A 134,560-nucleotide genomic window follows, 5' to 3' on the forward strand; every position below is an offset into this window, starting at 1 on the left:
CCAAGATAATGAAATTCTGTGGGATTTCAGCCATTCCATCAGAGGAATTCCTTTACTGAGTTGTCAACCCCCACGCGACTGGTACAAAGGTCACACAGTATACTCGCAAGTATAACGCGTCCAGCAAGTAAGACACATGCGCTGACTCGCTCAAATCCTTTTCCGCCCTCAGGAATGTCCGGTATGCTAGAAAATCCATACACGTATAAACAAGCCCGAGTAGCTTGCCCGGAAGCGTTTTTTTTAAAGACGGCACAGATTGGGGCATGGCGCGTGTTAAACCTATGGGAAAAACGTTGGGTTAGGGTTTTTGGTTATGGTTAGGGTTAGGGTTGGGGTTAGGGTTAGGGTTAGGGTTAGGGTTTGATGGTTAGGGTTAGGATTAGGATTAGGGTTAGGTTTAGGGATAGGGTCCCCGATAGATTTTTAGTTTCCCCAATCTGTGCCGTCTAAAAAAAACACGCTGCCCGGAAAAGGTGTGACAGGGCCTAAACGCGGTTGCGGGTAAAAAAATATGCGTGCGCACCTCCGGGCGACTACTTTTGAGATACATGCTAGGTACTGTCATGTGCGGATCATCTACGGGGACCTCGGGGTAGTCAAAATTGTTCTTTGCAAGTCGCACGCTAGGCTGGTGTGACACGGCCTTAAAGGGGAAGGCTAGTAACTGATCAGTGGGAATCAGTGGAAATGCTGCGAGATGATTGTTCCAATCCTTATGGGATTCATTCAAGAGTTCATTGTATGTCTATTGTCGTGTGAAAATGATTTGCTTCAGAATGGTCTCATATTCAAGTAATGTGCAGTTTAATGCTTCCAAGTTAGCGTCCCTGGTCAGTGACGGAGCATTAATCTGCACATTACTTGAATATGAGACCGTTCTGAAGCAAATCATTTTCACACAACAATAGATATACAATGAACTCTTGAATGAATCCCATAAGGATTGGAACAATCATCTCCCAGCATTTCCACTGATTCCCACTGATCAGTTACTAGCCTTCCCCTTTAATGCACAGCAGAAGTAGTCATGATAGGGAAGATGCATGCAAAATGTAGTCAAACATGGGAACAGTGAAAAAAAAAAAGAAATACGGGGGAAGCATTGTATTATTTTATTGGTTTTCAAAAGTTGGTAAAGATGGATTGACCCTGTTCCTGCTTGATTGTTATAGTTCATAGATCTCCATTTCGGTCAATCAAATGGAGAAAAGTACTTTTTGAGTCTTCTGGGAAATTTGCAAGGAGAATAATTGACACAGTATATATGATGACATGCAGAGTCAAATCTTGTATCTTTTTGTTTCTTTCCAGGTAAATAACAGCCATATTTAATATGTGGATGTCAGAGGCATATTCTCAAGGGTGAAACACTGACAAGGTAGGAAAATACAGTGGATACTTTGAAGATCAGAGGACGAGTGAATAGTGACAACTGATCAAGCAATGGCTGCAAACTGTAAACTCAGGTCAGTTGACCTGTTGGTTATTTTTGTGATTATATGTTTCTTGGCAACGACGCAAAAGGCACTTGGCCTACACCTGGGCTTGCCTCAGTTCACTGTGCCTTCCAATGCCTTGCCAGGACACAAAGTGACTGATGTAATCAGAAAGGGACAAGTGTCAGAGATAATCTCTGAGCCACACTTGAAAGACCTATTTCAGTTAGCTGAAGATGGTGCCCTGAAGATCAGGGACTCTCTGGAGCACCTTGCAAACACTGACATTGCTCTCAAGTTGAGACACACGCTGGGGAATCACACGTGGGATGATGTCCTACGTGTCCGCGTCAGTGGAGAGTCAGACAAGCTTCCTCACAGATCATATTGGGGGAATATTGTAGAGGGTATTGAAAACCAAATTGTGGAAGGCCTTGAGGGTCTCGCCCTACCCTCAGCAGAGCACATATCATACCAGCTGGCTGGAGAGGGCAGCGACTCTTTCCGATTGAAGGCGCTACCCAACGGTACAGTGGAGATTTACTGCGCCGTGCCCCTGAGCATTACGGCCACTCCGCAAATCAACCTGCAGGTTGTAGCGTCTACCCCGACCGCTGTGGTAGCCAGAGCAAATGTGACCATCGCAGTGGTGGGAAGAAACAGCCATGCACCCGCTTTCGTAATGGACACCTTTGCGTCCAGTACCTACACAGGAGCACCGAGTGGAACGAGAGTGGTAACAGTTTATGCCACGGACGCGGATGAAGGAGAGAGTGGTAGAGTGTCCTATTCCATGGAGCCTTCAAGTGATGTCTTCAGTTTAGATGAAAGCACTGGAGTTGTCTCTGTGAAATCTCCTGTGACTACCGGGGACTATTCATTCACTGTGCATGCTCGCGATCATGGAAATCCCCCATTGCCATCCCTGCCGTCAAAGGTTACGATCATTGTGCGTCCCCTGTCTGCAGAGTTTCATCCATACGGGGATGACATCATGTACGCCCCCGACCAAGGGAAGGTATTAAATCGTGTCGAGCGTGACGTTTTGCCGGAAGAAACCCACACAATCTCAGAAGCTGAGGATGTTGGTGATGTGGTATACAACATAGTAGCTGGTGGTATGGATGTTCGCTACGCCATGGGAACGCCTGCGAATGCAAAGTTCTCCATCGATCCAATTTCGGGGGATGTCACTCTGGAGCAAGCACTTGATTTTGAAACCAGTAACGAGGAGATCCTTAATGTGGTGCTGACCAATGCATCAGATCCAGGTAAGTGGAAAATTTTGATGAAGTTTTAGCACAAGTGACTGATAAGTGTTTTTAATGTTAGTGTTTTTCTTCACGTATTAAATAATAGATTACCCTTGTTCATTGTTTATGCTGTGTTCAAGAATACCAATACTCACATAATTGCAAGTATAATTGAATCCACATCGATCCTTGTCAATCCCTATCTCCAAGTCACATAGATTCAACTTCAACATCACATTGTATACACCCTGTAATGCATACATTCTTGGTTCTTGTTTTACTATTCTTTGATGATTCCAGTGGAATGCTTTTATTTTCCAGTCAGTACCATTTGATTACAGCCCTTATATCAAAGTAACAAGGGGAAGCCTGCTTTGATTTGGCAAGGCAACAAACTGAAGAGAGAATCACTTATGAATGTGAGATAGAACAACTAATCTAAATATGATTTTTGTGATCAGTTAAAGAGAAAATAATAGAAAAACAAACATACACTGCCAGATCATGTGAGAGATTTTCACTTTGTATCAGCGGTTCCGATCTTACATATTTGTTTTTGTACAGAGGTAGACAATTGAAGAAAACTCATACCCCAGATTTATACACTGTATGTACAGTACATGTATGCATGCTGTATTGCAAACCAAATGTACAAATACAGTACGCGCAATAGAAAACGCCCGACGAAAGTGCGTCCAAATTTCGTCCCAACGCTTTTTTCGTTGTTGATTTCGTCGGGGACGTTTTCAACGCTTTTTGCGTCCAGACTTCATGGACGGATTTTGGACGAATTCAACGAATTCAACGAAATCCCCGAACGCTTTTCCGAAGCTGTGGACGCATTCAACGCTTTCAGCGCTTTCAACGCTTTCAACCCTTTACACGCGATCACACACACACACTGTACAGGAAAGTTAGCTCTAATCGCGAATTGCTAGCTCTTCTTTCGTCGAAGTTCTCTAGGTTTCCCGTCCATTTCTCTCATTTTCTCTCTTTTGCTTTCGTATCATTGTATCCCTTTCTTTTCAGAGTACAATCATACTTTAGAGAGTATTTTTTCTCATTTTTATTAAGTGATTACCGTGTTTGCCACAATTTGGGGTGAGTTTTTGTTCGAGTGTTTGTTGAGTTTTTCGATTGAACGATGTGTCGATTATCTTCGTGTGTGCGAGAATATCGTACCCACTCGTTTGTTTCCGTGTAAGTATTTTTACCGTAAAGTGTCTTCATCGTTCGTCTTCACGCATCGGGTTTTCACCCTAGTTTTCCTCATCGTAGTTTTCCACATCCATTTTTTTTTTCCGGTGCAAGATACTCTGTGTATTTTCTGCTACGGTAAAATGCCATCGTCGATATTTTTTGTGTATTCATCGTAGTTTTCCACCTCCATTTCATTTTTGTGTGCAAGATGTGTAGCTAGGTCTGCGATGTCTGAATCGTTTACAGATGTGTTTTGTGAGAGTATTAACCACGATGATTTTGAGGATTTTGAGGGTTTCGCGGTGGATGAGATCGACTGGAATGATAGTGATAATGATAATGAATCTACACTATCTAGTGGTGTTGATATAAGAGCTCTTATGATGATGCAATTTATTTCGTGTGACCGACCATCATGACGTTGGCGATGACGAGTACGAAACGAGTAGCCTATACATGTACAATGTAGGCCTGTAATGATCTAAGACGAGAGTGACACTGACGACATGGCCTGGCCCTGGGGGCTGTTTTAGTGTTGCCTGCTGAGTAGGTGTTCCATTCTATCCTTTCAGTTATCTTTCTATCACTTTCTTCTTTTGACCCTGGATGGAAAAAAAAACCCTATCTTGCCATGTAAAGACAGAACACATACCATCATGAAATATCATGACATTACTAAAGTAATAAAAGAAATAAGTAAGCGATGAAAATTCTTGTTTGTAAAATCATAAATCAAAGGTGATTTCATATGAACCAGCTCTTTGAAACGTATTTAATTTGCCTATTGATACTTGCTTTGCAAGTATACATTTTCTCTCCCATGGACTTTGTGTCCCCCCCCCCTTTTTTTATGTGCTTTAATGATTATTCTAATTTGTTTTGTCAATATCATCATTATTGCTGTATTAATATTACCATACTTTGATATGGTTAATTGCATTTGTTGATTGACTCTAACTTTCATTTTGTTGCCTCCTCTTGGTACTTGTACAGATCCTTTCTAGGGCTTGCTGTTTGCTCACCCCCCCCCCCCTTTGCTGTTGCTATTTCACTCTTTACCTTTCTTTGTCTCTCTGTTGTTCCTTATCTTGTTTGATGTTGCCTCCATATTCATCCTTTTCCTTCAATGGTTGCCCCCTGGCCCTCACGACCATTACTAACCTTCCCCTGCCTTTTGTCTGTCCATCCTCCTGCTCTAATCCCCCTCCCTTTACCTGTTGGGCTCCTTGCCCATGACATCCTACCCTCTCCTTTTGTTTTCTTTGTTCCTTGTCCCTTGCCTGTTCCTGACTGTTCTTGTTGTGTGAAGTCGCTTTACATGTGTGTGGTTGCTTTTTCTGCCTATTTGCCATTTTGCTTCTGACGAAGATTCTGCTATGATCGAAAACTTAGGTCCCTTTTGACTCTATCCTAAAAACATTCATGTACACTCCCAAAACTTGCTGGGCTAGTAATGAAAACTTCCATTATCTAGCAGGGGAGAGGGAATGCTTTCATTTTCTCAAGAGAGCTTTTGTGTGAGAGAATGCAAAACTTGATTGAGTGTTGCCAAGTTGTTTTCAAACTTCTTCATTTTATTTGATGTTAAGCATAATCACTTTTGTAAGTACATGTACAGTATTACGATTTCTTCTCCCCTGACTGTAATCGGAAAGTTTGCCATAAGGACGATCGCTTATGTCTGAATGTGTTTGGATGTGCCGATATGCGAAACACGTGGTTAAAAGAATGCACCATGTGCTACTTACAGTTGTACTGCCTTAAAGGTTACTGCAAGTTGAATGGATCGAATGCGCCATACGCTTAGTTACGGTAAACAGTTTACGTTCGATGCGAATAATTATTACGTCTTTCAGGATCGAGGAATAATACACACAAAACATGCAAACAAACAAATCCACGAACGAGTGTTGATAACCAAAATTCATATGAAAAGTAATAGGCAGTTTTGATGAGCGTGAAATTTTATTGTCATGATTTTGCCGTTTAATCGGGTGGTGGCTGCATCACATAGGACATCTCAGTGAATTTGTCTAGGCATATGAGACTTTTCATATAAATCTGTGATTGCATTTTTGAGTGATTAATCAATTCCTTTTTACAGTTCGGGAACCAGAACATCAGAACATCTTTGCAATGATTCCTTTAACTCAACTCACCCGCGAGTTCTTCGATCGATATACTACACCAAATGCGCGCATTCTTTCGTCTGGCACCTGGGGTCTGGCACGCACCTGGTTTTGTGGAAATTTCCACAAAGGGAGAGGGTGGGGTTTTTCCAATCCCAAGAGACCGCATTACACAAGAAGACAATCTCGTCGCTTCTATCATTTTCCGTCACTCGTGTTTTCCCCTTATTCTTTGCTAATAATGAACATTTCGATTGAACTTAACGATGGTTGTTCACACGTGGTTCCTTTTGTTGTGAGGTGTAGGTATTTTCTTTTTTTATCATTCTTGGGAGGGGAAAGAAGAGTAAAAGAGGGAAAACTTATTTAAATAAACGAAGGGCACGTACGCTCAGCATCCACAGCAAGCCGTCTTTTACATCAGCATCGTTGATTATCATCACTTGCACTATCATCAGGCATCACTCGGATAATTTTGTCCCTTTTTTTATAAACATTTAGAAACACGATCACCATCACTCGAGATAAACACGTAGCAGTGGCAGATCCAGAGGGGGCGCATGAGGCGCACGCCCCCTTTATTTATCGTGGGAAAAAAAAATAGAAGTGAAACCCGGAAGTGGCACCAGAAATATTAGTTGCGCCCCTCCCCCCTCCTGTACAGAATTCCTGGATCCGCCCATGCCTGTACGAAAATAAATGTCAACAGACAAAGTATCAACAACCTCCCTGACAACCACATAAACATTACCACAGAGCACACCGAAGCGGCTGGCATCAAACACCCTTCGAAATACTGCAGCAAAGCGCGAAATCGCCGTTACGAAAATGCATGTATATATACACAGTGCGAGGCAATTGAAAGATTACCTTTAAATATTTCAGAATATGAAAGGAACAAATAAAGTGATATGAAACGAAAGAAATCGTACACCAAACGAAAGGTATAACGACCTCCAATAGGCCCTTAGCCGCAGCATATCAATAAACATGACGTATAAGCACACGGAATATGCGTGTTTCGGATTCCTCCCTTCTATATTTCTTTCCTGAACTTTTCCCAATGCCCGAATAAAATAATGACCAGTTTGTTACACTGATTTCTTCTTCTGAGGTAAGGAAGTTCGTTCGTCCGAAAACAAAAGGATTGACACTCCGAAGGTTTGCTAATCGGGCAATGCCCCCCCCCCCCCCCCAAAAAAAAAAAAAAAAAACAAAAAAAAAACAAAACAAAAAAAAAAAAACAGCCCACAAAATGCTCGTTAATCAAAACATTGGTTAATAATGTTAAAGACGATAATAATAATAAGAAAAATGATAATAATAATAATAATAATAATAATGATAATAATAATAATAATAATATAACAATAGACAGAAATAAAACAATATATGGCCCCCTATAGCAATTACCCGCAGCATGATTACATTTTCGAATCAACAAACATGGATAGGCACAAGGAATATGCGTGTTTCGGATTCGAAATAACGCCGTAACCATCGGAATAGCGCACCCGTTTTCTTTTTTTCGGAATAATGAACACCACGGAAATGAATAAATGATTTCAAACTAAGAATCCATCGTAATTCTTGCCTTAAAGATTTTCCTCCCTTCTATATTTTATTCCTGAACTATTCCCAATGCCCGAATAAAATAATGACTAGTTTGTTACTCTGAAACATGGTGTTGTGAGTTAAGGAAGTTCGTTTATCCGAAAACGAAAGGATTGACACTCCGAAGGTTTGCTATACCCATCGAACAATGGGGGAAACAAAATAATAGTAATACATTTTATTTTCACACTAGGTACGAACATCTACAAGGTGTAGGGAATTTGCGTGTTACGGAACATTTTATCACTTTCGCATCAGCGAACTTTACGTGCATTGGGTACTACAAAAATGCCTCCCCCCAAAAAAAAAAAAAATGTATATATAATTACACCAACGCTTGAGCATAACAACAAACAAGCAATCAAACAAACAAATAAACAACTTAAGATTTAATCTCATAGCTGCTTTGAATATTTCACGTTCCGTCTGCATGACTGTATATATACTTCTTTTCAGAATTATCTCTCGCTTCCCGCTTCACAACTAGGAAATAAACGATGTCAAACTACAGGTATTGTATATAAGAATTAAACTTATTGTCTTACTCTGAATATAAAATTCATTATTTCAAAAGTTCGTTTATCCTTGAATACAACAGGCTCGATACTACAGTACTCCGAAGGTTTGCTAATCCGACAATAACGCACCTATCCAATCACAAACATTCGTGCATTTTCGAATTATGAATCATAATTTGACTATCACATTTACGAACATCTATTTTTCGTGTAGGGAAGTCGCGTGTATCTGAATGTTTCATTTTCGTCCTAATGAACCTTATGGGTGCATGGGTACAACGAACATGAACCTCAAACCCCCCCCCAAAAAAAAAAATAAAATAAAAAAAGAAAGAAAGAAAGAGCCAAGTCAAACTAAGAATCAGTCTGAATTAGTCGCTTTGAAAATTCCACGTACCGTCTGAATTATCTCTCTGTCCAATAAAGAAATAAACGATATCAAACTAAGAATTAAACTTATTGTCTTGTTTTGAATATTATTTTTTTTTTTGCTTTTCTGGGGCCCGTTGCATAAAACTTACCATTGAATTTCAATAGTAACTACCGTCAGCATCAATGATTATAAAATTTACCGCTGATTTAAGACTTACCGCATAGAAAGGAGCGGTAAGTCCAGCGGTAAGGGTTTTATGCAACAGGGCCCTGATTCAATAAAAAAACGGGCAATGTAACGCGCAATTGCTGAAGAAAGAAAATATATTTAATGACCAAATAACGGCGAACAAATCCTTCTAATATCTTTTTTCCTCTTTTTGGGGGTTAATTTTCTTTCTATACTCAAATGGATTTTACGTACACGCAATTTTAGTGAAACCATTTTCTTTTTGGTCAGCATTCTACGATAAGGTTCCTGTGGGTTCCTGTGGGTTCACCCTCGCCAAAATTGCGTGATTTCTCTTAAATACTATGAACCCGAATGATCTCTGATTGGTAATTTAGTCTATTTCATGATCAACAGTTGTTTATTTTCTGCTTGTAAAAAAAAAAAAAACAACAACACGTGAACAATTAGTAGGCCTTATACTGGGTCTTGTCATGTATCGTACATCTCTGTTTCGTTCAGCCGAGCGAGCCATGCCATGGCAATTGCGACGCACATACGGCGCACTCGCCTTTCCCACACGTGCACATTCCCTGGTTACATGCAGCCCGCATACCAACATGTGATGTATCAGGTGACTTACAAATGCAGTGAATAATCTGCTAACGGTGCCGTACTTACAGCTAGGGTAAGGGAAACTAAAACTTTTACAAATTGCTTCAATGAAAACGGCATCGATGTATGTATACATGTTACCATTCTTAATAGTATTATGTGAATCAGGTGAATTCCACGCCTGTCTACTGTTCTCATTCCCGACCGCTGTGCTACTACTAGTACTTGTTGAGTCTAATCTTGCAGTGATTCTTGCCGGCTAGCGGCTGTGGATGTGGCCACTACACACACACGTGTGTACTGTATTCCATGTGCGCCTTGGATCACGGACGCTTTTAACGAAATTTGGACGAAACTGCCGAGCTCCGCACACGCATTTTCCGAACGAGCAACGCATTTGCCGAACGAAATTGAGCGGGCGGTCGTGCGTGAAATGCGTCCACAAAGCGTCAGAATCGTTGCTACTGGATCGATAACGAAATTTCGTCCAAATTTCGTCCAAATTTCGTTGCTACTCGATCGATAACGAACTTTCGTTGGAAAACGAAATTGACGGAGGCGTTTCTTATTGCGCGTACTGTATGTACAAGTACATTCTACTGTACATGTAGGCCTACATGTAAGTGAAAATAAAAAGTGGGTAGTGTTGTGCCTGTGATGAGCAATAGACAGACAAAGGAGACCATAGAATCATTTATTATTCACGCCCGGATGTACACCGTAAGTGATATGGTGCTGTGCTTGCTGTGATTGAAGGACCTCGTATAAGATTAAGAATAAAGAACTTATGAGGGTACACTGTACATGTATTTGTCTCAGCTTTGTGTGAGATACACCATGTGGTGTTTAGTTGCCCAAATACATGGTATGAATGTTTTTTTTTTTTTTTCTTCTTCTTAGTGTCATGCCTCCACCAATCAAGTGGATGGGACACCACTGACTTTAGGTCTGAGACAGGCCTGTTATAATGAAATATTAAAGCTCAAACAGCCACGTGGTAGAAACATTGCACACTATAAATGGATTTGAAGGGAAAGGAGTGGCTTTACAAAAATGTATAAGAACTGTACAGTTTCAGGTTTTTAAACTAGATTTTTTTTTTCATAGATCTTTACAACTGATGAAATGAGAGTAAAGTGGCTGCTTCTTTCTCCTTATTTTGCTGAATGACATCATCTACTATTAAAAGTAATTCATTTTCTTTCAATAGATAACTATTTCCAAATACAGTACTAAGTGTACATGTGTGCTGTACCAGTATTGCTTCAATTCTGCATGTGCTGTGAAAGTGTAGGCCTACGTGTTGTACAGTAGAAAACAAAATGTCACCAGTAATTACATTTTAAGGTGTACAGAAGAGAAAACTTTTGAAAGCATGCATGTACCGGTATTTAACACACAGATATTTTACACAAATGTATGATAACATACCTTTAGACTTTTTTTTTAATGAAAAAAAAAAAATCCTTACGTTGAGAATGTTTGCCATCTTACTTACAGTTACACAGTAAACTTCAGCAAACAAAAGACAACTTGTGTAATAGTGTACACTGCGCTACAAAAATGTAGTTTGCATTCAAGATTTGCAAGTATTTTCTTGTACAACGTGTACATGTATGGACACACATGTACATGTAGGTACTGCATTGATATGCAGTATTAAAAATGGCATACCCAGTATAACTATTACTACCAATACATACAGTACATGTATCGGCTGACATTAATGCCCAGCTACGTTTGAAAGACATTTGGCAGTTTGTCAATTTTTTCTTTGTTGGTACAGTACCTGACACAAACTCGTATCAGTGTCAGAAAGCAGCATAGATATGGGATAAGGAATATGTATTTGACTGTAAAGTATGCTAATGAAGAAAGCTTTTCATACAAACACACAATGTACATGTATGCTACTCAAGGAGACAAATTCCTGCATGTCCCATCTATCATCTCTCAAGAGGAAAAATTCATCTGTAACCCCCGCCCCCTTTCTGTGGTTGCCAACAATCTCAATCACTCTTACATTGCTCAGACTGTAGAAATACCAATATTTACTCTGCCAGTGCCAGTGATAGGCACATTGTATGATAATGCTAAACAAATGCCATCAAAGTGTACACAGTAAAGACTGCACAGAGACGTACATTGGCTTGTACTGAATAACAATATTGATAATGCAAATGACCTGATGTCATGACTAATTTTGTCACTCAGCAACATTTCCACATTATGCTACATATTATTAATATGTATAATTTCTAATGCATACAATGTACTTACAGTTCTTAACATGCATGTACACTAATAGTACTGTAGTACACACTGTACCGGTATTTCAATATTTTGAGAGTTATGGTTTCTACAAGTCATTTCTTGAGTCAATTAAAAAAAAAAAAAGAGTTTCCTAGCAATGCCACCACACATGTGACTCACTGACAAATACGACTATGTAGGCCTACATGATAACCATGTACAATGTGCAGTACAAAAATGATGTCTGTGTACGTACAATTGTATTTGTATGTGATGGTACCAGGGAGGTAAACTTCCACCTCCCTGATGGTACACAGGCGCACAAAACAATACAATGGAAGTCCTAAAACAGTTGTACAATGGTTGTAGGCCTGTAATGCTCAACAAGTGCACTGGTGCACCTTGTTTGTAATACTGCACATGTTTCTTACATACAATGTTATGATAGTCCTTGAAATGAATTGTTCATAAACAGTGACATTTTAGAAACTGTAGAATTATACAGACAGTGTGATACAATGTACTGGTACAGTATGTAACTTGTAATAGAGTATGAACACTGTGACTATCCTTAACTCCTTGATTGCAGACTTTTGAAATTAACTGTGAAGATAAAATGCCTGCAATATCATATCCATGTACAATGTGCTGGCAGGCCTACATTGTAGATAGTTTATGCAACCAGGGTACCGTTTCATCAAAGTTGTCAGCACTGACAAGTTGTCAGTCTCTGACAATCACCATAGTAACAGTCAGTGACCAGAGCATCCCAGCCAATCAAAACCAAGGATTTTGTGGAAATTGTCAGCGCTGACTAAATTGATAAAACACCCCCCAGAAGTGTCGTTATAAAATCCTTTCAAAACCTTAGTCCTGTTTCATAAAACTAATTATTAGTAACAACTGCTTCACTTCTAGATGACAAATTTGCTCTCAGCCAATCAGATGCAAGGATTTCAGTAGCTTATAACAGCTATCGTAACCTGTTAAATTGATAACTAGAAAAGCACTCTGAGAGCGCAGACCTCCGCCAAGCATGCAAATCATTTTCATTACAGATCTTGTTCTTCCATAGAGATATTTCCACCTATGCTGTGCTGAAAGTCGCCGATTTCCCAATATAGAAGCCTTTGTTTCGTCATAAACCCTCAGCTGCACACTGCGTGCCTCACCCTAGCAGAAACTAGAGTACGCACTTTAGTGCGCGCATGCAAACCTCAAATACGCGCAGCCTGAACTCCCAAGTTCACTGACTCTCCCTGCCAAAATATCAAAAATCCTTCATGAATTCCCCCAAAATTCTCGGATCACTACCAAAAGTTAATCGTTTGTTACTTGTGTCATTCTCAACCTTTCCTGCAAGTTTCATCCTAATCCATTGTCTACTTTTTGAGTTATTTTGCGCACAGACAAACGAATGAACGAACAAACAAACGAACGAACGAATGAACAAACCAACGGTAACGAAAACATACAGTGTAACCTCCTCCCTTGGCGGAGGTAACAAGTTTTATGACATGGGTCTGTGGTAGGCTTCTGCAGTTTATCTGGATCACTTGCATGAACTCAAATTGAAATTTGAATATATTCTGGTTTATGTACTTAAATCATCAACAGCAACTGAACAAATAAAAAAGAATTTGGGGGGGGGGGGGGCGGAAACCTGCATCTTGCAGTACGAGAAGGAAATAGCATTAGCTGTACGAGTTTCAAGTCGCTGTTGTGACAGCACTGAACTTGGAAGACTGCCATTCACACCTGTGCTGGGAAGTCACTCTGCGCCAATTAATCCCATTTAGGTGGCTGGCCCGGGCATCAAAAATAGCAGTCAATTAAGAGTCTAGCGCGGGTGGTGCAATGAAGCTGTCAGCGAGCCAGTGATTGATATCGCATCTGCCCTGCAGCGCAGGTATAGGAAAATATCACCCCCCAGTCATGTGTGTATATATTGCCCAGTCAAGACTGTCCAGCGATGGATAGACGGGTTTCAGGAAGTTGTAATATGTACAGTGTATCCCAATATAGTGTCTATAGATGCACTTGTAGCCAAGGTGCGTATTATACATGTACATGTTGCAGCCTTTGTGGGGCGGGATCATGCAACGGCTCAGACAGCATGCATCTCATGTTTTCAAATGGTCATGTGATATGAATGAAGTCATGTCACTATAATGTTTTATATGGGACAGTCTGTTAGGCAATCATGCTTGTAAACTGAATCACTTTTGACTATTGACTGACTGGGTGCAGCACAAATAATACTAATTACAAAACTTCAGTACAGACCCACTTTATATTACAGAGAAGGAAAGATTGATCACAGTCAAGATTGTAGAGATGCCTATTTATGGCTCGCTCACAATTTGTAGATCATGGCATGTCGGTATTGCGCCATGGTTTTGTGTCACACTTTACTTCCTTGAAAGCTGAAAACCTGTTTCTATCATGGCTATATTTGAAGAGTTTGTTCACAAAATCTGATAAGTCCATATTTGCCAAATGGAGATACATTGTATTTGCGATTAAAGGTCAAGAAATATAAAGAGAATAATAAGAAAATTTTTGCTTCTTTTGACCATATCTTCAAAAATGTACCGGTACCTTTATACAGTATGTAGTGACCAATATATAATTTAAAAGGTATTATTTTGTACTTTATGACAGAGACTGTACTTCAAAATCTTTAAAAATGGACTTATCCGTGTTTGCGAACAAACTCTGCATTTGCTTCTTGAATGTGATAGGCATGGCTTTATGTAAAATGAATCATTAGGGGGTGGGGGGGGGGGGGGGAGAGGGAGGAGAGGTAGGGTGGAAAGTCTTGAAAAGTGTCAAGCCATTTAAACTGGAATTGACAGCTCACATGATGAAAACCCCTCTGTTTTCAGTTCGAAGTTCATATCATAATTTGACATTGTTATCCCAAAACAACTGACAGATGCCTACAATTGTACAGATACAGTGTATCAAAAGCATTTTAGACCAAATTTATATTTCTGGGCCACATTTCATAAAACCTGTTATTATGATGGTTGTTATGAGCTACTAAAATCCTTGCATCTGAATTTGTCATGGAAATGTGGCAGTTGTTGCCGATAACAAGTTTCATGAAACGGTATTCTGGTCTTGTACCACAAACGTTTAAAGAACTGATGGAAGAAGTATTTACGATATGAACTGCTACTATTCCCAGATGTACAAAATTGTATTCTCTGGGGTGGCCTTCGGGAGAACCTGCTGTAGAGGGCCACAACCACTCTGTGATCAAGATGATATTGCATTGTAGGATATTAATTCCTAAATTGACGGAACAGAAGCCGTTTCATTATCAGTCAGAGGTTGAGAACATGTAGGGTTGTTATGTTATTGCATGAAACAGTGATATTGATGAGGTGATAAGCACATGTGAAATGCAACATGTACAGTGTATAGTGTACAATGTACAATTTGTAATTTGTATAGGCTGTTCTTCGCTGATTTGGGACTTGAAGTTCCAGAAATTGGATGACACATGTGCAATGTGTACATGAAACGCACTGATCGTGATTTACAGTATGAATGTGAATTTAATGGATTCTTGGCATCAACAAATTGTGGAAGTACTACACCACATTTGTACATTGTACCACCACTCCATCCGCTTTCCAAATTGCCTGAACAACACACACCAAGGGGGATGCACGATTTAAAATTCATGAAAGGGAATAAACAGGAACTGAATTGGTACAGGTAGGCAGGAACCAAATTGGCAGGTTTGACAGTGAATACAAGGTACCTTTGACTTGTGAAACTTTATGCAAAACAATGCAGCGGGGAGAGATCTAATTTTACGGGAATGAGATTGACCCAGAGGGGGCCTCCTTGCTCTTTCATTACACCAGACATGAGCCTTTGGCTGTGTTAACAGTATTCAAGAATGCGATCAGTTGGGGGGGGGGGGGGGGGGGGGGGGAGGTCGCCCATATCTACAACATGTCTGCTATCTCTGCGACTAGCACAGAGCTCATGAGAAAGGTCTCATACACATGACGGTCTCCGTGTCCGTGGTGCCTCTCCCTGGGATCGGCGGCTTGGCAGCTGAACTTCAAAGCATTCCTTTCTTGTCAACTCATTCATCGTGGTAATAGGGATTTGAAGTTTGATTTGTCTCGTCAGTTATTAACAACTTGGCAAATAAAAATACATATGATATCACCATAGTATTATTACTTTAGTTTTTAGACAAATATGCATCAATGCATACAATGTGATTCTTTTTTCTACTTCATGGTAAGATACATGTATCTGTCGTGCTGAACTAGTACAAATACCTCTTAGAAAAAAAAAAGTGTTTATTCTTGTGCTAATATGTATTGGTTAAGTACATGTAGTATTTTGTCCATGTACTCAATTGAAACATGGCATGAAAGCCTTCACAAAAAGAGTATTTTTCTGTAATCAGATATTTTTTTTCTTCATTTTTTTCTGTCATTAGAAAGTTGTTCGGATTTATACATTGTACTACATGTATTACAGTGTTGTTGTACAATGTACGTTGTTCCAGTTTTTCAACATTTTTCTTTAACTCTAGGAATAATGTTGGAGTAAAGTGGTATTTAGTAACCCAGGTGATGACTGTTACATTTTGACTGGTTTAAAGAAAATACAAAGAAGAAGTGATTTTGGAATTATTTGTACAGTGTATTTTATTGTTATAATGCAAGAAATATCTTGTCTTTTGATTGGATTATCCCTGTACACATTGTAGAGTCATTGCAAGGTCTTACACTGTACAATTACACAATTCTCTTACCGGTTGTATACCAATAAAATGTGCTTCTCTCTTTCATTGGGGGATGGGATACTTACAAGTACCGGGTATTAGAGACGAGTGATAGATTGTAGCAGATCGGTTTTGCCTAAACAGACTTGTCATTTCTTGTTGAGTGGGATGCAGATCTACAAATGGCCGGCTGGGAGAGGTGACAGGAAAATAAGCAAACCTGTCTTCAGAGCTATTACGGTGCGATCGATAAGACCCTTTATCCCCGGCTGATATTTACACTGCCTCCTGGCACTCAAAATGTACCAGAAGGATCTGCTGCTTTGCTATTCTCCGTGTGCAGCACTCGAACACAGCATCCTGCCTCGGGTTGGAGGCGTATAGTACATCAGCTGCATGCAGCCATGTCTTCAATGTACCATTTGATGTAATGGCTTGTCTGCGGAGATAATAAAACTGTTACTACACTATGTACGCTGTATTGTGTACTGTAGTTTCATACACACATCATGCAGGGATGCCAATTTCAAAAAATTTTTATGAGTGAGATTTTCATGACTCGGCATCTCGGCGCGCGAATGTGCACGCGAGCGAGGGTGTGGGAGGGGGTTTTCCCCCTCCCACGGCCCATTAGGGAGCTTTTTCAATTTTTAGCTCTTAATGGTGCGATCAGGTGCATACTTAAGTGACTATATTTTTCACTTATTTTGAAAGACAAAAGGGAAATATATACCTTCAATTGCAACTATCACTTTAATCCTTTGAGCTATGCTCTATGTACTTGTAGGCCGAAGTTGCAGACATCGCCTGATGGGTGAGAATAATGGGCGCCATGCGTGCGATCGTGAGACGGACCCCAAATGCTTGAGTCTCACACAGAATGCGTGAGACTTGGTAGCTCTGCATCATGCTCACTGAAGAACGTTGTCACAGAGCACCTCTTTGAGGTAACATATTAAGTGCACATACATGTAAATGACATACAGTACTGTATATACATAGTACAATACAAAATATACATGTACACCATTGTGTATATGTCCAACCTATTACTTTTGATGACTATCAAATAGTGTTGACATGTTTGGAATGGAGATAACATGGACATTGTATGATGACTTCCACGTAAGAAATGACCAAATACATTTATCATCATCTGCAAGTATAATTTAGAGGAATTTACCTTAAAAGAAAGGCCTATAATATTACTACTGAATAATAAAAATAATTGAGCTACTGGTACATTGTAATGTATGTGTTAAAAGACTAAATAAACAGTATTCGTGCTACAGAACTTTGGATCATTTAAAACGTCATCTACAAGTAAGCGTGGCAGCAAAATGGAAATGTGCTGAAACCGAATCATTTCGTACTGCAGCTTGGCTGATGCACAATGTGAATGCATGGCATGGTCCTCTTGAGTCGTAACACATCTCCCTCGGAGTCTAGTGCATGTGACCTCATGCAGCAGGCAGGCAAACATGCATAATGCAAGGCAGATTTAAGTCAAGAGCTGAGTGTGAAAAGTTCAGAATGGGTGGACCCGAACCTGCAGTAGTATGCGTATTGCATTGGAGTAAACCTACGCCTTTTGTTTTTTTCCTCCCCTCGCACTCACAAACGTTGTGGGGGCCAGTGATTTGGTAACATGATGCCCTCCCGCTCAGACCTCCGCATCTTGATGGTGCGATGAAACAAAGGCGATGTGAAATCTTACAGGGTGGAAGAGGCCATCATCCTAAATACCAAGCCTGCCTGAACTTGGTTGCCTGAGCAATTGAGATAGTTTGGAATTGAGTCTCTACAGTAGGCTATTTACCGTACACTACATCTACACATGCCTGGGAGATAGACCCTCTTTCTTGCATATCGTATCCTACTTGAAAGACATCAAATCATGGACATTGTAACAGTGTTTTATCGTACAAACTTGTACAATGTGTACAGGGGCATGGGCTACAGGTGTACACTGTCACTGTATACTATTGATGTCCAATAGTTACTATCATTGCATTCTGACTTTGGGTCAATTCCATTGTGACTTATGGGACAAAGTGACAATTTTCGGCAATGTCAAACAAGTATTTTGAGAAAATAGTTGCATCAAATGCATTTTTCTCAGTTCATGGTTAGATCCATCATATCACCGTTTATGAAAACACCATACTTAGTTTGAAAAGTATCATTGCAATACGTACAGCAACAAAAAATTGCTGTCGTGACTTATGGGACATTAGAGGACCACCGTTTTTCACATGGGAAAGTAAGTTCTGAAATATTCTTACACACAGAGTCTCTGGAAAGATATTTTCTTTCCTGAATGTAGCAAAGGGTTGGAGCTTACCCTGAGCCAAGTGGTATGAATATCTACTCATTGGTACAGTAGCAGGATAGGGAAAACCAGTGTGACTGATGGGACACAAAAACGTGACTTATGGGACGCTATCAACTACCACATTTTGAGATTGAGAGAATAATATTTATTGATCCCGAAACAAGTTCTAGAACATCATAAAACCAATCTATGACCAAAGAACATTCAGAAAATAAGCCATCTGAGAATTACACAAGCTGTATTATGGTCATAATAGTGTATCAGAAATGATACATAAATTCTGCAAAAATTGGCAATTTTCATGAAAAATGAAGGTTTTTCGGACATAACTCCACTCCACATTCACCGATGTTCACAAATGAGGTACCAAAATATCCGTTGTGAAAGGCTGCTTTGAGTAAACAATACCAGATCATCTGATTAAGCTTCATTAATCATTTATACTCAATAGTTTGATTTTCATAAAATGCAACCTTTGCGTGGAATTGACCTTTGACATCAACTTCTACCACAAAGATATTCTGTGGTACAAGTCTCATCATAATACATTTGTATGTTCCCTTTCCTTTCTAAAGTAACAATTCTGTATGCTATGGGGGGGGGGGGGGGGGGGATGGTGATAAAATGAGCATTCCGGCCTTACAAATCTTTAGTCTTGTTTGCATGTTCTTTTTCTTTAATATGGTCTGCAGTAGCTTTTTACAGTTTTGCTGTTTAATTTGTTGTTCGCAACAGTCAAGAGTACTGATTCTTCATTAATAGTACATGGACATTTGTGCAACTTTTTGGATATACTGTATACAGCAACATGTACACTGCAGCGTCCCTGCGTTGCTGTTTAACTGGCAGGGTTTGAATTGTCACGGGGTATGTACTTTGTTGCGACAGTTACACCAACTGTATATCCATGGATGTTATTATAATGGTATACAACACTCATTTACACTGGCAACCAGTCATTTGCATTGTGGGCAGTGTGTATGAGCCTTGCAGTTTGTCAATAAAATCAATGGCTGTGACCCATGAAATCAATGGAGTGCTCAGCAGGACCCCACCATACTGAGCTTATTTTGCATGGCTATGATTTGATCCTGTTTTGGAGGTATGCTGTGCAATAATCATGCGCACACATCCATTCAGGAAATGACTTGTCGGTGCCAATTGTAGGCAGATCCCATCAAATGTGTTCAAATGAAACCTTCATTAGTGTGTGAAGGCCTGCATGCAGAGAACACATATCATACACATTTACATGCAGTTTTACGCAATCTTCTCACTGAAGACCAGCAATTTTGTCACAATCAAATCCATGTTTATCGTACTTTTTTTTTCTCATTACAACAAAAAGGGGCATGCAAATGTTTATTTCTGTTATTGTTTTTAAACTGTTTTCTATGCCAGTAATGTAGCTAGAATATCTGTGACATTTGCTCCTGCGACAATTGCGCCCGTGAAATATCTACACATTGAGCAAATTTTACAACACATGAAAACATTGCAAATGGACAGGCATTTACACATGTACAGCATATAGGGCACTTTTAATGGCCTCTGTGTCAAAACACGAAAACAGCATCTCACAAAAATGTCTGTGACCTCCTCACTAGTAAAATACATTATCTTTATGTGAAAAAACAAACAGCCTTTTCAGTACTAGAAAATAAGGAAATTTTGAGTGTATGTGTGTGTGTGTGTGTGTGTGTGTGTGAGTGAGTGTAAAGTGTGTGGAAGAGGTTGGCACCTGCACTCGGTGCGGTGCATTAATTTATTACTTCCTGAATGAGGAAGTTGTTGAACTACAACCTGTAATTCTCCTGTCATCAGTAAATCATGAGGAGATAAAGTGTAGGCTTGCTGAAAGGGGCATATCCCATTGAACTATTCTCGCAATGTGGCATGTTGCAGGAAACTTTTATTCCAAGTAGTACATACATTGTAATCATAGGCAGCTGTCGTTTGGATAAATTGCATCATATTAAAATGATGTATACATACAACCGTGTAGGCCTAACTCCTGAGTGAACAACTCAACATCTCAGTAACTACCACAGATAATAATATACTTCATGAGGTTACTAACACTCACCAAAATTCGAGTTATCACACAGTAAATATTTTTGCTCATCACATTTCATATCATCAGTGAACATACTGTTGTACTTTGTGCTGGATGTAAAGAATTAGTTTTCCTGAGCTGGAGGAAGTAAGTTAGCTTGGTCTTGGCATGGAGCTATAGTGAGTCTCATGAAATTATAATAGGCCTACTGTATATATAGATTAGTAGGCTGATATACAGTTGAGCTCACATAACCTCTCCTCTGTCTTATTCTCTTCCATGTCTTGATTTTAGTGATATTGAAAATATGCATTTTCACGCACCTAGATCTACAATATGTAAGTTGCTGTATAGTATACGAATTGTACGTGTAGGCCTATGCCTTACTTACCTTACATTAATTTGCCAAAATAGTGGTAGAACATCAAACTTTCTAACTTGTACACTTCATTTCAGTCCAGGGGAGTTGTCTTTCCTCTTCAGTTCTTAATAAAATTCCACAATATTTTTCCCATTTGTAGTACTGTACCACTACATGTTTGATACCTATTTCACTGTGTCTTTTGGTGTCTTCAATACACTTCCATGAATATTTCATTTGCTGCCTTCTTGATATGATTAAGAAAGAAAGAATCACCCACTTCTCATTCCGGTTGATTTTCCTCAAATTACACATGTATACAACTTACACCTCAGCCGCAAAGTCTTTGTTCGATCCATGCAGTTGTGAGTCCGTGTTATTTGAAATGCTCCCCTACTCCCATGCACACACCACACATTCCAACTGACTTACACATGGCCTTGTTTTTCATAAAGGAGTCATTGTATGACCTCTTGTGGTTTCAGCCACACACTGACACCACTAGACTGAGAAGTGGTATTTTTGGAGTCATGTTGGGGAAAAACTATGTACATTTGTATCAGGTGTGTGTGTGTGTGTGTGTGTGTGTGTGTGTGCTGGTCACAGTCCATTCACTGCACATAGAATAGAAAAAAAAAACAACAACAACAGTGTATTATGAAATTCTGTTTGTTGTACAAGTGAATTTGTTTTTTTTTTGCAGACATTTGATACACTTCAGTACTGTATATTAGTGTAATGTGACTTTGCAGTTTCAGCAGGAACTTAAATAGCGAAACTTACGATTGTGTATTCAACTTGGGTGTGATGTCAGCTCATGATTACTGCCTGGGTACCATGAACTTTATTTTCATTCCCATTTCTTCAACCTCAGTGAAGTAAAAATGGTGTTTGTTTTGTTTTGTTTTGTTTTGTTTTGTTTTTTGCTGTGTCATAAGTCAGAGACAAAGTAGAAATAAAAAGTGTGACAATAGCATCAAAGGGATGGTACAATTGAACAATTTCAATTGAGATGGGGCTTCAGGTTTCCATCGTTTTTTATGATGATTTTTTTTTTTTGAGATAGTGAGAAACTCCTTATAAAATATGAAAAACCATAAAATTCTATGAGGAAGTCAAAAGTTTATTTGGTAAAAATTGGTCTTGAAGTGGCTGAGATATCTAAAACAAAGCAATCTTAGTAAAAGGTGGGACCCATCTTTAATAGGATCGCTTTGTTTTACTTTGTTTTTGGATATATCTCAGCCGTTTCAAAACTGATTTTCATCAAATGAACTTGAATTCCTCTTATAATTGTATACTCTTTAAAGGAGAAGTCCGGACGATTTTGAGTAAATTTCACCAAAATCTACATAAATCAAGGACCACAATGACTAAGTTTCATGGAAAAATACCCTCCCAACTCGCCACAATCGATTTTTTAGCATCACTAATTTTGAATCGTAGCTGTTCGATTTCTGTACGCCAGCGAGAAAGATCACGTGACGGCGTGACGTATCAGCCCCACTTTGCTTTTTGTTTGGAGCGTCAGCTGGCTCGGGGAGCCCTGCTTGAGCAACAGCGATACGGGTCGAGCAAGCGGTAGCGTATCGCGTGGTTCCGGCCAAGCAACGGATGCACGCGGCATGATCTATTGCCTCACTTAAAAAATGCTGATTATTGTGTCAAGTGTTTGGGTGTTGTCAATACTTCATCCTTACTAGTAAGTCTTCAAACTGAAGAAATATTTCGATTTTAAGTTGATATTTATCCACGATACTACCTTATCATGATCCTGAATGCTGCAGCACGCAGTCCCATTACGCTGTGTGTATTCTCGCTATCGCCAATGACGTAAAAAGTACCCGGATGTGGCTTTCTCGTCAAGATTTAGTTCACTTGGTAGCAAGGGCACTTCCGGCGCGGGGCATAATTTGCACAACGCTAGCGTGCGCGTACGTGTACCTTACCTATAGCGCAGCGCCGACCACGGATACTAATACAGTAGGCCGCTGTATACCGCCCGAGCCAGCGAGTGGCCAGGCCTGTCGATACCGTACTCGTACACTGTAGTCCCCACCGCCGGCGGCCGGCCTTGCATTAATAGCATGCACCACACTGCACGCAACGCATAAGCTAACACATACCGGTACGGCGTACATCACAAATCAGTCATCTCTGCATACGTGTACGCTGAAAATATGCTGGAAAATATTAACCCGCCTGGATATACAGTATATCGTCATGGAATGCCCATCTTTTTTTTTTAGGTGATCCGAGTATCCTCTCGGATCACCTTCTGTATCTGTACGGATTCTTTCTTCTTTTTTTTCTTTATTTCTCCCCAAAAGTTGTGCAGAGGTTAGCTCAGAAAGTGCATTGCCTATCAATGTCAAACTTATACCATATATGTATGGTGACCCAAAGACGACAAATCTTTTAAAATCATTGTGATCAGTCGACCGTGACGTCACTATGACGTCATTATATGAAAACACATTTTCATTCATATCTCATTAATGGAATGGAATTTTTCAATCAAATTTACGTCACATATAGTTCAAGTCAAGCGCATTCTACACACATTCTCAAAATTCATCTATATCTTAAAACGTGCGCGTACGCGCGCGTTGAAATATTTGTATGCTCAAATCGAGCTCAAATTTTTTTTGCACACGTTTCAGACCATTTGGAGCATTTTTTGAAAAATTGAAAAAATTGGACGGACGCGTACGCGCGCGCTCATATACGCACGCACAGCTCATATGCAATAGAAATTTCCCGTTTTTTTACTCTTATCGGCTGCCTGAAATGTCAAGGAATATTTCTACCAAGTTTCAAGTCAATCCGACTCAATATGAGGTCATACGGGCCCGTCAAAGTTGAAATTCCGCGCGCGCGTCAATGGCGATATACAGTACAACTATGCCAAAAAACTGCCAATTTTAAATCCGATTTTACTCGTCAGGATGGACGGTGACCCTCCATTTTCTGTACATATTTTGAAAGCTGATGAGTTTTACATGTCATTTCATGGGGTGGCCATGCTGACAAAATGATTAAAAGATATCAAATTTCTTAATAAAGTAAAAAAAGTAAATTTTCAAAATGACGTCATCAAATTTCAAGTTCATTCGAGCGTATCTCACTAGTCCTTTGTCAATTTTCACCCAGATTTCAGTATGATGTAGCTTATTTAATGTTCTTTCAAACATAAAATTACAATATTTTGATTGGATAACGGTATCACCTCGTAAAAATGGATTAAAAGTAATCTTGTCAAATTTGACCAGTTTACGTGTTATCTCTACGGGAGTGCAGTTTTTCTGGAAATGAAAATTGACATGACTATCTTTATCGAGCACTAGCTCACTTAAACTTCGGTAAATTTCTCCCAGATTTTAATATGTTGTAGCTGAGACTTTACCCTACCGTAAGTGTGCCCTTTGTTTTTTCATACGATGTCGGAATCACGTCAAAAAATTGGGTTGAAATTCAGGCTTATCTTCGATGTATTGAGATATTTCTTTCTTTCTGCAACTTTCTTTGCAATAACTCAAGAAAAACGGCCTCTATCACCTCTATATTTTGCACATGTTTAGTTCATGTCACGTACATTATTTCATAAAATAACAACTACTTGATCGGACACCATCTTGGGTATGTAAAGTAGGGTCAAAGGTCATAAGTGTTTCACCCTGTATCTTAGTGAATACATGTCCTATCTTTCCCATATTTTGCACACGCAAAGACCATGTTACAAGGATCATTTCACGAAATAACCACTTTTTACTCAGATGCCATCTTGTCGTTGCAAATTGAGGTCAAAGGTCATATGTACTTCTTTTTGTATCTTCGTTATGACGTGTTATCTCTATGGGAGGGAATTTTCTTTAATGTGAAAATTGACATGATTGTCTTTATCGAGCACTAGCTCACTTACCCTTCGGTGAATTTCTCCCAGATTTTAATATGTTGTAGCTGAGACTTTGCGCTATCGTTTCATTTCCTTTGTTTTTTCATACGATGTCGGGATTACGATAAAAAATTGGTTGAAATTAAAGCTTATCTTCTATGTATTGAGATATTTCTTTCTTTCTGCAACTCTCTTTGCAATAACTCAAGAAAAACACGCCCTATCACCCCCATATTTTGCACATGTTTAGTTCATGTCTCGTACATTATTTCATAAAATAACAACTACTAGATCAGACAACATCTTGGGTATGTAAATTAGGGTCAAAGGTCATAAATGTTTCATCTTGTATCTTAGTGAATACCTGTCCTATCTTTCCCATATTTTCCACACGTATAGACGATGTCGCGAGAATCATTTCACAAAATAACCACTATTTCATCAGATGCAATCTTGGGAGTGCAAAGGTGGGTCAAAGGTCATATGTATTCATTGCTGTATCTTCGTTATTCAGTGTATACAGAATTTGGTACCAAAGATGGCAGATATGACTCCCTTTTCTAAATGAGAATGCAAACATCACACGGCCAATGTCTCTAAACACAGATGAAACTTGTATGGTCATGCCTATTGCGATCAGGACTCGAATCATTGATAAAAAAAAAAAAAAATCGGATCACCTTAATTTGTCAGTGATGACAAATTACAATCTCTAGTTCTTTTATTGTTCTCTGTCGAAATGTCGCGAACACAATCGGGAACGAACAGTGATCTCGAACTTATCCTGTCTCCGAAGCAATTTCTTCCAAGTAAGTACGTACAATGTATGTAAGCACTGGGCCTACTACCTAGTGCTACCACTACTAGTAGGTCGCGCGTGCACGTACTGCGCTGTGGAGTCACCCGCAAACTTCACCCACGCGGCCACGTCACGTCTCGCATGCCAGTAAGGGTCCTATTTCTGCAGATTTTTTTCATTTATTGTCGTGCGAACAACACATGGCAGCTTCGCAGCAACAACCAATAGTTGTAGTAACAGCAATTTCTTAAGAATGGAGAAATTTCAAATCATATTAAAGCTGTAATTCAAGTCGAGAAAACCGAAAGTACACGTAGAATACAGTCGGTTGTGTGTGTAAATCGCATTAGTCACGTATCACGCGCGTACGAACGGAAGTGATTTTGCTACTGGACTATCCCATAATGCACCGTAAATGACGCTTAAATCAACATCCGGGTACTTTTTACGTCATTGGCGATAGCGAGAATTGGGCGGCTGGCGGTACTATACTACGATGTAGTATGATGAAGCTGGCGGTGGCGTTTCTTCCGCGGTTCAAGTTACATGTATACTGTCGTAATTTACCACCGTCAGACACACTCAACAGTCTCGGACAACAGGAGAGGCAATAATTCTGAAATTGACAGACTGATTTCAGATTGTTCAAACTCAGAAGTCGAAAAAACGATTGCGGATTGTGATAGCATTTGGCAGCAGCAGACGTAAATGTATGCCTGATCAGCCTGTGTATGATCACTCTGATGGCAACAATAGCCAATGCATTGTAAGTGATGGGGTGGACACTAATACGTACGGCAGTATTACAATACATAAATATTTCAATTAAAGATAAATGTTAGAGCATTGCGACTATTTCACATTAATCTTTGACGGATTTTATATAGATATACCAAGGATTATTTGAAGAAAGGAATACAGCATTTGGCAACAGCACTCCTAAATCGGTGTACGGTCTCCTGCAGTAGCGCCAACAAGGCACACCTAGGCAGGCATGCAGACACCGCTCCGCAGTCAGCAGTGCAATGGCAGATCGATGCGTAGCTGGGCTTCGCTCGCGGTGCTCTCAGCTGAGGAAACTGAGCCTGATACGTCACGCGCAATGCATCCTGGGACAGATAGTACGAAGGGCTGCTTGTGACGGATTCGAACATGAAGAATTACCTTATTTTTTTTTAAATCATAGTAAATGTATCTGATGGTCTTTTCTCATCGGGAAAAGGGTAATAGGTTCATGAAATATTGTTCTTTACACAAGAAACGGCTGATAAACGTCCGGACTTCCCCTTTAACATTTCATAAAGTGATTTCTAAGTATCTCAGAAAGAGTTAAAAGCTGAATACTCACCTCAACCAATACTATGACATCCCTTTAATTTCTTTTACACAACCTTTACCAATGTAAGAAAAAGTTTCATTTCCAGATAATGTAGGAATTGAAATATGTACAGATATACAGAATACTGTTATCTCAATTTTGTATGATCACACCTTTACCACTTCAGGATTCTATCCTCCACATTAGTTCAATTCACTTCTTTCTATTTAAAACAAAAGACTGTATATTCACCTTTTTTCAATTACAAAAATAACTGAACAAAATTTGGGAATTTGATTATAGTCATGCATTTTTGTACAAGTCCTTGTTCTATTTGGTTCTGTGTTACTTGAGGGCCTTAAGTGTTAGTTCAGTTTGGTTTTTCATACAGGAAAGAAAGTATGAAAATGTATTATGGAAGAAACTGGCAGAGTTTATTTGGAGGCATTGGTTGTATACTGTTCACACATGACTTCATCACAAACATAATAAGAAATATGAGAAAATAACAAAGAGAAACAAACTGATAAGGTACAATGCTTAAAATACTGGCAAAAATTAAAAGATGGAGGAATTAGCATTTTTATTACTTTTCAAACAAATCATTCAACATACATGTACAAAGTAGATTGTGCCCATATGAATGATTTACACTTCCCTATTCCATAATATATACTGCCTTTATCCAGTGTTCGTAGAGAAGAGAATGTAATTTTCAAAGATGTAAAAATATTCCATCTGTAGGGTAGACCTACCATGACTATGTGTGCATGCACATTGCTAAGCCTCTCTTTTCACTTTTATAAAGAGTTCTGAAAATATATACTTTTGAAATATCTTTTTTTTCCTTTTTCGTTTTTACTGTCTGCAAATGTAACCTTCTTCAGTCCTACTTCATACCCAAATGCAAAGATTTTAAATTTCTCTTTTTTTCTTGAGTAAAATACACACATGTATGTATCTACACAATGTAGTGAATTTAAACAACCAGCTTTATATTGCGATCATGCCTGCAGTGACTTTAAATGACATCACTGATATTTCTGTAGATCAGGATCAATTTTGCTCCAAATTTTAAACTAAAAATATCACAACTGAGCATAGTACAAGTACTTTATGTACACATGTACATGTAAATCTCTAGGTAGTGACACATTTAATTTGTGTCCAATGAAATGAATCTAGACATTATTCTTTCAAGAGTATTTTCATAAGATTCTGTATCTTTTAATCTTACAGAGTGCGGCTATTCAAAGATATGTCGCGGTACCATATACCTAAAGGCTAATTCTATAAATATGCAATATTGTAGGGCCTATAGTAATATAGGAGTAATATGATTTTACACAGGTCCATTTACATCCATCTTTGAAAGTTCTCTCTGTAGTCACTTGTGAAATTTCTAGGTCAAGGCCATCTTCACCGTACAAGAATGTCTTTCAATGTGCATATTTCAAAGATATGAAGTGATATCGCAAAACTGATATCACAATATATCCATTTTCATCAACTTGAGATAAATTTAAGATTGAAGCCGCTGCAAATGATTAAGATGTGTGTGATAATTTCAGTAATATCTTCAAAAATATATCTTGTTTATAACGTAATGAGTACAGTATCATCAAAAATATTAAATTCTTTTCTAATTGATGATGAACCTTCTTAAATAGAATAGAAAATAAAAACCTTTGAAAATGGAATTTAGGCCCTATCTGATTTTACATTCAAACTCTTGAATTATAAGAAATGTATTCCAGATGATTTGAAAAAATAGAAGGTAGAGCTTTATGTGTTCTTTGACATCTTTTCCAGCATTAAGCAGGGATATTGAAAGACAAGTCCCCAGCCCTATCTCATGGAACATGAAGGAATTTGGGTGTATCTTTCTCTTTTCCTTTGTGTCCTATCTCTTGTCTATTCATTTCTCTGATGATCCTGACTTCATGCTCATTCTCTGTGCCAACATGACAAAGTCCAAACCAACAACCCCCTTTGTTTGTCAGGCTGTTTGAATTGTTATTCCATTCGTTGATCACATAATGTGAACATTCTCTTATTGGAAGGCAAAGAGAGACAAACCCCCCCCCCCCCCCCTCCTCCTTAACAGACAGACAAAAAGATGTGGAGGAAGAAAAGTCAACAGCATTACCAGTAGGTGGGGTTCTGTGAAAACGCATTTCATGCACAGTGAGAAGGCCAGGATTTGGCTTGGTCTGCATTCTCTGTGTATGACTCATAGTACTCCACTGTTGTGTACATTGGCATTGATTTATACATGTTGCTGTAGACTGATCAAATGGGGGGGGGGGGGGGGGTGTGGGGGTGGGAGAGCAATTATTCTATGGTGTTGTGTGTCAGTGTATTTGTGTAAGTGCGTATGTAAGTAAGATAGGTAGATACAAAGAGAAATTAAGACAAGGCATGTCATTATGGTGGATGTGTAAAACAGGTCCTTCGCTTCTGCGGTATACCGAGGTTCACTTGTACGGGTACCCTTTGTACCCCATATACAGTACATTGTATACCACACCTGGCAATTGTGTGTACAGTGCTAACAGTGCATGAATGGTACAGGGAAGAAGTTGACTGGTAGGGTACATGTGGATGTGCTGTTAATTTTGCAAGCACTTGAGTCTTGAGAAAAAGGTGGGGAATAAAAGGCCAAGGGGGTTGGGGAGTAGAAGCCTATCTTTTCTAAAACATGCCACCCAAGATTGCAACAAATAGTGACCTTTTGAGGAGCAAAGAGGCCCTATCAATATCAAGTGTCTTCTGTGATATAATGAGACTAAACGTAGATGCTCAGTCTCCGTGGGGTATTGGTCGGATCAAGTGGATACCTTACTGCGCTGTCTGTCTTCTGTAGCTCAATGGGGACATTCATGCTTGAGTGATTACCGTCCCTTTAGCAGACAAGCCAGCTTCTTTGTTCTGTGAAGAAAGAAGGGCAAGATGTTCACAATGAGTTAGCTTCATCCTCTCTCAATGACACTACAGGTGTGACAAAGGAGGGGGGGGGGTCATTGTGTATAATATCCAATTCGCAAAGCCAGTGGAATGTGTGTGTGTGTGTGTGGGGGGGGGGTGGTCTGCCTCTTGAATTACACATGACATACGCTGTATAGTGGGATTCTTTGGAAGATTGTTGGGATGGGGACAGGACAGGTTGGAAAAGTAACTGGGCTCCTTGTTATTCATTCATCCCTAGCCCAGGAAAGAGCGACTGGGTCCTGTCAGCATGTAGAATTTCCTCTTTGCTTTTCACGTCAAGGTTTAACGTAGATGCTAAAGGAAGTCAGTGGAATGATTGATGGAACTATATGACGGGTAATAGCCATCTTTCACTCTGTTTTCCATATCCTGCTACATGATGATCCTATTCGTTAGCAAACCAAACGCAGGAACGGCATGCAGTAAATCTGCAAGTGACAACGCACTAAGAATTGGAAATGACAAAAAAAAGTATTTTTCGTTTGCGTTCACGATTGTGATTTTCATGACTATTAGGCCTACCTGTATTGTGCCGGCCCTAATTCATATTAAAGAAAATGAAACAATCGTGACATCTATATGCTGCACTGCAGTTAAAAAATATATATACACTGTATATACCTGTGGTAGTAGTCCACAATGGTTGTGTTTGTTTGTGTGTGTGTATTTTATGTACTTACAAGCACAACAAATAGAAATTGAAAGATGAAAAAAAAAAGTGAAATAAAATAAATGACTGCCTATCATGCTCGTGTCTTGAAAAGTTTGAAGGAAAATAATAACTGTGTAGGACATAACCAGGGGGGACAGTTTAGGTTGAAATAGTTGTTTGTGCACACGCCTTAATCTGTTGCAATAGAATACCATTGTACCAAGTTGAAGAATCACACCATCTGAAAAATGATGTCAAGGAAAGTATTGTGCCTGTCACATCAGCAGCAACGTTCAATACTTTCGTCCAAATGAAATCTCAGGAAGATACCCGTTCAGCCTCCAATAGGACACCTGTTTAACCTTACATTTTCCCCCTATACTCTGGCTACGTCTAAGCCAGTAATCACTTCTGTCAAGGAGCTCCTCACTTTTATCCAGCAACAAACAAGTTGCTATTCATTTATTTGTGCATCGGATGCATGACAACCATTGAATGGACTTCAGTGTGGCACACAGCAAGTTCAAAGGGGAATATGAGGTCAGCACTGCATACTTCGGTGCAGACTCCACACCCACTTTACAGACTGTCTACTTACATGTGTACACACGCTCATGTAGACAAACACACACACACACACACATACTTTTTTTTTTGTTTTTCAACGATGTTTATTCTGTTCCTTTCAAAGTAATAGAAAAAAATAACAATTTTCATTTGCTACAATTGAAATGACGAAAATATACATTTGTGATCATAATAGCAAATTTGCTATTGCTGTACATAATGACATAACAAAAATTACATTTTCATGAACAATTATCAATTTACATACAGTCACTTCCCCTATGCTCTCAAAAAAATTGCTTAAATTTAACAGTGATAATTCAATTCTTCTAGCATTAATCTTAATAATCATCCAAATGAATTATGCAGCAAAATTATACAGTAATAAATAATGGAACCATATTATTTATCAACCAATACCCGCCCACCTACTAACTCATATCCCTTACTGAGTCCCTATGACCACCCCCACCAGTTCCCTCCCTTCCTGTTTCCTCCCCCACCCCTATCTGTACACATGCAACACACAAACACACACAAACACACCCATACACACACACATACACATGCACCTAATTTGGTTAACTGCTCTTGCCTACACATCACAATATAGTAAATATAGTTATATAATCAGCCCGCCAACAGGCTGACAGGAACGCATGGGAAAGGAGGGGGAGAAAATACAAAACAACACAAGAGAAAAAAAAAGAAGAAGAAGAAGAAGAGGAGGAGGAATGAAGGAAAGGGAAAAAAATGAAGAAAAGAAAGAGTGGAATACTATGGAAACATTACTATTTTCTTAAAAGTCACAGACGTTGCACGTAGCTTCAGACTGGTTTATTCAACGAAGTCTCAAAATATTCCCATTTTTGTAAATGTACATGTAGCTTCCCAGCCTTGGTCGCAAGGATTTTTTCCTCATTTATTAATTCAACAATAATCTTTTGCATCTTTTCTCCAGTGGGTAACTTATTTCCCGTTCTAGATTTAAAAATGATGTATTTTGTTAAGATAATCAAAGTATTTACACATTTTGATCTATTTGAATAACCAGAAATTCCCCCAAATATATCTCTCCAATTCATATTCCTTAACTCATTTATATCAAAATAATTAATTATGAATTCCCATAACGGTTTCACTTTAACACAGTGTAAAAATAAATGCAGATAAGTTTCAGGCTCATGTTGGCAGAAGGAACAAAGGCTGTCTGTTACAAAACCAAACTTCATTAAACGCTCCTAGTGTAAACTACGCCATGTAACATCATAAATTGAAATTCTCTATATTTTCTTATCAATGTACACTTACTCGGTTTAATAAAAAGATCTTTTATTTCTTTGTTTGTATAATCATAGCTACTGTGGTCATCTTTGATTTGTAAAACATAAGATGACTGTAAATCTTCCACCATAGCCTCATATATTTTTCTCGATTTTAAAACTTGCAAATTTACTCTCTGACCAGAAAAAATCAATTTTAAGTCAAAGTTTGTGGAATCAACTTGCTGAAGTGTACCTGCTCTTATAGAATCCTTCCATTTCTGGGGTATAGCATTAACACACACACACACACATACACACACACACACACACACACACACACACACACACACACACATACACACACACACACACATACACACACACACACACACACACACACACACACACACACACACATCTCAGCATACACTATGCCACAGTTGAATAACTGGAAAAAAAAAGAGGATGTGTTTTTCAGGTTGATGATAAACAAAGCATTGACAAATACGTAAAATGTGAAGAGAGGGGTATATTGTGTTGTTGTGCTATTCCTATGTATGTGAACTCTTAATGACCCAAGATTTTTTTTTTTTTTTTTGTATTTTGTATTTATTTATTTATTTATTTATTTATTTTTTTTTTGGTGGGAATGGGGGGGGGGGGGGGTACACTTTTTGTGGGGATGGGGGTGGGATTGACCCTGGGTAGGGATATACAAACGTAAATGTATGGAATCTGTGCCTAAATGATAGATGATATACATGTACCCTCAGTGTAAAAATTTATGCAACAAACTTTTACCTTTAGTAAGAAACTACAAGCGAGCACAATTACAATATGTACAGAAAATGTATGATAAAACTTTTCCACAAGACATTAACATTTACTCTTACCAAACCTGTGTAGTCATGATAAATAAAGACAGAGAAAAAAAAACACTCAGTAAAACTAACAATTCCTTTGTGATGAATATTTTTCAGTCTCAAAAGAATTCCATGTACAGATCATGTGTATATATATTTTGTCCTGTGCAACTGTAATTGTGTAGAGAGTGAACTTTGATATCAGTTTCTCTCTGTTTTTTATTAGCACAACCCATGATAACCATAAGGTAATGTACAGTAACCAGCAATTCAGATGAAAATATTACAGCAGTGTCTCTCAAAATATGCATTGAATCCAGAGTTGGATTTGACGCGAGAAGTATCTCTCACTGTATATCTCAATATAGTGAAATATGTGAAGAGTCATTATTAAAGTTCATGCAGTCATGAAACATCTTGATACATGATGCACATGAAATTACTCGTCATATTTACTATTTTTATGTGTTATCTCTCCCCCCTCCCCCCTTTCCTCTCCCTTGCTTTTCTAATTTGCAGATATGCTTGATACTTTGCGAGTGGTCTTCAGTATCCAAGATGCCGATGAGCCCCCTTACTGGACCATGGAAGTGTCCCCCTACATTGCCGTCGTACCCCTTGATGCCCCCAACCAGGCCTGTATCTACACCCTCACTGCCGCGGACGTCGACGTGGGGACCGAGATCACATACTTTCTGCGTGCCGGTGAGTGTCCGGCCTGTCTGATCTGCTAGCCCGAAGCCCATGAGCATATTTGGCTTGAGCCATGTCTTCAAGACATACATATGCATATCAAAACAGAACAATTTGGGGACTACTCTTCACTTGAAGATTTAATAAAGCTGGTATTATAAATGGTTTTTCAAAGATTTTGCTGATGTGATATTTAGTCATGATGTTTGTTACTTCTGTGGCAGTGTCTTTTATGTGTTTTGCATATCAAATATATACTTTCTATGTACTGTTAAAACTGTGAGACAAGCATTTAGCATCAATGTACTGGATTAAGCAAGAATTTAAAATATACAGAGTAAGTATCTGGGAGTCATGTCAGATATCTCAATAATGTCTTTTTCCATTTGAAGAGTGAGGTATATATCTGAGGAAATCTGAAATATATCGCAAGAGTCATTGTAGTACAGTTGTACATTTTGGTAGTTACCACATCGTATAGCAGGTGTTCAAGTTATGTTAGTTCAGCAAAATATTTGTTGTCATTGCTTATCACTGTTTAATTTCCCATGCACTGATATTTTACAGTACACACTGTGATAGAAGTTTTTGCAAAATTTGATTTTACTTGACTGCATGATCAAGATGATATTCACATTGATAGTAACATGAACCATCTGGAACAAATTTCAGCTCCATTCTTTGTGCATGATTTTCCACTGGAACTTCATGTTGATGCTTCGGAAGATATTTTGACCCCATTGCATAAATCTTTTAGAAAGACGGCAAAATCAAAACAAGACAGAAGAATAAGTCAATGACGACGATAATCTCTACTTCAATTTCAGGTGGAAATGGCTGGTTTTCTGTCGATGAAACCAGTGGATGCATCAACACCGAAGTGACGGCCGACACCAATTACGTGGCGAATGAGGAGTACATCCTCAGCGTGTATGCCAGGGGCACGAGGACAGATGTATTCTCCGATGTCACGGCCTCCGTCTCTGTGTACGGTGGCTCATACCCGCCGCAATTTCGTGAGGATCCTTACGAAGCCTCTGTCAGTGAGGCTCAGGCCAATCAAGTGTGAGTTTAGCACTGAGATATACCCCTCTGCTGTCATTAGACAAATGAATGAACCCAGACTAAGGAAATGCTGGAAGTCAACCTACCCCCCCCCCCCCCAAAAAAAAAAAGAAACAGCCTTGATTAGTTATCTTCCCACAGAAGTATGGCTTACTATGCATTATGTGAGCAGAGAATCAAATGTGCTTTAAATGTATGTAGTCAAATTAAAAAAAAAAAAAAAAATTCTTTTGTACATCATGCCGTATTCTCTGATGCTTTAAACCCACAATTCACACACTGAGACACCCGTCAGCTCCAGTGGAAACTAGTACGGCTCAGTAGATAAGACCATGGATTTTCAAAGATTTAAAAAGCTACAATTGTAGCCCTGTAGTAGGCATGTCATATCATCCTCACTATCCAGTCCTTCAGGGGGACCTAACGCTGATGGTCCTGTGGTTGCTTGCTTGCAGGTATCCATTGCTTCCTACCAGCCGTGAAAAAATACTTGAATTTGGAATATCAGACTCTCCTTACAATCTTGCAACATTTTTCAGCTCAGTTGGCTTACTGCACTCTCCTCCATACTACTTACCCCCCCCCCCCCCCCTCCCCCCACCCAATCACAGAGTCACTCAAGTAACTGCAGAGTCGTTCAAGCGCAATGTGGCGGTGACGTATTCGATCACCGGTCCCGCGAATCGCCCCACGCACACCATCAACGCTCAAGACGGCACCATCACCCTGACGGAGCAGGTTTTGTATGAGGAGCTACCGACCTACTTCCTTACTGTTCAGGCCGTAGAGAGCACAGCAGATGACCCTTTGACCTCCGAAGTCAGGGTAAGTCATCCGTAACCCATTAGTAACTGAACCGCTCAAACCTGCCTGTCTTATTACTTACGAAAACGCCCAAAACTGCCCTTCTGTTTTGTTATAGTTTATGCTTTACCATTTTTTTAATTTTCATATTAACTATATAATTACATAATTTCAAAGAGATCAAAGGTCAACAAAAGTATGTTAGAATTACTTCTGTGACACACCGCTCTCTTGGAAAGGTCCTGATAGGCTTTCAAATAAACATAACGTATAACAAACATAAATAAACATGCAGTGAGTTATTTAAAATAATTTAGAAAGTTGTCGAAATGAGAGTAGTACATATTGCTGTACCTTCTAGGGAACAATAGGCCATTATGTACAGAATTGTCAGTTGCTAAAGGGTTAGCAATGTACATACAGTGCACTTGTGTGTACAAATAACATTTGATTGGATGTTGTGTATATTTTGTTATACGATCACAGACCATAATCTAGTAATTTGACCACACTTACAATCAAATAGTTTAGGTGGATATAATATATTTTGTGAGTTTCATATGTAATGCCTAATTGTGGGTGTGATGAATGCAAAGAGAAAGTATGCTGCCTCTAACAAGAATAATCACGATGTAAGGTGGGTTTTGACTGATTCATTACGACTACTGTGCTTTGCACTCTGCCCAGCATTTACATGGGCTCGGGATGTGCACTTTTAAACTCCTGCTTCCTTGTGTTTGCAGGTGAACGTTATGGTGGAGGACATCAATAACTGTGAACCGACCTTCAGTCAAGACGTCCTCAGTTTCAATGATGTCCCAGAAACTGCAGAGCCCGGAGACACCATAGCCACAGGTGAGGTCAAAGGTCATTCTTCTGTGAGATTCTCTACCTGACAAGATTACAGTAGATGCCTTTTCATTGTGCGACAATAGCTTTGGTCTTCTGTGATCAAACAAAAAGGATGTTAAGGATAAATGGTATGATATAAGATGCTATAGGATCTGCACAAGACTGTGCTATCTTGTAGCATGGATATTTGTGGGGGATTACAATGTTGTTAACTGTTCGGCAGTTCTATGAACCACCTTGTATTCACGCTGATTATCTCGCTGGATTTCTTCCCTGCTACACAGTGGTTGCCACTGACTGCGACACTGGGGTGAATGCTGAGCTCACCTACAGTATCGTGACGACTTCCACCGTCTTCTCAATCAACAGCACCAGTGGGGACATCTCCCCCACTAGTGTCCTGGACTACGAGAAGGGTCCCCGCTACTACACCTTCACGGTCAGAGCCACGGATGGCGGCAGCCAGCCTTTGTCCAGCACGGCCACGGTGGTCATCTCCCTGGCCGATGCCCCGGAGGCGCCCGTCTTCAATCCGGACGACTACTTCTTCCGCATGGATGAGACGGCCAACCAAAACTACGAAGTGGGGACCGTCTACGTGAGCGATGACGATGTGGGAGATACCATCACCCTGGCCATTATTGGTGGGGATGGAACTTTTGCCATCAATCAGAATACAGGTAATGCCATGGGCAATATTACTTCAGAGAGATTTTATATCATCTTGTATTTTTTTACGCTGATTGTAGATAGGTGGCACTTCGAAATTAAGTTCAGGTCTGATTCGAAGAAGAGCACATGCACACAAAAAGGGGTCACAGTTTTCGTGTAAATGAGAAATATCCTTTTCAGCAGATTACAATGCGAAGGCAAACAGGTTTCAATTCTCTCTTTCTTTTACAGGAGAATGAAACCAAAACATATATGTTAATTGAGGAGATGCAGCAATATTAGTTGATCACGTCAGCAGAGTTGAAATTGAACAGTTCTATGAAAAGTATTGAAGTTTTAACATTTTTGGGCTGCTATTGCTGGATGAGGAGACGTAACACTTCATGCATGTACAACAATATAAAGAAAATATTCAGAAAATTCGACATAATTTCTCATTTCTAGCATAATGAAAGATCACTTGACTTACCTCTTTCAGGAAACTGGGGAATAGCATTACTCTTAGCATTATGTCAGTAGCAATTTAAAAGAATTTGTCTTTTCAACAGCAATAAATGAAATTTTGTTGAATTCTGTGATATCTGTATATCTGTCTGTGTGCATGCATGATGTCATGAAGTTTGGTAGTCTTCTCATCCCGTGATGATAGCACTGAATATCTTAAAATTTGTAACTTGATTGAATTGTCTGTTTTGTTTGTTGTTGTTGGTTTTTTTACTCAAACTATGGTGACATATTCTGCTAATAATGCTGCATTCACTCAGTCCACATGTATAGGTTAGTCTCATTCCCTTTTTAAAAGCTTCACCATATGTGTGTAAACCACTGTGGGAATGGAATGAGTGGTGCTAAAGTTCCATATCTTCCTTTCCGTTCAATTTTTTTCCTAATCCTTGAGTGTTTTGTTATTTGTTGCTTCAAGGAAATACAGCATGTCATCACAGACATATAATGATGATTGTTTGGTCTTTCCTTAGGTGTAATATCAACAGTGCGAACACAGCCATTTTCATATCAGTCGGTGTACCAGTTCAACATCTCCGCTACGGATTCTACTGGACTTGTATCCATGGCGATGGCAGAAATTTCAGTCACAGACTTGAACGACAATATCCCGGATTTTCCAGATTGCGGCACCTATGCTCCAAACATATCAGAGGATGCTGACAACGGGGATGAAGTGATTCAGGTGAGCATGAGAGGTGTTTTTGGCTTTGCCCATGCCCACTTTGATCCCGTAACCCGCTCCTACCGCAATTCTCCGAGAGCCTTCATCAGTGCCCCCCAAACGCAATTCTTTTTGGCAGGTTGACAGAGAACAGATAGTTTCCTGATCTTCTGTGCAAAAGCGGTCAAGCGGTACATGTATTCCCAATTCCACGGTCAACTACATGTGCCATCGAACAATGCAAATCATCTGTCGGACATGAATTATGAATAGAGCGTGTGCTGATGGGCTCACGAAGTATTTTGTTATATGCAATAAGGGCACCTGATTCTGAATAAGGTCGGCAAAAGTCAAAATCTAGTAAGGTCAGCCGTGACAGCTGCATACTTCTTCATATGAGTTTTGCAACAAAACAAGTGTGTTACTGCATTGGAAAAATGGAGAATTGGCAAAAATATATGTAATTTTGAGACGGAAAGATTACAGATATTGGGAGGGTAAACTCTAATCTTTCGATCAAAGTCATTTTTCTTGGTCTCATAGCACAAATAAACATGAATTCAGATCACGAATACAGACACTCTTGTCTGCATTTTGGCCTGGTATACCAGGTTCCCGTATATCAGTTGACGCCATGGGAACCTGGTTCCTGTAATTAAGGGGTTAACAAAATTTTTCACCCTCTGTTTACATAAATGATAAGAAAATCTTAAATAGTTGTTACAATTTTTCAAATTCAATTTGCCCTTAAAGGTGGCAATTTTTTCTTCAAGGTGTCTTCAGCCATTCAGAACAATATGTACTCATATCTCAAGTAGATACTTATATCTTTTTGAATAAGATGTCATAACCTGAGCAGTACTTTGGATTGAAGGACCAAAGTAAGGTAATTCAGACAAGATGCAAGTTGTGTAATAGTCTGAACTTGCCAGAAATACTCTAATTAGAAGATGAACAATGCTGTAACATGTCATACTTATCTCATGTCTTACATAGGTCACACCTCATTTCTTGGATAAGTGACAGATGTCATGTTTCCACATATCTTCCCCCTTCTCCCATCCCCATTTACAATGCATTATGGGTATTCTTCCCTCTTGGCAGGTGACTGCAGTGGACGTCGACCAGGGTTCCAACGCCGAACTTAGCTATTCTATCTCCTCCAACGATAATACAAACATTGCCCTCTATTTCCGCATCGACGACGATGGCGTGATTACGACCACAGGGAACCTGAACCGCGAGGTCACCCCGATCTTCGAGGTGCTGGTGTCGGCGGAGGACGGTGGGGACCCTGCCCTGACCGGGTTCTGCACGTTCTCCATCACCGTCAACGATGTCAACGATAACCCCCCAGTATTCTCGCAGTCCCAGTATCGCAGTAAGTGTAGGAACATGTAGCTGAGAACTAGCAACTCAAGTCTTATGTTGGGAAGAATACTTATATAACTTTACTTTGTGGAGACAAGGTGCGTGAAGTGTTTTGGAGGATGTAGTAGCGTTAGAATTCAATGAAAAAAAAAAAAAAAACTTTCATTATGCTAACCTGAAATTAGCTTTGGTATGCTGTCTTTTTCTTCTGCGTGAGATATCATGGTTCTGTCATACCCATATAGAAAGTGAAATGTATCTGCTTGTACAAAAAAACAAAAACAAAAAACAGTCATGCTGTGTGACTAAGAGTGGAGCAGTGTGTTATTTTGGTTGTTCATCCGTCCATCCATTGGCCTGTCTGGCTGACAATTAATTTATTCTCTGCCCTCAGATTATGCTAGTTAAAGACAGCCAATGCTCCCCTGACTATTAGAGAGGCTCTCTGATTTTTATTCTCTAGTTTCAGTACACATTTTTAATGAAATGTCAGTGCCTCCCTGATACAAAGTTTCTATCCTGTGGTCATTATATGATTTTGTATGGGAGGGTGATGCGTATGAGAAGGGTATTGCGTATTAGATGGGTGTTGCGGATTAGGATGGTGTTGCAAATTTGGAGGATCTTTTGTATTTGGAGGGTGCTGTGTAGTAGTAGGGTGTTGTGTATTAGAAGAGTGTTAGTGTGTTTGGAGGGTGTTGTGTGTTAGAAGGGTGTTGTGTATTAGGAGGTTGCTGTGTTTGAGGAGGTTGTGTACTCTGAAGGTGTTATATAGTGTGTACTAGGATGGTGGGTATTAGGAGATTGTTGTGTGTTTGGAGGGTGCTGCCCAATACCATGTACACCATATATTTAATGAATCACATATTTTCACAAGTTGGGACTTGTCAACAATTTCGCAAGTGGTTAAATTTGCGATAGTGAACTACACCATGGAACCTAGAGATGACCAGTATGTGTGCATGTGTGTGTGCGTGAGAGTTAATATTTTCTTGTGTTTTTAAATTTGTAGATAGCATCCGACTTGCAAAATTTGCCAAAATAAAACCTTGCAAAATATTTGGCGGATACTGTAGTCCTGTGGCAGTCAAGAATCTCAAGATTTTCTAAAGGAGTTTGTCTCAGGTGGAGTGACATTAAGGTGAAGTGGGTTGTTCAGGTGAGCTCTAGACACAGATCTCTTATTCTCAATAACTCTTCATTGTTTCATTTATTTTGCGCGTGTGTTTGTGTGTGTGCTTGTTGCTACAGCCTCAGTTAGATCTGATGCAGCTTCAGGTGACGTGGTCCTGACCGTGACAGCTGATGATCTGGATGAAGTGGGAACACTGATTTATGGTGTCCTGGACACCATAGACTTCGGCATCAACCCCGGCAGTGGGGAGATTATCGTTAGAGAAGATTTGTCTTCTGTTACGGTAAGCCTGTTTCCTTCCTGTCAGTCGTTCCCCTCCCTTTTCAAGTGGTTGAGCTTTGATGCTACCATCCCCTGTAAACAGGACAGTGATGTGGTGATAGAACAGTGATTTGTAGTCCCCATATTAACTGGGTGGTATTTCTGTATCCATATCATAATTCTTGTGTCTAGCAGGTTAACATTCAGATAACATAAAAGGAAGGGGGGTGGTGGTGTATTAATGAGGCAAAAAATCAGTCATTCAGTAAGTCCTCTGTAGGCGTAGTTTAATGACTCTGTCATTGAGTGGTTTTGTGTGTGGGAAATCAGTTACCAGACCCCCACATACCTGTCATGTTTCATTTTTGGCGTAAATCCTTTTGAACCGAAGGCCCTCTTTGGCTCCTGCAAAGTTTTTTGAGGCCTAGTTACAGTGTACATGTGTAGATTGAATATATAGAATGAATGGCGGCCCACCAGCAAGAGCTTCAGCTTGAGAATCATAAAGTATTCAGGTGACCAGTGCCATACTGATGTGACTCAAGAACTCCCTCAGCAAAAGTGTGAATGCATCTTTGTGCTTTAATCAGTGTTTGATCTGTTGCTGAGATCCACAAAACTGTCTGCTTCCTTATCAACAGGAGGCTTCGTTCACAGTGACAGTGACAGACGGAGTGTTCACGGCGAGCAGCGACGTTCAAATTGACGTGCGTGACCCGACAGATACTGTAAGTCAGCCCACATTCGAGAACACGCCCTACCAGGTGACCATCCCCGAAAACTTTGGCTTCAACGAAGACATCCTCATGATTTCAGCCACGGATGGCGATGACCAAATCGGGTTCAACATCATCCAGGGATTACGTCCTGAGACCAACAGCGAACTAACCTTTACCCTGGACCTCGTGCCACTGAACAACACGGCCATCCTCACTTTACAGCAGTCTCTAGATTTTGAGACTGTTTCTAGGTAGGTCGATGTCGGGCTACTCACTGGTATATTTTGCCATAAATGATTGAGTCTTTCACTTAATGCAGGAAAGAGATGTCATATGTACTGATATGTGCATGTGATCATGAATATTTGGCTTTTCAATCTCCAACCTACCAAATATCCATGTACAACACTGCTACTACCTTTGTTCTACACATACAGGCAAGAAGTTATAGGCTAAGGAAAGTTAGAATTGGTGCACTTTCTCCTCATGCATAGACATAGAGCATTGCGTTTGTGAATATGCGCACATATATGTCAAGCTAATCGCAGCTAATCTGTAAGTAAATGAAGGATGATGTCAGAGACTTTAACTCTCCTGCTTTCGACAGGAGATCTCCCGCAGAAAGCCCATTTTTGCAAAATCTCCCATTCTCCCGCTTGAGATGCAATTTGTCCTGCCCTGGCTCTGTGTGTCCAGCTTGAAATGATCTTGTATACTTAGTGTCATCGTATGTCGAAAAATAAGCCTGAGATAGCACGAGAGAGCATCTGGAACCCTAGAGCTTCCAGGGCCCTTAAGCGGGTCCTGGACCCCGGCCGCAAGGGACTTCATGCTTCATGCACATAAAGTTGGAGTCTCCCGTTTGCTAGGGGTTTCAGGCGGGAGAATCTCCAGATGAGAAGGTACATGGGGTTGGAGTCTCTGTGATATGAATAGATGATATGATTAGTTAAGGGATGAAATAAATGCTGTAAATTTGTTACAACCGTTCAAGAAAAGATTGCAAATATAAGATTTGGTACAGAATTTAGGGAAGACTTTGTTTCGTGACATAATTGTGACATAGTCACATGACTATATTCTGATGATTGTAACTGCCGCAAAAACCAAGGTATAGCTCTCAGTGTGCCTTGCTGCACATACCTGTATCACTGTTGCGAGAGAATATTACCCTCTGCAAGTTTTGAAATCCATTTCAAGCAACTTTTCATGGATGTTTTACTCTTTGTAATCAACAGCTACAGTCTGACAATCAATGCCCAGAGCACTTCACCATACTCCACCGACACCATCGCTACAGTAACAATTGAGGATGTGAACGACGAGTTCCCTATATTCCCAGCCAGCACCTTCTATGCAAATATCTTGGAGAATCAAAATGCTGGTACACCGGTCATCAGAATACAGGCGACAGACAGAGATGCTTCGGCAGTTTTCCGTCAGGTAAAGCCAAAATGGCTTTCCTCCCCCCTTCCCCCCCCCCCCCCCCCCCTCCCCCAGCAAACATATGAATATGCAAGTATTGTGCTTTGTAATGTGTGACTACTGGAAAACCTGCCAGACATTCAGTAGCAGCAAGAAATGACCACAAAGTGGTCCCCTAAATATTGCAGTGCATTAGGTAGGTTCATTTGAATGAAGTAGCCGTTTGGTAGGTCCTCAAAGAAAGACAGAAAAAATATCAGCTGAAATTTTGATATGTCTGTGAACCTACTGTAGTCTGCAGCAGGTTAGCTGTTACACACTGCAGTGGGATAATGAGACTTTTAATTGTTTTTAATTCATTATTCTTGACTGGGTGAGAATCAGTAGAGGAGAAGCCTCAGTAGTGCCTTCCTGGAATTATAAAGCCAGAGAGGCAAGAAGAATGAGATGATAGGGAATTGGGTCAGGGGTCATTGGACCAGGACAAATTCGCTGATGCTCACAGATGATCAAATGGGAACATGTTGCAATGGAAAAGATATTGAAGAAAATGTCAAAATCTCACATTCTGTTTTCATTCTACGTTGTTATTGTGTTGTGAGTACACCTTCCACAATGGTATACATGTAGCAGTTGATGCTGATGCGATGGGGAAACTAGTCTCATGGACCTTGTGACTTGTCTCTCCTCCGTGTGCAGATCACGTACAGCATACTGACGGCAGACACCAGCTTTGAAATAGATCCTACAACCGGAGAGATCACTTCCATGGAAACGTTTGACCGTGAAGCCCTCGACTCGGAGACGCTCATCATCACCGTGCAGGCTTCCGATGGCTTGAATATCAGTGAGTTATAAACCATGAATACTGTAAAATGAGGAATGTTGCGTGCATTTTAATTTCGCGAATTTCGCGAGAGCTGAGTTTTGCGAAATTAAAATGCACTATATGCGTTGAATGTTAGAGGCAACTCGCAAAAATGTCATGCTGCGAATAAGGCCGTCGGCTGCCATTCGCAAAAATTTTATGCCACAAAAATATTGGGTTTTACAATACTTGTTTTTTTTTAATAAAAATTTTACTCATTATGTTGCATTATTGCACAGTTGTAAATATTTTCAGAGCTGCCAAGTCTTTCTATTTCTGTAGGAGGCTTTGTGAAAACTTCAATATCTTGTCATGTCCGGATGAGAGAATGTAGAAATCACTCTGATGTGGAAATTATTTTTTTGACATGGAGGTGCATGTCCCCACAAGCATCTACCTGATTACTCTGTAGCATTGCACAGACTTCTAATGGGAAAATGTTACAGCCCTGAACTTTACAATTCTGATTCCTATAAAGGGGAAGGGAGTTGTAGCTTCTAATCTACTGTATAAGCTGTCATTTTCACGAGGGTTTCATTTTCACGAATTTTCACAAATTACATTCACAAAATGTTGCCATGAGCTAGGTAAGTGGTGCACTTACAGTAGCCTCTGTGTCAATTCGCAAAAACAGCATCTCACAAAAAATGTCTGTGACCTGTTCATTCTCAAAAATATCTGTATAGCTTATACAGTTGACCAAGAATATGACTTTTTTTTTGTAAACTAGTAGAAGGGTTCTAGGCAGTGACATCATCACCTTCTAATATTTCTACATGGGGTGGTGACCAATGTCATGAAAAAAAAGTGTGGAACTTTGACATTCCATAATATTTGTATTTTCATAAAAGATTTTATTGAAATTGCCTACATTCTCTTTGTTGTTGTTCTGTTTCAACCTTTCTTTTTTTTTTGACATTTCATAATTTGTTTGTGTGTATTTTTTTGTTTGGTTGTGTTTTTGTCCCTGCCGAACGAGTTCGAGCAGGGGACTATGAACGGGCTCCGTACGTGTGTGTGTCTGTGCGTCCGTCCGTCCGTCGTAGCGTGCATCCGTCCGTGCGTCCGTCCGTGTGTGCGTCCGTGTGTGATCAAAATGTTCAATTTGCTACTTCTCTGTCATTTATGAGCCAATTTTGATTCTGTTTGCTTTATATGATAGCACTACATGGGAGCTTTAAAACTTCTACACAGAATTTCAGTTGTGACCTTTGACCTTGACCTTTGACCTGTATTGTACATTTTGCTACAAAATGCTACTCCTTCGCCATTTCTAACCCGATTTCGATTCCGTTTGCTTTATGTGATGGCACTAGGTGAGGGCTTCAAAACTTCTACACAGAATTTTGACCTTTGACTTCTTTGACCTTTGACCTATATTGTACATTTTGCTACAAAATGCTACTCCTTCGCCATTTCTAACCCGATTTCGATTCCGTTTGCTTTATGTGATGGCACTAGGTGAGGGTTTCAAAACTTGTACACAGAATTTTGACCTTTGACTTCTTTGACCTTTGACCTTGATTTTTGACCTATATTGTACATTTTGCTACAAAATGCTACTCCTTCGCCATTTCTAACCCGATTTCGATTCCGTTTGCTTTATATGATGGCACTAGTTGAGGGCTTCAAAACTTCTACACAGAATTTTGACCTTTGACTTCTTTGACCTTTGACCTTGATTTTTGTCCTATATTGTGCATTTTGCTACAAAATGCTACTCCTTCGCCATTTCTAACCCGATTTCGATTCCGTTTGCTTTATGTGATAGCACTAGATGAGGGCTTCAAAACTTCTACACTGAATTTTGACCTTTGTCTTCTTTGACCTTTGACCTTGATTTTTGACCTATATTTGTACATTGGCTACAAAATGCTACTCCTTCGCCATTTCTAACCCAATTTCGATTCCATTTGCTTTATGTGATGGCACTAGGTGAGGACTTCAAAACTTCTACACAGAATTTTGACCTTTGACTTCTTTGACCTTTGACCTCGATTTTTTACCTATATTGCACATTTTGTTACAAAATGCTACTTCCGGCGGGGACATATATTACGCACCGCGTAATTTCTACTTTTCCTTGTTAGAAGATGATATTCTGATACTAAATGCTACCTGGATACTAAATAATTGCTGTAATGAGTGTTGCATTTAGTATATGTCTGCACAAGTGCTACTATGCCACCCCCTGACCCCACTACATCTTGCTCTGTGTTGACAACAGGAACCGCTCAGGTCTTCATCGAGGTTGTCGATGAGAATGACAACGAGCCTGTCTTCACAGGGGACTTCTCCTATGAGGTTGCCGAGGACACGCCTTTTGGGTCTGTGATTGGCACCGTCACGGCAACGGATGCAGATATCTGTGAGTTCTCCTCCTTACCCCTTTCTCTGCCAGGGACTTAGGACAGTGTGTACAATGCTATGGGGTTTTCTGTGCCCATTGGCATTCAAAGAACACAGGGGGTTAAACCATTGCACACACTTTCTTTCAAAGACTTGGAAGACATATTTCATGATTTCATACATAATCAGCAACTTTTTCATTCATTCTGTAGTGCATATCAATCTAGAAGTAAACTGCTCATGTGCTTCTGCGGAAAATTCATCTTTTCCGTAATATGTGCCTTGAGAATTTCTTTTGGTGCTATGCTAGATATGTTAACATAAATTTACCGGCAAAGCAGTGTACAGAGGCAAGCAAGTTGAGATGATGCCACATTCTGTTGAAGAGTTTGCATGAAAACTTCTATGAGAAAAGTGTGCGCAGGTCATGTTTGTCATCAGTTCTGTAAATTATAAAGACAGCTAGCCTGCCACCAGCAATCTAAATTGATTCTCTATTTTATGTCTTCCCGTCCAAATCATCAGGATGATTCATTTCTGCATAGTTTTTGTCTGATTCGCCCGATTTTGTGTATTTATTCATTTATTTCCTTTTTGTACTTTTAGCCCAAAACTTGGAGTATTTCATCAGCAGCGGCAACCAGGGGGGCGCTTTTGCCGTACGCATGAGCACCGGTGAGATCGTGGTGACTGGCAACCTGGACTTTGAGACGCAGACACAGTACACGTTGGGTTACAGCGTCAATGATGGCTTGAATACTGCAACCACCACTGTAGTTGTAAACATCACCAACGTGAATGACATTGCTCCGCAGTTCACCGAGAGCCTGTACACGGCCACGGTTGTCGAAAACACAGACGACTTTACGAGCGTGATCGTACAGGTACTAGTATATGACTGTGACTGTGTATCTGCAGACAATCTTCCCTGCTCTTTTACTTCTGTTATTGTGTTGGGGGAGTGGTGAGGAGGAGGAACTTTTTTAGTTAAATATGATGTGTGAAAAGTGCTTGAATTGAATTGAATTGAATTTTTATTATGAGCTCATTTACATGGCTGCTAAGTAAGCAGTGAAAGCTTCCAACTTGGCAACCACAGGACCGACAGCTATAAATCTTCCCAGTAGGACAAGGCAATAAGGATAAGGTGCCTTGCGTAGGGATACAGCCATTGCAAGCCAGGGTACTCACTGTCCAGACCTTTTTTTAACTGCTGAATGACAATAGATTCAGTGCCTTTCATCACTACAGACTTGGGTCAATTAGTGAAGCTACATAATTCAAAAACTTTAAAATCACTGTGAGGAATTACAAATGGTTTGAATGTTGTGTGCTCCATCATCTCACCCTGCTCATTTCTTGTTGTAAGCCTCTCGACCTGATTACTCTACATCTATTCCTGAAGCTCATATTCATCTTTCCAAGTATGTGTGCATTAATCTTAATTTGATGTGAGAATTGGGAATGAAATGGCAGCAAGCAGCACCAAAACCCAAAGATATGTTTCAATTCAATTCAATAATATATTTATTTCCATCAAAGAAAAAAAAATTTTGACTCAAAGTGGTACAAAATGTTAATTTGACTTTCATTCATCTGGCCAGTTACGCCTGAATGATATTATAACCAAAAAAAAAAAAAAAAAGAGGAAATAATGCACATTTTGTCATGGTTACAAAAAAGATAATCATAACAATGGAAAAGAATGTTTAAATTTATTTTCTTTACTTTTTATGTTGTACTTTGTAATCAATTTGTGGAAGGGAGGGGGCGAGCAGATGGAGTGGAGAATGCACTTTTGAAAGGGAAATAGTGTGAAGATAACTTAACCTGGTGTCATACATTTTGACAGGTGCAAGCTACCGATGGGGATGCTGGATCATCCGATGCTGACATTGTCTTCTCACTCATTGGCACTGGAGCGGGCGAAATCTTCGTCATCGACGAGCAGACGGGAGACATTCGTGTCACCCAAGAGCTGGACAGGGAGGAGGTCGCGCAGTATGACCTCGTCGCCATAGCGACCGATGAGAATGGCAACGGGCTCTCCAGCTACGTCGACGTCGTGGTGACGGTCGGGGACGTGAACGACAACGCGCCGTCCTTCCCCAACCTTGAATACGTGGGCAGCGTTGAGGAGAACAGGCCAATGGGTGAGAATCCATCCTCCAGGCTTGCTGTAACCCCTTTTTCTCTGTGATAATGCTGCCACAAATTATGAGGACCTGTCCAACATGAGAATGTAATTGATGGTTTCACAAGATAATCGTATGGCAATTTGTGTCAGACTTATCGTTGTCTGTAAAACTTCTCAAAGTAAAAAGATTAAAGCTTTTATGCTGTAACATTCATGAGTTTGAATGTGAGCATTTTTACTTCTACTGTTCAACATAGTATTTGTATATATATATATATTTTATTATTATTATTATTATTATTATTATTATTATTATTATTATTATTGTTATTATTATTATTATTATTATTATTATTATTATTGTTGTTGTTGTTATTGTTATTGTTATTAGTATTACTATTATTATTATTTATTCGACCAGGTAAAGAATATAGGATACATATCATAAACATATTCTATACATATATACATATACCAGGGCTCCACACTAGCTTTTATTTTTGGTGGCCCAAAGGCAAATATCCGACCTTTTTTGGTGTCCCGATCGGGCCACCAAATTCTTCATTTCTGAAATTTTGGTGGCCCGACGTGCATTTTCGGTGGCCCCTGGCCACCGGGCCACCGTTAGTGTCAAGCCCTTCATATACACATATACATATAATGCGGAGCCATTGATAACCTCTGAAGAATGATATATCATGCACAGTCATCTCTCTTAACTGTATCTTAAAGGTACGGAGGTGATGGAGGTTGCGGCTGTAGACCTCGACACAGATCCATTGGTATACTCCATCATTCAGGATGATGCAAATGCATTTGCCATAGACCCTGACAGTGGGTTAGTGACAACGACGGAGGTACTTGATCGGGAGGTCCAGAGCGAGTACGAGATTACGGTGCAAGTCTCCGACGGCAGCTCGACAGGTGAGTTGTAGCCTTCGTGTGTGCTCCGACAACGTAGAGCTGATGCACTTGTACTGTATCAGTATTCTAGGTGTCATGGCTAGTGAAACAGGAATAATGAATGTAACTTTGATTTCCATGACATGTTTTTTGGCAAGGTGCAGTCTGTAAATTCAAAATGCTCAACACATAAATTTCATTCTGTTGCTGTTCCAAATGCAGTTTTCTAATCCTTACTTTTTGTATACAAGGGGACAGTATTGGCCATTGCCATTTAAAGAAAAATAGAAGAAAATTCTCATGAGCGAGTGATAGTGGGCCTGCTGCTTTTAATGCATTTCACAACAAACCAACCAATCCCCATCAGGTGTAAATCATGTTCAATCTTGCATATGAAATGAACGAATTAGCATGACACCCAAATAAACTTCACAGCAGCATATTGCCTTTGGTATAAAGATTGTTTTTCAGCTTGAGAGTGCAAGGTGCATTGCAGCGTTGCGGCAGATCTGTACAGCTTGAAAATAGTTGTGCGTCAGGGTTTTATCAATCCTAAAAGATTTGAAGGGAACGCATCTTTATTTCACCCCTGACAAGTTTCTCTGGTTCTGAGTAGGTCAGGCTTCGTCCATCAGGATCTTAGTCAGGAGTGTAAAAGCTCTGAGCAAAGTTTTGCATGATGCCAAATGACAGCTTCCTTGTTTCCCTGTTTTCTTCACAGCACAAACCACTGCCACCATCACGGTTCTCGACGTCGACGATAACAGGCCCATATTCGTGGGTGAGCCGTATCTACCCACCACCATCTCGGAGGATGATAGTGTGGGCTCTACGGTCACCATGGTAACAGCGGCAGATGACGACGTAGACTTCCGTGAAGAGGTCACCTTTGAAATTACGTCGGGAAATATCAATGACCGGTTTGCCATTATCTCAGACCCGGCTACTCTTACTGGCGTGGTGGTAGTCAACAGTGTAAGTGCTGAGATGCTTTGTGCGGCTGAGTGTGTCTGTGCCATAATTTCTGCTAGCCCATATTGGTTTGATTTGAATAGATATGTGCATTTTTCAAAGCAGTGCAAACATGTGCATTATTTGATGCATAATATGAAATTTTGAACCAAAGAAAGAAATGTGAATAGTTTTTTTTCTTTCCTATACATTAGCATGATCTTGAAAGCAGCTATTGGGAACAGAATTTGCCAGTGTTGTATCAGAGATTCAGAAAGTATAATTTTTTGTCCCCGCCGAACGAGTTCGAGTGGACTATGAAACGGGCTCCGTACGTGTGTGTGTCCGTGTGTCCGTGCGTCCGTGCGTCCGTGTGTCTGTGTGTGCATCCATGTGTGATCAAAATCTTCAATTTGCTACTTCTCTGTCATTTATCAGCCAATTTTGATTCTGTTTGCTTTATATGATAGCACTACATGGGAGCTTGGAAACTTGTACACCAAATTTCAGTTGTGACCTTTGACCTTGACCTTTGACCTATATTGTACATTTTGCTACAAAGTGCTACTCCTTCGCCATTTCTAACCCGATTTCGATTCTGTTTGCTTTATGTGATGGCACTAGGTGAGGGCTTCAAAACTTCTACACAGAATTTTGACCTTTGACTTCTTTGACCTTTGACCTTGATTTTTTACCCATATTGTACATTGGCTACAAAATGCTACTCCTTCGCCATTTCTAACCCGATTTCGCTTCTGTTTGCTTTATGTGATGGCACTAGGTGAGGGCTTCAAAAATTCTACACAGAATGTTGACCTTTGACTTCTTTGACCTTTGACCTTGATTTTTGACCTGTATTGTACATTTTGCTACAAAATGCTACTCCTTCGCCATTTCTAACCCGATTTTGATTCCGTTTTACTCTATGTGATGGCACTAGGCGAGGGCTTCAAAACTTCTACACAGAATTTTGACCTTTGGCTTATTTGACCTTTGACCTTGATTTTTGACCTACATTTTGTTGTACATTGGCTACAAAATGCTACAGTACTCCTTCGCCATTTCTAACCCGATTTCGATTCCGTTTGCTTTATGTGATGGCACTAGGTGAGCGCTTCAAAACTTCTACACAGAATTTTGACCTTTGACTTCTTTGACCTTTGACCTTGATTTTTGATCTATATTGTACATTTTGCTACAAAATGCTACTTTCGGCGGGGACATATATTACGCACCGCGTAATTTCTACTTTTCCTTGTTTGTACAAATCACCGGCAGCCTCTGGATGTGGATGATAGCAGTGAGCCCGGTCACGTCGCGGATCCCACCTCCTTCTCTTTGCAAATCACTGTGACCGACAGCGTCAATGCCGCCAACCCCGCCACAACCGCCATCACCATCAACATCGTCAATGCCAACGACGAGGTGCCCGTCTTCGACCCGTCGACGTACAGCGGGCAGGTGAGCGAGGATGCACAGCCAGAAGACCCCGTGATGGGCACGGGACCCAATGAGGAGCAGGTCATCTTGCTGACCGCCACAGACAATGATCCTGGAACCACCCTCACGTAAGTGTTTCCACATCACATTCTGCCCAGAGCCAAAGTGTTTCTGTCAACATTGGGACACTAATAGCGTTGAGTCACAGTCAACCTCACTTAAGTCAAGTACTGTATATGCCGAATATTTCGCGAGGTTTTTATTTTTGCAAATTTCTCGAGTTGGGTGCTTTTTCGCGAAATTAGAAACAAGCGAAAATAGTGACTCTGATCCCAGTGTGGGTGTGATGTATACATGTACATTAAAGTCTGTTCAGTACAGGACTCCATGATCGCGAGTTTAACCACTCGCGAAATTGTTGGGAATACCCGATTCGCGAAAATTTAGACTCGCGAAATATATGGCCTATACAGTATCATGGGACCAGAGAATATCATTCAACTTTCTACAAATTTTGACTTACCCTGGTACACAATAGAATCAACGCGTATATGTACACTGTATATATGTGTCGGAGGTAGAATTTTTCTTTTGACTTTTGCGAGGTCTACTGAAGTAAGATTGATCTCTTTCAATTTTTCTGTGGTAGGATTAACCCTATTCTAACTGGGCTATTTGAGACCAAGTTTTTACTGAGGGGGGGTCAATTTGACCCCCCCCCCTTCAGATCTCGGCCGCCGATCGCGCGATCGCCGCGAAATTTTGCCTGAAGATAGAGCTGGATGTCAACTACAAGATTACATGGTCACACAATAGAAAAATATTGCCTTTCTATTTTTAATAAATTAATTATGCAAATTTGTGCATGAAATCATATTTTCACCTATAACTCCATTAAAAAGACTGGAGGATTGCTAAATTTTTGTGTCAGAATTCCTCAAGACACATCAAACAATTTTTGTGTAAAAAAGTAGCACAATCGAAATCAATTTCTTTTCTTTTTTTGTTTTGTTAATTTCTTATGTATTCTATTGTTTTTTCGACCCTTTGTTTTGTATTGTTTTTTTTGCCAAAATTTGTTGCAGGCACTTTTTCAGGCTTATCTACACTAGAATTGATTAATTTCAATGGTAAAAGTTGAAATAATCTAATTTATATCAATTTAGCCAAAAAACACAATTTGCATTGGATTTGCAGACGATATCATGAATTTGAGCTGTTTTTTGGTTGACATGCATATGCAAAACATTACGTAACTTCAAAACGGTGTACCCGGACGTCGCAAATTTGGTCTCAAAATATGCGGGAGACTTCAATGAAAAAAGTTGTGAAACGATGCGGCAAAATCTTTGCGTGTTGCGAAATCGTGGCACAAAACGTCGAGGGGGGGTCAATTTGACCCCCCCCCCCCCCAGTTAGAATAGGGTTAAAACATAAGTGTTGAAGCTGGTGGTTTTGAATAAGCAGGGACACTGATACATGCTGTGTGTTGTTTTGCGTGAAAAGTCTGTCTCACACAACAAACATATGTGCAATAAGATGCACCTAATGGGTGCCCCCAAATCTGCCCTTCAAGAACGTCAAAACCTCTCAATATCACATATGAAAAATCCTACATTTGTGTTAGTGTCTTTTTGCCACTCAACCAATAAAAAGAAGCAAGAGAGGCAGTGATTCAAATGTAGATGTTGGTCGAGCTTTGTTTAAAAAGTTGATATGATCTTTCTTGTTAATATAGGTTTATATGGTTATTTTTTTTTTTTCGTGCAGTGTCATTGATTGCAAGTTCCCTTAGACTTTTACAGCACAGTGCCTTGAGCACTCTACAGAGTGGATTTGGAGCAATACAAGTTGTTTTTAGATCATATCTGACATCACTGTTATTGCCCTCTGCTTTTTTTTTTAAAATTACACAGGTACGTCATAGACCCCACAACTGATCCCAATGGTCAGTTTGATGTTGCAGTTGATGGCGCTTTAGTGGTGGCCAGTGCACTGGACCGAGAGACCACAGCCAGCTACGAACTCAAAGTCTGGGCACTCGATAATGGTAAGTCAGATTTAGTGGCTGACTCAAGTTTTCTTGTGTGCATTGATGACGTGTGATATTTTATGATCCGTATCATCTGCATTTTAGTCCTCTTTCAGTCAGACCCACCAAGAACTATGATTCAATGATGCTTAATTTGTGTTTATTCTTTTTTCTTTATCTTCAAGTGATAGGCTGTGTTCATGAAATTATGTTTTTCTGTTTTCTGAAATATGATTTAGCATGCTTAACATGTCAGTCTTCCCACTTTTTAAACCAAAAGTAAATGAATGACTAAAAAATGTCTTTTAAAAAAAAATTATCTGTGCTTCATAATGTACATGATCTACTGAAGTTGGTAGTCCTGTTCAACAGGATATCCAGATGATATTCTTTCATATGCTGTTGACTCCTATGTCACTGAGAACCTACAGTTGTGGATTGAGAAGAACCGATGTGAAACTCTTCCAATCCTTGACTCGGCTTATTTTTCTGTCAATAGATTAAAAAATCAATTAACAAACGAGTACCTGAAATGAGTGAATAGAGAAAGAGAAGGGAATAAGAATTTTCATAATACGGAAGGTGTTCATCATCATGGTAGTTGTTGAAGGATTAAGATTAATCAGTTGTCACACAAAGCTAGGTAAAGATGAAAAGGATTTACAAAGTTTCGGCCACAAAATCTGCTGGCCTTCATCTTACAAAGTAGACCCAGCGCTGCAGTGAACATGTATTGAAAGTGCTAGCAAAGGACACATTGTACTCAGCAAAGTGGAACAATGGTGTACCTCTGAGTACAATGTTCACTTGCTAGCGCTATGAATACACATTCACTGCAGTCCTCAGTCTACTTTTGCAGACGAAGGCGAGCAGATTTTGCTACCGAAACTTCATAAATCCTTTTCATTTTACCTCACTTTGTGTGACAACCGATTGATCTTATTCCTCCAAAAATCATCATATTAGCAAGACCCTGCTCTGCTCCCCTGCAGATGATTAGCTCTTCCTCACCCGTTCATTTTGTCCTCACCTCGCAGGAACACCTCCGCAGACTGGCACAGCCACAGTGAACATCAACATTCTGGACGTGAACGACACGCCTCCAATCTTTGCCGAAGACTACCAGCCGGAGGTGATGGAGAACAGCGAGACTCAGGAGGTGATTGTCACGGTATTCGCCACGGACATCGACGACCCCCCGGCCGGGGACAGCTTCACCTACAACGTCCAAAGTGGCACGTGGCAAACTTATTTCACGGTGCCCGACACACTTAGTAAGGAACCAGGTCATTTTCTTTGTGACCAGTACAAGTTGTAATATTAACCTGTTGAGGGATGAAATGATATTTGATGTGGCAAGCATTCCCTATAGACATCTGTCCAAATATACTTGGGATTAGTCTTAACCCGTAACTGCACTGGGGGGGGGGGGGGGGGGGGGGGGCCCTCGGAGGCCCCCCCCTCGATATTTCGCACGATTACTCTGCAACACTTAATGCTCTCGCCGCGATGCTCCATGACTTTTTTCTTTTGAGTTTCCCGCACATTTTGACACCAAATTTGTGACGCCTGGGGGTACGGTTCTGAAGTTACATGACTTTTTGTACGTGCACGTGAGGCCAAAAATGGCTAAAAAATGTGATTTTGTGTACAAAGTCAATGCAAATTGAGTTTTTTCGCATGGTTCATATAAATATGCTTATTTTTACTCTCAATGGCTAAAATTAGTTTGTTTTAGGAGTATTATGCTTCAAAAAGTGTCTGTGACAAATTTTGTTACAAAAAACAACAAAAACAAAAGGTCGAAAAAACAAAGAAATACATAAGAAATTTATGAAACAATAAAATAAATAAGAAACTAATTTTGATACCGAATTTTTTTTTCAAGTACATTTGCTAAGAATGCCACAAAGAATAATTATACCAAAAATGAGCACTTTGAAGCTTTATTTACTGATTTAGATGAAAGATTCTGATTTCTCACATAAATTATCATAATTAATCAAAAATAAAATAAAAGAAGACTATTTTCTAAAATTTAAAAACACGATCTTGTAGATTACATCGCACACTACCATTGTGCAAAGTTCCGCGGCGATCGCGCGATCCACGGCTGAGATCTTGGGGGGGGGGGGGGGGGGGGCCGCCCCCCCCCCCCCCCCCCAGTCTTTCGAGCTACCAAAATAGCCCAGTCTTTTTAGGGTTAACCCTAAAATGGCTGGGGTGAAATCAACTCCTACCGACGGCCAAGATCTCGGGGGGGGGGGGGGTGGGGGGGTGGGGGGGGAGTTGATTCAACCCTCTCCTTACCACAGAAAAGCCAAAAAAGCCCGACCTGGTTAGGGTTAAAACCGAATTCTGTTGTTAGAGCTTCTGGAGTGTTAACAAAACAGTGGCCATTGTAGACAGGTTTATTGCCATCATTTATTTGTAACAGTTTGATGGGCACATCCAAACCTTTGCACAATATGTACAGTGTATGTAATATGTGATGTTTGGGTGTGCACATTGATTTGAGCTGAAAGAGTTTGCTTATATGTGATGAAGACAATTTTATGTGTATACTGTTCTGTTGTTGGTTTTGTATTTATTTTTTATGGATTTTTGTTTCCTCTGTGTGTTAAATGTGAAGCTTGTGTTAAGTGTAAAAATTGTTTTGCTAGGCAGAATTTCACATTTACCCTGTCTTCTCATTGTTAGATGTGCCCACCTCAAATGGCATTCGTGTGCAGACCAATGGCGTGCCCATTGACCGCGAGCAGTTCCCGTACTTCGACATGGTCTTTGAGATGGGTGAAACGGACACGACCGAGCTGCTGACGGGAACCAGCACCCTCACCATCACCATCCTCGATGTAAACGACAACCCCCACGAGGCTTACACCAAGAACGTCCTGGTCTACAACTACGAAGGTGAGAGAGGCTGTCAGTAGTGCCAGTAGCCAGCGTGATGACACTGTGATAGTTGCCTCTGTGTGCTAGAGAAAATAGTCCGTTTGATGCATCATAACTGCTCCCCGTGATGAATTTGCAGTGACGCCGTCCTTAACTTAAACCCTGAGATGTTGCGGGAGTGTGTGATGTTTGTTTTGCAAATCTCTTCGCATATTGGCCACAGCAGCAAAATTCATAAGCTTGCTTCTGGATATACAACACAGCAGCTGTGGATAAAATGCTAAACAAGTTCTGTAGATCACAAAATTGCATGATCATCAAATGTCCCTCAAACTTCATATTTTTGGGCTCCTTCAGAGACTCCAACCCCAAACCTTCTGGGAGTCACCAAACGGGAGACTCCAAGTTGATGTTTGTGAAGCGCAAAGTTCCTAGGGATTTCTCCGCCTCAGGCTTATTTTTTCAACATTCGAGAAATAAGTGATAAGGTCCCTGTCGGCGGGAGATCTCCTTGAAGTTGGAGTCTCTGTCTGTTAGCTCTGCAGTCCACGGTTAGATGGTTAGCACCTGTGATCTCAGAAGTCTTACTTTACATGCATTCTGAAGGATGTGTACATCTGTGACTGTCTGTGCCTGTGTCTATGTGTGTATGTGTCAGTGTGTCTGTGTGTGTCTGTGTTCCGTGTGTAGTTGTAAACCCTATGATTAGATTCATATGGCAGTCAAGTCTGTTGGTGGTTAGATGTTGTTTGCAGTGGATGTTTGTCAGCATGGCTGCTTGTCCAGGGTCCCAGCTGGTAGGAGGCTGATGGAGTAGTGATTGACATGTTTGTTGCCGAGACATTATAGTCTGCAGACAAAACTCTTGTCACAGTTACATTACCAGAGGGTTCCATGGGCGTGTTGTGGGATGTACAATGTACATGTATTGTCTGATATATTGTCTGATGGATTACTGTAAAAGTGGATATTTTTACGCGAGTAATTTTTTGCGCTCTGCCGAGTAAGATGAATTTCGCATGTTTCTAATTCCATGGAATCCCGACATTACATTTTTGTACATATGGTGAGTAAAAATATTTACATGGTTTTATTTTGGTGCTTGTTTCTGGTCCGTGAAATGCACAAAATTTCCACACAGCAAAAATTTCCACTTTCATAGCTTTTTTTATTTTGTCAGATGCAGACTCTGCCCTCATCAAAGCGTGAAAAGTAGGGACATTGTAATGCAGTACATCTCTATTGCAGAACATGTAACTTTACTTTGCTTTGGATATTGTGTCAACCATACTGTAGTATCGTCTTCAAGAAATCTTGTGTTGTAACGTCATGTATCAAGTATCAAAAGTGTGTTGACCCCAGGACACTGTCAGGGGCTGTGGAAGTGGGGGTACCCTTTACCCTCTTTTGGGCAGTTCATCATTACATCTTGACACTAAGCATCAAAATGCCAAAGTCAATCACTAAGAATTTCACTGATGTCAAAACTTCCAAGAGAATCTTCTATGCCCTGAAAAAAAAAATCTTGTAAGAGGTAGGGTAACCTCTTCAAAGTTCTTAGAAGCGCTTATCAGAGGGAATTGAGTAGCCATTTGGCTGAAATGGGACATCTAGGAGGGAGTACCAAAGTCATGTGGCGATATGGAAATAGTTCTGACATTACCACATCCCAGACTGGTAAATCGTAAGCTTTTGCTCTCGTTTGATTGTGTTCCAGATTAATTGTTTAAGAGACATTCCTTGTGTTTGCAGATTTCCATGGGAAGAGTTTATAGAAAGTGATTATGTGGATTCCGCTGTATACATCTTTTGTTCCATTTCTTGCAACAACTGTGAAACTAGAGTAAAGCTGCAATTTTTCATGTTCATGCTTTTCAAATGTGACTGTGTGTGTGCTGCAAACTTGCTACAATTTATTGAAGCTGTGCCCAGCCATCATAAACATACAGAAACAAAAAGAGAGAGAGAGAAAAAAAAAGAAAGAGCAAAGCTGACAAAAGAATATGCTTAGCAATGACAGTAGATATATATAAAAGATTTCTTTCATTCATCCATATTTCATTATATAGTCTTGGCAATTAATACCACAATTACATCAAAAGGCCGTATATGCATATGTACTGTTCTGTTATTGTTGTTTTTTTTTTAAATGAGAATTTAATATGCTTTTGAAAACTAACTGGTGTTGTTTTGCCTCTGTGCAACTCTGCGCTGCATCCATTATCATATAGGCCAAAACCCAGATGTTAATATTGGTATGTATTCTCCTCTTCTCCTCCACTTAATTATGATTAATATAACCCCTGAGTGAACACAGCATCCTTCTAGCCCAAGCTGTCCTGCTAACCGCAATCCTTCTTAATCCCTTCCCCGCTGACCCATCCCACTTTTAGAATTTTTCCACTCACTGTGTTTGGACAGTGCCAAGTCTTCATTATGTCTTTACTTTGTTTGTTTGTTTGTTTTCGCCACACTGTTGAGCTTTGTCATTTGTTTTTTGTTTGTTTTTTGTCCTTTTTTTGACATCATCATTTTCTTATGTGAGATGTGTTGTGATTAGTTTTAGTTTTACATGGTCGCATGCTTCCATTTTATTAACCATCCCTCTTACGTTCCCCATACACACACCACCAAACTTAACTCCCATGCCCCCCCCACACACAAACATCATCACCAAACTTTACGATGATGCATGCAATTTTGACAAAGCGTAGTTATGTGTCCCTGTTATTTCTGCTACATAATGCAATGCCTGACGTACAATTTTTAGCTCATAGTGAGCTATTGCGATCGCTCTTCGTCCGGCGTCCGGCGTGCGAAAACTTTTTACAATTTCATCTTCTTCTTGAGAACCCCATGACTGATTTTTACCAAACTTGGCAGGTAGCATCCTTAGGGGGATAGGATCTCAATTTGTTCAAATGGGCACCATGCCCCACCTGGGGGGCTCCCAGAGGGGCCCAAACCCCCCCCCCCCCCCCCCCCCAAATTAAGGAATCTGTAAAAATCTTCTTCTCTAGAACCAGAAGTGATAGAGCTACAATGTGTAAGTTAATACTATGAGTTAGTACATTGATGATTGTAGTTTCAGGTTTGTTGATGGCGGAATCAGGGGTGCCCCCCCCCCCCTTGGGACCCATGGGAGGGGGTGGGGAGGGGTCCTAATGGGGCTCAAATTGTACATTTTCATCTTTTTCTTGAAAATGCCATGATGAATTTTCACCAAACTTGGCAGGTAGCATCGGTATAGGGGGATAGAATCTCAATTCCATCAAATGGGCACCATGTCCCATATGTGGGTCCCCCAGGGGGGCCCAACCCACCCCCCATTAAGGAATCTTTAAAGATTTTCTATAGAACCAGAAGTGATTGAGCTAAGTTAATACAGGAGGGGGGGGGGGGGCCAAGATTGGGGCCAAATTGTTAATTTTCATCTTTTTCTTGAGGACCCCATCATGAATTTTCACCAAACTTGGCAGGTAGCATCCGTATAGGGGGATAGAATCTCAATTCCATCAAATGGGCACCATGTCCCATATGTGGGTCCCCCAGGGGGGCCCAACCCACCCCCCATTAAGGAATCTTTAAAGATTTTCTATAGAACCAGAAGTGATTGAGCTAAGTTAATACAGTAAGTCAGTATATTGACGACTGTTGTTTCAAGCTTGTTCATAGCAGAATCAGATTGGTGTGTTTAAGACACACAAACACACAGTATAATAAAATGCGTGCACATTACAAGTAGAGTTTATCTGCACCTATGATATTATTCACCATCATTAATTGCTCAGAAACACTTGTGTTTTTTTTCTTCCCCCAACCTCGAGAACTACTGTGTACACTAGATATTTAGCGAGTCTAATTTTTTGCGAATCGGGACTTCTCGACAATTTTGTGAGTGGCTAAAGGGTGTGTACAGTTCTGGTTGAGGTGAGGATTTAGCTTTTAACGTTTTGCGAGATATTGAGAAACCACTCTATGAGATGTCAAAGAGCATGCAATTCTAAGGGGTATCACTGATGAAAATCGGTTTTGAAATGGCTGAGATATCCATAAACAAGGTGAAACAAAGAGATCCTAATAAAAGGCGTGGCCTGTCGCCTTTTTTTTTTTTTTGGATATCTCAGCCATTTGAAAACCAATTTTCATCAAATAAAAGTTGGGTCCTTCTTAAAATTACATGCTCTTTCATATTTCATAAGAGGTTTCTCCTTATCTCACGTAGGAATGTTATAAACCTGAATCCCCACCTCAACCAGTACTGTACAGTTCCTTTAACTTCGTGATCGTGGGTACAGAACTGAATGGAGAAATGTATGTTTGCATGTCACTTTCATGTTGGGATCAAAGTCAATATTTTCGCATGTTTTTCAATTCGTGAATAGACATGACTCACAAAATTTGTGAAAATAATAACCCCGTGAAATATTCGGCATATACAGTATGTGAACATGTTCACACACTCACATTCAACAATGAACAAATGTTGAATTTGTGTAGGTTGATGCATCTCATTGTGTTTTACTTTCTTCTCGTAGCATGAAACCTATGCCCATCTTGTTGCCCTGCTAAACTGTAGATGTCTCAATTCAGACTAATCCAAAAGCTCATAATTCTCTCCGTGTTGTGTATGATGAACATTTTCCATACTGCTGTGTGCTACATTGTTTGTGTTGTGCCTTATCCTTCTTAGTTTACAGAAAGAACCTGTCCTTTGTGAATTTGAGAGTCTGACTTGTGTTTGATCTTAGATGTAGTAGGATCCATCAACATTTGTTTTGTTTTTGTAGATTTTTCCTCCATAAGCTGTTTATCATGTGTTCAATGGTATTGTGCAGATTAGAGTTAAAGTTGATTTCAAGCTAACAGGTGCTAACATGTATGATCTGTGTTCTATGTGTTGTCGTGTCATGATTGCAAGGTTTTAATGACTCATGCTTTGTAAGCCTTTTTTTAAATTTTTTTATTAGAGATAAAGTTGACCTCAGACACTATATGGGCCCTCCACTTTACAGTTGCAAAAATGAGATCTTGGGAGGAAGCTGTTTACAACAGTAGTAGTTTGAAATAAAAGTGTGCAAAAACCTCTTAAACAGTAATGCACTCTGGTAAAAGTTATTTTCTCCCAGTAAGAAGCAGAGTGATATCGCTAAGTGCTGAAAAATGTTACGGTTTGCACATCTGTGAAGTATTCCCATTACTTCCAGCAGGCAAAATGATGTCTGTTTTTAGGTTAGTCTCCTGTTGTCATTTCTCTACTGAGGGCTGCCATGACATTGTAACTTCCCATATAGGTCCCTCAAATGAGCAGTTCTTAATTGTCTTTATTCAGAATTATGTCATGACATATAATGTGAATTATCTTAGCATATGACATGAACTTTAAGTTAAATAATAAAGGCAGATGACCAGAGCCGTGATAGTGAAATAGTCAGTACCTTTTTTATTTCAAATCTTGGAATGAAATGAGCAGAAAATAAAGTTGTTAATATTTGTTAATCTGTTCACAGTATTGAGATTTGTCTCTTCCCATAAGAGGACATAATTTGCTTGTTATGGTATAACCCATTTTCAGACATACATTGTATGAATGAACTCTTCATCTTGTGAATTGAGCAATGACACAGCATGCGAGTATGCCATGATGTAATATCTTTAGAAGGAGCGTGTCTGATTGGCAATATGTGTTTCTTTTTTCGGTGGTGGCTGTCCACACGTAGGCGAGATTCCAACCACTCAGGTTGGACAGGTGGAGGTCGTTGACCCAGACATCCTGGACGACAAGACATACACCATTCCTGAAGATGCACCGTTCCCAGAGCAATTTGAGGTTAGCCACACTCTAAGATTCAACGAAGCCACCTCTTCTCTCTCTCTCTCTCTCTCTCTCTCTCTCTTGGTCTCCCCTGTCTCTACATCAGGCGCGGTCAGACTGGCAAAAGATCGAGAAGTTTAAGATCGTGAAGTTTGGGCCATTCGTACGCGCGCAAGAAAGAGTGCGCCGTCTGATGGCTAGTGATTGTGATGTAACAATGCACATCTGTACATGACAGTGGCCTCGCACTTCGGAGACAGCGCCCGCAAACAGATAGAGAAGTTTCGCGAGAAGTTTCGCGAGAAGTTTGCGGTCGCACTGGCAAAACTTCGAGATCTTAAAGATGGCAATCTTAAACTTTGCGATCTTAAACTTCGTGATCTTATGCCAGTCTGACAGCACCAATTGTCTCTCTGTTAGTTAGTCTGTTGTTTATTTGTCTGTCTCTTTCTCACTTTTGTCTGTTGTTGGCAGTTCATTGCAATATTAAGATTATGCTAGGATGTGAAGGTCCTCAATAATTCTGAGTAGCTGGTATCTACACTAGATAGTGTATCTACGTTCTAACCTGCCTGTAGTGGCCACCCAAGGAGGACAGAAAAATGGCCCTTATAGACGGGTGGCTGCTACATACAGGGTCTTTAACAAGACTTTTAAATCTCGGGGAAGTTTTTTGTAGTGACCATATACTGTGACTGTATATATTTTCTCAATTTTTCTTCTTCTTTAAACAAGTATGTGGCTATTGAAATTACAAGGAATTGCTCATCTTGATGTCATACTGTAGGTATTCAGTTCGTGGTGTCAGACTGGTGTGTACATTAGTTCAATTGTGTGTACATGTTACATGACATTTTATATTGTATACCTTGTATGAAGCCTGCATTCAATATAACGTTTCATACAGTACCTATGTAGAATGTAGCTGTCCGATTGGTCAATTGCCCATCACATGACATTTACTGAAAAGTTCCATTGCACACGCTCTGATGTCACAATAAACAAACATGTGCCACGCGCACTCAACAATTACAAGCGTGCTTACAAGCACATACTTTTGTCACTCATTTTTGTAACAACTTCGTTTGCCAAAGGTACGTACTGTACGTACATTACACATGTACATACACGGTGACTGCGACTGTGAGGCTACTCATTTGTCTTTCACGGAAAATGGTTGCCATTTCTGTGCTAAGTTCAAGAATCTGTGAGTACCAAATCTGTTGACGTTCGAGGTGTTGTATAAAACAAATAGCGCATGGTCTTTACTCGTGCAATGGAACCAGATTTCGCACTCGATGAAAAATGAGCCGAGTTGAATAGAGCGCCTCTATCTTTCACCTCATGCGAAATCTTGTACCATCACACTCGTGACCATTCACTCTTTGTATAATATTGCATCTTTTAATGAACCGAAATAGGCAGCCATTGCTCTGTTGTTGGCATTTCATTATACTTCTAAACTTGCAGAGCAAAGCTAGGTTTTGACTTACTGCTTGAATGCAGTATGTGAATTTGGAACTTTGTTGTTGTTGTTTTTTTTTTTATAATTACAGCTTAATGAGTTTTAATGAGGTTTCTATCTTTGATGTATGAATTTCACATTCAAGCTGGATGAGCAAAGTGGGCAGATCATCATGAAGGAAGGGACTCCAGATGGCGTGTATACCTTGAAGGTCATTGTTTCTGATGGCGGGGAATTCCCCGACCAGACTTCCACCGTCATCGTCACGGTCAAGGAAATTCCGCGCGAGGCCGTCTTCAGCTCGGGATCCATTCGCCTGTCGGGCACCACCGCCGAGGCCCTGATCACCCCCAACGACGAGGGCGTGACCCCGCTAGACACCCTCAAGGGCATTCTTGTAGGGGCGACGGGAGCTCGGCCAGAGAACCTCGACATCTTCAGCGTCATCAATGTAGGGCCAAACTTGGTGGACGTTCGCTATGCTGCCCATGGTTCTCCTTACTACCCTGCCGACCAACTTGACCTGGCGGCTCTTGGCGTGTTGGACGAAGTAAGTTAAAGTAACACATCATCATTCTCACATCCCAATGTTCATCTGCTGTCAGTACTGGAATTGGGTTTTGTGTAAATTTGTCCAGTTCTCTTTGGGTACCATGATGAAATGCAATTTCTATTCTCTGTTTCACAGGAAAATTTTCTCTCTTTTTACACCCTTGATAATAGTCTAAAAGCGTTGAGCTGAAAAATCCTTTAAAGGGACATTCCAGACGATTTTCATAATTTTACATCATGGAGTACATAAATCCACAGTTCCATGTATAGATTTGTGGAATTTATTGTGGTCCTTGAGCAGAGAAATCAATGTTCTTAAAATCTGAAACAAATTACACTGAACAGTGTTGATGACATGGGAACCTCACATAATTCACAAATGTAGCAACCTCATCTGTGTAAAATTTATGCATGCTTCCTTCATTTGTTCTGCTTCCTTGAACTCCTAATGCATTCATGCAGTGAGGCTGTCATGTCATCATCCTTGTTCACTGTGATTTGTTTTAAAATTTGAAAACATTCTTTTTCTTCCTCCCAATCACAATAGATTCTGAAACTCTATACCAGGTATAACCAATTTATAGTTGACCATATGTAAAAGTCTGAAAAATCATGTAGAGGTCTCCTTTAACCTTTGTTTCGTTTTATCCTTTGTGCTTTCAGATTGAGAGCCAGCTTGGTGTGACAGTAGCGCAGCTCCCTGTCGACCTATGTGTGGTTGAGAGCGTGTGTGAGTCTTCGTGCAGCAACGTTCTGAAGGTCAACAACACCCCCACCGTTGTGGATTCTGGCTCTGCATCTTTTGTGGCTGTCTCCTCCTACGTGGAGGCAGTCTGCGAGTGTGCGTCCCGCACAGAGCAGCCAGGCACCTGTGAATCCAGCCCCTGCCTTAACGGAGGCACCTGTGTAGATGTCTACGGTGGCACTTACCAGTGAGTTAACCTTCACTTCGACTTATAGGGAATATTAAAGGACAAATTCATTTGGGAACAGAGAAACAGATAATCTTCTGTCATAGATTTGTACGTGGTTTGGATAACATCATTTTTTTTTAAAATTCTAAACAGTGTGATTGCCAATAGATTTATGCACTTTCATGCATAATAAGTCTCATTTTGGTGTGTCATCACCACTATTTTGTAGTCTTAATTGTTAAGAGTCAAACTAAATATTATTTTAAGAAGAGAAAGCAATGTCAAAGGAAAAAAAATATGGGGAATGGTTTGGCTCAAGGCAAGTGACTTTCCCTCTCAACAGTATGCATTCCTCTCTCCCTCCAACAGATGTACGTGCCCGTACGGCTACGACGGCCCCAACTGTCAGCAGACCAAGCGCAGCTTCAACGACGGCTATGCCTCGTTTGCCACACTACGGCAGTGTGAAGAGACCAGCCTCTCCATTGAATTCATCACACAGGTCTCCTCAGGGACCCTGCTCTACAACGGACCCCTGGGGCCCCTGTCGGACGAGGAGACGGACCCCAGGGACGTGATCCTCCTGGAGTTGGTAGATGGCCGGGCCCGGCTCACCATCAATCTTGGCTCCATCGAGGGCACCACGGAGAACCTGGTACTCTCGGTAACAGGGGAGAACACACTGGAACTAGCGAATGGAGAGTGGCATCGCATTGATGTCTACAGAAATGGACAGGTAATGAACAGATTGTTAATAATAACAATGATAATACTTGTAATACATTTATATAGTGCATTTTCCATAAAAGTACATGCATGTTCAAATGCGCTTTACCATTTGATTATTAACATAAATGAAACAAATGAGTTTTTAGATGCTTTTTGAAGATGATTAGAGATTGCTGGTTGCGGAGAGTTTGGGGTAGTTGATTCCAATGTTTGCAAGCAGCAGGTGAAAATTTGTCGTCACCAAGTGTGACCAGCATCTTGGAAGTTGGATGATTCAGTGTGATACCTTGTGAGGAGCAGAAGGTGTACCGGGATGGATGAGGGATGGTTATGAGTTTGGATAAGTAAGGAGAGACGAGACCATGAATACATTTGAAAGTGAGCAGAAGTATGAAGAGAGAGAAAGATAGGAAAATGAAGAGAGAGAGAGACGTCTTCATGCACCATTTGCAATGTGTTTCCCAAATGCGTCCCTTTGCCTTTTATGCACGTTGTCAAGAAATGGTCCATCTTCAGAATGCTCGTTGCGATTTTGTTGGTGATATTTCCACAATGTGTTCCCTCTCCATTTCCAGTTTGTGGAAATGACGGTGGACCGCTGCGAGAATGCTGTAGTTACTGAAACGTCAAGCTCAACGTCAGCAGACTACAGCGTGTGCAGAGTCAGTGGTCAAACACCAGGACCAAACAAGTAAGGTTTCATACCTCCTCCAACCCCCTCCCCCACGCATGCAATTTCTTTCCAGATTTTGATACTGGTAACTTGTTCACTACACAGATCGTTTTTCCAATTACAGTCTGTAGGTTTCTTCTCTTCATAACCTTTGCAGTGTTTTTAATGAGCCTCATTACATTCAGTTATCATGCCCTTTAATGCCCGGTGTTTGGACATGTAGTGGCAGGATTTGATTCAAATTATCCATTTTGTCACTTCTTCCAGTGTCTGTATGTTCGGCTTCAATGTCTTCCACATTATAAGGAGGGGTTTCTAATTACTTGTCTTTTCTCTGACGGTAGATTCCTTAACGTCAAGACGCCCCTATTCCTTGGTGGAGTGGACCCAGCCTATAACATCCCTCATGTGACACCGTCCTCCGGATTTGACGGATGCATCCGGAATCTGAAATCCGATGGTTTCCTCTACGACCTGGAGACTCCAGGCGTTTCCTCCAAGACCGAGGCCGGCTGCCCCCGCACGGACGGACAGTGTCTGGACGACGATGGCAATCCCGTCTGCAACAACGGGGTGTGCGAGGCAGACCTGGATTCCTACGTCTGCATCTGTTATCCAGGCTATTCAGGCAACGATTGCTTGACTGGTGAGACAAAGTGTACTTTCATTTGAGCAGTTGCAGCTTTTCTTGTTAAAGGGACTGTACAGTACTGGTTTAGGTGAGGATTCAGGTTTATAACATTTTTGGGTAAGATAATGAGAAGCCTCTTATGAAATATGAGAGAGCATGTAATTTCAAGAAGGCTTTAACCTTTATTTGATGAAAATTGGCCTTGAAATGGATGAGATATCCAAAGAAGCGATCCTAATAAAATTGACGGGCCACAACTTTTATTAGGATCTCTTCGTTTTACCTTGTTTTTAGATATCTTGGTCATTTCAAAACCGATTTTCATCAAATAAACTTTTGATTCCCCTTAGAATTGTATGCTCTTCAACGTTTCATGGAGTGGTTTCTAAATGTCTCACAAAACATTACAAGCTGAATCCTCGCCTCAACCAGTACTGTACAGTCCCTTTAATATTGTCTTGCCACTATCTAAAATCTTTCTTCTCAATGCACAAAAGTCAATTGAACTCACTATTTCTGTCCAATATTAATGCATACATTGTTGCCTTCGTCTAACCGAGATTGATGCTACCAATCAAAGGGCTGTGTAGGAGTGTGTGGAGTAGTTACATACGGGATAAATGTTTTCACATGGCTGTAGTTTGGGCACATACATGTAAGTCCCGTATTGACAATGTCACTGTATGAAGGTTGAAGCCTTCATGAAGGTTGTAGCCATCACTTTCTAACACCTCCTCCATATTCTCTCTCTCTTGTCTCTTCCTCGTCTTTTGATTCTGCAGAGCTGACACCGTATGACTTTGGTGTGGACAGCTATGTGAATTACCGGCTCTTAGATGCCACCCTGTACAATGATGGCCGCACATCACTCTACCAGATTATGGTCCGCACACGAGAGCCCAGTGGTCTCATCTGGTCCATCTCCAATGCCAACACATACGAATACATCAAAATGGAGGTAGGTCACGACTCCACTTCTTTCACAAAACTCATCCCGTTGCTATGGTAAGGGGATTACGTAATGAGTGCAGATTGTCTGGTCACAACACATGCATATGCGAGGAGGACTTGTTGAGGGCAGTTTACAATAGTATGAACAAGTGGATCATACCAGTCATTCAAATAAATTTGTTTATGATAGTGGTATGTATCCAACAATGCAATCCTTGAGAATATTTTTTATTCTCTTTTGGCCTTTTCGAGAAATGTCAAAAATGCGTTTTGGTGTTTCATTTTCTCTTTACTCCAATATAAGAAGATTTTAGAGCCATACTACAGCCTTGTTTTGAGTAACTGGCCTGCTTTAGTCTGTCTTTTTTAGCTGTTGATTTGAATAGAAATGTCAACCTTTTCAGTGTGATGGGGTCAGAGGAAAGAAGACTTGGAACTACTTCGACACTTAAACCACAGAAATGGTGTGAAATTTGGTGTGGTGGAGGTGGAGACTGTCTCCCTGGTCAGAAGTGTGTTTCAAAAGGTGATTTGCAATCTACTGCATAATATACAGTGATTGCGTGAAGCATTGTCACAGTGAAATATTTGCAGCTGGTTGCTCACCTGCTACTATGGAGACCTGCAATTATTGTGCATCGCCATCATTGTGAACTGCTTCTGTGAATTTAGACCCATGTTAGCAGTAGGTACAAGGTAGTGTCTGGCAACAAATCATGCAGTGTATTGTCCTCATCATCCTCTTCACAGGTGCTCAACTCAAACCTCAAGGTAGACTGGCATCTAGGAGATGCTCCCGTCTCAGTCACGTTGGACGGTTTCATCATCAGCAATGGGGCGTGGCATGTGGTCCGTTTCGACCGCTACGACAACCATGTGACCATCACCATCGACGGAGGAGGCGGGGCCAAAGAGACGGAGAGCAGGGAGAGCACCTTCTCGGAGCTGTCGGTTGACCCCGAAACACTGGTTATAGGAGCTGTGGTTGACTTGGCTGCCATCTCTGATGACTACATGGGTGAGATATTGCACAAGGTTTTGGTGTGTCTGAGTGCCAAGTTGATGAGTTATTGTTTATATGAGATGTGGTTGAAAGTGCTTGATCTATATGTACAACCTCTTTTTGGTGTGGTGAAGGTCGATTTCAGTGAGATTGTTCAAATTGTGTCCTGATATTTTATGTATAAGCAGTATTTTTCCCACTTTTTTTTTTCAACAAGGTATTACTTTCAGGAAGATCATTCACACACCGGAATGACACCTTGTTGTGATTTGTCATAGTGGGAGAGAATTTATGAGATTCTTTGTATTAGTATATGTACATATCACAGAATGACTTGCAATAGACTTTCATTGTTAATTGCTGGGAGGTTTTGTGACCCCTACATTCTTCATGTGACGGCCACTGACCCTCCAACTAAAATCGTCTTGCCTCTCTGATGTCACAGGTTGCATGAATGACCCCAGGATCGACAACCGCTATCTTGGTTTCACCGGCACCAATGACTACGCCGCGGCCGCACCCTCCGCCGGCGTGGTGGAAGGGTGTCCTTCGGACGTGTGCGAGAGCTTCCCGTGCACCGGAGATCTGGAGTGCCTTGATCACTGGCGATTGTATGAATGCATGTGAGTTGAATGTGACCTTTGAATCTTTTGTCTGTCACCCTCCCCTCTTCTTCTGATGTAGTTAGTGTCTTGGTGATAGATTTAATTAACTGGACGAGACCAATTGCTGTGTATCTAATGCCTTGAATAGGAAATTGTTTCGAGTAGCCAGATCTGTGCCATTGTAAGAATGTCTGAAGGAATGAGAAGCTTGAAAGTGAAGTCATCATGTGGAAGATGAAAATATCTGTGTTCATAACCTTCTCCCTCATGGGCCATGACAGTAAGGCAGTACTAATCAGTTTTGACCTCGACTGAAATCAACAGATTTACAATGATCAAATAGTGGAGTAGCTGTCCAAAAACAAAATAGATGAAGAAATGTTTTGCTCCTCCACATCACCAGTCTTTGCAGACTAGTCTTTCAGCATTTATACCACAGTACAGTTGCCACATCTGTCATGCTTTTGGTTAAAGGACAAGTTCACCTTCATGTACATGAGGATTGAGTGAATGCAACAATATTAGTAGAACACATCAGTGAAAGTTTGAGGTAAAGCTGACAATCCGTTCAAAAGTTATGAATTTTTTAAGTATCTGCACAATTACTGCTGGATGAGAAGACTACTACAGTGTGTGATGTCACATGCGTACAACGATATAATGAAAATAAAAAGAGAATTTCACAAAATTTTTTACTTTTTGAATAAAGTGCACCTTTCTTGGACTTGTTACTGATGAATGTTAAGGATAATATTATTCCCCTTGCCTTCTGAAAGAGAGAAGTCGAGTGTTCTTTTGTTATGCGAGAAAAGTGAAAATAAGGTGAATTTTCTTTATACTTTCTTTATACCGTTGTACTCATGTGACATCACAAGCTATAGTAGTCTTCTCATCCAGCCATGACTGAGCAGAAACTTTAAAAATTCATAACTTTTGAACGGATTGTCGGATTTTCCTCAAACTCTCACTAATGTTTTCTACTAATATTGCAGCATTCACTCAACCCTCATGTCTATGAAGGTGAACTTGTCCTTTCAAGTTGAAATTTACGTGTATATGCCTTAGTTTTTCTTGTAGATCAGTGTACGTCTATATGTGTTTTTAATCATGTTTTAATGAGGAGTTATCTTAGTCATTTAGGGCCCAAGACATTAGATGGATAAGTCACTGAGATCCAAGAAGTGATAAGAAGGGGAATTATAGCAAGAGATTGAAGGACATGAGAGTATCTATTTTTAGACATTTCATCTGGATCTCATTCCCCTTTGCGAGGCATTTGTAAAATATTTCCACTTGTCCTGTCTGACACTGTGTGTTGCTCACAGATGTCCCATTGGCACCGAGCCGTCTTCGGGTGACACGTGCACTGACATCATAGAGTGTGAGCCCAACCCCTGCCAGAATGGAGGAACATGCAACGAGTACACCCCAGGGTTCAACTGCACCTGCCCCTTTGGATACAGGGGCACCTTGTGCGCGGACGCCTACGGCACGCAAGTATCCAACCTGGGATTCAGCCCTCTAGGCATCGGTCTCCTCATCCTCTGCATCCTGCTCATTATACGTGAGTATACAAAGAAATACCCATACTTAAACCTGTGCATCATTTGTTTTATAAAATGGTTCTACGAACTATTTTGTCGTTTTACCTTATGGGTAAATGCCAGTCAGCTACATGTGGAACTTGCTCAAAAGCCACAATGTCTGGAGAAATGTTCCAATCACACTTAACACAAACTTAGGAAATGTTAACAGTAAATTGATTGAGTGCATGCTTTAACTGATTGAGTGTGCACTGTTAAAGTACGCAATTGTGACATTGGTGAGTGTGATTACGGCAAGCCACTGTCACATGGGTCTCATTGAGGGGTTGTTTGTACTGGTTGTATGCTTACAATGGTAAAATCTTATGCCTGCTGGGCAAGTTAGGCAAAATTAAAGATTTGTCATGTGAGTGCTCTTAACCAATCATTTGATCAGGATCCATACTACAATTTTCTTGATAGCCACCCTCAAACTCCCTGTCTACCCCTGTCCTTACATCTGCCTTCTGTGGTGCATTTTAGGATGACTGCATTTATTTGCTTGTTTGTTTGTTTTAGACAATGCACCCATAGCTGTCATGTAAGGTTTTTCCATGCTATCCCCATGCTGTAGAAAAATACAACTAGTGCAAACAGGATATAATCATTTCATAAAGTAGTTATAATGCATTCTTTGGTTTAGGGCTTGGCACTTAGATTGCATGGCTATTGCAAGCCATCACTGGTTGCACTGTGATGATTTTGCATCAAAGTTTATATTATCAGGTGCTCTGTTTCCTGTTCTAAGGTATATGATTAGATATGATATCATTGAATAATTGCACAAAAAAAAAAAGATAGATGTTTACTGTAAAACGAGGAATGTTTGCGTGCAATTTAATTTCGCGAGCGCCAAGATTCGCGAAATTAAAATGCACGCAAAATTTCTTATCTTCACTATATGCATTGAACGCAAGTGGCAATTCGTGAAAATTTCTTGCCACGTAAAAGGCCGTCGGCTCCAATTCGCAAAAATTTCGTGCCGCGAATATATCATGTTTTACAGTATTGTCTATTCTATTTTTGCCTTGCCAGTGGAATGGGTAGCCTTCATGTTGAAGAGATCTTATGTTAGGCCCTTTTCATCAGGAATAAATCCTTTGGGCAATAGCTGATGATATGTTCATCGAGTTTGAATCTAATTGTTTGATTACTAATCTATCTATTTTCTTATCATTATTCTCTCTTCTTCCAGTGGTGCTTCTGTTCCTGATTGTCTACACCCAGCAGAAGGACCGAAAGTCAGCCAACATCTTCGCAGTGGACCCAGAGGACGACATCCGCGAAAACTTCATCAATTACGACGAGGAAGGGGGCGGAGAGGAGGACAATGACGCGTATGACCTCAACACCCTGCGAAAGCCGGTCAACGAGGTCGAGAGAATCAGCACGAGCAGCCTCGAGAAGAAGCCCATCCAGCCAGAGTCGGAGATGCCACGATTTGCTGCCGGCAGACCGCTGGGTAGGAGCAAAAGATCTTGCACGTTATCCCTTCCTCCCGTAGACAGTTTCAACAGTTTGCCTGATGGTGTGTAATGAATGATCGTACATCATGATGATCAGACTCACAGGGCTGAACATGATATTGTATCTTGATGACTATTTTTTGCGTCCGTTTTTCTGTGTATATTTGAATAGCTTGTTTATGTTTAACAGAGAAGGGAAGCAGATTTTACGAAAGAAGGAGTTTCTTGCCCTGAACCAGCTACTGTTACGCCTTTGTGTGCAAAATCCCTCCTGACTGGGTTCTAAGTGTGTGATAAAATGCGGTCACAATTGTAGATATTAATGTCACACTCCCACTGTGTATGTGTGTGTACGTATGTCTTTCTGTCTGTTCATCAGATAGTGTACCTGTGTATATGTTTGTCCTTGTGTATGTGTGTGCAGGGTAGGAAAGAGAAAAAAAAAAGGGGGAAAGTTACTGTCACATCAGTGCAAATCAGTCCAGCTTAATCGTACATCCTTGCATCAATTCAAACCTCTGTTCTTTTGCCCTCCGTAGGTGATGACCCTAACGTCGGTGACTTCATCAACGATCGACTGAAGGGAGCCGACGATGACCCCAATGGCCCGCCGTACGACGAGCCCCACTTGTACGACTACGAGGGTGAGGGTTCAACAGCAGGATCGCTGAGCTCCCTCAATAGCAGCAGCACAGAGTCGGAGCAGAACTACGACTACCTCAACGACTGGGGGCCACAGTTCAGGAAGCTTGCCGACATGTACGGCAGTTAGGCACGTTTGGTAGTCGGGTGGGAAACCAGCATGCTTCTGTCTCGTTTGAGTGTAAAGATACTGTGCAGAGGAAAAGGGTTAGAGCATTGCACACATTTCTTGTAGAGGTCACTTTTTTCATGGACTTATATCCAAGATTTTTACCTACTTCCAGGACAGTATCACCCAAGTCATTTCTCACCCATAGCTGTTAACATGCAATAAAACATTTTTTCCTTTTGTTTAATCCGGTCAGCTCATGTGATTACAAAATTAGCGAAATTGATTGAATTGAAAGTGTTCAGCTTATGTGCATTGTTAATAATTCACGCACATACACGTAGTGACCGATTCACAAGTGTGTATGGTCGTGTGCAACAGTTGCTCAAGTCTATACCTGTAAAGGATACCTAGTGCAAGAAAATGCACAAAATCTTGCCCGTCAGATGGAATATGTAGTTCTTTCGACGATTCCAAACAAAGTATCAAAATACAGAGGTGGTTAGATGACAGGAGTGATTACATTTAGTACTGAGAGTTTTTAAAGTTTATAGAGAAAATCAAAAAGAAACTTGAGTGTGTGTGTGTGTGTGTGTGTCTGTTGGTGTGTGTTTGTATATGTATGTGGGTGTGTCAGTATTCTGAGGGGGAAAAAAAAGAGATAAGAATAGAATAATCGTGCGTATGCATTGAAGAAATATGACATTTACCTCACTCAGTGAATTGAGGTTAGAGTGAAAGATTTGTGTGCATTTTATATGTGTAACAAATGGCAAGGTCATGCATGTTGCTAGTTACAGTACAGCTAATTTATGATGTTCTTTTGTGTGCATTTGCTGTCATCTAATGGTGTTCATTCTGATGGTCCACAAACGCTAGGACAGTTTGCATTTTTCCAGTCGTAATTGCAGTTGTGCCGATGATTTGAGGATGCTCTTTACAGATGGAAAAGCGAAGTAAATAGAATCTAAGAAGCACGCAAAGAAACAGATCATCAAATGTTATAATACATCAGTTGTGCATTATTTAGACATGGTTGCATTTCTGCTTTGCTTCATACTTCATGCTTTGTTTAGTAAAAACAAAAAGATGTGTATTGACCTGCTTGTGCGTCTTTCAGAGTGGAGTATTCAGCATTTCTAGAGAAGATAGCACAGTTACATTGCATTATGTAGCAATTGCTGGTGATCTGTGAATAATATTTGTATTGGAACACTGAAACACAACATCTTTGTGTTTACGTATTTGTTTTTGTTTTTTTGTTTTTTTTTTGCTAGTCATCCTACAGAAACATGGTGTATTTCTAGAGTTCTTTAGGGCCATTATGACCACCGCAAAATTTATGCATAAACATTGCTATAAATGTCTCACATTCTTGTTAAACTACTTTGCTTTGCTCTGTGGTGCAGCAGACATAATTCTAGAGATGGCACAGAAATGACAATGACTTATCAGAGAACATCAATATGGGATCAGTCATGTCGTAAATCCGAGCAATGGCGTCAATTCTTGTACAAACTGAAAACTGCTGCACCCATGCAAGTTGTCAATGCATCACAAATTTGTGGAGCAAAGGGGTGGAAATTTGCTGGCCATTCTGAAGGACTGTTTGCAGTATCGTATACCTGTCCAAACAAATACAGCAAAATACTAGTTTTAAAAGGATAGAGAAAATGGATAAAAAGATATTATAAAATGGGCTTTACAATCTCTGCAATCTGATTGGTAAATTGTCATGCATTGATTTTTACTGATCCACACTTATCCTATGCGTCCGGTAAAATCCGAAAGTACGGCTCAAGCCTTCTATAGTGTAGGTGTACCGGACCCATGATGGGCAAAATGGTTGTATTTCATGAATTTGTGGGCCCATTTTATAACACAAATGATGCACAGGCCTATTTCGTGGATCAGTGAGAATTGGATGCTCTCTGACCTGTGCATCATTTGTATACTAACGTACAGTGCCTTCATAAATCATGCATTATTCCTGCTATGTACGGGGGAAACACCGCAGTGAAGCTCGTTGTGAGCAAGTCATACATACACTGTGTTGTTTAAACTCGGTGTAAAATAGGTTGCATTCCGTACGCTGAGACTGAAACCAAAGATGACCCCCCCCCCCCCTATTTAATCAAACATTGTTCGATAATCTCTCTTTTTTTTTCATACTGTATATTGTGTTTGCTAGTTCCAGAGTTACACCCCCACCCAAACCTGATAATCTTACTGTTGAAGAGATGTAAGATGCAGTTTGCAGTACAGTGATCCTACAGAGATGTAAATTATTGCCATATGGTGGCGTTGTGTGAATTTCTTACACAAATTATTACTCTGTTGTGTCCCGTGGAATCTTGCTATTAGAGAGATGTAATATATGTATACGGTGCATTAATTGAGTGAAGATTTAACTCATTTTCCGTGTAAACTAGATACATGTAGTACGATTTTGAGACAGTGTTATAGTTTGAGTAAAGAACAGTCAACGCTGAGTAGATGTAAATGTCTAGTGTAGTCTTCTATGCTCCAGAAAATGTTTGTAGTACTTTGGTATTTACAGAGATCACCTACAATCGCAGGATTAATGAAACCTAGAAGTCAGGAGTTATTTATGTTTTGTTTGTGTTTCACATTCTTGTAATTGCATGAAATGCACAGTATTCAGTGATGAAATGTCTTTTCAGGACTTTACTTTACGTTTTATCAGAGGTTTATTTAACATATGTCAGATTAAAGCATTTATTCTTAATTCATTGCACTCTCCCCAGTGAAATTACCATCACATTTCCTCTTTTTTTTTGGGGGGGGGGGGGGGCGGAACATAAGACTTTTTGGCTTACTGGGTTCTTGAATCTGCTGCGATGCAGAGTTTGGTATGCGGGCAGCAAACTTGTATTTCTATATTTTTAGTCAAACACATGTCTAGTCAAAATTTCCTGGGCATGCGTCTTCCTAATAGATTTTATTTGTTGAATTTTTCCGGGGGGGGGGGGGGGGGGGGGGGGGGGGGGGGGGGGGGGGTTAGGTAGGAGAGACAATTTTTTTTCTTTACACATTTTATGCTATTTGATATTGGTGTGAAAATGTAAATGAACAAATATTTTGTGTGATATCAAAGATAAGTCCAAATTCATATTACTTGATGTACAAAAACACAACAACAACTGCTTCATTTTGGTATTACGCAGTACATTTGCAAATACATTGCCTCAGCATTTACCAGTACCAGCCACTATGATGTCTCTGTGTTGCAACACATGCTTTGCATACTTTAAAATTCAAAGTTTCATGCCTTCTTTGTTCTTGTTAGGCAGAGAAGTAAGTTTCCCCAGTCTTGTAGAGATCAGTTTCCCTGTTTTTTATATAGAGGAAATGATGCAACATTTTTGAAAAATGCACTGAAACTCAGCACAGACATCTGTTACATGTGCCATGGCAGTCCTTTGTCGCATTTCTTGACAGGTTGCATTTCTACATTGCAAAGGATTTGCCCAGAAAAGACTAACTATTGTTCATGACTGCAAATAAAGCTGTTTCCGAAGCCATCCAAGCAACCAATGTCTTCCCTACCCCCTACCCCTCCCTTGTGGATTAGTCTGTCCAAAATAATTGCTCACTTTGTATGTGGGGAGCTTATTTAAGATATTGTCCTGAATTTGAAAATCAGTTAATCATGGTTGTTACTGTACTTACTCCAAAATTTGTGGTCTTGTGTATTCAATATAAGATATTTGTATATATTTGTATTTTGAGAAGGTCATGGCTGTGACCAGATTTGAAGTTGTAAGATATCATGCATTTGCCATAACATGTCACATTATCACAGTCAGTCGCTTTTAACCATATTTTGAGTATTTATATCACCATTCTCCTGCTTTACAGTTGTGTGTAAGTTATTGTTCTTCTCTGACAAGTAAATAGCTGTATCCTAAAACTTGTTTTTTAAGGGAATAGTACTGTACGTAAAAAAAGATATTAAATTGATATTGCTAAGATTGCTTGTGGTCACATTTCTCATACAAAATGATTGATAGTAAAAAAAACAAAAAAACAAAAAAAACGAAGAAGAAGGAGAAAAAAGCAAGAAATACTTCTAATTTCCATGCTTTGAGAAGTTACATTTGAGAACAAATCCTGTTATGCATTCATTCAAAGCTACTGTGTTTTATTTTGTTTTTTCCAGATGTTGTATAGGTTTGGCATTAGTTAGTCCAATAACTTGCAAAGAAACCATACAAGTTTCTCTGCAAATTTCAGCTGAATATAATCATGTCTTTTGCCCAGTTAGTAAAGGCCTGACATCTCATTGCAATGCATATTTAGGCATTAAGGCATATTAAGGCATATCTGTAGAGTTTTTGAAATGTCCTTGATTGACATGGTAATCATTGAACAGCACTCGAATTTAACTTTTCAGTTTGTATTCAGAGTAAAGGAATATTTTGTATTCGTCTTGTATCAGTACTTTACTACAGTAGCTTTGACTGTCTTTGTTTGCAGTATTACTGAAAAAAAGAAGAAGAAATGATATCAACTGTAATTTTCATCCAGAGACTTTGTCATGCATTTTTCACTGCTTGTCAATGTAGTTTTAGCTGTATTTGTAGGAAACTGAAACATGTGTTTAAAAAAAAAAGGAAAAAAAAAACTTTGTAGAGTGGTGGTTTTTCTTTTTCAAAACTGTTGCTAGTGTTTCATGCGTTTGAAATAAATACAGTAGATCAAAACAACAAAGGAAGGAACCAAATGGTGTGCCAACAAGACTAGATGCTGTATGTTGTCAAATTATGCATGTTTGTAGGCTTGTGAGGTTATGTTTGTGAGTGAAAGAGTAATGCTACATGCACATCGTACTCCCGACGGCCACGGCAGCCTTGTTTGTATGTAACGTACATGTGGTGTGCCTTGGGTAGGTGGGATATTCTTCTTTCTTACCCCCTCTGTCATCTGGTCTTGTTCCAGTCTTTGCTCATTAACCCATTGAGGACGTTTTGATTTTGCTACAACACGCATTTCCCATAGATGCTTGCCCGAGTATACTCGGGACTCATCCTCAACGGGTTAAGTGGACATGTAGCTATCAGACGCCATTCTCACTGCATATGGTCAGGCTAGACTACACCATATTTCCTGTTGCGTCCCACTATGGACCACCTCCAAGTTTTGTTGCCGCTTATTACGAGCTCTCATGTTTTGTTGTGATAGTCCAGTTTTCCTTGAGCCTACTAGGTTTTCTAATCAGCACCATGACTACTGTGGCAGATTTTTTGACAGTTAAAAATCTGACACGGCATCTGCGGCATTCATGGCCTGTCGTATTTGCTCATCCTGTCCCCCATCATTGTCTCACATCCATCCCATTCCGTCCACGGTGGCCTGAAACGCGATTGTCATGGTCGCAGGGAACATGGATTAAATGTAGCACGAAGAGAGAGAGAGAGAGGTGTGAATGTGTGTGTGTATATGTGTGTGTTACAAAATAATTAATATTACCCTGAAAACGAAAAATTGCTGAAAACAACAAAATTTGATATAAGTACTTGGCTTAGGCATATTATCTCCAGTAGGGCCTTATTTCTTTGTTGTTGTTTTTTCTCTTTTCATAGTAATGAAAAAGACAAAACAAAATCTCACTGGCTTATCTAAAAGATATATGGCACTGAAGGCAGGGAAGCTGATGGCATGGTGATGTGTGGCTTTAGACTTCCAGAGACTCCAACTCTCCTGTTTTCGACGCGAGATCTCCCGCCGAAAACCCACTTTTCCAAAATCTCCCGTTCTCCCGCTTATGATTTAATTTCTCCCGCCCTGGCTCTGTGTCTCCCGTTGGAAAGGATTTCTTACTTATTCAGTTTCAGTTTCAGTTTAGTTTATTTTGCACCAAGCATTAAAAATATACAGAGCAAACAATAAAAACATGAATGTACAAAATGAGATATAAAAAGAGAAAAATTCAAAAGACATACAACATACAATTAGAAATAATGTGGCAGTATGACTACATACAAAGACAATGCCATTGGTGGGGGAAGCAGCAAGAAAGGAAAAGCCCTTGTGAGTAGCTGACCCATTGTACTGTAACATACATGTACATACCTTTGACAGATTTAAGAAAAAGAAAAATGTCAGTTAAGTTGACAAAACAGAACAAGTCAAAACAATGCAAACATTACAAAAGAAAACTACGGAGGTATGGACGATAACAACACAGAAAACAGCAACAAAAAAAAAAACTATTGCTATAGTATGTTGAAAAAATAGCCTTAGATAGCACCAGAGAGCATCTAAAACCCTGGGAATTTCGCGCTTCGCACACATCAACTTGGAATCTCCCGTTTGCTAGAGGTTTCAGGCGGGAGAATCTCCAGATCAGAAGGTGCTTTGGGTTGGAGTCTCTGGACTTCATCCTCCAACTCATCCTAGGCAGACTCCAAATTTCTAACTTTCGAAGAGAGATCTCCCGCTGAAAGCCCATTTTTGCAAAATCTCCTGTTCTCCCGCCTGAGATTAAATTCTCCCGCCCTGGCTCTGTGTCTCCTGTTTGTAGTTGTACGGTTATGTAGATGCCAGTCAATTTCATATGCATGCAGGAATAGCATCTACACTTTTTAAGGCAAAATATATCAGTGGCGGATCCAGAGGAGGGTGCACCGGGGGCGCACCCCCTCTTTATATTTGTTAAAACAAAAGGAATAAAAAGAAAAAATGGGGGGGGGGGGCTCTTGCACCCCCTTTAATTTTGTTAAGGCGCCTCCCCTCTACGGAAATCCTAGATCCGCCCGTGTATATGATTTGAATCACTGAATTATTACTTACCTAGTGCCATCGTATGTTGAAAAATAAGCGCGAGATAGCACGAGAGAGCATCTAGAAAACTATTGACCCAAGGGACATTGTGCTTCACACACATCAAGTTAGAGTCTCCCGTTTGCTAGGGGTTCAGGTGGGAGAATCTCCAGATGAGCAGGTGCTTGGGGTTGGAGTCTCTGCCTAGGCTGACCTACCAAGTCTCGTGTCACAGCCAATCTCATGCTTGCCCACTCCGCAATCATTTTATCATCTCTCAAACGATAAACACAAACAAACAAACCACAGCACGAAGATCAATAACTAACATTGAATGGAAAGCTTGCTAATGTTTAACCTGTCTGTTACAGATGACAGCTATTTGCTATTCAAAAATAATAATCCAAAAAGGTCTCTAAAACTTTTGCCACCTTTTCAGTTGTATCATTGGACTCATTCACCCTTGAACACAATTTTTGGGGAAAAAATTGATAAAAATAATGTCCTTCAAGACCCACCATCCCCAATAAATGGATGATAATTGTGCAACTATATTCAGGAATGAACCAAAGTGCACAATTTCTAATCGGAAATGAAAAATCTTACAGCAGTTTTTCTTTCTGACTACACTGTAAATATTCCAGAGAGGTCTCTGAAAATTGTGCCATTTGACTTCTCTGTGTTTTGAATTAAGTGCGTATCAAATGACTGATTTTTACTCAAACAAGGGAAGTATAAACACAGCCTTTAACACGTTAAGTCATGCCAGTCATACAATCTAGACTCATTCACCCTTTACCAAAATTTGGGCAAAAAAAAAAAGAGCTCAAAATGATGTCTTGCAGGACTATCTTGCATAATGAATAGATGAAAATTATGCTAGTTAAAGTGTGTTACAAGCGTGCGCCGGATTTGCACAAGATCTTCTTCCAAAATGAAATCGCTAAAAGGGGGGGGGGGGGTTGGATGACATAAACTCTATCACTTCGGTTGCTTCACTAAATCACAGGTAGATCTAGTCACAGTTTCTCATTCCTAGCCAGTTGAGAAACTTGGCATAACTTGGCATCTCTGTACCCAGGACTTTCAGTGACCTCACAGACAGTTCTTGCAACCAGTGTGACAGTAGTTTGGCATCAGCTATTAAATCCAAAGCAAGAATTTCTGTTGAACAGTTCGCTGTTGCTATGGCAATTACAACTTGAGTTTAGACGAGAAAAATCTGTCAGGACACCCGGCTGTTGATAGTCCTGCGCCTGACGAGAGAGGGCGTTAAACACTTACCACCAGAGCGGGTTAACCCGCTCTGCTTACCACCAGTGAGTACCGTTGGTAGACGTATACAAATCGTCTGCTGTGAGTACACAGTGTAGATAATTATTTATTACATGTATAATTATGATGTATGTAGATATGATGTTGTGATGTCACATAAAAGTACTTGTTTTATGAAATTAAATTTCCCGAAGTGACAGTACGAAGCAGCGTTCGATTTCACAAGTGTTTTGTGACATCATTTCACTGTTTGGAGTGTCATGGAGTGTCAAACATGCTGACATTCATAGTCGAAAATACACTTTGGAAAGTTGAAAAGGTTGGAGTTCCGCAACTAATTCACTCCCAAAGAAAGAATACGTGCTAGTGGCTACTAGCTGGAGGGGCAAATGCTCTATGGTTCCAACTCGCTATAGTTATTCAGTAACTGTTGTCAGTTTTTGATGCGCAAAATAATCCACAAGTTTATTTTTTATGCCTATGCCTGATCGGGGGTTTGATGCCGCCATTTTCATTTTGAACTCTATAACATCATAAAGACATATATTTTGTATTATTATTTTGAATTAGAAATTAATCCTGTAGTGACTGGTTGCCTAGAGCCACACATGATTATATGTATATTTTACTATTTCAGAATGATGGTCTGTTTCACACTCCATTGTATACTGGAAATGACGTGAGTGCTTATCACGGCATTTTCCAAACAGTGCACTATTCGAGAAATGTCACAAACCAATAAATAATGTGACCTCTAAAAGCAATTCTGACATAGCGCGCTGCCTCGTATGGTCACTCGTGAAACTGTAACAATATTCCTAACAAAAGCAATTCTGACATCACGCGTTGCTTCGTACGGTCACACTGTGTCTTTAACAATTTTTCACAAAGTAATTATGACATCACAAAGCAATTCTGACATCGCACACTTCTTCGTTGGCCGCTTCGTAAAATTGTACTTTATTCTCTTTCTAATGTTGAATAAAAATAATTGTGACAGCCCGCCCTTGTCAGGTGTATAGGATCCCTCCATAACATCGCATCCAATACGAAACTTTTCACCTCACATTTTCCCATTCTTGTGTTTTAATTTTCGTTCCCATATTATGCAGAATAACTCTGCCGAACTTCGAGTTTCTGGTTAAAAATTTTGGGTCTTTGTGTCTCCAATTTACTTCGGGACTGCGCTCCTCAGTGAATAGGCGTATTGCTACTTTTGAATTCCCTCTGCCCATTGTTTTAACCAGAAACTCTAAAGACAGTACCTAACCTATATCTTAGAGAGTGACAGATGATCAAGCAATGAGAGCCTGCACTGCAAAAAGTCCGGTGTTAAATATGAAACACCGCGCTGGTGTTAACTTTCCTGTACTCATTCATGGTGTTAGATTAACACCTCCGGGTGTCATTTCAAAATACAAAATTGTTGTTGTTTTTTTTTTAATACTAGTAGTTTCTTGGGGACTGAAATTCTTGTTAATTCTGAACAAGACGATGAAGAATTTCCGATAAAGTACTTGGTTTTTGAAAAAAAAAAGTGTAAACACATTTAACACCACAGTACATTGTAACACCAGTTGGTGTGGTCTCCTATTGAAGCTGGACGGGTGTTATACTATTGAAATTAACACCACCAATATCAAATCAACACCAGTAAGTGCGGTGTCATTAATGAATTAACTCTAGCGCAGTGTCAAAAATATCACCAGCCACAGTGTCAAATTAACACCACGAAGTGCCAGGTGAACACTTTTTAACACCGTCACAATACATTTTCTACACCTGTGGGTGTGGTCCTTTATTGAAGCTTGATCGGTGTTAGATTTAACACCCATGGTGTTAAATCTAACACCAATGTTTTTAAAGTGCGGGAATTAGAGATGAACCAAATGTCTTCCTTTCAGTGAGGTATATCAAGAAAGCACTTGTGTATTAATGTAGACAGTACTGTCTCTGTGTACATCTTTTTTTTTTTTTTGTATTAGCGGATCAACCATTTGGGTTAACTCAAAGGGAATAAGATCGTTGTGACGCCATCTCTTGAACCTCCTTGGTTTTACTGTGTACCACCACAACAGAAATAATACTATTTGAAGAGGTTCCTTAATTGATATTATATTTTGGATCAAAAATTTGTCCTTTAGTGATTGGTTGAAAGAGCTTCACGTGATTACTGGTATTCCCTTGTTTTGTTTAAATTTTTGATCCTAAATATAATACAATATACTTTGCCTTATTTCGAGTTTCTGGTTAAAACTAGGCCTCGGTGTCTCCGAAAGAGCTATTCACCTCTGCCCATAGTTTTAACCAGAAAATGCTGTGCCGTCACCCTGTAAAATGCAACAAATAACAAAATAATTGTGACGTCATAAACCAACTCTGACATTGGCGCATACATCGTACCCGGACCCTCCCCCTGACCGTAACCCTAATCCTAATCCTGAACAAAATCCTAACCCTAACCCAAAACCTAACCCCAACCCTTATCTTTATAGAATTATTCTAACCTTTATCACTATACTATTTAATCGGGGGGGGGGGAGGGGTAATTGCCCTCGGGGAGTAATTGCCCTGATCTGCTGACAGATCTCTTCACAACATTCCATCCACTACACGACGTCTCACCTCGCATTTTTCCCATTTCCCCCTTTTTTCTGACCCAAAATACAAAACAAATATGCACTGTCTAATTTCGAGTTTCTTGTTAAAACTATAGGCCTCTGTGTCGCTAAAAGGACTATTCACTTCAGTGCTATATGAATAATCCTTTTGTATCAATCTCTTCCCATAGTTTTAACCAGAAACTCTCAACAGGGACGGCGCAGCCGTGGGGGCCGTGGGGGCCATGGGGGCTCGGGCCCCCACACTTTTTGTGCGCCATACAAAGGCTTTTTTCAACCCGGAAGTACGTAAGAGGCACTACAACGGGAGGGGAGAGAATGAGCTGAGGACTTTTTTATTTTATTTTTTATTTTTGCTTGTCAGCTGAAGAAACCCGGAAGTGGACGGGGACGGGGAGAGATAAGCTGAGGACCTTTTTTTTTGCTTGTTAGCTCATGAAACCCGGAAGTGGGCCCCCACACTTTTGAAAACAGTGCGCCGGCCCTGCTCAAGGCAAAGAATATTATTGTACACAAACACACACACACACGCACACACACACAAGAAGAATGAGTCTCAAGCACGCCATCTGTAGATCCAACAAGAAGGTTTTATTCACAAAATTTTCAACCCGCCTCGGGCCTTCGTCAGTGAAGTGTATATATATGCATATATATATATATATATATATATATATATATATATATATAAGTATTGGAACAAGTTCACTCGGTTGACAGCAAGTTCATCCGTATTTATTGCTACTCGGAGTTTCATGTCACCTCCATGAGGCGCAATCATCAGGCAAATACGGATGAACCTGCTGTCAACCGAGTGAACTTGTTCCAATACTTCTGTCTAAAGCTCTTCCTTTGAGGATATCGAGCACTCTTCATATGAAGGATAGAATCACCAAGTGTATATATATATATATATATATATATATATATATATATATGCATACATATATAATGATACTTGTAGTCCGCGTGTTGGTACCAGCTAGTACAGAAAAGATGACGAAGTAGGGTGGTAATGCATTTCAGTCCACCAGTGCTATTTATTCAGACCAAATTTCGAATTGTCATTGTCGACCCTCAGGAAGACGAATGTATTCGACGAAAATCTGTTCTTAATAAATAGCACTGTTGGACTGAAATGCATTACCACCCTACTTCGTCATCATATATAGATATAAACTATATATAGTATAAAATGTATATTGTTTTTTGTTCACTTATTGTTCTCATATTCTATCTTCTATGATATCATAATTATGTTGTAAGGTAACATATCTATTCATTCTCTTTCCCAAGCCCCTAATGCTTAAAAATTCTTATTCTTATTCTGCTTCATATAGTTATTATCACTACTGTTATCATTGTTATTACTAATATTAACATTATTATTATTATCATTGTTATTTTATCATTATAATTGCTATTATTATTATCATTATTATTGTTATCATCATTGTTATTATTATTATTGTTATTATTATTAGTAGTAGTATTTTCATCATTATTATTATCATCATTATCATTACTATTATTATAATTATTGTTATTATTGTTATCTATGACCACCATCTAGAACCACATGATCCATTCGACAATTATGTAATAATAATAATAATAATAATAATAATAATAATAATAATAATAATAATAATAATAGTGGCTACTTGTATAGCGCACAGGTCCACTTTTCAGTGCTCATGGCGCTTCAAAAATGAAAAGATATCATATATTTACATGCATATACATATTCAAACATTTCAACAAAGAAGAAAATGGTAGACAAAAACAAATATATACCAAATAAAGAATACAACATATAAATACCAGTTAAAAATACAATATTGATTCAACATCGAGGACAAACAGCAATTGCAGTCCTCAGTATGAAAGGAACAGATAAGTTTTAAGTTTGGATTTGAATGACTCTGTAGATGACAGTTCCCTTAACTGAAGAGGTAACTGATTCCATAATTCCATGTAAGCGTGCTTCTAGCTTCTATTATGATATACTCTTTGATGTAAGCTTCATCATGCGCTAAACCTGCATACTGCTGCTACACATGTCCATGATGAATGAAACGAAAATCTGTGCAGATGACAGCATGATTTTGTCATCGAAACACAAACATACAAAAAAACAACAACACTGAGACACTTGTAACCGTGGTGATACTAATAGTACATGTTTATCATTTTGATATTGTTCTAGGAATAGATCAGGCCAGAGATGATCACATCAGTGGCGGGTGCAGTTCACACGAAGTTTGAGATGACGTGGCTGATCGGTACCTGCTACCTGCATAATACTGTGGGTGAACTGAATAGCGTGTTCTCATAATCGCCGCGCCTGTGTGGCAAGTTCTGCGGTGCTAGCGCCAGCTAGCAAGCCGTGCCGTGGGAACACGCACACACGTAGTAGTGAGTGCATGCAGTGTGTGTGTGGCTCGCGCGATTGCGATTTTGATGTGTACTGAAAATTTTCAGTTGCGAAAGACATCGCATTCAAAATGGCGACCTTCCTACGTGTCAGGTTAGCGACATGTGTTGTATTTTTTATATTACTCGAAGTATCACTCGCATTTGGAGTGGGAAGACACGATGCTGAAAGACATGATGCCATCGAAAGGGGAAGAAACATTGATTTAGAGGATGTAAAGCACAGAGTAAGGCGTGGTGCATTGGCCGACCAGGAGCAACCTCCTGCTGGCAACGCCGGGGTCGGTGGCGGCATCGCCCGTGGTGGTGGTAGAGGTATGGACATGCTGCAGCGGGGCCGTGGAGCCGGTGTAGTGCCAGGCAATGATGCCGATAATCAGTTTGGCAGGAGGAGGGACATGAGGGACGATTTGCAGATGCAACAGCAGATGCAACCAAACAGGTTTGGAGCGATGAATGCCGGTCCTGCTCGAATGCCGAATGATCAGGGAAGGTTTCAACAACAACAAGGCCAGCCCCAGGCCCAGGGAGGTTTTAATGCACAGATGCAGTTCCCTCAGGCTCAGGGAGTTGGAGGTCAGGGCCTGCGGGTAAACATGGATCAAAATCCAAATTTTAGGCAGCAACCGCCACAGGTCCCAGACCCTCAGACACGGAAAGATGCAAAGAAACAGCCACCAGCCAGACAGACACCCATGAGACCCATTAGGATAGCTGACCACCCTGCCTGCGCTGCTGATGTTCAGCACATGTGTGCCCGAAAGGGAAATAATTTTGCTGTGCTTGATTGCTTACAAAAGGTAGGGCCTAAACAAAATTTATCTTTTCTTGTCCTACACCTACAAATGTAGGCTATGTCATTGATCATGCTAAGTAATATAGGTACCGTAGTTATGGGTAAACTCCGCCGAGCGGGTAAAGGCGGCCCCCAGCGTGCGCAGTACAACTACTAGTAAACCTTACTTGTAATGCGCGCGCTGGGGGCTGACTGTACCCGCTAGGCCGAGCTTACCCATAGCTACGGTACATTTTCTGAATGGGAGGTTATACATTTTGTATACAGCCCAGTCCCGTATAACTCGCGACAGGGCTGTACCTCAGTCCGGGAAACCCGCTCATGAGGACCGCCCCCGCGTACGAGGATGGTCCCTCCTCATGAGGACCTCCCCCCGCCTCATGAGGCCCCCCGGGGAACGCCTCATGAGGCCCCCCATTCACTTCTTATTCATCTCACATCTGACGTATAAATTGTTGCAACTTTGCACGGTGATTTTTTGTTACACACACATGTCCACTATCCATGATGAAAAGAAGAAAAAATCCTGTCTGTTTTTTTTTCAAAAATCGAGTTTTAATCAACCGATGCAGAGCGCCCATCAAAACACGGGCGCCAGCGCGTTCGCACAATGCAAGACTGCCGCACCTAGCGGCCTGATCCGACTAAATATTTTCGATGCTTTTTTCTGCGGCTCTCACCTCTCCGCGCACGAATCAGCCTCGTGAAGCTGAAGCCTGACATCTTTTTACACAAATTCGTAACGAGAAAAATTAAATCAGTACTAACCTGATCTTGTCCATATATTCCAAATTACTATTCCACACTGATAGAGTAGGTGGGTAGATGACATACTCCACTTTGTTAGCAAAATAATCACTTTGTAGGTATGACGAGTTCACTCTCTTCGTCAATTCCGCCCACGATTCTGCCGCCCGCTTACCGTTTGGGCGCTTTCTCTGGAATCATCCCGCGACGCGACGTACGTCGCATCACATCACGCATCCAGCACATACCAGTCTGGTATGTGCTGGATGCATGATGTGATGCGACGTACGTCGCGTCGCGGGATGATTCCAGAAAAAGCGCCCAAACGGCGGAATACATTGCATACTAGATGGCTACACAGTGTAACTTCAGTTTCAGATTGCGCAGGTACATGTAGCATTTACCACAATTGCTCTCAAAGAGTGAGTTGTTGCACATTTTCTCTGTATGACTGTGGGGACTTCCGTGGAAATGGTCTTTATACACAGTTGCTCACTCATAAAGGTTTTTAGTTTTGCTGTATTTACTTCAGAAGATGTCTAAAACATATGACATTTGTATTTCTCAAAGAAAAAAATAATAAAAACTCCCTAGCATGCATACATCTGTATATAGTGTACATACCACCTGTATACAGTGTACATACCAATAGTTAGAATTGTCAGCTTTCATTTGGATTTCTAAATTTTAAAATAGTTTTACCAGATATGTCACATTCTTTGGGCCACAGGGAAAACATAAAATGCACAGTTGGAGTCCTGAGTGAACTAATGGATAAAAGTGTAGAATTTTGTAAAATTCAGGAAATGCATAGCCTTGACAAAGATTTTATATTGAAGTGTATGTGTATCATTTGTCCTAGCATGGTAGCTTTTATGAGTACACTATGTACGAGCAAATGAAGTGATGAGAGCACTTATAATATGTTGTTGAAAAATTCAACAGACCTAGCACTCTTTAAGTAAGGCATTTTGGTTGATTGTGTGAATATGTGCTGAAGTCTGAATGCGGTAAAACTTCGGGAAATAGTAAGGAAGGCCTTTGTCATGGTCAAGTCTTGTCACACCCAAATTGCATCATCAGAGACCACACAAAGTACACTTGTACTGTATGTCTCCATCTAAATAAACTTTGTACAATACACGTAAAGATATTGAAAGCCTTCTTTGCAGAGTAGGCCAGAAATACTGCACCTCACATACAGTGTATGATGTACTTACACTGCTATTGTTCTTCTATCAAGAATGTAAATACTGAACACTACCAATATTGATATTGCCCTTCTGACTTCTATTCTTCCTATCATGACCGCTTCTGATTTTTGTACAGCTGTCGATGCTACATCTGGTATGATTTCGTTCTGCGTCTCTCTGATACAGGTCTAATTCAGAACTGTAGATAAAGCCTGTAGACGTAATGGAATGGTATTTCTGAGGCATTCAAGATAGCACACCCACATACACACATACACAAATACCAATTCAGGGAATCAAAGATTGTGCTCTTTGCTACAGTAGTACTGGTAGTTGGTTTGCCTACTCAGGGGTGGCTGTGAAAAAGGATGTATTAAGGCTGTACTACTTTACAAAGTCTAACTCTTCTGTTGTTACTTTCTAAAACACCACAACATGTACAGGCTGTACTTCTAAAATACTATTACTGCTACAGTTGACTCCAGTCATAACAAAGTCCTTAGGACTAGCAGTTCTATTCAGTTACATATGTACCTGTATCTCAAAATTTTGTTAAATGGAACAAAAATTTTACATATTCAAAGATATAAAGATAATTTTACACGACCTGAAATTTTACTTCGTACATGTAGTAACGAAAGTAAAAAAAAAATAGCCATGTTCGTTTTATAATGGCAGTGCCCTGTACTACACTGTATTTATTAGGTGATCCGAGTATCCTCTCGGATCACCTTCTGTATCTGTACTGATTCTTTATTCTTCTTTCTTTATTTCTTTATTTCTCCGCAAAAGTTGTGCAAGAGTTAGCTCAGAAAGTGCATTGCCAATCAATGTCAAACTTATACCATATATGTATCATGTCGCAAAGACGACAGCGCAAGTAAAATCATAGTGATCAGTCGACCGTGACGTCACTATGACGTCATTATATGAAAACACATTTTCATGCATATCTCATAAATGGAATGGAATTTTTTAATGTAAATTACGTCACATATATTTCAAGTCAAGCGGGTTCTACTCATTTTCTCAAAAATTCATATTTATCTTAAAGCGCGCGTTGAAATATTTGTATGCTCAAATCGAGCTCAAAATTGTTTTTGCACACGTTTCAGATCATTTGGAGCATTTTTTGAAAAATTGAAAAAATTGGACGGACGCGTACGCGTGCGCACATATTCGCACGCACAGCTAGTATGCAATAGAAATTTTCAGTTTTTTTACACGGATGGGATGTCCAAAATGTCAAGGAATATTTCTACCAAGTTTCAAGTCGATCCGACTCAATATGACGTCATACGGGCCCGTCAAACTCAAAATTCCGCGCGTGCGTCAATGGGGATACACAGTGCAACTATGCCAAACAACCGCCAATTTTAAATCGGATTTTACTCGTCAGGATGGATGGTGACCCCCCAATTTCTTGACATATTCTGAAAGCTGATGAGTTGTACATGTTATTTCATGGGTTGGCTATGCTGACAAAATGATTAAAAGATATCAAATTTCTTAATAAAGTCAAAAAAGTAAATTTTCAAAATGACGTCATCAAATTCCAAGTTTACTCGAGCGTATCTCACTTATCCTTTGCCATTTTTCACCCAAATTTCAATATGTTGAAGCTTATGAAATGTTCTTTCATAAATGTAAAAACACAATTTTGATTTAATGACGGCATCACCTCGTAAAAATGGATTGAAAGTAACCTTGTCAAATTTGACCAGTTTACGTGTAATCTCTATGGCAGTGCAGTTTTTCTGGAAATGAAAATTGACATTACTATCTTTATCGAGCACTAGCTCACTTATGTTTCGGTGAATTTCTACAAGATTTTGATATGTTGTAGCGGAGACTTTGGGCTATCGTAAGTGTGCCCTTCGTTTTTTCATACGATGTCGGGATCACGTCAAAAAAATTGGTTGAAATTAAAGTTTATCTTCGATGTATTGAAATATTTCTTTCTTTTTGCAACTTTATATGCAATAACTCAAGAAAAACATACCCTATCACCACCATATTTTGCACATGTTTAGTTCATGTCACGAACATTATTTCATAAAATAACAACTACTTGATCAGACGCCATCTTGGGTATGTAAATTAGGGTCAAAGGTCATAAATGTTTCATCCTGTATCTTGGTGAATACATATCCTATCTTTCCCATATTTTGCACACGTAAAGACCATGTTACAAGGATCATTTCACAAATTAACTACTTCTTGCTCAGATGTCATCTTGTCTATGCAAAGTTGTGTCAAAGGTCATATGTACTTCTTTCTTTATCTTTGTTATGACGTGGTATCTCTATGGGAGGGAATTTTTTTTAAATGTGAAAATTGACATGATTGTCTTTATCGAGCACTAGCTCACTTACCCTTAGGTGAATTTCTCCTCGATTTTAATATGTTGTAGCTGAGACTGTGCGCTATCGAATGTGTGCCTTCCTTTCTTCATACAATGTCGGAATCATGTTAAAAAACTTGGTTGAAATTAAAGCTTATCCTCGATGTATTGAGATATTTCTATGTTTCTGCAACTTTCTTTGCAATAACTCAAGAAAAACAGCCCCTATCACTCCCATATTTTGCACATGTTTAGTTCATGTCACGTACATTTTTTCATAAAATAACAACTACTTGATCGGACAACATCTTGGGTATGTAAATTAGGGTCAAAGGTCACAAATGTTTCATCCTGTATCTTGGTGAATACATGTCTTATCTTTCCCATATTTTGCACACGCAAAGATCATGTTACAAGAATCATTTCACAAAATAACCACTTTTTGCTCAGATGCCATCTAGGTTGTGCAAAGTGGGGTCAAAGGTCATATGTACTTGTTGTATCTTCGTTATAGTGTATACAGATTTGGTACCAAAGATAGCAGATATGACTCCCTTTTCTAAATGAGAATCCAAACATCACACGGCCAATGTCTCTGACCACAGATGAAACCTGCATGGTCATGCCTATTGCGATCAGGACTTGAATCATTGATTAAAAAAAAGATTGGATCACCTTAATTTGTCAGTGATGACAAATTACAATCTCTAGTTTTGAAACTACATTCTATCTAATCCAATACTACTACGTACAATACTATGTGTACATACTTGTATGTACAGTGATAGTTCTATTGCTACTTGCTGCTACGTACAATAGTTCCTGTCTGCTGTCTAGTTCAATCTGTCTTATGTTGCTATTGACAGATAATAGACCAAGCAGTCCGTAGAATTACAAATGTCAATGCCATCAATGTACTGATTTGTTTCTATTCAGACTCTGCTTCGATATTATCCACCACCCTCATTATTTTCAGATAGGCCTACATGTGTTATCATCCACTTGATCGTGTGAAATGCAGTACTCCAGAAATAACATTCAAGCTGCTGAGTTCTGTATTGTGCAAATTCTCTTATAAATGATAAAATCTGCAAGATGAATATCAGATGAACAGTACGTGAAGCTCTGAACTTTCTACTCAATACTCGCCTCTGTCAGTGCTTACATTGTATATTTACATAGCACTTAGGCGGTCAAGTTCCAAGTCACACACATTATACGTCACACACATTATACATCCACACAGACGCAGATAGAAAGGCAGAAGCATAAAATTCACAGAATGTTTGTAACAGATCAATGGCTGTGTATTCAGATGTTCTCATCAAATAGCTGTACACTTTGTAGTTTGCTCCAGGGCTATTGAAATGCATGGAAGTTGGCAGTGTTTGCATTCATTTTCGATTAGATTTAGTCTGAAGATGCTAGCAAACAATCTGTATGGTACTGTTGACAGCTGTAGACTCAAATTTGTCTTTTTTTTACCTACATTGTTGTATTTTAAAAAGTTTTGTATCATTGACAATTAATTTGTTCTCTTTGTGATAATATATTTCTTCAATTGATCTTCAACGTCTCCTCATACAATAGATGATGGTATTTCATTTTCTGGCTGTAATAATTGGCATCTGGGTTTATATGAAATGGAATCCAGGAAGTGATAAATTAGGATGTATGAAACAAATTAGTATTCACCATTTCAGTTATGATCAGGTATCACAGTAATCTGACTGGAGACAAATAGTGGAGCCCCATTTTATCAAAAGATATGCCATTGTATAATTTCCCTTTACCACACAGGCTGCCATAGACTTATGATAGAAATCAACTATATAGGCCCTCATCAATTATAACTCGTCATCAAACAGGGCCCAAGTACTAGTATTCTTTTTACAATATCATGCCATTACCAGTATAGATGTGAAGCAGTGTCTTTAGGAGATGACTTTATCTATTACCTTGCTGTCATCTGTCAGTGCCGCATTTAACTTTCTGCATTAACATTGTAGAAATATGTATTTATGTATTTTTTTTATTGCAGATGTTTTGAGCTTATTTTTTCTGATATTAAGCCTTTAAGTTATTGGTTGAAAAGTATTCTACAAGCTTGTAAGTCATTTATGATTTTGTAACTCTTGATGTAGTAGAAATGGCTAGATAGTATAAATGACTTGAACCTTCTTTATAATTTTCCCTCATCCTTTGACAATGCTCCATTTTGCATGACTGCTTCACTAAAAATAAAGTGGCTTATGTGCCCAGAATATTATAAGAGTATTTTGCTCAATCCCCCTTCTATGCATTGAAAAAGAGAAGGCGTCTTCAGAGTACAGCCCCCTCCCCCCCCCCCCATTTCAATACATAGAGAGGAGAGTGCTTTACACACACAAACACATGTAAAATGTAAGGACTATTTAGATGCATGATTTATCATTTAAACAGAATTCCCCTTTTATGCTGTACTAGCTCATATTGAACGTGCTCTGCTTGTGTGTGTGTGTGTGTGTTTGTGTGTGTGTGTTTGTGTGTGTGTGTGTGTGTGTGTGTGTGTGTTTGTGTACTGTACTATACATGTGCATCCATGTGTAAGCTTCTGTCCTGGATAGGGCAATATGTAATGCTCTTTTTTATGTAGCTCACTGCTCACCATTTATATTTAGGCTTTTGTCTGCAACGAAAGAGGTCAGCTGAGGACACTAATTATGTGCTTCAAACCCACTGCAGCCAAAGTGTGTCCATATTGTCTGGCTGCTGTGTCTCTTCCTGTTTACAGAATGTAAACTCTTTAACATTTTGTAGATTGGAGAATATTTAAATGAGATTTTTGCTTGAAGCCCAAGTGGCTCCACAGTGCCGAATGTTACGCATTTGCATGGATTTTATTTTCTTGTTTATTGGGTGTTGGGTGTATGGCATATAATGTACAATAACTCCTTGAAAGGGGAATATAAGTGTATGTCAATGATGGGTGTGGCTTATACTAGAATATCACGCACCTTTGTGTGTGTGTGTGTGTGTGTGTGTGTGTGTGTGTGTGGGTGTGTATGAGAGAGAGAGAGAGAGAGAAGGAGGGGGCAAGGGAGATACAGGTGGATATGAACATGCCAGAAGCCATTTTGAAAATGCAGATGGACCAATGGACAAACTGCCAATTTGTGCAGTTGTTTGATTTGAGTATTCTAATGTCATTGCACAACTGGGATCGCATGCATCACATTGACAAATAAATGACAAGTGAAGATGCCTCCACTTAATTACAGTGTAAGTTAAAGCAGCAGTATTTAGGTGAACATTTGGTCCAATTGATGATACAAAAGTTGATTAAATATTTGATCAAGTGTACTACAGTATGTACAATATTATCTGACATTATGACAACTGATTATTTCTTCATTCTGTCATAGATCTCAAATGACTGTAACATTTAAATCAAAATTTTTTGGTTTGCCCCCTCCCCCCTCCCCCCCCCCCCCAAAAAAAAAGTGTTTTGCTTTTTTTCTACATTGAGTATATTCTCCTGTAGCCGTAGGTAGAATGTTAGCCTATAATTGCTGGCAAATTTCTGCCTATGATAGAGTGTGGTACAATGTGGGGGATGCACATGTCAAAGTTCGTTGTGGTCATGATTGAGATGGAAATGGAATGATATCTGGCAGTGTTCCTGATGATAACTACATGTAGCCTTCTGCTCTATAGTTAGCATGAAACAGTCACAGATTCATCAAACACAACAATGCAGCTTCAGTCCTGTGTAGGGAAAAAAAGTGTAGGTGTATCAATTTATCAGCTAGTGTTTTTTTTTTGTTTTGTTTTTTTTTACTAGCTTTTTTATTCTATCTAGGTTTAAGGGTAAAATATATAATTTTTTTTTCTAGGCTTTAAAAGTTCAAATGTTATTTTGGAATGTTACATGAGGAATCATAATGCTGTCCTGTTTAATATTAAGTTTCTGTCGCAGTGTATTGTAGCGTTATTACCTGTCTATCAAATGATATACTAGTACATACATTCTCATTAATATTCCTCTCAATTTCAGTGGGAGAGAGAGAACGAGAGTGAAAGAGAGAGCAAACAAAAACAATAACATCAACCAAGCTTACAGGTGCATGATGATAAGGTGATAAAAAAAAATGAGTGCCAAATCGGACTCCATTACCTGCCAGAATGAGAGTATACAGGATAGGTATCTTGAGATTTGTAAGTATCTTGCAGGTGGTCGGCTGATATAGTGATAAAGTATTGTACATGACTTGTTTCTTTTTGGTTTATCGCCATGCATGAATGTCATTAATGTGATGCAAGTATTATTATTATAGCACAGGCAGTGTGCTAGGTACACAGCTGTGAAAGCATCCCCCATCCACCACTTTCTACAGAAGACTGTGTCACACCCCCCCCCCCCTTCCCTGGGGAGATACGACATTTTCGACTGCAATAGAAGCATCATCTATGCGCTTGGCTGGTATACTGGTGATCATGGAGTATGATGATCAGCTGGTGGGAGGGGAGGAGAGACCCCCCCCCCCCCACCAGATTTCCCCAATGTCCTTTCGTCGCGCGGTCGGAATGTTGTGTGGTGTCACTAAGTGGTTCATCTAGCCGACGACATAATTCATAGCCCTTGGCCATACGTGCTTCTGCAGTCAACAGTGTTATAGCTCAGTGCCCAGACGCTTAACAACAAATGCGTCCCGCTGACTGCGTTATGATCATATTGAAAATGGCGTTCAATTTTTCAGAGTATAGTGGTCATTCTTACCTCTCCCTCGAATATTTTGGGAATTCAAGGAATTTCATCTGAGAGGAAGGGTTGCACTTGATCAAAGCAGCAAAGTTTCAGGTGCTCTTCTGTGGAAAAAAAGAAGAAGAACAATTCAGCATATGATTTGAAAGTCACTACCATATGGTACAAACGTTGTACATAATTCATATGATATGCGTTGTATACAAAAAATGTTGTGACCAAGCACGTAACATCCTGGAATGGCTGTTATAATCCTATTCACTGCATATGATGTGTAGATTTTGCCAGGAAATATACTTCAGTGGTCAAGGTACACTATGTAGTTATCCCATAACACTAAAATTTCATCCATCTTGCCATTGTTCATGGTCTGCTTTACCTTTATTCATGTCCACCACTTCCACAACAGTCAACGCTGAAGAATTGCTGACTTGTGATTTAGACAATAGCAGTTATAGGATTCTTATTTAATTTAAACCACTTTATGAACAGAATGCCATCTTCATTTGTACATGTGAATACATCCTACTCCTCAATTATCTAACCAGTGTGCAACCGATGCATCGTGCCCTACAATAGTGCGAATGCTGCACAGGCGCATTGACAAGTTTAACCACATGTAGACATGGTAATTGCAGTAATTACAATATTCAAAGACTTGAGTAAAGCCGAAAGGGAAGTTTCAGGTTACATAATCTGGTGTGAGTAAGCCAGTTGTCCACTGCTCCTAGCAAGTCAAGGGACTTGGATACTCATAAAATGATGTCACTTGGAGTAATTTCCTAACAATGTGGGGCATTTTCTGTCAAACCAGTGTAGCATTATTGGATGTTTGTTCAAAGAAATGAGTGCTGTGTAGCACACATGTTTGTACCATTTTATGAACTTTGATTCAATTTCGTATGGAATAGCTTGTAAACTGTATTCAAATTCTTGGTTTGTACATGTCAAATCATAATTCATGTTCTTTTGTCTCAAATATAAAAGTCTAATGTGTCAATTTGTCAATTAATACTGAAATTTGTCTCTGCTTGTAAGCAAGTTAAGAATGCTGAGATTAAATTTATCATTTTTTTCAAATAAATTCTTTATTTTGTCATTCAAATTGGTCGGAATTAAGTGGGCCTTTAACCATTGATTTTCTGTGTGTCGGTTGATTAGATACGTGGAAATCAGTGCTGTGAAAAGGGAATGTGTTGTTACACGTGATTAAAGTGACATATAATGTGATATGTGATTGATTTGAATAAGACAGCAGTTACGATACTGTAAATCTGATCATTTTGAGTTAATGTATGGAGTAAATGAATGACAAATAGAGGAATTTATTTTGTTGTCTTGTGCTTAACATGTACTTTGACCGACAAATTAAAATTGCAATTGATGAAAAGGAAAAAAAAATGGATTACAAAGCACAAAATTGAATGACAGTGTTTCAAAGATGATTGATGAAATTGAAATGAGCATTCACACATTCCAAAGTGGATGAAATTGAAAACACATGTAAAAATTGAAGAAGTGATGGCATAAAAGGATAGGCAAACCTACTGAAAATGCTTCAAATAATTGTGTGCCCCTGTATGATTGCCTATTGAAGGTACATGTACGTAGATGCTACAGAAGTTGTTTACAATCTTTCCATAACACAGTATTCATGTACATTGTAGTAGTGATGAAGTTGATTTAAAGAGCATCTGGCTTGATTTTCAAAATGATTGAATACACAGGTTCTTGTTCTGGAAATAGGTGTACATGTGGTGTACATAAAGTTGATAAGAAGGTGCGAAAGGCTTTGTAGGCTACTAACTGGTGACACAACAGCTAACCCCTTATAATGCCTCAGATAAGTAATATCTGAATATCTTGAGTACAATCGCATGCAGTGTGATCCAGATCTTTTCTTTCTTACTAAAAGAGAGAGGGAGAGAGACAGACAGAAGAAATGCATTTGATTAAAAAAAAGATGAGAAAGCAATTCTACGTTGTACGTATTTCTGGAAATTATAACTTGTAGCTTCAAGCTTTGCATATATGTATGTACACTTGTTCACTTTGTGGCAAGACCAGGGGGGTGTTTCATCAACGTTTGTCAGCGCTGACAATTTCAGCAAAATCCTTGGTTTTGATTGGATGAGATGCTCTGGTCACTGACTGTTACTATGGTGATTGTCACTGTCAGCGATGACAACTTGTCAGCGATGACAAACGTTGATGAAACACCCCCCAGGAGTCTGGAAGACTGGTCTCAAGCAAATATTGATAGAGGCAGTACAGAGTACAGTTTGGGTTATACACCGAGTACACTAGTATGTAGCTACGTAACCCACTGTGTAAAACATGTCATGGTGCACACTATTAGGAATACTCTTTCATTTGCCTTTTAGTGATGTGAAATTTGGTGTCCGTGTTGAATGGCTACTGTTGAAACATGTTAAAACATTGTCCTCAAAGGCCTCAAAATCCGTCTTTAACCAGTTGAATTTGTTTGCAATATATTGAAAGGCTCTGCCAAGAAACTTGTCTGAATGACGTTATTTGCTATGATGATGATTGTTTTGGAGCATTTTGAGATCAAAAGGGTGAAATGATTAAAGTCGGTGTACCCAACTTTTATTCATGAATTCCCAATTCACCCTTGCACGATGGATACTGCTGTGGTCCGATATATCGTATTTGAATTATAAATCAATTACAACATGACATACAATGTAAAAACCATAATCAGGTATGCCCTGAGATTGCAATCTTCCTGTGTACCTTTTTGGGCTAATATTTCACATTGTCGTTGTTCCCCAACTGAAATCTTGTCATCACAGCATTAGTTCACACATTCCTTATGCATATAGGTCTCCATTTTAAAGCAAAAAACTACAGTTTCTGCAGGCATATTGGAACTGCGTTTTACCCTCTGGAAGACTTTTCTAGTCTTAAAATGTCATGATTATTTTCTCCAACAAATGTTATGGTCACGATTGTTCAGACATCTCTGCTCCATAAGCCAGATGAAATTATGTGTATTTCCATCTTCTGCTTGTGCAGTGCCAGAAACATTAAACAGGTACGTGTAGCTTGAGAAGTGTAGAGCAGAGCATTGACGCCATGCTATACTACCCTTGCACAATGGACAGGGTTATTGGGAAAAGACGTACATGGGCCATATCCGTTGCTCTTTTATGTGTGTCGTCGCAGTTTTGCATTCCTTTTGTGTGAAATCATATTTCAGACACTGTTGAATGGGTTGTACAGTTTAGCACAAAGTTTTGGAATCTATGGCCATTGTGACGTGGCAGGACCAGAAATAGTACACCTGTAGGTTGTGTACAGTGTAGGTGTGCAGAATGGATCATGAATGACATTTATTTGTATCATGCTCCAGCCTCAAAGTGTGTCATATATATATTTTTTTTAAGTTTGTCTGTCCATACATCCATCACTCTTTAAGATGTTGTCATCACATCTTATGCAAAGCATTTTTTTTTTTTGTGGGGGGGGGGTGGGGGTGGTGGAGGGGGGGGGGGGGGGAGGGGCAGGGGCAGGGGTTGGTTGTTAAATGCCTCTGCCCTGAAGGGTCCTGGTAATATCTCTTCTGATTGCATGTCTGTTTAAATCTGTCCGGGATTTTGTCATGATCTTGATTTAAGAAAAAAAAAAATGAATGGATCTTCACCGTACCAAGCACAAGTAATGCTACATGAGGTGTAGATACATGTATATTGATTTGGCGTTGAGCAGAAGACTTTCAGGTCAAGCTCAAAGGTTATTAGAGAACTCTGGCTAACTATGACATTTTCATGATAAGCTCTTAATAACTTCATGTATACAGGAATGAACAGTAAAAACAAAACTTGGTATTAAAGGATGGGTGGAAATGGCTTGATATTATATGAATGTTGTAGGCCTATATTTTGCAGTGGTTTACTTCTGTGATTTTTGTGAGTTGACCACCATCTGCAAAATGAACAAATTGTGAAGATGTTGCTTCCCATAACATGAATACAATGTTTGTAATCTCTGAGGCTAGAATTCATTTTTTTTCAAAGAGAATCTTTTTCTTGCTCATTTCATCACTTGGGTTGGTGATTGCAAATTTAAGAAGTCATGAAATTGTCTTTCAAGTCCCAATTAGCAAAAGATTATACCCTCAAAATACACACAACTGTAAAGTGTATAAATTGACAGTAGTGAAAGACCAAAGGTCATGTATGAAAAAAAAAGAATTTACCTCAAAATATGTACTTTTAGCCATTTTGTCACTTAGAAATGACTATATTTGCATTTTAATTCTAAAAGAAAGGGTGAATATGAATCAATCTGATTATTTGCATGGATTTGATAGTGGTGATAGGTCAAAAGTCAAGGTCAGAGTTCACTGTTCTTCAGTTTAAACCATTTATTTCCCCACCATTACAAAGTGTACATGTACTTCAGCTAGGAATGCTCAGAAGTGATGTGTAATGGGAAGGATAAAATTAAATAGACAGTTGGGTGCCGGAAATGTCCATAGTGAAAGATCTAGAGGTCAAAATTAAATATGACTCTAATTCAGGTAAAGTACACCTTGTATTATGTATGTTTGCAAGAGTTCTGACTGTGGCAAGGCTAAGCCAATTACCATACCTTTCAACCCCTAACCATTTCTTGTATTCCAGAGCATACCAGATTCACTGTGGATGCATGATACAAGTGTTGAACATTGTGATGACTGGTAATCCAAATGTCCTTCATGGTAATACATTGATGGGGTTACACTTGATCTACATAATTGCAAACTGTTGCATAGGTTATTCAATTCATTTAATTTCAATTCAATTATTCCATACTGTAAAAGTGGATATTTTCGCGCGACTAATTTTTCGCGCTTGGCCGGGTCAGAAGAGTTTCGCGTGTTTTTGATTCCGCGGAATCAAGACATCACGCGCAGGAACTTATGGCAAGCAAAAATATTCGCATGCTTTTATTTTCGCGCTAGTTTCTGGTTGCGCGAAATGCGCGAAAATTTCAACACCGCGAAAATTTCTACTTTTACAGTATGCTGAAAAGAATACAGAAATTCACCTACTCATATTGCACATCACATTTACAGGGAAAACGGAGGAAGAAAAGGTATGAGACCTACCGAGGCCAATTCCAGTCCAATGAATATAAATGGTACAAGTTTTAATTCAACAGAGAGATAGAGTACAACTACAGGATAAGAAATGTGCACTATTTAAAGCAAAGAGTAGAAAAGGACAACACACAAAAACAAACATACCAACAAACAAAAGGGCAGTTTTTTGCAAAAATTATTCAATTGCGCTTTGGATTAAAAACATTTTGTATTTACACCTAAAGATAACAGTGTTGGACTCTCTGCTGGTAACTCATTCCAACATTTTGTTCCAATGTATCAGAATGTAGTGTTTGAGAACTTATCTGTATACCACTACCAGTAGTATCTGTATATTCAGGGAATAATCTTCCAACTCATTTTTGATAAGCAATTTCAACTGATGAACAATATTTCAAATGGTATTCTGTACACTTATGTGGAAGAAAACTGCTCACTGCTATGGACACAAAAGTTAGTTTGTGTAGTAGCAGTGGTGTATAAATGCATAGCAAATTGCAATACAATGTATACCAGGAAAATTATTCCCATGTGTTATAGTAGACACTGGACAATTTATGACGTTAAGATGCTTGGAGGTTGATTTTATCCTTTCTAAAAGATATAGTTGTGTTTTGCCAGTTCAGATGGGGAGCATTTGATGGTAAAATTAAAATTCTTTATGAAGTAACAGTGCTTTAAAAAAAAAAATCAGATACCTCTAATATAATCCATATATCAGAAAGCTTGTACAATGTACAGTATGTGACATATTTTCTACTTTCTCCAACATATGCCCATAATGTGCTGTCTCTGTAACTCCAAACCTTGAAAATCATCACATTCAGCACCTTGATAACTCTACCTCGTAAAACTGAGGTGCTATGGTTTTTTTTTTCTTCTTCTTCTTTTTTTTGTGCGCTACCAGTAAAGTTCAAAGTGCAGAGTCTCTTCTGTTCCTGTAGAGAATATCATTCAATTTGTATTGATCAGCTCCGCTGGAGAGACAGTCCGGACAATATAGAGATCATCACCTTTCAGACAGCACTGTGATGTCATAAAGCTCAGACAAACCAGATAAAGCAAATTCTTGTGTGCTGGTGTGACAATTATGCTGAAATGTCAAAGGAGAAGTTACCATGGGAATGATTTTTTTTCCTTCATTATTATTAATCCAAACTGTCTGGTAATACCAGTAGATTGGTAGAATCCTTTAAAAATACATTATGTGAAAAAAGCCATAATCAGTTGAATATGAGATAGATGTATCATCCGCCATGAGTTATTTTGAACTGGCTGGCCTTATCACAGAACTGTACATAAAATAAAAAAGGCTTGCCCAGTCACGACTGTGTATGTGTATGCATCAATCATGGCTGACACAATCTTATTTTGTTTTCTTTTATCATTGCGGTCAGAATATTGACACAGTCTACCACACACACTATCAAAAGTATGCAGAATTTAGCCACTCTTAGATGCTTTTCTTTCCATTTTATTGTTTTTCATTTGTTTGAAAATATGTTTGCTATGACTAGATTTGTACATACACAGATACACACACACACACACACATATTGTCTGTCACACACATTGATGTGCACATGCAGTGCAAGCACACAGCAATATTGCCTCACCCCTTGTTTGATGGATTTCATGTATTAAACCTGTACATGTGCATAATACAATAATTGCCATAATTAAATAGGCATGGGCTTGGGGAAGGTGGGGGGGGGGGTGATATCTTGGTGGCACTGGCTATTTTTTCACAGGACTGCACTTTTGCTCAGTGAGGACTATCATTTTTTACATGAGGCCCATTCATACTTAAAATGAAGGAGCATGATGTTTTGTGCTGTATTCTGTAATGTGAATACAACTACAATGCCAAGTGCCTCATGAAGTACCATGGTATTTAGGCTTGGTAATGCAAACTTAACGGAAAATATGCATACAAGCTTTTGAGTGTGAATCGTGCCACAAAATTTGTTGTATCACCAACCGCACTGTGGTGTACAATGTATCAGCACCCTGACACACCTCTGTCTTGTCCCTATAAGAGACTATGTACACTGTAAAACAAGGAATGTTTGTGTGCATTTTAATTTTTCGAATTTCACAAGAGCTGAGATTAGCGAAAATTAAAATGCATGTGCAAGTTCTTGTCTGCACTATACGCATTGAATGTTAGAGGCAACTTGCGAAAATTTCATGCTGCGAAAAAGGCCGTCGGCTCCAATTCGCCAAAATTTTATGCCACGAAAATTTTGTGTTTTACAGTACATGCCTACATGCTGTGCTTATCTCAGAAAGGTACACAGTACTTTCAAGCCAGAAATGTCAAGTCTGTATTTTAATTTTATCACTGTGAATGAGGATGATATCATTTGAAATAGTGGGGTATCACCATGGTATTCTGCCAATGAGATCAGTGACAGCAAATCACAGTGGTATTTGATGCCATGGTAATTGTAATGTGTAGGCCTCTGCACAGGTATCTACCTGATTTTTAGTGTGTGGATGTTTGCTGCCTGCCTTGATTCATTGTAAATGGGCTCCATAATGCTTTTCTGTACATTTGACGGCAGAGAATATGTGCATTTTAAAAGCCAGTAGAATATCGATGTGACTTCCAGGAAATGGATGCATGAATTCCATTTTTTATTGATACAGACATGGCAGTAATTTAATCATCGTTATTCAGCAGTTTTTAGTCCTTGCTGTAGATGAGGTGTCTCTTCGTTTTCTCTGCATCTGATGGAAAAATATCGCTTGCATAAAATCTGATAGAAAATGTCAGTTTGATTGCCGAGACCTTGATAAATTGAAAGCCATTTTTTTTTTTATAATGCAGACACAGCAGCCATTTGATAATGGGTGATCAGAAGTTGAGTCTGTGAGGGACAAGGGAGACGTGTTTTGGGCAGGAAGATTTGGAATATTGAATTATTGATTACGAAGGCCTACAGACCTTGCTTTGGGTGTTAAAAATGTAAGATATTGAATCATAGATTTTGAAGGCCTAATATACCTACTGTTGTGGGTGGCAAGAGATGAGAGAATAAAAAGCAGTTGTTATGAATGCTTTTTCTGCGTGTGTTCACTGGTCAGCTGCATGCATGCATACACCGAATGCACTGTTGCACTGTCGGCTCCAATTCGCTGCAGTCCGCTGGGGAAACGATATGGCTAAAGTAGGCCGCTGTGTGCAAAATGTGCGACGTGTAATTCTATCCAGGCCAACCTGGGTGGATGAGTATTGGTGATTCATGCACCGCCAGTATTACTGGTACATGTGTCAATTTTAGCCAGTGAGAGCCGACAGTGGGGAATAGGGTGGGGGATGGGGGAGGACCGATGTTAAAGTTAGTGGCACACCTTTTTCACCTCATCCTTAAAAAAAAAATCTCTTAAAAAACGGGAAAAATACAGAATAATACCTGGAGCATAAGACTGAAAATTCAGTTGCTTTTTTTATCATTTGCTTTGTTTGGGGGGATGAAATTTTAAAACTTGATGATATCTGTTAGAAATACTCGGGTTGCTAATAGAAGGCTTTATTTTACTCAATATTTTGAGGTGGCTTAAGACGAATAGGACAGCTTATCTTTGTTAGTTTGACGTGGTGCCACTAAAACTGATGTATACAGCACAAATATTTTAGAATTTCACATGCAAACAAAGGTGAAGGTGGGACCGATTCAAGTGATGGTGTACCAGTTTATAGGATCAAGGGTTTTTTGTGTTGTGTTGTTTTTTGTCCCTGCCGAACGAGTTCGAGCAGGGGACTATGAAACGGGCTCCGTTCGTGTGTGTGTCTGTGTGTCCGTCCGTCCGTCCGTGTGTCCGTGTGTGCGTCCGTGTGTGATCAAAATCTTCAATTTGCTACTTCTCTGTCATTTACAAGCCAATTTTGATTCTGTTTGCTTTATATGATAGCACTACATGGGAGCTTTGATACTTCTACACAGAATTTCAGTCGTGACCTTTGACCTTGACCTTTGACCTATATTGTACATTTTGCTACAAAATGCTACTCCTTCACCATTTCTAACCCGATTTCGATTCTGTTTGCTTTATATGATGGCACTAGGTGAGGGCTTCAAAACTTCTACACAGAATTTTAACCTTTGACTTCTTTGACCTTTGACCTTGATTTTTTACCTGTATTGTACATTTTGCTACAAAATGCTACTCCTTCGCCATTTCTAACCCGATTTCGATTCCGTTTGCTTTATATGATGGCACTAGGTGAGGGCTTCAAAACTTCTACACAGAATTTTGACCTTTGACTTCTTTGACCTTTGACCTTGATTTTTGTCCTGTATTGTTCATTTTGCTACAAAATGCTACTCCTTCGCCATTTCTAACCTGATTTCACTTCCGTTTGCTTTATGTGATGGCACTAGGTGAGGGCTTCAGAACTTCTACACAGAATTTTGACCTTTGACTTCTTTAACCTTTGACCTTGATTTTTTACCTATATTGTACATTTTGCTACTAAATGCTACTTCCGGCGGGGACATATATTACGCACCGCGTAATTTCTACTTTTCCTTGTTTTTTTTTTTGTGTGTGTGTGTAAACCAGCCCAAAAGTGTGTTCATGTGTGTGTGTGTGGGGGGGGGGGGGGGCTGCAGCATATGCCGTTGCGCATATCTTAGGCCCTTCTGCTGGGCAGTCGATGAACTCATCTTCATTTTCCTTCACTCTTGTCAGATTGTAAATGTCTGATACTGGAATACACCTTGGATATTTGCACATAATATTGAAATTGAAGCCATTCCTTGCAAATGACACGCTATGGATATGAGGCTGTCATACATATTATATCCACATTCAAGTGTGTGTATCTTATTTAGTGAGCTGTATTGGAGACGGATCTATTTTTAGGAAACACATGATGTGAGCACCTGTCTGTGAGTCCCGTACATCCTGGAAAAGCCAGAATAAAAAGCTGAAATTGTGTTCGCTGCAGGATATGGTGTAAAAAGAGAGGATAAAGGGCTTCTAGCATCCATGGACTGCAGCCATTCAAGCTAATCTCGACATGTCACAAACAGACACTTGGCAACGAACATGCGAGCTTCTGTTCTTCCTCTTACACTTTTTCCTCTCTCTTCCTTTCTCTCCCTATCTTTCCCTATCTCTCCCTTTCTCTTCCCCTCTCTCTCTCATCTCTCCATCTCCTCATTGGAAGCTGCACTGCTATTGACCGATTCTGTGACGCGCTATGTGTATTTTTGGCATGGGCAGCGCCATTACTCGGTGTCTCAGCCGACCCCCCCCCTTCCCACTCCCCACCCCTCTCCCTACATTAGCACGCGCACAGAATGAAAAACTGCTTTAGCCAATGGGCGTCTCGTACTGAGTGCGCGAATGCTTGCTAAGTGCGCGAACCTTTGTTACAAGTGCGTGATAAACATGTTGCCCGGGGTGGGGGAGAGCAGGGGGGGTCGGCTGAGACACCCACTATGGCTGCGCCCAGTGCCATGAAATGTCTGCTGCCCTCAACGAACCCGAATCGGTCAATAAAACAGCATTCGTTATATCCTAATAGGCCCGAATTCATAAAGGTGGTACAATTGAAACCATGGTTTAAATCATGGACAAAGACCGTAGTTTTTTATGGGGCGCCAAGTGTCGCATGACCTATTTCGTTACGAAATCAGTCATTGCGTCGATGAAATGACCATTTTGTTACTTACATTTCATAATGAAGTGAACATTTCATTGACGAAATGACTGATTTCGTAACGAAATAGGCCATGCGACACTTGGCGCCCCATAACAAAACTACAGTCTTTGTCCATGGTTTAAACCATGGTTTCAATTGCACCACCTTCGTGAATTTGGGCCTTAGTGTTTGATCATTTCTCGTGGTGTATTATCCAACTGAGTACCAACAAAACACACCAGAAAACTTGGATATTCACACCTGATTGTACGAGTGACCTTAAATCCAGGAGATGAAATGCGTTATAAATACACCTTCCTGTTCCCCCCCCCCCCTGCTCTATGAAAGAAACAACATTAAAGGGGGAAGTCCAGACAATTTTCATGATTTCACATCAGGTAGTATATGAATCAACAGCTCCATGCATACAAACGTAGATTTGTGGAATATATTGTGATCCTTGATCAGAGAAACCGATACTCTGGAAAAACTAGAAACAAATTGCACTGAACAAGGATTATGACATAGAGGCTCACACATTTCACGAATGTTGCTTTCTTCCCTTTTTTTTCTTCCTTGAACCCCTCTCCCACGCATTCTGATCATGGTGAAGCTGCCATAATTCTTGATCATTGTGATTTGTTTTGAGTTTTGAAAACATTCTTAATCCTGATCCCAATTGCTATGAATTCTGCAACTCTGTAACAAGTAGGCCTATAATAAATTTTGTAGTAGTTAAAATGTAAAAGTCTGAAAATCATCGGGATCTCCTTTAAGCTATTTGGTGTTAACTGGAATACAGCCAGTTCCTATGATTTACATCACAGCTTTAGCTGTATTGACTTTTTCAGTCCATTGAATGTATTTGTTTATGTATCTACACCATATCTATCCATGTATGTATACTGTACATTAATACAAATAATACATGATACACATATAAATATTAATTCATACATTCATACAAACATGCATATGATTAGGGTGTCTGGAGTATTTTTCTAACTTTTGAAATTCTTTCAAAAGGCCATAATGAACAATTTCATATGAAAGAGAATTATGTCAGTAAGACATATTTCAAATTTCATGACGAAATGATGTTCCTATCATGAGAAATTAAGCTTTGAAATCACGCCAATATTACAACTTTTTCTCGCTGAGAACGAGCGAAACACGGTCCAAATCATGTTAGCAATTAGCGCTGAGAAGCTGCATGAACGTGCGGATCTCCAGCGACCGGTTAATGAGCGCACAGCGGTTAGCTAAAACGCGTAACCAGCGCAGAAGCCACTCCCCCTAATTGTGTTGTCATACCCATGTGCGCTGCGTGCGTTCGTACGTGCTGGCTGGTCGCTACTACAGACGACATTCGATTTGCAGTAGTTTGAGCGCCCTACGTACCAACTAGTACTACCTACTGTTGAAACCCGCGTATTGCAGGCGTAGCCCCGCCAGTAAAATGCGGGGAGCGGAGAACATCGCGATCGTCAGCCAGAGCAGCCGGCGTGGCGAGCAGGGTTCAAAGAAAATGCAGTCGATTGTCGAGAGCAGGTGCAAGCAGCTCGCGTGAAATGTACAAGCTACTAGTACAACCTCTACAGGCATGGAATTAATGCCACATTACCACTATTGGTACGTGCATGAATGACCAAATACGAGTCTTCCAAAATCTTTTGCACGCCCTTTTTGTCGATCGGGTATTCGTAATTCAAATTTGCAGAAGTACCGCTACCACAGTAGGCCTACTTCGTACTTGGCAAGCAGACATTCACAGTCGACTTCTCAGTGCCAGTGACTCACGCATCGCGAGTGCACTTTTGAAATATGAATAAACAACGATAAGAACATTAGCAATCCACATGTAAACTATAATACTAGTAGATAGAACTTTAGTAGAGTCTAGAGCTCGATGTTCTCCGTTTTCAAACTGATTAGCCACGACGTACGTGATTTGTGAGCGTGACTGTATCCAAATGTACAGAGTGCTATGTGTGATGTGTGTTGTAGAGCTATATATATGTGCCGCCGTTCTGATAAGATATGGAGAAAAACTTCCTCTTTCATATGATACCAAATTTGTCAGGATTTGTTAATGGCATCGTCTGGGGATTCTGCAATAAAGGCGAAATTTGGCACAAAAATGCTGGGTCAAAACAGCGTAGGCGCGTGGCTCCATTGCATTCTATGGGACTTGCGTGTTATAAGATAGGGGCACGTTTTGTCTGAAGGTTGGCAGTGCGCGATCAGACACCCTAATATGATTGCAGATATAGTGAAAGACAACTATAGAGATCTATAGACACACACACACACACACACACATACACAGACTGTATGCCTGACTCTAGCAGTCATAATCATAAAAAATAGGGCCTATCAAGTAAATTTCAAAGTCATCCAGACTGTGTGTTTGCCTGCAATGTGTAGTGTGGTGACACACAGATACATTGTACAATACAGATAAAATGTGTGCTGCTGTGCCAACATACCAAGAGGAAGCTGAAAATGATAGAACACATGGTATCAGCTATACAATTTATGTTTCAGTCCATTCAAATCAGCTGCAAGCCTGTTCACCAACGTTATCTATGCCACATGGGCTGAAAATGGCAAAACACTGTTTTTGGTAGTGACTGTGGGATTCATTTTATAGTCCATTGTAACCAACTAGGTACTGTACATGTATTATTTATGCACACACACACGCACACATAAAATGTACAATGTATGCCAACTTTCCTTCTGAAGATGAAAAACCTCAGCATGCATGAGTTTCATATCTGCTCCTGGTGATGCAGGCTTGCCTAGTATCTCCTTGGTAAAGTGGACCATGGACCAGTTAGCACTGCTATACTATCACAGACATGACCTGTGCTATGATTGCCCTTTTGTATGTCCCATGATTTTTATAGCATTTAATTTCCCAGCTCACGCTGAGAGTGTGATTTCATGCACGAAAATAAGCAGCCCTGATTGCTACTGAAGCTGTAGTGCCAGGGAGAGAGAGAAAAAAGTCATTTGTATCACCTGAAGCACAGTGAAATGTAGACAAGCTTCCTTGGCAGTGACTTGCTATGTACCTGTCTTTCTTCAATTTGTCTCTGATGACCCTTTCATGGATAACAATAACATTGCCAATTTAATGTAGTACTGTAGAGGTGGAATTTTTTGTGCTGTGGAAATCTTCAGGCAGAGCAAAAATAAAAGCATACAAATATTGTTGCTTGCCATATATTGTTGCTAATCGCATTCTCTGCTTACTGGAATTATGTTCCAGTAAGATATGTCTTGATTCTGTGGTATTAAAAACAAGCGAAATTCATATTACCCAACTGAGTGTAAAAAAATACTTTTTTTTGGGGGGGGGGGGGAATGGTAAGTTTTGTGTCTTATTCAGGGAAATTTAGGATTATTTTAATTATGAAATGTCTTCTTTCCTAGTGACATTGTTGGTATAGTGAAGGGCTGGTTTCAGTCATTTGATCCATTTAATGATAGAGGGACATCAATTAACAGCATAGATATGGTTGAGGTTTGTACTCGAGGAAGACTCAGAACTTAGAATTAAAATGAGGAGCAAGGACCAGTGGCAGTTTAATATTGTCAGTGAAGAGATTTCATCTGTCTTGAAACCAACATGTGGTACTGAATAGCCATGGCCTTTATCTCACAAGTAACATAGATGGCGCCCTTTAGAGAGTCATTCGGCATTCCTTCTTGACAGCGTTGAGGATTCCAGTAAAGTAAGATGGATGGCAATTATTTCAGCTTCATGATCAGAATAAGGGGCTCTCAAAATATCATTGGGCATGAATCACTTGCCATTACATGACAGGGATTCCCAGCTATGGGAAGCATGATGGTGCAGGCAGGACCACAATTTTAAAGCTCCAGGTAGATTCAAATTGTGAGGTTCATACTGAGGTGGCTTAATTTTAACTTATAGCTTTAATAGGGAGTATAGCTACTAAGTTTAGTGATAGTGGAAGATGTGAGAGTTAAAACTTCAAGTTCAGGACTGTGTGAACACTTTTTGATGCTCCCACATAACTACAAGGTTTCTTGTGGGTCTGTTGTTGGTAGCTGAATGATGTACAAAGAGGTGTGTGTGTGGGGGGGGGGGGGATGTGAATGCACATACAGTATATCATGAACTTGTGGTTCAGCCTGACTCCTGCAAACACTAGATTACTGTTGGTATGAAATGAACATCTTGTCGGCACGGTGTCTCCTAACATGAGTTTTCTGTATGTACCATTCCATGTTTCAGTAACAAAGCACAGCTGCAGTAGGTAGGTCGCTGAACTCTGCTGTTCTCTTCAAAAGTGTTTCCCAAATGCTTGCAATAATGATATTAGGAATAGTAGTAGTAGTAGTAGTAGTAGTAGTAGTAGTAGTAGTAGTAGTAGTAGTAGTAGTAATAGTAATAATAATAATGATAATAATAATGATGATGATGATGGTGATGGTGATGATGATGGTGATAATGATATTGATAATGGTAATGATAATGATGATGATAATGATAATGATAATGATAATGATAATGATAATGATAATGATAATGATAATGATAATGACAATGTACTGTCAAACAAGTTATAAGATATTAGATGCAATGCACAAAATGGGAAGGGGGGATGGGGTTGTTGCATCCAGGACACAACACTCTGGATTGTATCATAGGTAGTGCTTGTTAAAAGAATTTATGAGACCTTCTATTAATGACAAGATCCATGTGAACAAGGTGAAGAATCTATACCTATCCGTATCATTGCTGGTATGTTGTAGTGGTAGCTATCATTGGCGGTTTACAAGGTCTAACAATGTGAACATGGTATGTGAAGTTCATGACTATATTATTTTACATACATGTACGCATGTAGAAACATAGCTCAGCCTAATATGAATTTTTCTCATAATTTTCGTAAAGTTGAAGCGCTCCTGTGCCTATTTCAAGCCCCCCCCCATGCTGTTTCATCATCAGATTCACAAGTCAGCCATGTATAGTGGGTTAATGGGGGGGGGGGGGGGGGGGCTGAACGATGGACAAGGGTATGTTCTGTGCATTGCTTGGAGACATGTGTTCTCTTTGGCAAGTTCCCCTTGCAACACACTTCCTACAAGATTTTGTCACATTTATTATTAGTAAGCTAAAATTTGAAATTGAAAGAGTGAGTTTCAAGTTTCTATTCGACTATACAGTACATCGTATCTTCATCTTGTAGTGATGAGGATGTAGAGAATAATATCCAGCGTGTAAGTCTCGTCTCCGTCTTTGAGTTTGTTTGAGCAGCACCTTCTGCAAATATCGTGACGTGAAAGTTTATTCAAGTATGACCTGTTATTCCATGGTTTCAAATTCCCTCATGCAGTGTCATTTGTAGCTGCCATTGATAGAGAGTATCTTTGGATTTCACCCCCTCTTCCAAGATATTTTTTTCCCCGATTTTTTTCAAAAATTAGACTTTGTCCATTCACATGTGGTGCTGTAAATTATACACGGTATCAACCATTTTTCTCTTCCAAATGATATTGACACATGAATAAAATTAGTACCTTTGGACCTACCCACGAGACTTCATCTCTATGTTAACATGCTGTGATATCATAAATGTATGGTTACCATGTACAGTGTAGACTGTGGCTTGCATGATTATAATTTCTTGATGACTTTCCTAATACTAAAATCAATGTGTCAACTTCCATTTGTGCTACAGGAATCTGTGGAATTAGTGTTTGGTACAAAGAAATTTATAAATTTGCAGACTGTTTCCCCAGCTCTATCCAAACTACCGTTTGCTACTGGGCTTTGTCTGTGCATTGTAATTGAAAGCAGCATATGGTACATGCCGTATGATATTTTGCAAATTGTGACTTGTGAAGCAATTTCAAGAGTCTGAATTCTTGATCAAAAGCAACATTGTTGGAATAAAAAAAAGAAGTATTCTCTCTTTTGAAAGAAAAATAAGTGAATAATGTCTTACCTTTAAGTGACCACATACAACACAATTGTATCATGGTTGCCAATATCTTTATGAGTTGTTTATTTCACCAATATTGGTCAACTTCCAAAGTTTGGAAAAATAAAAACACTGAAATATACCATTACAGTGTAGACAGTAAATACCATGTGGAGCACATGTGTATCAAAATACTGTCTGAGGGATGTATTTAGGACTTTACTCTTGTTGATTTGTACTTTCTCTGTTTCAGTATTTGCCTTACAAGGTCTCCCTCTCTGAACCCCCCCCCCCCAAAAAAAAAGGAAAGAAAGAAACAAAGCGTCGGCCTCATGCCAAAAGGGCCCTAACACTGTACAAAGTCTATGGTGTTAAGGCCCTTTTGGCATGAGGCCGACGAAAATACAATGTATGTACAGTTGAACCTCTCTTATCCGGCCTCCCTTTATCCGGATCTCTCTATTATACGGATGCAATCTCGCCGTGATTTTTTTTTTGATAATTACGGGAGGAAAGGGGGATTCCCAACTCATTGAGAACTCCTACACAAACACACATGAATTACAGGTATAAACTTGATACATTTCTTTATTTTATTTAGGTAAATCATCCCAAGAATTTATAAAAGAAAATGATTTCATTCTTGCAAACATGAACCTCTATTTTGGGGTCTGTTACTGAGCGTAGCAATGAAAAGGTTGCAGTATACACATTACTACATGTGGTACTACAATGGGCTACATCAGGACATATGTATGTATATGTACATGTGGGCAAGTCCAAGATAACACGCGCGTTACGTATGGGACATTCAGAGACTTTTATGACCTGAAAAATAGTGTTAATGGCTTTTGATCATATTAAACTTTATCATGGTGATTGATATCTAGGAGAAGTATAATCATGCAAAAAATAGAGAAAAACGACCCTCACAATTATATTCTAGAAGAGAAAATATGTGCTGTTACGTATGGGACCAGAAAAATTTTGTTTTTTTGAACATTTTTTTCAACCTCAAAATTCTCTAAAAGTATTTCATTCCACAACTTGTAACTCACTGTGATGAAAGTCACAACACTCAAAATTATCACAGGTAAGTTTCGTGTCATTAGGTAAAAAGCTCTAATTACAGGTTTTAATTAAAGACAGACATGACGTGTTACGTATGGGACAGTTACGTATGGGACAGTTTGTCCCCCATTCATTTAGTGTGTGAAAAACCATGTTTATGGGTATTTCGCATAATTATTGAAGTAAAATCAGTTGAAACTACTCAAATACTGATCCAGATTGTCAAGGAAACAATATTTCCCAAATATATACCATATTAATCATATTCAATCATATTTTTATATTTTTATGACCAACCTGAGTATGCATGCCCTTTGTTCCCCATTCGTTTAGTGTGTGGAGAGACATGTTTATGGGTATTTTGCAAAATAATTTTGCAAAATACCCATAAACAATTTTTTGCATAATTATTGAAATGGAATCAGTTGAAACTACTCAAATACTGATCCAGATTGACAAGGGAACAATATTCCCCAAATATTTACCATCATAATCATATTTAATCATATTCTATATTTTTATGACCAACCTGAGTATGTATGCCCTATTTTTATCAGGATAGTTACTACTGAAAAATTGAATAGTTTAAAGTCTTTACTGCCATTGATGAAGGGCAGTTTGCCATTTTGTTTCAATAAAAAACAACTTGACACAAAAAATATTAATTTTTATACAATGTAAATAAGCAATACCTGCTGCGTGGAGCCCCAGTGATCGAGTAGATGTCTGTCTAGCAGTCAGGTCATTGATTCGAGTCACACCTCAGTATGTATACCCATGAATTTTGTTGTGGCTATTATTGAAACCTAAATAAGACCAATTTGTGTATCACTTGCAATTTAAAAAAAAATAATTTTACTTTATATTCTGTTTAAATATTTATATCACAACCATTTCAAATTGGATCTCCATCACTAAACTTTGAATTCCTCTAGTCTTAGGATTGTATGCTCTTTAGTAATTCATATAATTGGTTTCCAATCATCTCATTAAATGTTGGAAACTGAATCCCCATTTCTACAAAAAACTATACCATCCCTTTAATGCTGATTTTTCATTGTGTATTTTGCCATTTTCCCCTCCCCCTTTCTGAAAATTGTTCAATCAAGTACATGTATTGTTTAAAGTGTCTATAACTCAAAAAGTAGCGACAATGTTGGGATGCTTTCTTCAGGATGATTGACCATTTGTGTACTGAGAGACCTTCCCAGCTAGCTACTATGCATTTACATGCATTATGTATGAGGATGTCCCATACGTAACGCATTTGTCCCATACGTAACATTATTTCAATGCCTAATAAAAAATATTCCTTTTACTGTTTTTTCTTTTTTCTATGGTATTTAATTTCTCTAAACAATAAATTAGAACTTTCCAAAAGGGCATTAATATAACCTTAGCAATTTCAGAAAAAACCTAAAAAAAATGACCTCAATTTGTTACGTATGGGACATCTCATGATAGGACACGAGCTAATTTGCATAATCATTTGCATAATCCCTAAATTTTCATACCAAGTTAAACTATTTGATGAACTTCTTATGTCCACATATTAATCAAATATCATTTGCTTTCCTTTGAATTAATATGAATTTTTATAAATGTCCCATACGTAACGCTGTGTTTCACATTTATGCAAATGAAGCCCTTGAAATTTGCATAAATTTACGTAATATAATTTTTTCCTCCATGGAAATCAAAACTTCAACTCATAAGCTTCAAAATGATACCAAACATATCAATATTGAGCAAAGATGAAATTTTGCCTTCTGAGGGGACCTTATCTTGGACTTGCCCATGTATAAAGCATTGAGTCTCCCGTATCCGGCCAAATCCCTTATCCGGATGAGCCCCGGTCCCAACTTGTCCGGATACGAGAGGTTCAACTGTATTCACTTTACCAGAGAGGAAATGGCACAAAAATGTTCTCCACACATTACCCAGGTGTATTGTTTACAACTACACATCCGCAGCCCTAGCCTGTTGCTGTTCAGTAAATAAATATGTATCATGTGGCTGAATACAAATTTGGAAGTCTTGGCAAAGGCGGCTGTCATTGCAGGAGTCTAACAGTGCCTCAGTCCCAGTCCTGTCTTTCTGTGTTTCCTGGTTGCCCTTATTGCTTTGTATGTGTGCTATTGAAAGTCTAAGAAAGCCACGTTTCTCTCCATTGAACTATGACATGAGGCATATGTTTTCCCTCATGAGCAAGGGTGATGTATCCTCAGCTTCCTGCCCCTCTGCACTACAGAGGCAGCATTGAGCCTGTGTGGTCATTTTAATTCAGTTGTAAGCTAATTTCTTGAGATATTGTAGCCTAGGTGTGTTCACACTTTGAAAACCTGTCATAGAGGAAGTGCAGAAGAATTAATACCTTTTCAAAGCCCCCAGATATAGCTCAAATTATCACAAGTTATAATGCAAGCGGAAGGCTGAAATTGTTTGCAGTGGTTACTGTATACGCTATAATTTTCGCGTACATAAATTTTCGCGAATTGCCGCTGTCACACATTTTCGCGAGTGGTTAAATTCGCGATTGGGGGACCAGAGAAAATATGAAGTGCCAAAGAAAGTGTGAATTTTCAACTTACTAGCAAATAAGAATGATACTAGTTATACACTGCATGAAAAAAACTTACCAAACTCTGCGAACTAGTAAGTTAGAATTCAACATTTTTAAAGTGGTTAAGTCCATCGCGCTAGATTTCTGACGAGTGGTCCCCTTCCGATAATGGATTGGCTCTCTACAGTATTCGTAAGTAGATGTGGACGTGCGTAAACAAGCTTAGCCAGTATGGTCTGTTCGGTAAGCCGTGACATGGTATACTAGTACTGAAATGTTCGTATCATCAAGGCAAGGGATTTATTTTGGAAGGTAATATTTTCGCGTGTTGTTAATTTCGCGAATAGCTCCCGACTCGCGAAATTCGCGAAAATAAAACCCACGCGAAATATATAGCGTATACAGTATACTGTGTAAACATTAATACTTTCGCATGATTAATTTTTCACGCTCAGCAGCTCAAAGACTTATGCGGGCATTGTTGAATTCATGCTGCACAATTGTCAACCCATTCACCACGTGCAGAGAAAATTGTGTGAAGACATTTTCGCAGGTTTAAGAATTTGCTGTAGCCAGAAGTAATGCAAAATATGCGAACATTCATGTACCGCAAACATTTCTGCATTTACATGTACAGTTCGTGGTATATTTTGCCGTGTTGCAAATTTTGCAAGTCAATTGATATTCTTGAAAGTGTTTCACTGATTTGTTGTATGTCATCTCCAAGATTGGAAATATGCTGAGAGTTCTCTTAAAAAGTGATAACATTTTTTTTCATTCCATGACTCTGATTTTTTATCACAAATTCAACTACTGCTGAGATTGTCTAGCAGGTCCTAGTGTACACAATGTTCCACAAATTCATTATGTATCCAGTCCTTAACATGCAGTGGTCTTACACTAGACATGTTATATACAAGTACGTATACAGTACATACTTCTCTGTTAGAATAAAAATGTTTTCTACACAGAGATGAATAGACATTATTATTTTTCTTGTTTAAGGACAAATGTTTATGTGACCATGAGTTGGTATTCATATGTGTATGCTTTGATATATTTTTGTTCATATTGATAACAATTTGTATGTTTAAAGAAATATATTGTATTCACATACGTAGTTTCAATTGCATTTCTGATGTCATGACTGGTGAACAGATTGATATTTCAGTGGTCAAGTGTGATTTTAAAGTCCACAAATGGTAGTATTGTGTTCACTGTAGAATGCATACTACGGTAAATGTAGAAATTTTCGCTTTGTGGAAATTTTGCACGCATTGTGTGCGACCAGAAAGTAGCGTTAAAATAAAGCACTCGAACAATTTTGCTTGGATATAGTATATGCTTTCTGTTTATTCCAATGTCATATCTGCTACCTATTTTGCTGTTCTGTTTGTCGCTTGTGCTCTCTCCTTGTCATTTCAGTAATGACGACCTTGACAAGTAATGCGTTTTATTGATAATTCCCCACTCTCTTTCATCTTTGCATTCAGGGTGAAAATGACATATCGCCGGACTGCAACCACGTGAGTACCTCTGGATATTTTATCGCTATGGCAACAACACACCCAGCATGTAGCACATTTGTATAATCTGTGGGAGATTGATTGTTGTCAATTGAACTCTGAGTGGTAATTTCTGAGTGTTTGTGTGGTGCCGCAGTATTAAAAAGGCAGTGTACTGTTGTAGATTATTGGAGATTGTATTTTACAAACATGTGTGAAATGGAGGTCTAACCTATGTTTGTCTCCAAATCTATGCCATCTGGTATTTACTTTTTTTTTCTTTTTGGCAAAAATCAATTTGGTGCAATTAGTTCTTGTTTGACAGTCTGATAATGTATGTGATTCATTACTGTTTGCCTTACCTTGCCCAGCTATAATCATACTGTTTGATTTCAATGATAGGCAGAAATATTGCATATCTAAATTAATTGAAGGCTTTATTTGTATTCAACGATAAATTGTCTGTTCCAAAAAAAAAGGTAGCATCTTTTGTCTCAAGATACCAGATTAAGATCTCGAAGAAAAAATAGCAATAAAAGATTTCCTCAAACAGTCATGTGCTTATAGGCATTTTGTAGCTAGCACTTGTCAAAGCTTTGCCATCAACGCTGAGTTCGCCCCTCCAGTCATGACCTAATTGTAATCTGGTGTAGTGCTGTGCCCCATTTAACAGGAAGACAATGGTGGCACGATAGGGATTAGTGGGATAGGGTAATCTCTATTCATTAGCAGGTAGTTTCTAGACATCTGTACCAATCACTGAATAAAGCACTCAAACAGTCACATCAATCAGTAAACAAATCTCAGTCAGGATTAACAAGTCATCATATATCTAAATTTCTGCCATCATAAATGGTGTAAAATGCAATGAAATTTGACATACTCTGTACAAGTTTCCCTTTCCATGCAAAAGTTAAAATATGTTAAACTGTTGTGTGCTGCAGATTGTCCTGTGGTTGAATATTGTGATGCCCTCTACATTTCGTAAATCTTCCATCGATGAAGAATGCGAGTGGGGGACCATTTTTTCGTGAATTTTAGGTTTTCCCAGCACTGGTTTACTTTTTCTGGAAAATTTGCTTCCAAGTAGACATTAAAAAAAAAAAGCACTTTTGATGTTTTGAAGGTTAGCACTGATGGTAACATCAGCCATGTTTTTATCATCTTGTTTTGTGAGAGAAAAAGCAGGTCATATTGCATGATCACATTTGTCCATGTTGCACCAAGGGTGAAATACCAATGGCTGAATCCCCAGAACAAGTATTCAGGTTAACCTGTCTGATACCTGTTAAAATCATCAGACAGGACATGACTTATCTGACATTTACTTGACCTGCGACCAAGAATGGTGTAAATTATTAGCTCGTGAGCTTTAGTTCCTTCGTTGTATGATCTTGCCTCATCGGATTACGCCCGACACATGTTTGACATTGATGTGATAGTTGACCAACACAAGTCAGATTAATCATAGACTGATATGATGTACTTCTGTGGCTGATGGGGAAAAAAAAAAAAAAACCTTTGCTTCCGGACGACTAGTGACCGATGCAGAGACTCCAACCCGAAGCACCTTCTGATCTGGAGATTCTCCCGCCTGAAACCCCTAGCAAACGGGAGACTCCAAGTTAATGTGTGCGAAGCGCGAAGTTCCTAGGGTTATAGATGCTCTCTGGTGCTATCTAAGGCTTATTTTTGCAACATACGATAGCAATAAGTAAGAAATCCTTTCCAACGGGAGACATTGAGCCAGGGCGGGAGAAATTAAATCTCAAACGGGAGAACGGGAGATTTTGCAAATATGGGTTTTCGGCGGGAGATCTCCCGTCGAAAACGGGAGAGTTGGAGTCTCTGCCGATGAGAAAACAGGCTCTGTGGATGGGGCGCGATAACAACCCTTGCTCAATGCTCCTTCAGTGCTCTGTGCCGAATGAGCTGACAAAACTCCTTGACCCATTTCATTTAGCATTCGTGGCTATAGAATTCTAGATACATTGTGAACTTTGTGTGTAGAAAAGTGGTAGGGGAAAGAGAGATGGCTGCATTGTCTATTTAGCTCGATTAGAATCTCTTTATAAATGAGGGATAGCCAATACCTGTGAAGTGATATACTTGTATTGAGACTTCTAAATACTGCACAAATTCCACCTGCTTGATCCCTGCGCCTCATTCAGTGTGACCTTGTTGATCGTTTAATCCTGGACGAGAGAGGGTCGTGGAGTGGATCCTTTATGATGATAGAAAAGCCAGGGTTGCTACTCACAGAAATCATACATGTGTTTGGAAAGTTAACGGCTGTTCAAATGGTCTACAGTGAGTCACCATTCACATACAATTCTTTAAAGTGTTATAAGAGCCATCATGGCTGATATGTTTCTTGTGTACTAGTAGCCAAGCTGACATAAATGTTGTATTTTCCCATTTTTTTTCTTCATTATGTTAATTGGCATCTTATTTAATACATTTGTATTCTTTAAGATAATTTGTGTTACAAATCTGTAAGGAAGATATGAAGTGATCCAGTAAAGTGTTCTTTGTATGTATGTAATTTATATGCATGGTGACTTAATAGGTGACCACTTTGAATAAATGTAGGTTGTGATAATGGGCAATATTCCCCTGGCTTTTCAGTTTTTAAATCATAGCTTCCACTAGGCAAGACTAGTATTATTTGGTGGACTATTGATAGATTGTATAGATAGGGAAATATTTTCTTTGGTTTTGCATACAGTATAGCTCTACAAGTGTGTGTAGAGATTGTAGGGCTAAAGGTCAGTTCTCAGTAATTTACTCAGTTTCTATATTAGGATGCAATGTACATTTCATCTTTATCTTACCACTTCATTCTTCCATAGAAATTCTTTCATTGGCAAATCAAACACATGTAATTATAGTTCTTTGTTTTTGCCTCATGTGCTATATTTCTCTTTGGTACAACTACACTTTGTATAGACATGGTGGTTATGCTCATATTAGGCCTACTGCATGGCATTTGAACCAAGGAATTTGAATCAGACGGGTGCTGTTCGTTATTCCGAAGGTTCACTATTCCGAAGGTTCGTTATTCCGAAGGGTTGTTAATCCGAAACACGCAAATTCCCTATACCTAGAGGTTCGTTAATCCGAAAATGAAAAAGGGTTCGTTAATCCGAAAATTTGTGGCGTTGTTCCGAAGGTTCGTTATTTTGAAGATTGGTTAATCCGAAAATGAAATTCGGAACAATGAACCTTCGGAATAACGAATCTTAGGAATAAAGAGCCTTCGGATAACGAACCTTAGGAATAACGAGCTGTAACCGAATCAGACATGGTAGCTCTATGGTGATGTGTGTAGTGGTGATACATTTGCTCCTTTGCACAATTGCTCCTGTCATATTTTCTCCAAAGACTGAAGGGTTAGGGTTAGGGTTGTAATAGGGTTTTTGGTTTAGTTTGATATGAGGATTAGGATAAGGGTAAGCGTTACGTTTGTGAGTAGAATTAATGTTTAGCTTACCATGCAGATATTTCATGGGAGCAGTTGTCGCAGGAGCAATGTCACGGAACCGTGTGTAGCAAACATAGCAGAGGAAAAATTACCACATGAGTATACTGTCATCGCCTGTCATATTTCTCAATATTTTAACCAGAAACATGATTGGCAGATTGTGCAAAAAATAAAAGACCTTCAATAGATAATGCAAAACCCTGCTGATGTTAACTGAGTATAAAGGAAGATTGACATGACCTCATCCACGTCACAGCAGTGCATATGTCTGTATTTGTGCCAACTGAAACGATGATGATGTTCACTGCCAAAGCTCTGAAATCCATCCGCCGCAAATCAAATGTCTCCTTCGGCCGAGGACCTATCACGGTGATGCGTGTGATGGATTCTAGCCAGATCCTTTTCAGGGTGACAAGAGTCAAAATCAGTGTATAAACTGCATTGATAAACCACTGTGAAGGAAGCCATCCTGTTGAAATTAATTTTCATATTCTACACACTCCTGCCCAATGTAACAGCTTTCTCAACAAATTTAATTGACTTCCGTGTATTTTTTTTTCCACAACCAGAGTATGGTTGCCCTCCCCCCATATCAAAAGGCCAGAGAAAAGTACTTGACATAGAGACATGCAAATGCATATATGTACATTAAAATTCCAGTAGTGTATGAATATGCATCAAACGATAACTTTCATCTTTATCATAATGGTGATGGCGATGATGATGAAAATAGGAATAATAGAAATTGAAATATTAATGATAATGATTATGATGATGATGATAATAGTAATAATAATATTAAGATATTATTATTATCATTATTATTATTATTATTTATTGTTCTTATTATCATTATTATTATCATTATTATTATTATTATTATTATCATCATCATTATTATTATAACAAAAAAAAATAACCATGACAACATGATAAGAATTACAAGGAAGGTATCAAAAAACAGACCACTTAAAGTCATTAATCAGGACAAATTAAAGCCCTGTCAGGGACATACCATGAGATGTCCAACCTGGAGATATGTTTTTTTTAGATGTCTGTAAAGTAGACAAAAATACCATCGTGAAAAAAAAAAAAAAGGTGCTGTAGTGTACACTGTAAGTATTCACCTGATTTGCAGCAAGTTGGCGACTTGCCAGATCTGAAGTGTGAATTTCATAGCCTAATGATGTCACCAAACAGGTTTGTGCACATGACATCCAGTGCTTCCTATGGATATACACAGTGTAATGCATTGTACAAATACCACGTTTAGACGTGTTCATTAATGTAAGCCATTGATGTTAAAGCCCTGCATTTCAAGCGATTTCTCATTTTACATAATAAAGTTGCGCGGTAGGCTGTGAATGAACCGAATTGAGTTGCTAGTGTGAGTGCAATTCCTGCCTTCAGTACTGTAAACGTGTGCTGCACGCATGGTTACCACTTTGTGAACACAGGACTAAAATGATAGTTTGCCTTCGTATGATATTGGCTAGTTAGCACACTCAGTGATGCACACAGACTCATGTCATCTCATTTTCCATGTGTCCACAAGGCTGGACTTGACCTTGACCTATTCTTAGACCTTATTGACATCTGATGGTCAAAGGCATGAAACCTAGGGAGAGCTACTGACCTTTTACACTTAACAGTCATCTTTTATCAGTGACCCCGCCAGACTTGTTATTTATTTCTCAATTTCAGAAGCTATAGAAATTGGCATGAATTCATGAATTAATCTAAATAGAATACAGACCACAATTATTGTCGGGAACCCGACAGACCACCCGTTGGTAACCTAATGGACTGCTAGTCATTCAGTGAGAGGAATTCTGAGACCTCCTCACATTTCAATCAAAGGTCCAAAGGCAATGAAACCAAATAGAAATTTGCTATAAAAAAATGTTCATAGTACAAGGAAAATTATTTCAATGAATCAACGGGCTCTATACAAAGACGATCAGATAATTCCTCTCTGATTATATGGGAGAATACAAGAATGATTAGTAAATTGTGCACAGACATGTTGGCAGCTATTGTACAATGTATGCTCCTTGATGAATCTGCATTCACGACAGTTTGGAAGGCAAGTTTTTATAACCTTTTATGTGTAAGTCGTTTTTTTTTAATTTTGAAGCAAACTAAATGTTGTAATAACTCAAGAACTATTCACTGGGAGTCATAAATGTCCTTGAAAAAGTGATTAATCTAATTTATGGTTAGTTTTTATGGTGTTTTTACTTTGGTAAATATCAGATGGTAGATTTATGCATGTCCTCTTTAGCATTTGGTGAATTGTGGAAAAATATCCCCAAACAAGCAGGTCATGGCCTTTCTTCTTTTGTTAATGGAGATGACAAAGAATTTTCTAGTCTTTTCCTTCAATTGGCACAATAAACATGATTTATGTTAAAGAAAAACAGGATGTGCATTGTACTCATTCACTACAGTCTAGGGGAATACAGCATTGCATTGATGTGTTATTTGCTTTTCGTCATGGCTTGGCTCTTCCATTCATGCAGTGATGAGGGGGGAAAAAAACCCACCCCACCCCACCCCACCCCACCCCACCCCATCCCCACCCCACCCCACCCCATCCCCATTCTCATCTTTTGTATGAGAAGTCACTGGAGTGTACACCAGACAAGTGTACACGTGGCGCATGGCTGGCCATTTGATTATTTCATCTTTTCTGTCCATCCAGTACTGTAAAAGTTGAAATTTTCGCGGTGCTGAAATTTTCGTGCATTTCGCGCAACCAGACACTAGCACGAAAACAAAAGCAGGCGAATATTTTTGCTTGCCATATGATCCTGTGTGTGATGTCTTGATTCCGCGGAATTAAAAACACACGAAACTCTTCTTACCCGGCAAAGCGCGAAAAATTAGTCACGCGAAAATATCCACTTTTACAGTTGTCATGGCGTGACCCTCTTTGTCAGTCGAATATGCTATGATGCATATTACTGTACACGGCCATGTGAACATCCAATTTTTTTTTTTGTTGATACTTCATCCAACTGTGACCAGGGGCCCTGTTTTATCGAAAGATGAAATTGATTTTAAATTTCTTTACCACACAGGCTGCCATAGACGTACAGTTGAAATCAACTATATAATCAATTTTAACTCTTCATCAAAAAGGACCCTGAGTGAGATCCTCTTTGTCTGTATTAACTGGCCAAGATTTCCCATGATCAGTTCACTCTAAGACAGGTGTAAGGGAAAATTATACATTTGTAACCATTGCAAATTGTAGGATCCAGCGAGTCAATAGTGAAAAAGTAACAGATTTGTTGAAACTAGTAAGAATTTAATATGAAAACCCCAAATTTGTCCCTGAATTCATCTGGCTGCGGTGTCTTGTTGGCAGTGTGTGTTGCTGCATTTAGTTTACGTCTCACTCCTTGAGATAGATTGCTGTCTTGTTCGGACAATGTACCCATTACGTTCAATAGATTCAACCATCCAAATGGCATTTTAAGTCATAGACCTTAGTCCATTATACTCTCAGCTCATCATCATACACCTACATGCAAACACACGCATACATGATGTACATGTCACAATACGCACCTGAGCAAATAATCGGGATTTAAGTTTACACAAAAATGCTTGCAAACGATGTAAATAGAGAAGGTCACAGCTGTGACAAACTTAATTACTACCTTTCTAGAAGACAATTGAATGGGGTCTATGTGTCCTTAGCCCATGAATTATTTTTAAAAAAAATGTTTCTTTACTGTGATGATGTATTTGTGTATCAGACTTCTTTTACTGTTTATACTATAGTCAGTGTTTTGTAAAGATATATTGAAACATTTTCATTAGAGTTCTTTACTATTCACATATAGACTTGTTTCACTTGAGGAATATCAAAAGCCTGTAACGTGCTAAATTCATTACAATTTGTACTTTGTTAAAGTGGCAACATATTCTCGGAAATTAAAGTTTGTTTGTATCTAAAATTGGCTTTTCTGTGTAAATTTCTTTCACAGCTGTGAATATATTATGAATTGAAGCAATCCCATCTCATCTTTTTCCAAAATTAATGCACAAATCTAACAACGACAGGAGGATAATATCTGTCGTAAATTGTCCCAGAACATGATGGGTTGAGGGAAATTTTAGCCGTGAAGTTTAATAGGGAACGAATCCTGTGGTGATACAATGACAGTCGTCACTTTGGATGGATTACCTCGATACGTGTACTCTGTATTCGACAAAGGCTTCCTTCTAATTAACCTAATTTGTACAATTTAAGGCTTATACGGCGTCACATGGTTGGAGGCATTGCTCTATTGAAGGTCCAAATTAGGTCATTAACAGTGTTTGAATATTACAAGGAAGGATTGCTCAAAGGGGGAAATTAGTCTGACTGATTGCACTGCCTTACAGTCCAGTGCTCTGTGAGGATTTTGCTCAAATACGGACAATCATGCAGTTCATTTTAAATGATGAAATGCAGTAGACTTAATAAGCATGGTGTGATCAGCCTTCTGGACCACTGTTTCAAAATACCATTGATATTGTACATGATTTACCTGACTTCGGCAGTAGTGGAGTTATTGTTAACGGCATCTCAATATGCGTGCTGCATTTACAGCATTGTGGTGTCATGTGGCATGGTGATGTTTGTTTGTTTATTTGATGTTTTTTATCAACAAAGTTCACCAGTTTTAACAAGATTTTACGTAAAGTTCACCAGTTTTAACAAGATTTTACTTTAGCCATACACCTCTGACTTCCCAATTGGTGTCACTTTGCTTTGGCTTTTACCTGTTGGATTGCCCATACATTGTATGTGACCAATTTCAACCACTTTAATTAGCGTGTATGTTGCTGTTTTCTGCATGAAAGAATTCGTCTGAAATAGTGTGTAGAATTGTCTCTATAAAAACATTATTTTTATATATATGAATCTTCATGAATCAAATGTTGCCAAGTACAATTTGAAAGTGTTGGAGCTACAACCTATTTATTTTAATACTACCTGCATTCAGTTCGGAGCAATTCTATATACTAACTTGAACCGTACTTACTGTACACTATTAAAATGCATGACGTCGTGCATGTAAACGTACCTATACGTACAGCTCATCTTAGAAATCACAACATCTGACCTGTTGGCAGTGCCATTGTGTTTTTGGCAATGCCCATTTTGCCCTTAGGGTAGTTCATTGTAGTGATCAGTGTTAATTATGAATCAATTTCCTTTGCATGAATGGATACTATCGTCCGTCTCATGCAGCGTGCTTCCATTGTTACTCTGATGATGACTGACCCACCTCAATATTGACCCGCCAAGTCCAAAGTTTTTTTTTCTAGGTTTTAAATCATTTTTCCGTCTTAAAATGGGCAATTCTGAATTTTACGGAGTAGCCTGTTTTGGAGAATGATTAGATAGAATGGGTCAGAGATATTGCCCAAGATCAGAAAAATATTGCAAATTCCAGACTGAAGCATAAACTTTTATCTCCTAAAATGTATGGCCAGTCATTAATTCAGGAAATTAGAAGCATTGATGACTCTGCAACAGAAATACTTTCTAATGAAATTTGAACAGTGCATGTTAAAACTACATTTGTAGTAATTAAAAAGATAAAGCGTCGATTCGAAGAAATGTAGTTTCTTGGACTTGATCAGTCAGAGGAAAAAACAGAAAATTAGAGAATAAGGCCAATTGCTATTTTATTATAACATTACCATATGAAAGGAATAATTAGTGAGAAACACATATGAATCTAGATATTTCAACAGTCCAGTCATGTCTGATCTCACAGGCCTGCAATGATCTCACATTCATTCCTCTATTAAAGAGCAGTCAATATTTCTGAACTAGTTAGTGATTATTCCTCAAACTTACAGAGGAGAACGCTTGAAAATTTACCCTTCAATATTTGCGAACTCTCTCAGTTCATATGAGGTCGTGTATAGATTGCATTCTGTGAGTGTTTGACCAATCAAAAGTAAATATGCCTGCCCTTTATGGAGCAGGAAATCAATGATAGTTTCTCTTTCATTTTTGTTCTGACCAGCTGATGCTGGAAAACAAAAAAGACAAAGATCTACATTAGGTATTCACAAAAAGGAAAGGAGAAACCATGAAGAGTGTTCTGAATGAGGACTCATATCATAGCCATAGTCATTAATATTAATCACCATAGACTACAAGATTGTCAGGCCAGCATTGAGGCCTGCAGACAAGAGAAACACATGTTATCACTTCACAGCCGTTATCCCTTTCCCTTAAAACTCCTCATTACCTAATTATGACAAGCCTACAATGATATGGTATAAATATCAATAGGATTTGATTTAGTCTTGTTTATTCAATGGAAAAAAGAAGAAAGTTTACTGAAAATTGGAGTGCAGTTCAGTGTACGACATGTTAAGAGGATATCATGACCTCATCTAATTTGCATTTATAAGTGATTGAAACAAACATTACCGTTTCAGGAAATATGAGAAACCTATTGAACTCTATAACTAATTTTGTGTCTGATGTTGTGTTAACATCTACTTGTGTGTTTGCTTTGATTGTTTTACTCTTTGTTAAAGTCAGTTGGACATGAATAGCTTGTTGACTCCAAGTGCTACTACATTATACAACATATTTGGGATTTAAGTATGTTGACAGTGTGTAAAGACCAAAGGATGATATTCAAATAACTTGAAACACTGTTCGTGCATAATGTAATATGAGATCACATGTTACCTTAGATACCATATGCTTTTAATGTGTACAATATGCTGGCCTCAGCAATTATTTGTATGGGCCTGTATATATATTTTTCGATATTTTTCACCCAGGGCTTGTTTGAAAATTGTCACACAAGATTTGAGAGTCTTTTACATGTATCTTTAATACAGTAATTCAACCGTTCAGGTGAATTTTGAAACATTTATTCATGAACAAGACAAACAAACAAACCAGAATTACATAGACTCATATTTGATATTTTTATGTGTGTGTGAAAGATAGAATCTGTGAAATAGAAGAGAATCTTGTGCAGTCAGTTTTCCCAAAACCATGAAGGAAGTTTGAGTGGTAGAAGCTTTCTTTTGTTAGATGCCAAGTAGAAATGGACTTCTTGCAACCTATGATCCAGAGCGATCCTTCCTTTTTCGTATTTAGCAATCATTGTATCACAGTATTGCTCATGAGGAGCCAACTTGAGCCTGATTTGATTGCATGTAGTTCACATGCTGCTCCACCAAAGCTTGTGAGTGGTAAGCATGACATGTAGTCACAGGGATATCTTTCCTTTCAAATTTTAGTAATGTCACAAACAAAAACAACAAAAAATTGGATGGCGACCTATAATCTTATAGCCTAATGAGGAACAGGAATAAGATATGATGCTCAAAGGCTAGAGCAGTATGATACTGCAGTATATCTTGTGTCATTTCTGTATTGAAACCCACACTTAGCTTGATAAGGGGATCTCCGGCGAGCTGCGAGAGAGAAAGAGAGCAAAGATGTGCTGTCACCGACTGATCCCTCCCGTCTGAGGGAATGAGCTTTTCAATTTTTGATTTTTGTTTTCAGAGGATTTGTATTTCCTTGAAAGCTCAACAACGTCATTAGCCTAATAGCAGTGTTTGATTATAGCCACTCAGCCTAGGTGTTTACAGTCATTGCCTTTTGAGGAGGGAGTTTCAAATGTCCTCAGGAGCATACAATATGGTTTGCCTCACATATTTAAGTTCAGTCATTTGCAGGTAGAAAGTCAATACCACTATGAATCCAAGCTTATCTATTTGCTTTCTGATTTGGGACTCTGGCATCATCGCTCCTGAAACTTTGGTTATTAACGTGTAAAACACATTTTCTGCCCTTGCCCTCCCCCCAAAAAACAAAACAAAACATAGAAAGTAACGAATGACATCACATAAAAGTGTGCGGCTAGTTTTGATCCTTACTACAGGATCATGAGAGCATTCAAATCCTAAATGCTGTAATGTATGATGTTCAGTTTTTGCTATGCCTCCACCATGATGTGGCACCAGAGGCATTATAATTTCGGTTGTCCGTCCATCTGCCCGTCCATAATTGATTTTGTGGACGATGTGCCTTAACCGTTTGAGGTATCAACTTGGCATATAAACACTTGTATGTTGGAATGGAAGAAGCTGTGCCCATTAACTCTGGGTACACATGCTCAAGGTCAAATGTCAAAGTCAAATGCATTATTGTCTTTATTTCCCCTTCTTTCGTGAACCTTCCTGTATTATCAGATCATGTTTTAATGTCTCCCTAGAATATCGAAGATATGAGCACCTGAATGTGAATTGAAGGCATTTAAACCTTTACTTGTCCAGGCACTGTAATAGCTATGATTAGCCGTTCATCAGCACTCAGTTGATATTCCAAACTCGACCTGATTTTAACTTATCCGGCTCACACAGGTATACGGGTAGCAGTGAGCCTGAAAAAGGTCCAGCAGGTAAATCATGGTACGCCCATTCACACACAAGAGTTATCTATTTTTGGATCGTGTTGCAAAAAATTGATTTTATTTGTCAACATTCTCACATGACCTTTTTTTTTTTCCCGCATTTGCAGCGCTGTCGCCAAATTGTGCATGACTGAACAATGACTGGAGTTTTGCTTAAGGAGTCGATTGTGCATTGTGTACTTAAGTGCCTTACTTTTAATTTTGAGTGCTTAATAGGAGTAATAGCATTTTAAGAGGATCAGTGGAATATCTCTTTTCGGGGCTGAATTTCTGGAATTCTTTGAATTCTGCTGACTGCATTCAAATGTAGTGAGGTAAAAAGCAGATTAGAAAGACTGGTCATTTAGTCCATGGGCCAAGACCCGAAAAATGGGTTGTTGGTACCATCTGAGGTGGCACAACCTTTTTGGTGTCATTTTGTTTGTCGGGCATAGATATGCTTATCAAGCTATGATAGCATTTCCAAATGAGTAGCTTAGTCATAATAAATGAATTTTTAACCAATTTGGTCTCGTATTTATATCCCTATACTTCTGAATCGAAACTAAACGGCTATACAAAGAAGAGCACTGCCTTCTGTATGTCCACAGGTGTTCTGTTGTAAACGCGGTGCGCCTAGTCTCTATTCAAGGCAGCGAAGGGAATATCCAAAGGGTTATGATGTCCACAGCTGTCACGCGGTGCGCTTAGTTCTTTATCTAGACCAATGTACCGTTATCATATCTAAAGTTCCTCATAAAAGGGATTATCTATACTGTTTTTATACCACCCTATCAACAAATACATCAGTTTTAAACAAAAATCACTCTGTTCATTTACAATGTTATTTATTATAATGTATTGTAGTGTACCGGTACATTGTTTTTGCATTATCTTTCATTGTTGGAGGGAAATAACGCGACATTGGCGTGGTATCAGCGTTTTCACCGTAGTGTTTTCGCCTGGAAAATGATAAATACTGTAATTGAAAGATACGGTAAAATTCACGAGGAATTGCTTTTGTTGTTGTTGTTGTTTTTAGATAAAAGGATATACACTGGATCATACGCTTTGGACATTCCCTTCGCCGTCTAGAATAAAGACTAAGCGCTGTGGACATCATAACCTTTGGATATTCCCTTCGCTGCCTTGAATAAAGACCAAGCGCACCGCGTTTACAACAGAACACCTGTGAACATACCATAGAGCTGCATTTTACAGCTCTATGGAACATACAGAAGACAGTGCTCTTCTTTGTATGGCGGTTAGTTTCGATTCAGAAGTATAGGGATATAACAACGAGACCAAATTGGTTAAAAATTCATTTACTATGACTAAGCTACTCATTTGGAAATGCTATCATAGCTTGATAAGCATATCTATGCCCGACAAACAAAATGACACCAAAAAGGTTTTGCCACCTCAGATGGTACCAATATCTGGCCTGGCCCATGGACTAATTGGGCTGGCTTGTATTCCACGATATGCACACATGCTCGCATGCTTGTGCAAACTAGAGTCATACCAACAGAATTGCATATTAAGTTCCATCAAGTTCCATCATATCCTGCGTTTGTAAGTTTGACTTGATAACTTTGCACTACAACCCATTTTATTGTCCCTATAAGTAGGGTCATGGGTGTTGGTTGTTGTTGTTTTTTTTTAGTTGTGTGAAATTATTGAACAGGATGGGCACAAGCTATTCTATTTTGTTAAATTCCTGAAGAGAGAGACATTAGAACATTGTACAGAAGATGTAATTTATGCAGGTTGATGGCAGTGTTTTGAGATAGTGTCATCATCCCGTCATCTAATTAGCCTGTGTTTGTTGTGGCAGCAAACGTGACTGTTGTTGACAACATGCCTAACTTGCAGATCAGATGGTTTCCTTTTTTTTCACGTTGGCTCGTAATGGAACTGAGCATAACACTGCAAGTTCAGTTTACTCCATTAGATGTTGAGTGGAGGAGTGATTTGGGAGGATAAACTCCCCATCAGAGAGCTGTCAAGTCTGCCAGATTCTGCCCTATAGGCTTCTTGGTAACCGTAAAGGGATTGTATAGTATTGGTTGAGGTGAGGATTCAGCTTTTAACATTTTGTGAGATATTTAGAAACCACTAGATGAATTGTTAAAGAGCATGCAATTCTAAGGGGAAGTGAAAGTTTATTTGATGAAAACTGGTTTTTGAAATGACTGAGGTATCCCAAAATAAGGTAAAACAGAGTGATCCTAGTAAAAGTTGTGGCCTGTCACATCCAATATCAGGATTGCTTTCTTTGGATATCTCAGCCATTTCAAGGCCAATTTTCATGGAAAAAAAAAGATGAATTCCTCTTAGAATTACATGTTCTTTCATATTTCATAAGAGGTTTCTCATTATCTCACAAACACACACACACAAAAAAGTTGGAAACCTGCAGCCCCATCTAAACCAAATCTGTACCTCCCCTTAATAATCTCTTCATGTCTAGACAAGAGAATACAAAACTCTTCCTCAACGCGAGACTGATTTTTGCCCATTGCTTTGAGATGTGTGTAGTACACTGGTCAATTTTTCCTTGATTCCTCTTTAGAATGTTCCAGATTTTGGGAGATGAGTGTTGGTAACCCTGCTCTGAGAAAGACATTTATGACATACTTTATGTCATGGGCTATGTAGTTGGTACAGTAGTTTAAAGAATTTTTAGAGGGTTCATTCATTCATACTACCAGTGAAAAATTGCGACGTTTGAAAGATCACAGCATCTGTCTCAAAGTTGCCAGTTGATAAGTGCCGTATGCCATTGGAAACATATGCCAGAAAACTTGCATACCATGAGTTTTCTGACTTCCTCTAAAGTTTATCATGATACAACTAGTCTCCAATGAGGACAGGTACTACAGAAACTCATTATATCAGATAGTCATGTGACTTGCACTCAATGTTTGGATTCCTACCCCTGGCCAGACACAAAGGCCCGAATTCACGAAGGTGGTTTAAACCTGAAACCTAGACATGGTCTAAAAAAAGCTGGAAATAGGCATATTAATGCGAGTTTGTTACTGGATGTCTGTTGATGTAATCTGTCAATCGCACTTACACAGAAGAAAATTGCATAAACCATGGTTTAAATTTGTACCACCTTCATGAATTTGGGCCAAAATGTGCCGCTAGCTGTTGAGGCTAGTGAGACATCATAACAGTAGTTCCATCACAACTGGTGCTGACTGTATGTGCATGTTGTTTTTTCACATACTGTAAACCGTGGAATGTTGGTGTGCATTTTGATATCCCAAAATTCTTGAGAGCCAAGATTTGCAATATTAAAATGCAGGTGAAAGTTCTTGTCTACACTATATGCATTGAATGTCAGAGGCAACTCGCGAAAATTTCATGGCACGAGAAAGGCCGACAGCTCCAGTTCGCGAAAATATCCTGTTTTACAGTAGTGCAAATGGAAAATTTAAAATATCACACTGTCACGATAAGTTGCCTGAATTGGTCTCTGGTTATAATCAACCAGTGTGTCTGAACTTGAA

At 39.4% G+C, this 134,560-nt stretch overlaps 2 protein-coding genes across 3 annotated transcripts; both read left to right on the forward strand.

The window, feature by feature from the left end:
- The first annotated feature begins 1,322 nt into the window (after positions 1-1,322).
- LOC139728924 (neural-cadherin-like) lies at positions 1,323-76,733 on the forward strand. 2 transcript variants are annotated; one of them, XM_071639852.1, is made up of 34 exons: positions 1,323-2,710; positions 33,946-34,131; positions 34,947-35,184; positions 35,796-36,009; positions 36,732-36,843; positions 37,125-37,520; positions 38,490-38,701; positions 39,785-40,061; positions 41,303-41,469; positions 42,089-42,417; positions 43,405-43,609; positions 44,291-44,438; positions 46,687-46,827; positions 47,415-47,692; positions 48,661-48,961; positions 49,678-49,869; positions 50,570-50,823; positions 52,078-52,367; positions 54,156-54,289; positions 55,309-55,545; positions 56,972-57,184; positions 59,398-59,421; positions 62,887-62,996; positions 64,592-64,996; positions 65,662-65,930; positions 66,282-66,648; positions 67,217-67,332; positions 67,659-67,960; positions 68,728-68,903; positions 69,647-69,914; positions 70,345-70,522; positions 71,830-72,068; positions 73,283-73,549; positions 74,093-76,733. In XM_071639852.1, exons 1-34 carry the CDS (start codon positions 1,447-1,449, stop codon positions 74,323-74,325), a joined length of 8,742 nt encoding a protein of 2,913 aa, XP_071495953.1. In that variant the 5' UTR covers positions 1,323-1,446; the 3' UTR covers positions 74,326-76,733. The 2 variants fall into 2 exon arrangements, with proteins under 2 accessions (XP_071495953.1, XP_071495954.1); XM_071639853.1 differs by lacking the exon at positions 59,398-59,421.
- A 10,749-nt stretch (positions 76,734-87,482) lies between these two features.
- LOC139728925 (uncharacterized) lies at positions 87,483-119,311 on the forward strand. The gene is made up of 2 exons (XM_071639854.1): positions 87,483-88,222; positions 119,103-119,311. The coding sequence occupies exons 1-2, from the start codon at positions 87,494-87,496 to the stop codon at positions 119,199-119,201; spliced, it is 828 nt and encodes a 275-aa protein (XP_071495955.1). The 5' UTR covers positions 87,483-87,493; the 3' UTR covers positions 119,202-119,311.
- The last annotated feature ends 15,249 nt before the right edge of the window (positions 119,312-134,560 follow it).

Source organism: Diadema antillarum, unplaced genomic scaffold (assembly GCF_040938485.1).
Source record: "Diadema antillarum isolate AM-2024a unplaced genomic scaffold, OU_Dant_1.0 seq00000205_RagTag, whole genome shotgun sequence".
In the NCBI taxonomy this organism is placed as follows: Eukaryota; Metazoa; Echinodermata; class Echinoidea; order Diadematoida; family Diadematidae; genus Diadema; species Diadema antillarum.

Excerpts from the sequence above, each read along its gene's own strand:
- LOC139728924 (XM_071639852.1), top strand. The coding sequence starts at position 1,447 with ATGGCTGCAAACTGTAAACTCAGGTCAGTTGACCTGTTGGTTATTTTT. Across the intron at positions 36,844-37,124 it reads CGGAGACACCATAGCCACAG|TGGTTGCCACTGACTGCGAC; the intron begins GTGAGGTCAAAG and ends CCTGCTACACAG. Across the intron at positions 59,422-62,886 it reads AAACCCAGATGTTAATATTG|GCGAGATTCCAACCACTCAG; the intron begins GTATGTATTCTC and ends GTCCACACGTAG.
- LOC139728925 (XM_071639854.1), top strand. The coding sequence starts at position 87,494 with ATGGCGACCTTCCTACGTGTCAGGTTAGCGACATGTGTTGTATTTTTT. Across the intron at positions 88,223-119,102 it reads TGCTTGATTGCTTACAAAAG|GGTGAAAATGACATATCGCC; the intron begins GTAGGGCCTAAA and ends CTTTGCATTCAG.